This window comes from Carassius carassius, chromosome 4, assembly GCF_963082965.1.
Source record: "Carassius carassius chromosome 4, fCarCar2.1, whole genome shotgun sequence".
Lineage (NCBI taxonomy): Eukaryota > Metazoa > Chordata > Actinopteri > Cypriniformes > Cyprinidae > Carassius > Carassius carassius.
In genome coordinates this window covers 38,851,851-38,996,029 of record NC_081758.1, presented here as the reverse complement: position 1 = coordinate 38,996,029, position 144,179 = coordinate 38,851,851, and the positions used below count along the sequence as shown (strand labels likewise).

The 144,179-nt window shown below is 35.8% G+C and overlaps 2 protein-coding genes and 2 pseudogenes across 3 annotated transcripts; 3 read left to right on the top strand and 1 right to left on the bottom strand.

Annotated features, from left to right (window-relative positions):
* Positions 1-49,659: 49,659 nt before the first annotated feature.
* Positions 49,660-78,214, bottom strand: LOC132131530 (proline dehydrogenase 1, mitochondrial-like; annotated as a pseudogene).
* A 1,114-nt stretch (positions 78,215-79,328) lies between these two features.
* On the top strand, positions 79,329-105,183 carry LOC132140005 (scavenger receptor class F member 2-like). Of its 2 annotated transcripts, none has more exons than XM_059548755.1 (11): positions 79,329-80,086; positions 83,433-83,491; positions 83,564-83,665; positions 84,599-85,118; positions 86,232-86,450; positions 87,006-87,134; positions 87,973-88,076; positions 92,052-92,166; positions 94,970-95,094; positions 102,245-102,394; positions 103,526-105,183. In XM_059548755.1, the coding sequence occupies exons 1-11, from the start codon at positions 79,932-79,934 to the stop codon at positions 104,614-104,616; spliced, it is 2,769 nt and encodes a 922-aa protein (XP_059404738.1). In that variant the 5' UTR covers positions 79,329-79,931; the 3' UTR covers positions 104,617-105,183. The 2 variants fall into 2 exon arrangements, with proteins under 2 accessions (XP_059404738.1, XP_059404739.1); XM_059548756.1 differs by lacking the exon at positions 79,329-80,086 and adding an exon at positions 82,432-82,822.
* Positions 105,184-119,443: 14,260 nt separating this feature from the next.
* LOC132131517 (selenoprotein M-like) lies at positions 119,444-121,812 on the top strand (annotated as a pseudogene).
* An 807-nt stretch (positions 121,813-122,619) lies between these two features.
* zgc:112294 (transmembrane protein 17A) lies at positions 122,620-126,416 on the top strand. The gene is made up of 4 exons (XM_059543555.1): positions 122,620-122,778; positions 123,082-123,188; positions 124,907-125,020; positions 125,797-126,416. Exons 1-4 carry the CDS (start codon positions 122,649-122,651, stop codon positions 126,112-126,114), a joined length of 669 nt encoding a protein of 222 aa, XP_059399538.1. The 5' UTR covers positions 122,620-122,648; the 3' UTR covers positions 126,115-126,416.
* Positions 126,417-144,179: the final 17,763 nt, after the last annotated feature.

Sequence of the window (144,179 nt, the reverse complement as noted above, 5' to 3'; positions counted from 1 at the left end):
GGAGTGACTGATACACAGTAAAGTCGGTAGAGTTATTTTTTTATTTTATTTGTTTTGCACCATTTTCTCTATGTAGCCCAGAGTTTAAAGTGATGTTCACAGAGAACATCAGACAGCCAGGGGCAGAGGGGGTAATGCTTGCTGGTCTGGATGAAAGTGGGCAAAATTTGTCTAAGCAAGAAGTTAGAGTGGAGCAAAGAGTGTAAGTAGCACTGTTTGTGTCCAGTGCTGAAAACTTAGAGGGTGAAGGAAGTGAGGATGAAACCATAGAGGATAGGTGAGAGGGAGAGAGTGAGCGTAGGTTACATTGAAAGGTGACCTGTGTAGGAGTGTATGCTGTGTCAGGAGTTAGTATGAGTTTAGAAGTGATGAGGAAATGGTTTGAGGTGTGCAGTTGAGTAACTAAAGTGTTGTCAGTGGAACAATAGCGTGTGAAGATGAGGTCCAGTTGGTTAACTAATTTGTGAGTAGCTATAGTAGACACTCGCTTGAGATCGAATGAGGCTTTGAGGCCAAATGAGGCAAATTAAGTTTTAGGATGTTTCTGACCAAGATGGGAGGTGCATCGATAAAAACTAATTAAGACTGATAAAAAAAAAAATAACAACATCAGCAGCGATATGTGTAGCAAGAGAAGTAGCTAGAGATGTGAAAAAGAGGAAAAAGTGTTGTACAGCTGTTATGGTGGTTCTATTGCTGATTACTAATATGTATTTAAATAAATAAATAAATAAAATTATAAAAAAGAAATTATACAATAAGCAGGAAATTAAATATCAACTCCTACCAATTTAAGATGCTAAATATTAAACTGACCTTCCACAAATATGACACTGTACATCATTAAAGACTCACAAAAACATTAAAACTATGTGCATATTCGCATGCTTCTGTTCAAAGGTTTGGGGTTGATATAAGGCTTTTTAATTTTTTTTGGATGTATTTCTTTGATTAAAAAAATACAGTAAAAACAAATTCAAATGAACTGTTTTCTATTTTAATATATTTAAAAATGTAATTAATTCCTGTGATGCGAAGCTGAATTTACAGCATCATTACTCCAGTCTTAAGAGTCACATGATCTTTGAGAAATATTTCAGCAGATCTTTCAGATATGCTGATTTTCTGCTCAAGAAACATTATTATTACAAATGTTGTGCTGCTTTATATTCTTGTGGAAATTGTGATACATTTTTACTTCAGGATTAATTGATGAATAGACAACATTTTTTTTAATAAATAGCTTGTAACATTACAAATGTTTTACTGTCACTTTTGATCAATTTAATGAACATCCATCCTTACTGAAGATTATATATATATATATATATATATATATATATATAATATTTACAGAGGCTGTTTTTTTCTAAAATATTTTTTATGGATGTCAGTGAAGAGGCTTCACTATGCTGTGATCTGCTTTGTTTCTCTACTACACGACTTACTCCTGACTTGACATCAATTCTTAAATCCAAGGCACAACATCACTGTTCACATTAATAAAGTTAATGGTGAGTAAAAAATGTACTGAAAGCAATACATTGTAATGATTCTTAGGTTAAAAATGTACATAATATCATGGGTCATATATAAATATATATTTAGCATACGCATAACATTTTTAGAGAATAACATATTTATAATATAGCAGACAAAGACAAATTAATGGGAATAATCAATTACAGTAGCTTGTATAATAGATATTATTATTATTATTATTTAATTATTATTATTCAACAAACAGTCCAAGAGTACACATGTGCCTGCATTTAGGCACAAGGTCATTTTCCATATATGACGATTATGTTTGTCAAGCTTTACATAGTTCATTCTGTTCTAAGCACACCGCATCCTCACACACACAGCCAATTACATGATAGTAGATAATAGCAGAATAATTTTCTCTTATAAATAGACATAATTCTATATATCAGGATAAATGAAAATATTCCACAAAATCAAACTGTCAATGTGTAAAAATAGGTCCACCAAGGGTCCTGCAAAACATTGAAGTCCCATGATCTAAGAGTATTTTAAGTGGTTGCTCACTGACCCAAACCAAGAGGCCATCCTCACGTCTCATTCTAGTTTCTAAATCTGATTACTTCTTTAATGTAAAATCTAAAAGGGATTTTATGTTTTATCATCCACCAAGCACAAAACGTAAGTCTGGTTGGTGATTCCAAGAAACTCATTTGCATTTGATGTGTACTGATTTTTTTTTTAGAAAATCTGAGTTGGCATGGTGGGATGTTAACAAGTTCTCTCAGATGATAACCTTGAGATGATAACATGTTTAACATGTTATGATAACATGATAACATGTTTGGGTTATGTAACTAAGCACCATTAGAGACGGGTGATTACAGGGCACAAGCACTTAATAAAATATAAGAGTGGCTCTTTTAAAGGCACTTATTTGAAAAAGGAGCCTAAGCAACAACAGGAGAACCTTGTTCATTTCCCTGTTTAACAAACGATCAATGATACTATCTCAGACGTCCTTCCAGATACTGATTGCACTGCTTAATTGAATCTTGCTCAATTCAAAGCACAAGAGTCCAACTTTGACATTTTCAGTGACCCTTTTACAGCCACTGTAGAACAGTGTGCCGGTGCACATTAAAACAACTGCCAGATCTGCAGTACAACAGTCTGAAAGCAAAGTTTCAAGCTGCTTTAACACTCACACTTCACTGCTGACTTTAGACAGCCTCGGTCTGAGACTAAGATGTTTTTTTCATTAAGAATTTCAGTAATCACAGATTGCATCAAAGTAATGAAAACCACCATGCTTTATAAAATGCCATGGGACACAACATCAATCTGAACATTGACAAAATGATTTGGTGTAAACAGTCTTGAGTTTCTGGATGGTGCAGCATCAAAGTGACAGGATTTCATGAATTACATCTCATATTAGCTTAAAACGTACTCGGTTACTAAACGTAACCTCGGTTCTCTCTAGAAGAGCGAACGAGTACTGCGTCTTAGCTAAGACGCTACGGGAAAAGTCTCTTTTCACGAAATACTGAAGCAAAAAATTATCCTTAATTTTGTATTTTTGTAAAGCGCATTTGCAGCAGTACACAGCCATAGGCGAGACGGTTGGCTTGTTCTGCGGCAACTGCACAGCCTATCGAGCGCAGGCTCGCTTCGCGCCCTTCTTGCCACTTCCCGCCGAAACGGGTGTGGCCCAACCTATAAAAGGAGCTCGAAAAGGCTGACTCACCTGATTTATTTCATCGCCGAAGCGAACCAGAGTGAATCGTACGCACGGCAGAGAACGCAGTACTCGTTCGCTCTTCTAGAGAGAACCGAGGTTACGTTTAGTAACCGAGTACGTTCTCTTACGAGAGCTCTCTCGTACTGCGTCTTAGCTAAGACGCTACGGGAACCCGATGTAAAACGCCGTGCGCGCAGGGATCACACACCAATAAACCTGAAGCAACGCCCAGGATTTACAGTGCACAGTCACCTGAGGGACTCACAGAGAGTCCGGGACAGAAAAGGGGGAAAGCCCTCCGTCCCATATCTAGCAGCATCCGTAGATGCGGCAATATGACATCACACAGCCGAGGCAAGGCCTAACCAATGTGGCAATGCGGGTCTTACGCAATACTGCCCATATAACAGTCGGCAGCGCATATCCCTCATGAATTCAGAATTCCCCTCAGGGCCCTGATTCTTCTATACCGACAGCAGCCTTGCTTGCAAGGCGGGAAACTCCAGGTTATAGAACCTGATAAATGTAGACGGCGAGGCCCAACCCGCCGCCATACATATATCCTGCAAGGAGATCCCAGTAGACCACGCCCACGACGAGGCGACGCCTCTTGTGGAGTGTGCTCTGACGCCCAACGGGCACTGAAGGCCCCTGGAAGCGTAAGCTAACGCTATGGCGTCAACTATCCATCTGGATAGAGTCTGTCTCGAAACAGCCATTCCTTTGGAACGTCCACCGAACAAGACAAATAGCTGCTCCGTCTGCCGAAAGGCAGCAGAGCGAGACACATAAGCTCTTAAAACCCTGACAGGGCAAAGAAGACTCGAGTCTCCATCCTCCCCTGACACCGGCAGGGCAGACAGGGCAATAACCTGAGCCCGAAACGGTGTGTTGAGGGATTTCGGCACATAACCGTGCCTAGGTTTGAGTATGACCCTTGAGTCATTGGGCCCAAACTCCAAGCACGACTGGCTCACCGAGAGCGCGTGCAAATCACCCACACGCTTCACAGAAGCGAGAGCCAACAAGAATACTGTCTTGAACGACAGATGCTGAAGGCTAACCGATTGGATAGGCTCAAAAGGGGGACCCTTCAAGGCCTCCAAAACCGCCGCGAGGTCCCACATAGGGACTGACGGAGGTCTGGGAGGATTCAGCCTCCTAGCTCCTCTGAGGAACCGGATGACTAAATCGTTCCTTCCTATTGACTGACCGGACGCCGTTTCAGAAAACGCCGCGATGGCCGCCACATAAACTTTGAGCGTGGATGGGGCTCTGCCCTTATCCAACAGCTCCTGTAGGAAGGAGAGGACCTCCGTCACCTCACAACTAAGGGGTGAATAACCTCGAGCTGTGCACCAGCTGGAGAACACCGACCACTTCGAGGCATACAGACGTCGTGTCGACGGAGCTCTAGCCTGAGTAATGGTATTTAGCACTCCCACTGCGAGATCAGCGGGTAACCGTTGAGTGCCCATACATGGAGGGACCACAACTCCGGTTGAGGGTGCCAAATCGAGCCCCTGGCCTGCGAGAGGAGATCTCTCCTCAACGGTACCGGCCATGGGGCGACATCTGCTAATTGCATCAAATCTGGGAACCATGGTTGGTTCTTCCAAAGAGGTGCCACAAGCAGTATTGAACATCTCGTTTCTCTCACCCGTTCTATCACCTGTGGAAGGAGGGAGATGGGAGGGAACGCATAAAGCGGGCAGCACGGCCATTTCCATGACAGCGCGCTTTCGTTCTTGGAAAAGAATCTCTCCCACAACAGCCGAACTGTTTGCGGGTGTAGAGACCATTCGCCCGTAGGGACATTGCCTCTGGACAGCCTGTCTGGACCCAGATTCTGCAGTCCAGGCACATGCACTGCTCTCAGCGAGCGCACGTTGCGTTGAGCCCAAATCAGGAGGCGTTCCGTCAGCCTCTACAGGTTTCGGGACCCGAGACCGCCCTGGCGATTTATGTAGGACACCACGGACATGTTGTCTGAACGGACTACGACGTGGTGATCCTTGATATGGGGACAAAAGCGCGTCAGCGCGTTCTCCACTGCCAGCATTTCCAGGCAGTTGATATGATGGAGCTTTTCCCGTTCTGACCATAGGCCAAAGGACGGTCTGCCTTCGAGCAGCGCTCCCCATCCCGAAGTGGAGGCGTCTGTCGACACCATTTTCACACTCGGGGAAGTCCCCAGGCTTACACCTGATCGGTACCAGCCGTTCGCTGTCCAAGGTGCTAGAGCCGCAACACAGCTCTGATCGACCTTGAAATGCAGCCGGCCAGACGCCCACGCTCTGCGCGGCACCCGAGCCTTCAGCCAGAACTGCAGGGGGCGCATGCGGAGCAGGCCCAGCCGCAGAACCGGAGATGCTGAGGCCATGAGACCCAGCATCTTTTGACAGTGTTTGAGCGACACAGTCACGCCGCAGCGGAAAGAACTCGCTGCGCGCTGAATGCCCATCGTGCGCTGTGGTGACAGTCGGTGATCGAGTAAAACGGCCCTGTGGTCCACGAGCTCCGCTCGTGATTGGGCCAGAACCAGCCAGTCGTCCAAATAATTCAGCACTCGTATGCCTCTGAGTCTGAGAGGAGCGAGCGCTGCATCCATGCACCTCGTAAACGTACGAGGAGCTACGGACAAGCCGAATGGCAGGACTGCAAACTGGTATGCCTGGCCCTCGAAGGCGAATCTCAAAAACCGCCTGTGGTTTGACGCTATCTGTATTTGAAAATACGCGTCCTTCAGATCTATTGACATGAACCAGTCCCCTCCGCGAATCTGCGCGAGGAGCTTCCTGGTCGTGAGCATTTTGAAACTGCGTTTCATCAATGCCTTGTTCAGCTGTCTTAGATCCAGTATGGGCCTGAGACCCCCATCTCTCTTGGGCACCAGAAAGTATCTGCTGTACAGCCCCCCCTCGCTTTGAGCTTGAGACACAGGCTCTACAGCCCCTTTGCTCAACAGTTTTGATATTTCGGCCCGAAGTATGTGTGCTACTTCTGTTTTGACCGTAGTTTCGACGCGCGCTGAGAAGCGCGGTGGGCGTCGAGAAAACTGTAGCGAGTAGCCTCTCTTTATAATGCCTAGCACCCAATCCGAAACCCCTGGAAGCGCTGACCATGCATCTGCATGAATGGCTAAGGGCTGGATGTGACACGCGCTCTGTTGACTGGGCAACGGCAGCGCTCGAGTGTGCTGCGCATCTGAAGCGGGGAGCGCGCTGATCACAGCGGGCAGATCGCTCATCCTCGACCCCGTTCCGGCGCTTAACCGACTGGAGGGAGGCTGAGCGGGTCCCGTGGGACTCAATATATCTGCGAGTAACCGTGGGCTGCATGTGTGCACTTTTACCACTTCCAACTCGCCGTCTGCCTGTGCAGAATGTACGTGCACGGGCCTCGTTTTTACAGAAGCCCCGCGCCGTAAGTGACATAGTGTATGTGGGCACTGGGAAGTGGGCACGTTTACTATGCGGCGCGCTCGACCGATCTGTGTCGATCTTATGTGCGCCAGCCCTGTGTGCAGGGCTGTGCTTACATGCGGGGATGGGCACTGGGTAGTGGGCATCGTCACTGCATTTAAAGCACCATCGGCCGTGGCCGGACGAGCGTGCACGGGTTTCGTTTTTACAGAAACCACATGACGCGTGTGACATAGTAATTGTGGGCACTGAGGGGTGGGCACGTTTACTATGTAGTGTGCGCGACCGACTTGAGTCGACATCATGAGCGCAGGCCCTGTGTGGGCGTGACTGAGAGCTCTGTGGGGCCGGTCTAGAGCGGCTAGCTGCAGAACTGGAGCGCTTCGGCAAGAAGTGCTTGAACGCCTGTGAAGCTTTCTGGTCCTCGGCGAATCTCTCCACAAACTCGTTGACGGAAGATCCAAAGAGGCCGGCAGGAGTTAGCGGAGCGTCAAGAAACGCAGCGCGCTCAGACTCCTTGATGTCAGAAAGCGTCAGCCACAAATGCCTCTCAGCCACCGTAGCGGAAGCCATAACCCGTCCCATGGCCTGTGCAGCGGAGTTAGTAGCGCGGAGGGAGAGATCCGAAGCACTCCTCAGATCCGCGAGACAGATCGCTTCAGGTCCCATCTCATCCAGCTTGCGGAGAAGATCACCCTGGAAAATCTGTAGCGTCGCCATGGTGTGTAACGCAGACGCAGCCTGCCCAGCAGCAGAGAATATCCGTGCGAGCAGCGATGACGTCATGCGGCAGGCTTTGGATGGCAACGCCGCCTTAGTCCGCCGTCCAGCAGAGGGCGGGCAAAGGTGCGCTGCTATAGCCTGTTCCACCGGCGGAAGTGACAGGTAGCCTCTGTTCTTAGCACCGTCCAGTGTGGAGAATGCTGACGAAACAGATGAGCGGATTCTCGCCGAGAATGGAGCGTCCCAAGCCTTCGCCACTTCTTCTTATCGATATCCCCCCGTCTGCTGGGCCTCTGAGCAGCGGGCGCGAGATCCACGGAGCTCGCCCAACCCTCACTGCCCGAAGCAAGCAGAGAGCACGTGTCTTCTTCCTCCGACGCGGGCCTGAGATCCACTTCCTCCGATGACGCGTCGGCAAGCAGCGGACGCTGAGCATCGGGAAGCGATGCAGGGGAGACCGGCGAAGCGGAGGGAACCGGCGAGCTCGGCCGAGCTGGAGGCGGTTCTGGTAGGCGCTGCGAGCGGCGCTTCTTACGGCGCTGCGGTGCAGCGGATGATGCAGGCTTCGAGAAGGATGCCAGGCGAGTCCTCAGAGTCACCATAGGCATCAACTCGCAATGAGGACATCCGCCATCAGCGAGCGCGAGCGCTGCATGGTCTTCACCCACACAGGAGACGCAGATGACATCACGATCTCCTTCGCTGAGCGGGGTTCTGCACGAGCCGCACGAAGGCATCTTTAAAAGGACGCAGCTCTTTTGTGAATGTGCGTCGCAGGGCGAACACACACACAGAATATCACAGAACAAGGATTATAAAAGAAATGGGCGCCGGATAGCGCAGCAGGAACGGCAGTGGAAGGCGGCGGTGCCAGCGGCTTCAGGATGGCTCGTCCTGCTGATATGCTCTTCCAGACGGCGCTTGCTTCCTCGTGATCCAGCGATGCGTGAGCTTCGCTTAAGAGATGAAAAATCAGGTGAGTCAGCCTTTTCGAGCTCCTTTTATAGGTTGGGCCACACCCGTTTCGGCGGGAAGTGGCAAGAAGGGCGCGAAGCGCCCTTATTGGTCTGATGTTGCATCAGCCTGCGCTCGATAGGCTGTGCAGTTGCCGCAGAACAAGCCAATGAGCGAGCGAGCCGTCTCGCCTATGGCTGTGTACTGCTGCAAATGCGCTTTACAAAAATACAAAATTAAGGATAATTTTTTGCTTCAGTATTTCGTGAAAAGAGACTTTTCCCGTAGCGTCTTGGCTAAGACGCAGTACGAGAGAGCTCTCGTAAGAGAACTGCAGTTTCAATTCATGAAATATAAAGTCATGATTTCCTCACTTCAGTTACAAAAGCTGCAATATCTATATCTGTATATATATATCTATATCTGTATATCTATATATCTATATATATATATATATATAAATTACTTGTATTATCGTTTTTAATTATTTTTAATTACTGGTTACTTATCAAGCACAATTTTCTTGTCTATGCAATCCTCTTGGAAGAGGATTTTTTTTTAATGTGTATATCTGCTAAAAGTGAAATTTGTCGATATTTAGGAGTCAATAGCTAGAATATAAATGACCTCTAACAGATATGATCTCCAATGTTTATTTCACAGTGTCTTAAAGGTCAAAGTGTTCCAAGGGAATGAAGAAATGTTCAGTAAACAAGTTCCATGCATTTAAGCCAATACAATCAATATATACCTATGTACCTATGTACCTATATATATATATATATGTATATGTATATGTATATGTATATCAATTGCTTGGTAATACAAACTGCTAATCAGCCAATCACATGGCAGCAACTCAATGCATTTAGGCATCTAGATGTGGTGAAGACGACTTGCTGAAGTTCAAACCAAGCATCAGAATAGGGAATAAAGGGGATTTAAGTGACTTTGAACGTGGAATGGTTGTTGATGCCAGACGTGCTGGTCTGAGTATTTCAAAAACTACTGATCTACTGGGATTTTCACACACAACCATCTCTAGGGTTTACAGAAAATGGCCGGAAAAAGAGAAAATATCAAGTGAGAGGCAATTGTGTGGACGAAAATGCCTTGGTGTCAGAGTTCAGAGGAGAATGGGCAGACTGGTTAGAGATGATAGAAAGGAAACAGTAACTCAAATAACCACTCGTTACAACCAAGGTATGCAGAGTACCATCTCTGAATCCACAACACGTCGAACCCTGAAGCAGATGGGCTACAGCAGTAAAAGACCACACCGGGTGCTGCTCCTGTCAGCAATAGAAGACTGGAAAAACATTGCCTGGTCTGATGAATACTTTGTACCGATCTTCTGATGGCTACTTCCAGCAGTATAATGCACCATGTCACAAAGCTCAAATCATCTCAGAATGTTTTTTTGAACATGATTTCACTTTACTCAGATGGCCTCCACAGTCACCAGATCTCAATCAAATAGAGCATCTTTGGGATGTGGAGGAATGGGAGATTGACATTATGGATTTGCAGCTGACAAATCTGCAGCAACTGTGTGATGCTATCATGTCAATATGGACCAAAATCTCTGGAAAATGGAAAAGCTTCCAAAACCTAGTTGAAAAAAAGCCAGTTCTGAAGGCAAAAGGGGGTCCAACCTGGTACTAGGAAGGTTTACCTAATAAAGTGGCCAGTGAGTGTGTGTGTGTGTGTGTATATATTTATATATATATATATATACACACACACACACACACACACACGGTAAAATACTATTTCAGTCTTTCTACTTGTACTACTTCTACTTAAATGTAAATCCTATAGCAGATTTTGTATAATACAGGTTGTGAAAACTTGTGAAAAGTTTACAGTGAAAATACTGTATAACTCTTTTTAGCTATTAATAGTGGCCTTTTTTTTTTAATCAAATCATATAAGCATAAAGTAAATTTTCTTTCAACACAATATTGTTTCAGCATTTATAAAAACAATGTACCACATAAATGTTTTGTCATCCTTATTAGATTCATGCCTGCTGATGGCTGCACTACCATCTATCTCCATGTTGTCCTTGATGGAGGAGACCATATGCGCTGGAGATTAAATCCAGATTAAATCACACAGTGGCCGTGCTCCTAATGAAAGACAGCCCTGAGCTTATCTTTTTAAAAGGAAAGAACTGATTCCCCACTCAAGGTTTCCTTTTAACCTCACACACGTCATGCTACATTTAAGCCCATTCACTGTGTTTCACTCAACCACTGTACAAATGTCTCACTGTTTCTGTGTTAATGATACCATACTCCGTAGTCTATACCCCCCCCCCCCCAAAAAAAAGACACACACAAAAAAAACCACACACACAAAAACAGCAAGCTAATCTGTTCTGGAAAATGTCTAACTGGCCCAACAGTTGGTGGTGTAATGATGGATCACAGTCAGTTTGACCTGTGAGATTGACCAGGTTGTCCTTAAGTGCTTTCTGGAATGATGTTCGTTTATTAAATCAGCCTCTCTGTTTGGATGATTCCGGAGGATTATCCGTATAATCCTAAACTTTGTGAACTTTCCTTGAAGCTGCTTTTACCTTCAGTCACCCTGTGTGATCTGGTGCCAAAGCAAGTCAAAAATGTGCCTCTCTCACCGGACAGGGAGGATGAAATAAATTTTAACTGTTTGAAAAACAATGTAAGCTAAGAATAATCCAAGCAAATAATTACTGTTTGCACAAGCAGGCAAATGTTCCGGTGGTTTATACGAGTAAGATTGTTCCTCAGTGGGTAGGAAGAACAAGCCTGCCAATTTTGCAAACAATACACATTTTGTACATGGCTGTTTAAGTCATTCTAATCACCTTTGACGGAAAGGTTCCTGAAAATCTGCATTTTCTTCATATTTAGGCAAAAACTAAAATATGTATCCTGCTTCCACAGTGCTCCATAAAGTGCTCCAGTTTATAAGACTTGCATGTACAGAGATACAGAAGGCTCAAAATGTCAGAGACCACTGGTGAAAATACATATTAAAAGAAACCTATCCCTATATATACAGTACAAACCAAAAGTTTGGACACACCTTCTCATTCAAAGAGTTTTCTTTATTTTCATGACTATGAAAATTGTAGATTCACACTGAAGGCATCAAAACTATGAATTAACACGTGGAATTATGTACATAACAAAAAAGTGTGAAACAACTGAAAATATGTCATTCTAGGTTCTTCAAAGTAGCCACCTTTTGCTTTGATTACTGCTTTGCACACTCTTGGCATTCTCTTGATGAGCTTCAAGAGGTAGTCACCTGAAATGGTCTTCCAACAGTCTTGAAGGAGTTCCCCGAGAGATGCTTAGCACTTGTTGGCCCTTTTGCCTTCTGTCTGCGGTCCAGCTCACCCCTAAACCATCTCGATTGGGTTCAGGTCCGGTGACTGTGGAGGCCAGGTCATCTGGCGCAGCACCCCATCACTCTCCTTCTTGGTCAAATAGCCCTTGATGCCTTCAGTGTGACTTTACAATTTTCATACTCATGAAAATGCAGAAAACTCTTTGAATGAGAAGGTGTGTCCAAACTTTTGGTCTGTACTGTAAATATATATATATATATATATATATATATATATATATATATATATATATATATATATATATATATACATATATATATATATATTTGATCAAACAGGTGATGCTTGATGGTTATCCAGGCCACGACGTGAATGAAGCTTTTACGGGTTTGGAATGGCATGGGGGTATTTATTACAACATTTTCATTTTGGGGTGGAGTATCCCTTTAATAAGACATAACGCAAATGTTTACTTGTGAATGCACCACAAATCATTTTGCACTACTTGTTTCTTAACCTTAAATAAAAATTTTTGCACAATATCATGTACAGTTAGTATGTAAAGTGCTTGGATAGTCTGTCTTAGGTTACTGTATGTGTATGTACAGTATAGTCAACTATTTATAGTATATGTATAGTTAGAGCACCGCTTCAGAAAGTTAGCTACATAGGTTTAAAAGTTGTTCTTATGTCTAGTGTTGTATGTTTATATTTATGTTTATTTATGTAGCAACGTGGTCCTGCGAGACAAGGCATTTTGTTCCACTGTATGTCCACACATGTAGCGGGATGAAAATAAGGCTTGATTTGACTTGAGTTATATTTTCAGGTTTGTTTTATAATTTGGTTTAAATAAGATTTTGAATCCCACGTTTTCAAGGACTTTTGTACAGGATGTCTTTTAAGATTCGTAACGACAGCAAACCAATAACTGTTTTCCGAACATACAGAAGCACACAGAGGCCATGCATTATTTATTTTCACAACTTATAAGAAAGTTTGACAATAAAACTACTGTAGTTTATGTCCTTTGATACATCTGCCTGGTGGCAGGTTTTTCTTCAGTTTTTTTTCTCTCTGCAGAGCTTAAAAGCTGATATAAAGGGCATGGATACAGCAATCACACTGTAAAACCAACTCTAATGTGTCACAAAGATTTCTTTTCCACTTAAACCTCTTTTTCTTCCTCTATTTTTTAAATTGGGACCTTCAAAGTCCATTGCTCAGAGTCAGTGTCGGGAATAGCAAACTCGCACAAGTGCTCGCTGGAAAAGAAAGCATTGATAAAATGCTAGTTAGAAAGCACTCAGGTCTGACCAGTGGTTGTATTTGTAACTTAGAAACAGACTTCAGGCCCCCCGAGAGCACTGTGGTTATTATTCTGCTCACAACTCATTTGCTTAGCCAAATCAATGCATTATATGAAGCATTAAACACTATCATCAATAAAAAGAAATGCAAATGCAGCTCTTCTTCAAGACAAGATGCAACATTTGTTTCCTAAACACATTGCCAATGTGATTTCTATTCGTATGTTAAGTGAAATGCTTTTTGAACATCGAATGTTACCATTTAAACATTTATAGCATGTTTAATTTATGGCATTCACAAACTGATTTCATTGTATTTATGATAAATGAGATTAATTAAATATGTTTAACACTACTTAATTTATTAAACAACAACACATTAACTCAGTTTAAACTTAAATTACAAATCTAGGTTTCATTTATTACTGCATTTGTCACCAAAACTTTGTTCTCCATAGTTTACTGAAGCACCATATGTTTCTGAATATTGATCTTGAAAACTTAAGTAGTTGTAATCATATGAAGTTTTGGAGAGCTACTGAAATGCAGGCTACATTCGTACAGCAGCAGAATATAGATGTCAGTCCTGTATTCTAGTGTTTAATACAGTTATGTTCACACATAGTTAAGTTTAGAACTACAGTGAGCGACAACCACCATAACTGAACTCACTCCCATATGCTTGTTAACTTACGTAGTGAGTTGGTCAGCGACATTCTGAGCCTGTCTTTAACAGCCTCAGACACTGCAATATTTTTAAACCTGTTTGATATTATCGCCACGTGATCTTGTAGTGTGTGCATTGCTACGACAAGGTGGAACCATAGACTGTAAAAACAGATGGATGACGCATCTCTACTTTCTTCCACTGTAGAAAACTGAAGCCAAAACGTCTCAGTATGGCCGCTGTCATCTTGTGAAAAACTACATCATTTGAAGCCCGAGTCTGCGCAGAGGTAGAGCCATAGTATCAGAGAGAGTCCTGCCTAAACTCCAGCAGACACAATTGCAAGATCAGAATCATAATGCCACACCCCATTTTTATAGCTTCAAATAACTAACTAAAAGCATATTTATATATAAAAATAAAGAAATAAAATAATAACAATTGAACATACAGTACATCAGCATGATAAGAACTACCTAAAATGATGGAAACCATCTTTGGTAGAAATTTATTTGAAGTGTAATTTTATTATTTAGTTTGTCTTACGTCCCATTAGATTACATGGAGAGGTTGGGTTTATGACCTATACTGGGTCCTGACACCTGTGGCCGATCTAAACGTTTTGGCTTCACTTTTCAGCCGATCACAGTTGCAGTTGGTACAAATCGAATGATTTTTGTGGTGGCTATGCTTTAAAATTCAATGAATTCAAGAATAAAGGATTTTAAAAGTCTGACAATTATTAGTGTTGCATTACTGTAATGTTAATCCTGCCTGCTTTAAATGTTTGAAAATGATTAACAGCTGAAAACATTCATTAGAAATGTAGTAAAGTATTCAAATATAACCACTTAAATTACTTTAATAAAGTAATTGAAATAGTTTCACAACTTATTACATTTTAAATAGGGTAACTTGTAATCTGTAACCTATTACATTTCCAAAGTAACCTTCCCAACACTGTCTGCGTGTACCGCATCAAAACAGCAACGCTCTCATTATAATCAACAAAGAGCAGACATGGTGTAAATAAGAGATGTGTTGAGCAGTAGCAGCTTTGTTGATCACATGCAAATCGTCTGAAGGAGTCCACAAGTCTTGTTACATTCCCTCAGAGATCTAGCGCTGAATCGCAGGCCTTAAACAGGCACGTGTGTAAAATCACAGTGATGGCTTCAGTGATTATAATGGGATGGAAGTGTTCTAGTGTTGCTGGCTTTCTGTGTATAACTTATTCAGAATCCGAATCACAGTTTAGTTTTTCATGTTGTGAAGTTTAGCCACTGTCTTGATTGGCTGACATATAAAATGGCAATCAATTAATTTAGGAACACAGTTTCCAGCTTGCACAAGGAATGCAGTTACAAAATAAAAAATAACTACAACATCAAGAAAAAAAATCTGTTTTGTCAAAACTGTGCAGTCCGAATGCATGGGATAATTTTAAAGCAAAATGTCTTTTTTTTTTTGACAGAAGTTTATCTATTTTTATTGTTATTATTTTTGAGTAAAATATATATAGTTTTTAAATGAGCCAAACCTAAAACTAAATAAAGTTAACCTAAAGCCAAATATCTGTGCCCAATTTTCACATCCCATTTAATTTACATTTTTTCTCATTAAATCAATCCTTATAGAGGACTATAAGGATACAATCAGGGACTTGTGTTAAGGACACTTCAGCTGAATTTTAGACACTCCGTGTAAAGTGGCACTAGTGAACAAATCACTCCCACAACCCTTCTCTGACAGTAAGGTGTTTTACTGTCTACTGGAGCTACAAAATTCATGCAAATGGATCAGAATTCTCATTTAAACATTTAACTGTTTGCTCTGCACAAAAGTACACGGTTTGTTGAAAAATTTACTCTTAGGTCATCCGAGATGTAGATGTCAGGGTTTGGGTAGAGGGATGAGGCAAGGACTCAATGATGCAGAGAGAAGGGCTCTTTAATAGTAATAATAATAAAATAAACAAACAAAACCTACCCCGTAGGGGAAACAGACAAATCTGGACTGGCAAGGCAAGGCACCACGCTCCAACATCAAACAGGACACGCAGACATGAGCGCATGGCTCGAGCAGTCTCGAAGTCACGCACTCACATGAAAACAATGACATGAGGAGAGTGTCAGGGCTCTGTCACAAAACCATGAATAACACTAGACTGAAGTGACAGAACCCTGACAGCAGATAAGTTTTTTTCTTCATCAGAATGGGTGCCAATCAGAATGAGATTCCAAACAGCTAATTGAAATCATAATAATCCATGCGCCTTAACGATGGATTTGTTTCTTACAAACACGCAGCTTTTCACTTCACAGGATGTTAATTGATGGATTGGAGTGGTGTGGATTATTGTGATGTTTTTATCACCTGTTTGACTCTTCATTCTGACAGCACCCATTCACTGCAGTGGATCCACTGGTGAACGCTAAAGTGAATGCTAAATTTCTCCAAATGTGTTCTGATGAATAAACAAACTGCAGTACATGCTGGATGGCCTGAGGGTGAATACATTTTCAACAAATATTCATTTTAGTTGGAACTATTCCTTTAATTTGAACACCCATTATAAAAAGACCTTCTCATGGAAAAAACCTCCGAAACCTCATAATAGTCTCTGCTGACCTTTAGCTAACAGGAGGAGAATAAGTGCATGTGTGTGTACCAGACCTGCTGACTGATTATGGATTTGCCACAAGCAAATATTCATGTTTATATGGCCATACATCACAATCAATGAACTAGCTGGTACAACAAGCAAATGGCAAATATCCATATGGGTTCAGTTGCTGTAATATACCAGGTAATTTATGAAAGGATTGAACTAGTATGTGGGTAATGCTTGTTATTTGAAAAATAATTTTCAGCTTAATGTCTATGGACAGCAGCTGTAGCATGTTGTTGATTACCACAGACAATATGGTGTGTTAAATTTGACCCTCTGTTCATAAAAATACATTAGCTGTTAGCACCTTTTCTGTTCATTTTTATTTCTCTTTTTCTTTTTTTTGTCTGTGAAAATCAGCAGCCATGGACTGTCAATAGACATTAAAGGATTTGTTCATACAGAGCCCCCGAGGGACAGTGTGATTAGAAAAAATTGAGAAGGGAGGAAAATGCTTTTATATTTGGCATTTTCCTCAAGAAACTTTGTGTTCACCCATAAAACTTGTTGTTTTTTGTTGTTGTAAAACATTTGGATTCTGTAGACTTCGTGTTTACTCACTTATCCACCTTTTTCCTCAACGCAGATGTAAGCCTATGGGTGAGACTTCCATTTCATTAGCCGCTATAGGTAAATGACGAGGAGAATAACAACGTGCAGTAAATGGTGAAACTGTTTGCAGTACAAACCAGTGTGTTCTTAATTAAGATAACAAATTAAAATAATATGATAGGACACATCAAGGTTTTTTGATGAAAAGCTGTTTTACATTGAAACAGCATCACAATTAATTAAAGTAGTCAAACAAAAAAAAATGCTGTTCTAAATGCCACATAACCCTGATATCTGTATGTATTACATTGCATTGGCATGGAATATTCAAGCTTAGCATGTGTAGACATGTTGCACCAGATTTGACATCAGAGACGATTTTAGTTTTCGTCTTAATTTGTATGAATTACTTTTCAGTGCTTTTTGGAGCTATACGCCTTTACTATATGGAAAAGGGATGATCTTTACTGGTTTGGAACAACACAAGGGTGAGTAAACGATGACTTTTATTTTTGGGTAAACCACTTAAAAAGCAATAAGTATTTCTTGTATTCCAAGCCAAGCAGAAACTGTTTCTACGTCCCTGTTCTTATGCTCTATATCTCTCTATATAACCAGTGATCCCTCACGGGATCTTAACGTCAGGGATTTGTCATAGTCCAGAGACAGATGTGCCATGTCCTCTCTTCCTCTCACTCTATTTGTTTAGCAGGATTACAGCCTGTCATCTCAGGGGACAGCGGTCATGGCGCAAAGCGCTCAGCTCTTAAAGGGCCAGTGTGCAGACAGGCAGTTGAGCCAAGGGGCCCGTTCACATAACCAGCGTATCTCTGAATGGACTCCCACCGAGCTTGGCTCCACGGGACCCCAATTCTCTCCCAGCCAGAGTGTTTCTCAACAGACCTGAATGGAAAATGGATGTTCATTTGATCCAAAGCTTGCAATGACACCTCTGACACAGTCCTTGTGGGCTCTGTGATAAATATTTAAAAAGCGAGAGAAAAAAATGTTTGACTGGAAAGAGAAAGAATTATGAGAAATGCTCACTGACTAAAAACGGAGGGGGATCATGAGTGGGTGTGCATTCGGAGCAAAGATGGAAGGCAAATGGCAGTCTACACGCTGCGCTGATTAGATATTCCTTTTGAAGGTAGGTGTGGTGTCAGGTTTGCTTTGAGAGGCTTTTCTACTCTTGATGTTTCTGGGCTAACAAAGACGAAGAAACATTCGCTGATGTGAAGACTTTGTTACTCGCTTTCCTGTGGCACTTTGCAGGCAGCTGGCTGCTAATTTATTGAGCGTTGATGTTTTGCATCTTGTGGGCAGATGTGTTTGACTAACATTATCTGCTGAGGAGGGTTCACGACATCTTTATTTTCACACGACATGCACAGGCATTTTTTGATGCGCTGTGAAGACTATAAAAGAATATGTAAGAACATCAACAGCAACAAAACAAAAACATTAATCACAAAAAAAATAATAATAATAATCCCACGATAACTTGCAGCTTGTAGTTGCAATTATAGTTTTTCAACAAAAAAACTTACCCAATGCGCTTATTTTTTTTTTATCAAACACAACAGGATATAAACAAAAAAAAGTGAATGAACAGCTCTTTTCTACCCTCAATACCCATGGCTGAAGATCCCTTTGAGCTAGGCACTGAACCCCCAACTGCTTCCTGGGCACTGAAAAAAAAATTTGCTGCCCACTGCTCTTGATGTGTGTGTTCCCTACTCAATGCTCTTTGTGTGCACTTGGATGGGTTACATGCAGAGCATCAATTCTGAGTATGGGTTACCATACTTGGCAAATTTCACTTTATTATTATTTATGTCTTGAATGCCAATAGAAAATGTCATTGGTATTCCAATATCACAACAAAACAAAACATACTAATTTGAATATTCGAAGCAGAGAATGAGATTTGAGATTGCCACAGAGGGGAAGATATTTACAGCACTGTCAAAAGTCACTTATGCTTCAAAATAATTATTTTCCCTTTTTAATATATATTTAAAATGTAATTTATTCCTGCAAGTCACATGATCCTTCAGAAATCATTCTAATGTACTGATTTGCTGCTCAAGAAACATTAATTATTACAAAAAAATTTGAAATCAGTTGTGCTGCTTAATATTTTTGTGGAAACAATGATATACCTTTTTTGAATAGAAAAAAGATGATATAATTTAATTGATTTGAAACCTAAATCTTTGTTACATTATATGCGTAATATAATGATAATATTAATGTCTTTACTTTGTAATTAATTAATGCATCATTGCTGAATAAAAGTTTCACTTAAATTATAATTTTTTTTAAGACAGACAATTTACGGTAATGCACAATGGAGATTTAGCAGTTAAAGACAACATGAGACTGAATAAATTCTGTACAAATTGTCATCTCAAAGTCAAGGTGTGTGTTTGTGTGGTGGTGGTGTGTGTGTGTGGGGGGGGGTGTTGTTCACTCTACAAAGTACATTTTTAAATTGATTTTGTCCTTTGGGAAATGTCTGGGTCATTGTTCTTTGTTTATTGCTGCATTCTCATTTAAGCGACAGGTTGCTGAAGGGGAGGGATTGGTGCTTTTACCTATAGGACAGTAATTGACAGGAAACAGGTCACCTGTACATACTGGTAGCATCATTGCTTTAATATGTCAGAGCACATGACATTCATATCAGTTTCAAGATATCTAAGTTGCCCTGAATAAAGTCGATAAAGTAGATGAAACTATAGTTTCCAACTAAATTATTCATGTAGTCCCATTGCTAATGGAATAATTACACTTACACGGATTGCATGCATTAAAGTGAACCTTAAAGAATTAATCAGAATTTGCACATTTTAATTAACCAAACTGCCCAAGCAGCAAGCCTTTTTTTTTTTTTTTTTATTAATGTGGATAGAAGCATATTTACATCATGTGACCCTGCTCTAGTTTCCTGTCTTTGTACTTCATTGACACTGTTCAGTGTGTGTGAATCACACAGCTGAAGGATGCATTCGGGGAGAGTTCTGACCACATAACCATCTGCCATGGAGCATTTCACCACTTATTTTGGCCCATCTGCATTCACAACACTTTGAGATCACATGGTGTCTCTCATAATAGACTGCATCTTCATATCCCTTAACACACATAATTTTCCATAATGTGCCCGCAGTTGGAGTCATATTTGTGTCCATGCATACCTATTAGACTGCATTCACGTCTAAATGTCTGTAAGCCATTTCTTGATTGTTTTGTCAGTCTGTGCAAAACTGGGAGTTTGCATGCAAAACTATTCAAAATATTAAAATAACAGTAAATCATGGATGCATGTACTTACAAAGTATGAATTGAGCATATACTTGTCTATATGTAGATTTGATCAGTTAAAAGAAATTATACCAAATTAGACAGCTCTATCACCATTCAACTCACATTATATGAGTAAATGAAACAAGCAAAAGTGTGATATTCTACAGGTGCAGGCAGTACATAAGAGAAGCAATTTATTTTACTGTCCTGTAATTAAAACACAAATAAAACACATTAAGTCCACCGAAAAAATTTGTATTGTTTAATTAATTTAATTGTTAAATTGAGTGTTTGTGATGCTAACAGTTTAGAAATGGTATACTTCATGTTTGCCTCATATCAGGAATGCATGATATATCAGCACCATATTGTCTGATATTAAAGAGTTATACTGTATTGCACTGCTAAATATTGTATATATACAAAATTATTTTCCATATTTTTACATTTAGATTGCCTTCACTGTAATCGAATGCTTATACTTATTTTAAAGACAAATAAATAGAGTTTAAATACAGTTAAATCTTTAACAAATCTCAAAATCAATTTTTCATACTGCACATTATAATATTGTGATGCCTAAATTCCCCTCTAAATTCAGCATTTAAAATGATTTATAGAATTTTCTGTTTTTCATTTTAAAGGTTAAGTTATCTCTACAAATGGTAGACCTATAGAATATGAAAAAATTACTCTCAGCCAGAATGATAATATCAGTGCTCTGGTTCATTATAAAACAGCCCTCATCATCCCTGACTCCATCACCTCCTAATTGTGATCCCACAACCTGCATATATGAGGTGAGCACCTATAATCCCCTAGTTTAGTGCTCTGCATGGACACTACAAGGCCCTTTTCCTGTTTGCATCTCTGTGCATGTATGCATGTTTGTTTAATACATCCCTGTGAGTCTGCCTCCTTTTAAACCCCATACATCTCCTTTGTGCACATCGTCACTCATGCCAGCTGCTCTCTGAAAGCCACAGGGGTTCCCGTAGTTTCCATGCTTTAATTAGCCTCGGAGGGTCAACACACCTTCAGGTGCTATAGTGTGCTCACACATACACCTGCACACATATGCACTTTTCTTCACATTAAAATCAGCTTTATATGGAATCCCACCAAGCTGTATTTTCATACTTTAACGAAGTAATGTCAAGGGAATAGTGAATGGATATAATGATCAAATATGGCTTCCTCATCTCCACCATATATGAGGTTTACTGAAAGAAAGGCGACATTATAGTGTCTATTTTTGATTGTGAGCTTGTGCCTCGCTCCTCTCAACATCTGTAGATTTCAAACATCAGCAAGACACGTCGTCTGCGCCCAAACCAACACATGCACACCAGAGAACCTGCTAATTGAACTTGCTAATTGGCATTTTGGTGAGTGTGTGTATGAAAAGGTTTGCACAAATACTCATTTCTACTAGTCAACTAGTCAGTGTTTACCACATGTAAAAGGCTCACAAACACTTTGAAGCATCAGCTACCTTTGCAGTTTCTTGTCCAATGCTGAACTGATGGAGAGTGTGTGTGTGAGAAAGAATGTCCATCCAGCTCAGAAGAAATTGTTTATTTCCATTATCAGATTAACACTGCAAAAAATAATTAATAATAATAATTACTGCTAAGTATTTGTGTCTTATTTTCCAGTAAATAGATTTAAAGATGCATTTCTAAAATAGCAAATAGTCTTTAAAACCAAATGCCTAATCAAATCTGAATAGTCTGTTTTTTCTCCATATAATGAAAGTGAATGGTGAACATATTTGACAAGCTAGATTTTTGGTGACTAGGGATTTAAACTGTCTGGTTCTCACATAAAGCTATTGTATGACTTCAGAAGACTTTGAATATAGTGTGCAAGTCATAAAAACTGCTGTTATAATGCTATTTTGTTCTTTCTGGATCATGACATTCTGCTCTCCATCCACTTTCATTGTATGAATGAAAGATTCTGAAGAACTTCTCTTATGGTATTTCATAAAAGAAAGGAAGTTATACAGTGTGAATCTATGATGATCAAATTGTCGTTTTCAGGTGAACTATCGCTTTAAAGATAAAAGGTGACAAATTCCACCCCTAATGGCACTCTTTTTGAAAGGAATAAATCAACAGTGTCAAACCCGTTGCCAAAGTATGATTTATGCATTTCTGTCTCCCTGAGCATCTTCCATGCCATCCATCATACTGGGCAAAATCCCAGAGAACATGGGTTAAATTATCTTCACTTTACACATCTGCAGTGTGTTGAGGGGATGGGACATCTCTGAAGTTAAATAATAATCTAAATGTCATTAATCATTAGTCCACACTCCGTCTCTTTCTCCAGAGGTCTTTCTCAGAAGGTCTAGGAAAGTGCATCCTGTCTGTCTTACGTGGATGTCTCTCCGTCATTTCCCAGTACACTCACATGTTTACTGTTGACTGGCTGTGTGTCTCCATTCGTGGCAGGAGCCTTGGTGACTGTGTGCACACAAGCACTCTCTTGCACGTCACATGGAAATATCCATACTCCCCGAGGGCTCTGGCAGTTTGAGTGTTTGACACAGAGATGTATGGGATATTCATGGTCTGCTTGGCCTGCTGTTCCAGAACTGTAGAAGTGAACAGTATTTGAGAAGTCAGTGGCCTTAAATTCCATGTGGCTTCTGCCTGATGGCTGGCCTCTGAGTTCTCATTGGATGAGCCACATTCAAAGTTGCTGAAAAAAAAACAGATATACACACACCTAAAACATATTCTGAATAAATATGGGGAAAATTTTTGTTTGCATTCATTTTAATTGTTTGATTTTCTTTATTAATATACAATTCATAGTATATATTTATTTAATAATAGTGTCTATTACCTTCTTACAAGAGCACACTGGACAGAAACGTGGATAGGTTATGTAGAATGTTTATGTAGGAATTTATAGAATAATTATTTCATGAAAAACATTTATTTACATGAGAAGTGCTTTAGCATTTATCTTATAGAAATCTACAAATAATATTATTTTTTATAGTACAACTAATATATATATATATATATATATATATATATATATATATATATATATATATATATATATATATATATATATATATATATATATATATATAATTTTTTTTTTTTTTTTTTTTTTTTTTTTTAAATACTCATTGGAGTTTTAAAAGAAGAAAATATTACATATGAGTAAGCTTTTGCTAAGTTAAAATGCTATTTACTGCTTACAAGATTTTTATGATAAATCCCATCGAGAAAATTAATTAACAAAAACTAGCGTTCTGAAAAAAAAAAATCTGGATAAGGCATCGCTTATTTTGATTAATGTAAGTGTATGTAAGTGTAATGGCAGATTTTTATTTACTTGTAGGTAATTCTTTAAACAAACAAGCAAATACATACATACATATATGTACATAAATTAATTAATTAAAATAAAAGAAAATGTGTTAAAAAAAAAAAAACTATAAATAATCCAAAGTAGAAAGTAAAAGTATTCCAAATATTAAAATAACAATATACATAAAAATACAGAATGCTGCAGAAATGACATCTATTATTTAGATCAAAACTCATAAATAAGTTTGTTTTTTTACATCAGTCATACCACATTGTATTTTTTCCTTAAAGCTTTTACTTGAAAAAGTGGCTAAATGGGACTCCAGAGGCAGTTCGGGACATTAAACATCACTCCGAGTAAACTCATCTACTTACAAATTGGCTTTTACAGCCTTATTGTGTTTATAATTGCACTCTTGTAAACTATTGTATCTCAAACTTTTAGGAATTTCTTTTTTTCAGTTGTTTCAACTAAATGAGTTGTCCGAAGCTTAATGGTGGTGACGCTAAATCATGCGAGTGTGATTTATTTCATTTATAGCCTACGCTTAACTTTTACTTCTGGTTATTGTATTTAGACTTTAGAAATTATAAAAGTAGCATACATTTTTGTATGTAATATGTAAGAATAATTTGTTGGTCACATCATTTATTTTCAGTAATAATTCAAAAGTCAATGGAAAAATCCTTGTAGGTTTTGACTATATAGGGAACAAGGATAATGACCGAAATGCACCATAAATGCATTTACATTTATCAGATGCTTTTATCCAAAGCGATTACAGTGCATTCAGACTATACTTTTTTTTCTTATTAGTTTGTGCTGTTCCCTAAAAACTGAACCCACAACCTCTCTACCACTGAGCCACAGGAACCACATACAGAACATTGATTACTGACTGACACTTGTCATTGCCCTGCTTCAGAGTGTTGTGACTCCTGCCACCCATCATGTTCTCCAGCAAGTGCTCTGTGAATATGTAAGGATCATTAGTTCAAAAGGAAATTCAGCAACAGGTGTGCTTGAGAAAAAAAAAAGTGACCTTGAATTTACATTTGAAAGATTCTGGCAATACTATTGAAAAACAACCTCAAAAGGTTTTAAGCTGGACTCTTCAGAGAGTCTCTTTAGAGTGGCATTGCCTTGTGATGACACAGTGCTGTGTTCAGCAAACATCCAACCTCCTTTTTAGTTAAAGAAACCCTAGGTTTGTGAAATTTGGCCCCAGTCCTGAACTGCTAATATTGGAAACTATTGTGGTGCAAAGCATAAAGGAGCTTGCTTAGGGAAACCCAAAACTGCAGGCCGCTCCTGTTGTTCCTATGCATCATATTTACTGTGATAAGTTCAGTGCAAGCAACCTTTTTTTTGACATAAGCATCACAATAATAATATCCACAATCCCCATTGCAATAAATAGATAAAATAAAAAAATCACTAGCAGTAACATTCTGTCTTTTACAATGTACTGGTTTGAAAGTAATAAACAACATAATTAACCATAACTGCATTATTACTGTGACTGTAAGTGAGTCTTATAGTGAATCATGCCCTTTAGTGGCATCACACATGCAATAAACATGAAATAAAATATAATTAAATTTCATAAAATATAATAAAAAAATGTAAACATTGTTGTAAACTCTTGTCAATAAAATAATTATTAAATAGACATTTTAAAATAATGTAGGTTGTTTTATTATTATTTTATTATTTTTAATAAAAATTGTAAATGTATTTTATGTATTTTAATTATTATTTTTTTTTAGTTTAAATAAATAAGTTTGGAACCAAATGTTGGTATTTATTAATAAAACGCTAATATTTGTCTGATTATTTTTCTTACAATATCTTTGTTAACAGGATTGAGCTTTATGACTGCATTACACTACGATTTATGTAAAATGAAATACATTTTACTTACCGGTTCCCTTATTGAACGAGCAGCGCCAGTCCAAATCACAACCAGGACATACAGGAGTTACTTCCCAGAACCTTCATTCTCCGATTCTCTGTGGTGGAATGAGCTTCTGACCTCTGATATCTGAAAGCATCAAAATACATTTGACGTGTTCAAATCTAGCTATGTTTATAGTATGCTAACTTTTTGTTAGATTATTTTCATCAAACATATCTCATAGATCTCTCACGACAAAATAATGACTTACAAAAGAGGAACAAAAGCAATTCATAAAGGAGCCAACAGTATTTGTACAATGTACAATGACAGGTTTATTTTACAGTGGTAACACTTTGTTTTAAAGACCAAATTTTAGCTATTAATTAGTTGCTTATTAGCATGCATATTACTAGCATATTGGCTGTTTATTATTACTTATAAAGCACAAATTAATGCCTTATTCTGCATGACCCTAGTTTAGATCCCTTAAGCCAACCCATACCTAAACTTAACAACTACCTTACTAACTATTAATGAGCAAGTTAGGAGTTTGTTCAGGGACAACTCTTTTGTTAAAAGTAAATATGTGTTCCATGTATACAAGTGTATACTTATCAAGCTAAACTACTTGCGATTCACTAACAATGACTGCATGTCATCAAATTTTAACCACAATAGCGGAGTCTTCATGAAGCATTTTCAAAACTTCTCTGCTTACAAAGAACATTGATAAGTCATGTTCAGTCATGTAAAACTTATTTTATTCTTTTCTCAACGGTGGTATTAGAGATATGACAGAAGATGCATCAAAACATCACTAGAAATATCAAAGGATCTTATTGCAGCATCTTAACATGGGAACACATTAGATTTATCTTTGGTCGGAAGCATATCAGAACACAATTTAAAATGAAGTGTTGTCACAGCATTTCCTTTGCCAGACAACCTGAACAGGGAATCTGTGCCAGCACACTGGGCTTTCCCACTTTCACAGGCAGATTATTAGTGGTGCTTGTGACTACTTTTACTTTAACCAAATAGTGTTGTCACAAATTGTCAGTAGTTGATACTCTTGATACCAATCTCTATACCACTACAAAAACTTATTTGTTATTTAAGACTCCTTTTAGTAATTTAAAAATCTTAATATGAATGCAAATGATTAAAATCATGTAAAAGTTTAATATTAATGCAAATGATTAATTATGAGTTGAATGGCATGTAGCCATTAAGAAAAGTAAACATTACTTGATTTATTTAATGTATTCATGGCAAGTAAACACCTAATAAAATGACCAAAGAAGCATATTACAACAACATAACAGAGTGCTTGAAGTTTTTAATTATCTGCGTTTTTAAACGAAGCATCGTATGCTCACCAAGTCTATTTAATACATTAAAAACAGTTAATATTGTGAAATATTATTACGATTGAAAATAACTTTTTTTTTTGTTTTTTTTTTTTACTTTTTTATACTTTAAAATGTAAATTATTCCTGTGACATCATAGCTGAATTTTCAGCATTACTCTGTTTTCAGTGTCACACGATTTTTCAGAAATCATTATAATATCCTACTTTGCAGCTCAAGAATAATTTATTTTTATTAATGCTGAAAACAGATTTGCTACTTAATATTTTTTGTGGAAACTGTGATGCATTTTTCTTTAGGATTCTATGAAATGAAGAACAGAATTTATTTGAAACATAACCTGTCATGAATGTCAATACTGTCACTTTTGATCAATTTAACGCATCCTTGCCAAATAAAATGTACTGACGTATAAAATTCTCATTGTGGTCTGGGCTGTGTGTAAATGATGACAGGCTTATTTGTTCATAGCTCTGTCTTCACAACCTTCCGAGTAATGGAAGCATAATGAGAAAACTACAGCTAATTCAGCCTTTGTCAAAATATAACGGAAGGAAGTCAACCTGGGAGGAAATTAGACTGATGAAAAGGCCATGACACTTTTTTTGTTCCTACATGATTCATTTCCATGTGCAGCATCTGTTGCTCCATCTACCTTTTCTGCTTGTGTTTGTGTGTGTGTGTGTGTGTGTTTAACACAACCTGATTTTAGCTCATATAAATAAATTCACACTCGCTCTCTCCAGAACATTTATTCACATCACTTTTACACCTCCAACTGTTGGTGTGTCCTAACAGAGATAATTTTAGCACTGCAACCATTGATAGGAAGAGAAAAAAAGCTCTGCCAAGCTATGTTTACATATCTTTGTCAAGAATTCGAATATTTCTGGTTGCCAAATTGCTCTTAACTTAATTGCTGTGCATGCTAACAGATGGAATTATGTGTTTTATCATGCCAGCTCTCTCTCTCTCGCTCTCTTTTACGTCTTATATATGTGTGTGACAGGAAGTTTCTTTCAGAAATCTTTTGAAAAAGGAGCCCACACATGCGATTGCATGGCTGAACGACTCTTCTCTGTTTTTTACTGCCAGCAATCTAATGCGTCTCTCCTCACCCAGTAAACAGCATGTGTGTGTTCTTACCCCATCAATAACTTTGCCAATGCTGTGAAATATGATTACGAACACAGAGACTTTGTTGACACTCTCAGCGATTTTTTGCAGTTCCCGCAGCTTTCCTCTAATTTTGTCTGTTCACTCATCGATCCTGTTCTGAGAGGAAAGAGAGAGAGAAATGTCCTGAAATAAAAAGTTCTGCCCGCCCTCATGCTTCAGGCGCTTGGAAATGTCTGCATGTACTTTGCAAAACTCTTGTGTTTAACAATAAAAAACAAACAAAAAAACTAAATTGCGTAGGTGTGTGGGACACATTTTAAGTGCTGCCAAACCGACCACACGGAAGTGCCCACTTTAACACCGAGCTGTCCAAAAACGCCCAAATATAAACAGCACATAAGCAAGTGAATGAATGCACACACATGTCAGCAAATTATAATATAAGATTGTGAGCAGGGGTGGATGTAACGAATTACAACTAATCACATTACTGTAATTAAGTAGTTTTTCAGGTACTTGTACTTTTTTGATTATTTCTATATCTTATATTTTATATAATTTACATTTACATTTAGCATCCTTATTTAGCACAAGCTTTTATCCGATGTGACTTACAAATGAGGACAATGGAAGCAATCAAATGCATTTACTTGACAGTGATTACGTGAAATGCACCAGGAAGTCAAAAATCAACCATCAAAGATGGATGGACAAAATTGATGGACACATTTTTTTTAAAAATATCTATATGGCAGTACTGTACATACTGTAGTATGTGGTAGATTTGCCCATGGTATTATAAATTATAGTTGTCATGAAATCAAAATGGACCCTACTTTGTTAGTGCACATTAATACCCAGCTAGGAATGTTATTGTTCTTAGAATGCTCCAGGAACATTATATGTTCTAGTAATGTTTACACCGGCAAGTTTTATTGTAGTTCCCAGAATGTTCTGCTAAAAGGTAGGATAAAATTCTCTAAAAAACATTCTAAAAATGTTTATTGACAATATTATTATAACATTATCCCCTAACATACTAATTAAGATTTAAGCGGGAAACATTCCATTGGACATTGGATGTGGACTAAAATGTTGCTCACATGTCAAATTTTGGTTGAAAGTAAAGACCCAAACTATGTTTGATGAAGATTTTGATGGCTTTATTTCTGTCATACATTTACAAAAGTTCTTATTGAGATTAAGAGAGGTTTAGATGTTGATGTCTGTTTAAAAGTAATAGTTTGGTTAGACATCACCATTATGGTGATCAGTGTTAGTTGGACAACTTGATACTAGACTTTTCAATGTTTTTCTCTTGCTGCTGTAGCAATGCTTGTTATGGCAAAAACAGCAAGAGAACATTTGAATTAATGGTGTTGGTTGTTTGCTGATGATTAAAATATCATCACATAGTGGAATGGTTACCTGATTTCATCCAGTCTAATCTCTGGTATTGGTTGCACATTGTTCATCACAACTCGATAGTTCAACAAACTGAGATCCAGCAGAAATGTTATTAGATCATTTCAAGAATAAAACAAAAACGTGTTTGTGACACATACATCAACAATCAGTGTATGAATCTCAACAATTGTGACATGCTTCATGCTGCAGTGTATTCTGGGTGCATCATACAAAACTCATCATTACCTCACAGAATGCATTGCGGCATAAAGCATGTCACCATTGTTGGGATTCATATACTGATTCTTGATGTCTGTGTGTGTCTAAACATTCAGTAGTTCAAAATGATCATGAACAAAGTGGTTTAAAAGTACAGATACAAATGCAGATTATTTGATTTAAACACTGCTGGATCTTAAGCTATTGAACCATTAAAATTGTCATTAATATGAAATGAATAGCACGTCACACCCTAGATGAGATCAGTTGATCAGATTATTACATTTTATCTTTAACATCAGCAAGTAGCCAACATCACCTGATCACATTTACTCTCACTGTTTTTATCATAACCAACATAGTTACAGCAGCCAAATAAAAACTAATATTGAAAAGTGTGAGTCAAACTGCCCAAATACTGATCACCACAATGGGGACGTCAAACAAAACTATTATTTTCAAAGAACCTTCAACATCTAAACCTCTGTTAATCTCAATAAGAACTTTTGTAAATGTATGATATAAATAAAGTCAATCTGGTTTATAACAAGTGAAGCTGGTAATGCTGTTTTGGAGTTATTTATGCTGGAGCTTGACAGAAAAAAGTTTGGGTTTTTCTCTTTTAATCAAAATGTGACTTCTGAGCAATGTAAGCTTTATTGGAATGTAAGAGGTTAATGTTCTAACAATGTTATCAATACACATTTTTGAATGTTTTTAGAGAATGTTATCCTACCTTTTAACAAAATGTTCTGGGAACTAAAATAAAACTTGTCACTGAAAACATTCCCAGAACATGAAACATTTCAAGATGGGTAGTCTTGTGGTAAACAATTAAGCCATGCAAGTCAGTGTAGTGAAAAAAATAAAATAAATAGTAATAATTATCTGTGGTCACAATCTTTATTTAAAATTTTAGAATTTCCTCCAACTCTGGAATGGCATTCTCACTATGATGACGTAAGTTTAACAGCTTGGGGAGAATCCGCTTGTTACGTCATGACGTAAGGAATTATTTTTCCAGGTACAAGCCTCTACAGTACTCCATGGCTCTTCAGCTCGGCTCCTGGTGGGCCGGTGTCCTGCAGAGTTTAGTTCCAACCCTAATCAAACACACCTGACCAAGCTAATCTAAGAATTCAGGTCTATTTAAAAATTATGAATAAGGGTTGGGAGTAAACTATGCAGGTCACTGGCCCTCCAGGATCAGAATTGACTAGCCCTGCTATACTTATTTCACTTGAGGATACTATCTCAACACTAAGCACTATTTAATTAATATTACATATTTAAGCTAAGCATTTAAAAACTTGCTGTCTACACTAGTCTCCATGCTCACGGCATCCCAGACAATAATATTTCAACGATTAATAAAAGGTGAATTACTGGTTATCTGGGACTTTTTTGTATGGAGATTAAGGTTAGGGTATTTTTTTTTCATTTACATCACATCATGAGGGTATATTAGCATGGTTTGTTGTTTTTGGGGGGCATCTGGTAAGTGAATATGCTTAACCATTGCCCTCCAACCATCAGTCTGCTACGAGCAAGAGATGGACAGGAGGTGTGCTAAAATAAAACCCCATTCTTTATTCAATATTCAGTTTCACTTGGAAATACATCACAACACTGAAGTCAGTTGCGACTTCTTGGTCACTGGGACTTTAATACTATTTTCTAGGTATTTTATTGAAGTTAGATGAATAGGATAAAAGTGTTTTATTGAAAGTAGCCATTTTCTGCAAAGATGTTTGATTTGAATATTTATTGGTGATTCATTAAATATCGCCAGCTAAAAAATAACTAGAATAGTTTTTGAGAAGAGTACTGTGTACTTTTACTTAAGTACTGTTTTGACACCAGTATTTTTACTTGTAATTAAGTATTATTTCAGAAAAGTAACAGTACTTGTACTCAAGTACAAATTTTCAGTACTCTTTCCACCAGGACCACCACTGATTGTGAGAGGATAGATTTATAAAAAAATAATAAAAATAAATAATAAAAAAGATCTAAATATTATGTAACTTCACATAAATCATGTCATTGACAATTTATATGCTCATGATGCTGTAGGGCTGGATCACTACAGTTAGATCTTCTATGTGACAGTTATTAGCTGGTCCTGTACTTTTCCATTTGTCCATCACATATTCTCAGTATTGATCAGCTGTCCACTGTCAGATGCCGGAGGCGTTTTTGTCAATTCATCAATGACATGCTGATCGAAGAGAGAGTGTCCATCGCTATTTTGCCATCCCTTAGCAGCAGTCCGACTGGGCTTTTTCTCATGCTGTGTTCAGCGGGAGAGGTCACACGGGGGCTTGTTAGCTATGTTAAAACACGGACCATCTTCAATATTAACACACTCCAGCAGATCAGGATGTTCTGCCCTGCTGAGATAATTCAGCATGAATTCACATTCATTAGTGCTAGTTTGGTGTTGGTCTAGATGGTGGAAGTCTGAACATGCTGTTCACCATCATATTTAGCAAGCATGGTTATCTCAACTATTATTGTTTGGCTGGTGAAGCAAGAAACCTTTTCAGCAGGACAGTTGCTCAACATTTATTAAAAGCAAAAATATCACTTGTTTCAGAGGATTCTTGGGAAGCCTTGGATAAGAAATCAGTAATTCCATAAGCCTGGGTTTGTCTTTAAATCTTTAGAAATCTTTAGCTGTGGATTTCAGGGTTATTATAGTAACTTAAAAAAAGTGTTACTTAAAATAAACATTAATTAAACGTGATAAATTAAATTAAACAATTAATAAATAAAAAAAACTTAGCCAACATTTTTCTTGATGTAACAAAATAACTGAAACTGATATATAAATTATTACTAAAATAATAAAAACGTATTAGACATTTAAAAACTTATAATAAAATACAACAAAATTACTAAAATACTTAATATAAAAATTTAAATATAAACATCAATTCAAAACATTTTTAAAACTATGATAGTATCTAAATGATACTAAAATAGCAATTTCCATGTTATTTGGTTGTAGGTTTCATGAGAGATTTTTAGCATTCAAGTGAACTACCATTGCATTTTGTCGCATGTGACTTATGTTGCACTTCACACAGTTTAGTTTTCATCTGTTTGTATGCTGTATTTGACCATGCAGTGCATTAAACGATCACATAGAGTTACATAATAGATTTTTTTGTAATTCATGCAGTACTGTGATGAAAGTGTGACATATAGTTCCATACTCTCCAATTTGTGATAACATTCAAAGATATTCAAAACTTTTTGCAGAGTCATCCAAATGTTGAGCAACTTTTTGGTGGAAACAAGACTGGTGCAAAATAAGCAATTTCCAGTTTTCCAATTTCCAAGAATTTATGAATCTGGGAAAGAGATGACTGTGCCAGCGAACTAATATGGCACAAACGACCATCTGCAGCTGTTAGTTCATATAGGAGAAACATTAATTGCAGTCTTCTTTAAGCATCAGTGTGCAGCTTTCGCAGTCTGCTGTTGTGGCTCCTTAAGGTCTGGAAATTTTGGGCCCGAATCATATACACTGTATAAGACAAATTCTTCTAGCTATGCAAACTCAATTTCATGCATTACTGAACTACACATTGAATCAAAACAAGCCTATAGTTCATAAGAACTCTTTGCGTTTGAAGCAGTGCTGCAAAGTCTCCATGGATTAGCAGAAACTACATCTTCTAAACTACTGCTATTCAGTGGTGGACAGTAACGGAGTAGCTTTACTTCGTTACTGTACTTAAGTAAATTTTTCAAGTATCTGTACTTTACTGGAGTAGTTTTATTTTGAGTATTTTTATTTTCAGAACTTTTACTTTTACTTCACTACATTCCAAAGCATAAGATCGTACTTTTAACTTCACTACATTTCATACAACATATCGTTACTCCCTATAATATATCACGTGCTCCGACACGCAGAAACGGTGTCTGATTCATCATGAACGAGTCTTAAAAAATAAACTTTTAAATCTGATTGCAAATCGCACCAAACGATTCGTTTACGGATTAGAATTATCCAGGGGGGCAGGGTTTAATTTTTTTTTGAAGCACCCCTGGGCGCCGCCATTGGCTAGCGGACCCCCAGCTGCTGTTAGCATTCCATTGACTCCCATTCATTTTGGCGTCACTTTGACAGCGAATAACTTTACATCTGAGGCATTTAAAGACTCCATTTGTACATTAATTATTTAAAAAAAAAAAACACGAAAATGTATAAAAGGCTCCATTACCTTGTATCTTACGTTATGGTCCCTTAGAAGCAGTTTTTGTAAAAAAAATAGGCTAACGATTGCATCATAACCAGCAACTCGTCCAGCGCCCCTCCTCTCACACACCCACTCCAGTCGGAAGCCTGGTGAAGGGCGGCGATTTAGGACGGGGTGCCGGTGACAATCAGGGAGGAGGCAGCTGACTCGTCGTCACAATATTGTTTATCAACAGTAACGTTATATTGTTTGGATTAACTAGACGAGTAGACAGACACGAATGTTTATTCATAACCATACTGAAAATTTGTAAATATTGTTAGCTGATGCTAACTGTCTAGCTAACAAGCTTGCTGTTGCTAACTTGAGGTAATTTTTATAAATAATGTCCAAATATTTTTATTCAACCACCTATATATATATATATATATATATATATATATATATATATATATATATATATATATATATATATATATATATATATATATATATATATATATATATATATATATATATATATATATAGATTACATCTGGGGAGAAAAGAAAGGATGTGATGTTCAGAACATGGTAACTACAGTAATTATCAAAGTGGGAAAAGATGCACCCCGTTTGGCCAGGGGTGTTTTTACACCACAGAGAAGGAAAAAATCATTATGAAAATATAATTGAATTTTCCTTAAAATGTTCTTCCTAACTTCAGGCCTTATTATCATGTCATATATAACTGTGATGTTCTGTAAAACAACAAACTTTAAAATACGTTGTTCTTACTGGTGAAAATCAGATGGTCATCTGTTTTCTCTCAGCTACATCACAGTGTAAGCTTCACAGTGAACATTACTCTCGTCAACGTAGTCCATATCAACAGCAAAAATATATTTTGACTTCATATAGTGGTTATTTTGAAAAAAATCCCAGGTATTTTGAGCAGTAGGATTATAAAAAAATATATGCTAATATAAAATTAAATTAAGTAGCCTATATAAAATTGCAAACATCTATCTTTCAGTACTTTTTTACTTAAGTACATAAAAATTGAGAACTTTTGTACTTTCACTTGAGTAAAATTGAAAAAGGAGTACTTTTACTTTTACTGGAGTAATATTTTATTATACGTATCTGTACTTTTACTCAAGTACTTGATTTGTGTACTTCGTCCACCACTGCTGCTATTATACAGATTTTACAGACAACAATTTGTAAATACAACAACTCTTGAAATCGATGTATTTAGCAACCTGAATATCCCAAAGTGTATATCATAGTCGAACGCACAGCATTTATTTGATAGTGTGCGTGCACACAGGCACTTAACACATGCGCTACAAAGATTCATTAACCAGTGTCTGTGCTTTTTCTCTCCAAAAGTTAAGAATGATAAAATTATCTTTGTACGCATTTAAACTAGAGTTATGGGTATTTTATTCACATATAAAGAACCAGACGCTTGAAGAGAAACAGCTACTCTTCTACATTGAACTGTGATTTAGACATTGTATTCACCTTTTCACACGGGTCATTTTGAGAGACCACAAATCAAGTTTATATCCAAATCAAAATGCAGTACACATCTATTTACATCATGAGAGTGCAGTTCATTAATATTTCAAGTCTCTCCTCTGGTGAACCTACCGACAAAACAAACAAGCTAGGCTATATATTGTATTGAGCAGTAAGGCTAGTTGAAGAGCTGCATAAACCTCCTGGAAATTCCATCCGAGATACAGTTTAGTCACAGAATGAAAAAGCTGTGTTGTGCGGTCAGAACAGCATTTCATAGCTCAGGGATGGATGGTGCTCTTCAACCCCTGGATTGAATGCTGAGCGCAGACACACAGATGAACTTTCCCATGAGGACAACAGATCTTTTGTCCACAAGTCAGGCATACAAAAGTAGAGCTTCACATGGCCACGGAAAGCAAGATGCAAGACAGAGAACAGAGATGGACTGAGACAAAACAAGACTGACAGAAAGAATAAAATCAATAGCTGATAAAATCACACACACACACATGATGAAACGTTACATAAATACATAAACATGTATTAATTATCTATTTACCACCTTTTCATTAATTTCTAATTATACATTTGTTTACTAAAACTAATCAAAAATTTGGCAAAACTACAACCGAAATAAAAATAAATGCTATATATATATATATATATATATATATAGCATTTATTTTTATTTCGGTTGTATATATATATATATATATATATATATATATATATATATATATAGCATTTATTTTTATTTATATATATATATATATATATATATATATATATATATATATATATATATATATATATATATATATATATATATATATATATATATATAGCATTTATTTTTATTTCGGTTGTATATATATATATATATATATATATATATATATATATATATATATATATATAAATAAATAAATAAATTTAAGCATTCAGCAGACGCTTTTATCCAAAGTGACTTACAGTGCATTCAGGCTAACATTTTTACCGGAATCGAACCCACAACCTTGCGCAGCTAATGCAATGCTCCACCACTTCACCACTTACCATAATTATTATTAATATTATTATTTATTTATTTATTTTTTTACTAATAAATATGTCAAAAGCACATTAAATAACAAAACCTAAAGTAAAATAAATACTGAAAATGTATAAATAAATAAAAATATTAATACTATAATAGTAAATTAATATATATATATATATATATATATATATATATATATATATATATATATATATATATAGTAAGGCTCCAATTATTGAATAACTTTATCAGAAAATTTACCATATTCATTTATAGCATCAAAGAGTAAGTTCAAAGTTGTATTTTCAGTGAAATGGACTGTAAATGATGTGCCACTGCTGCCAGATTTAGCAGTAAACTTTAGCTGGCATCACTCTGGCTTCTCCGGGCCATTTATGATTCAGCAGCACAGACCGGATCTGCTCAGATCGTGTGTCAGATGACCCATAGCAGAGAACAATCCCTAGATATGCCAAAGTTTTTGAAGTTCATGGGATGGAATCTAATATTCTTATTTAAGAGGTTTGTTTGTGGCATATAGACACATGGATGATATAATGTATAATTAATTCAGGACTCAGAAGGAAATACATTCAGCAATGACAACTCTTAAACTGAATTGAATAAATGTAGTGTATTGTCAAATTGTTACATTATCTTTACATTCACCCAAAAAATTAAAATAAAAAAATGCTCAAATTGTACTCACCCTCACACCATCTAAGATTAATATGAGTGTGTTTAATTTTTATTTTTTTAACAAATTTAGAGAAATTAGACATTACGTCACTTGTTCACCAGTGAATCCTCTGCAGTGAATGGGTGCCGTCAGAATGAGAGTCTAAACAGCTGATAAAAACATCACAATAATCCACAAGTAATCCACTCCACTCCAGGATACCACATAATGTCTTGTAAAATGAAAAGCTGCATGTTTGCAAGAAACAAAACCATCAAGACATTCTTCAAAATGTTGCTTCTGGCTAAAATTAAAGTCCATAATCTAAAATAATGATTTCTTCAGTGTTAGTTTACTCTATGTTCAAAACACTGTGTATTTTAACACTTAACTCTAGTCCAGTGCCATGTCTCATAGACCCCCATTATAAGTGCATCACTACAAATATTACTTTGTTTGTTTTTACAAACTGATGGATGAGCTAAAATTACCTTCTTTGGCAGAACAGTCCTTTAACTTTGACTTATAGCTTCAAATCTCTCTTCCTGAATCACAGTTTTCACCTGTAAACAACTGAATTTATCTTATCTGTTATACATCTGTGCATCTTGAAGTCTATACAATCTTCAAAGGGAGAAAGAGAGAGTGACAGGCTGACATGCATCACATCATCCTCTCATTAATGCACACCTCATGTATGAGAGACTTCTACACTGTGTCTAAACTTGAGCATTCCTGTTATAATCACACTTTTGCTGTGAAGACAGTTTTGTTGATTATAACCCCAACGTTCTAGTCTGGACACGTAATTTGCTTGTAACACAGACGGGATGTTACTCTGTGCACATAGAGCTGTTCAGACGTGACGTCAATTTGTAGGCCGACACGGAAGACTTGTTCACCACGGGTTCCCTCAGGAACTTCTAATGGGTTTTTAAAGTAGCGGTTTTGTATTTGTGAGTAAAATAAAGTCTGAGGTCAACATGACTTTAAAAGACTTTCCCATTTCATTCTGGAACATAAATTCCACACAAACCTCAAGATGTGATTCTCATAATTGTGCTTTAAAACGGAAGTTCTTCACAAGCAGCTTTTGCTATATGTATAAACATGCTTGACAAATCCATTTGTTACATCTTGTTACATTGCTAACACAATAGTTTGAAAATCCACATTTGTGGTATGGCTAATTGAAATGCTTTAATCTAGCGAAAGCAACTGTTGGAGATGTGGATGTGCCAAACGAGTATAAATCACAAACTATATAGTAAACATTAAATAATCCCAAATAACTAAATAATTACCAAACAGGAATTATGTGAAAAATATAATTATATGAAATCTGAATATATACAGTACTTATAAATCCTGAAAAATATAATAATTGTAAAATGTACTGTAAATCTGAAAATCTGTTGGCAGTCTGAATACACAACACACACACACACACACACACACACACACACACACATATATATATATATATATATATATATATATATACTAACACTTTTATGCAATGTTAATTTTAAAGAATTTCAGTAAGAAAAAAATAAATCAGGTTATTTGTACCAGCAATACATTACTTTTCTTTTCACTGATAAGAGCCAGCAATAAAAAATAAAAAGTATAAATAAATCCAACTAAAACCAGTGATACAGTTAATGTGATCAGGCTTTAGAAGGCACACTCTAGTTTTATTGCATCACATCACTCAAATATACATGGGGTAGTGATCCTTTCATATATTCCATTTATCTCCAGTGTTTATATCCAAGCAGAGTCTTTATTTTCTAATAAAGACAATTCCCTTAATTCATTCTGTATGAGCCAATGAAGGATTAAGCCTTACAACTGTCCCATTAAACAGCAGAAAATGCATTCAATAACATTATCTTCATGACGTTTTCTCAGAAAGCTTGATCGGATAGTTGAAAAACACTTAGCATGTGTGCAGAGAGCGAGAGAGCTGCTGCACAAGGACAGGCCACAGACCTTTTCTACTCCATATGTTCTGATAAATAGAAACAGGGATTCTACTATCACTGGAAACCAGGATATAGAAATCCTGGAAGACGTGGAAAATAACTAATAAAATACTTATATATATAAAATTTATTTTTTGAAAATAACTAATCAAGGCTATTTATTTGACCAAAAATACAGTAAAACAGTAGTACTGTGAAATATTTGTACAATTTAAAACAACTGTTTTCTATTTTAATATTTTAATATTCCTATGATACAAAGCTGAATTTTCAGCATCATTAATTCAGTCTTCCGTGCCACTATGTGTTCTAATATGCTGAATTGCTCAATAAATATGAATTATTATTAACAATGTTAAAAACTGTTGTGATGCTTAATACTTTTTAGTGGAAACTGTGATACTCTTTGATGAATAGAGAGTTCAGGTTTTTTATGTAACAATGCAAAGGCTTTACTGTTGGATTTGATCAATCTAATGTGTCCTTGCTGAATAAATCAATTAATTTACTGGGCTGGGGGGATCCTATTGACCTACCTAATGACAAATTTTGATACCATTATGTCCTTTACAAACATAAATAGTGTGCCTGAATTGTAAGCAATTGTATTTTTCTTCTCAGTGAATCAGTTCACAAACTAGTCTGCAGTAGAAGGTCTATACTATCTGTATGTACTAATAAAAAAATGACTAGAAATTCACAAATGTTGGATCACCATTTAAGGGAAAAATAAATATAAACAGCAGATTTGTGCAGATGCATTCTTCCATGCTTGAGCTATTGATGCCATTGTATAAACATGCATATTTCTGGTTATCCATTATTAATTTATTCCAAAAGTGAACGACTTCTGAGATCCGCTGTAGCATTTGTCTGGTCATGTGATCTCAACATGATGCTTCTGCTCTGTCAAATAAAACAGCTTTTACGAGGCTACCGACATGACTGGAGTCTGTTTACCATGTTCAAAAGCACTATTCATTTATTTATGAATAAAACTTTGTGATAAGGGAAAAATTGACTTAAGCCATATTATATAAACATCTGACAGATTTTGGATTTGTCTTGGAAGGGTCTGGGCTATTATGAAGCACAATACCGCTGACATATGTCCCAGCTGCAGGTGTTTGTTTGATTCATGTTCGATGTATCACATGCACTGTTTGTTTTTGAAGGCATTCATGATTCAGATTCAGTGTTCCGATTATATTGCTGGTCTGTGGTGCGTGAAATGCAGGATTGCCACCTAATGGCAACAGGAGAGAGTGTGCACTTCTGCTGTCACCTCTTTAATGTGTGGACGTCTGAGTTTGTGTTTGTGTGTGTGTGTGTGTGTGTGTGTGGGGTGGGGCGTCTATATGAATCACTCTCTCAGCCAGTGAGGGGGTGGAGTATACTGGCAGAGAAAGCAGATGTTCGCTGCTTTTGGAAGACACACAAAGTATTCAGATAGAGAGAAAGAGAGAGCGAGGTGGAGAGAGAGGGAGACGGATCAATGAAGATGTTATAAAAACAGTAGAACCTTTTTATGATGGATTTCCGTTAAGCCACAGGTGAAAATGAGAAAGTATGCCACTGATACACAGTCTCTTTGCATCAGCACAGACTCATCACAAGCTTGAATGGAAGAAAAGAAAAACAAACAAAAAAGGGGGGAAAAGGCACAGATATCATAATTTCAGTGCAATTTTTTTGACCTCATCAAGGTAAAGTTTTGAATGAAATATTAAATGATCCAGTGAAACACATCGTAAAGTTCCTTTATTGTTAGCCAAAACTAAAACGAAAATCATTTTTGGTAATGGAAATGAAGCTAACTAAAACAGAATACAAATATTAGATGAAACCCTTAAAAAAACTGTCATAAGTTGAAATACTAACATCACTAAAACTGTAATAAATAAATAATAAACCTAATAAAAAAAGAGGTTTTTATATATATTTCTATAGAAAATGCTAAAACAAGCTCAAATTAAAATGAAAATTAAATATATAACAATAAAAGCAAATTAAAAATATTAACAAATACTACAAGACTACATAAACAATACTACAGTGCATCACTGCATCATAATTGTGATTTCTATAAAGGCTTGAATGCAGCATCAGAGCTATTTAAGCTAATAAACTGAGCCATAAATGTTGTGTGACCAATCATTGCTGAGGTACAAGAAAATGCCATCAAGACAACACTGACTGGCTGATGGCACCACAACCTCACTAGTGAAAGATGGCAATGAATGATGGTTGTTTTCAAACAGATTATTTGAACACTCTACCCATCTGCCATTGGTTGGATAAACAGGTAGTCTCACGCCAAACTCACACCACTGGATGAGCCAGTATTGCTGTGTGTGTTGGGCTGATTGAGATGTAGTCACAGTTGAAAAGGTTGTATTGACACAATTAGTGTGCTTAGTAATGGAGTCTGTGGCAAGACCATTCATTTATTTTTGGCTTGGGCTGATTCTGAGCATCTATTCTCTCTAATTAACTCCAAACCTTTGAAAAATCCACACCACCTTGTACACTGCAGGGCTTCCACGAAAAACAATGCAGTCCACCCACAATATACAGGCTCACTCATAGCAATGCATGTGTCCTCATCCTCACATTTTCTTGTTATCCTTCTTTTCATCAGGCAGCTGGATCCATTACATTCAAAGTGAAGGAGGGCATCTATCAAATTATGGAGGCGAATGCTCCGTTTGGAATGCATTATACATGCAGAGAGAAAGAAACACTGTATGAGAGAGGGAAAAACAGAAAGGAAAGCCGTACTGTCCTTTAAGAAAACACACACCTTTGTTTCAGTATTCCAGGAATCCCTCCATGTTCGTGCTGGTGAAATCAAATTAAGAGAAAACTGCAATGTACCTGTCAAAGCACACAGGGTAATTAATTCCACAGTAAAAGCTAAAATGCGGTTTTAAACTCTTCCGTCATGGTTAAAAGAACACTCCACCTTTTTTGAAAGTAGGCTCATTTTCCAACTCAGTTAAACATTTGAGTTTTACCATTTTCGAATCCATTTAGCAGATCTCCGGGTCTAGCAGTAGCACTTTTAGCTTAGCATAGATCATTGAATCTGATTAGACTGTTATTATCTTGATCAAAAATGACCAAAGAGTTTCGATATTTTTCCTATTTAAAACTTGACTCTTCTGTGGTTAAATTGTGTATTAAGACCGACGGAAAATTAAAAGTTGCGATTTTCTAGGCCGATATGGCTAGGAACTATATTCAGGGCGTAATAATCAAGGAACTCTGCTAACATACCATGCGTGCAGCAGGCGCAAAGATAATCTAAGCTAAGCTACTACTAAATATTGTGGAAACTTAATTTTCTGTAAAGTTGCTTTGAAATGATTTGTATTGTAAAAAGCGCTATTCAAATAAACTTGAATTGAATTGAATTGAATAATACGCAGCACCTGAAAATAGTCCCCAGCAACTCTGCTATTGCTGCAACTAAACAAACTAGCTAGGGACTATGCTAATTACTTCAAAAAGTAACAAACTAAAAGTAGGTTAAGAACCTAATGACATTACTGAAGGAATGACTTTTAGAGCACTTCTACCATTTGCCATTGGTCGTTCTAACAGATAGTCCCACCCCAAACTAATATTATTGGTTAAACGAATGTTGCTTTGCAACACTATCAGCATTTAAATATGGCTTCTTCTATACTGTATAGTTTGTGGAAAAACAGTATGGCAAAAGAGTAGTATATCCAAATCCATGGGCTGCAACTGGATGACATACTTATAGTATAGTAGTTTAAATACGTCAAAAATCATAGTACTGGAAAAAAGTACTTGGATGACTTGCTACTTCCAGCAAGATTCTGAAGGGTACATATCATGAAGTGAGTGAGTGTGAGTGAGTGACATGACATACAGCCAAGTATGGTGACCCATACTCAGAATTCCTGCTCTGCATTAAACCCATCCAAAGTGCATGTGAACACACACACACACAGCGAGAACACACACCTGGAGCAGTAGGCAGCCATTTAAGCTGCGGTGCCCGGGTAACAGTTGGGGGTTCCTCAGTTGTGGTATTGAGGGTAGAGAGAGCACTGTACATTCACTCCCCCCACCTACAATTCCCGCCTGCCCAAGAATTGAACTCGCAACCTTTTGGATTACGGTTCTGACTCTCTAACCATTAGGCCAGTCAATGCTTTTTCATTCTTCTATTGTCCAATTTTGATGTGCCTATGTGAATTGTAGCCTCCGTTTCCTGTTCTTAACTGACAGTAGCGGCACCCGGTGTGGTCTTCTACCCCATCTGCTTCAGGGTTTGACGTGTTGTGTGTTCAGAGATGGTATTCTACATACCTTGGTTGTAACGAGTGGTTATTTGAGTTACTGTTGCCTTTCTATCATTTCTAACCAGTCTGCCCTTTCTCCTCTGACCTCTGACATCAACAAGGCATTTTCGTCCACACAACTGCCACTCACTGGATATTTTCTCTTTTTTGGACCATTCTCTGTAAAGCCTAGAATCACATTAGCTAAATTTTGTCAAAAGTCTGCAAGCAAAAAAAATGTCCAATGTTGATAGTCAATACTGTAGCGAGTTACTGTAAGACACAGCTCACACTGAAATCACAGTCAAACCTAGCAAATTACTACTTTTATTATTACTTTTTTCTTGAACCCGTCACGAAATCTGCATGAGGAAACTTTTTGCCGTTTCACAAAATTGTGTGGTTTCCTATGGAGACGACAGTATTTTGGTGTGAAAATTGAACAATATTAAAGTCATCACACCTTTAAAACACTTGGCTGGTACATGCAAATAACCATAGTATCTACCGGAACATTAAAACATTTGATTTAATGATGCTGATGTAACACTAGCGCCCCCTTGAGCACTGAGGTTGTACGTTTGTGCAACATGACCACATGTTGCAATGTATTTACCAAGTATTCACATTAGTGTACTTGTGTCAAATCAGAATCTGAATTAGCAGTAAAACAACTACATTCTTGCATGAAATACTTTTAAAACTAGATTTCATGACATGATAACAGTAATATTTAGAAACTTTTCCGAATAAAAATGGTGGTTGAAAATGCTGCGTGAACTCAACTGGCAGAAGCCCCCCCATGACACGAATTTGCGTCTGTTGTGAAGTTAATTTCACGGGCGAATGAAGCTTATGAACTCAAAATGTTCAAGCATCCAACTATGCGCGAATAGCGCGATTTATTCGCGCAAGTCGCGTCTGGTTTGAACACAGCATTAAATATTCAGTACAGTAACATGTTAGCATGTGTTGATTTGAGGTGGTTCATAAGATTTGAGTTGCTTGAGGCAGACGTGGATAAAGTCTTTTTTCCTGGGCATAGCGTGCATGTTACAGAAACATTCTTGCCTTTAATTTCCGGTACTTCCAGTTCGAAAATGCCATTATCGCTGACACTTTCTTGTGTAGTGGTTGTCTGAGCGTGCAGTGAGAAAGCATGAGCAGGGCACCGCCCACCCAGCCATTCATCATCGGATTTGCAACGGTGTCAGGCAGCTGATGTGTAGCCACTAGCCATAGTCAGTAAAGCTGTTTCTCTAATCATATATATAATAGGGCTGAAACAATTAGTCGACTACGTCGATGATAAAACAAATTGTCTGCAATTATTTTTTTGAGTAGTGGTTTGATCTCGTATCTACCTAATGTGAGAGCCTGCAATAATGCGGTTTGACCAGTGTGCCGCTGTAATGCAAGACTGTAGTTCAGCTCTCCTGATTCAGTTCAAGAAAAGAAGACAGTGCTTCAGTTAACCTGAACCCCCGAGGCTGCCGAGCGGCGTTTGGATGAATATGTAAATATATACTGAGCGCCTTCCTCTCAATAACTAAATAAACACAATAAAAACTGACCGCGATGTAAAAGCAGCACTTAGGAACACATTTGATTACAGCGATGTGGATGTTTGCACAAACTCTGAGGTTCGACACTCCAGTAAAGAAAAGTCCACCCACATGGAAATAATCTATATAAACATAGGCTATATGTTTTAATATAGGTTTTGATTAAAAATATGTGACATATATAAAATTGGCCGTTGCTATATTATATTATGTACATATATGTGCATATGTGTACATATATGTACATATAATATAGGAAAACGGCCAATTTTATATATGTCACCTATGAAATGCAGTTAGCATCTAACCAGGTATATAAATAGTGTACATAGTGTATAAAAATTATGTATGGCCAGTGACCATAACAGTGCAAATGGCATTAGGAAGTATAAATGTGCAAAATATCAGGAGGCATAAAAAGAAACACTGTAAGTGTGCAGAGAGGACGGGATACTTTACAGAGCAGGTATTTTTATTTATTTAAATTTATTTTTTAAACATTAGGTGGCCGACCTAGGTTGCAGTGCAGTTCAGAAGGCTGATAGCTGAGGACAAGAAACTGTTCCTGAGTCTGCTGGTGCGACAGCAAAGCCTCCTATAACGTCTCCCAGATGGGAGAGTAGTGAACAGTCTGTGGCTGGGGTGAGAGGAGTCTTTGAGAATACTTCTCACTCTTTTTAGGCAGCGTTTGTGGTAAATGTCTTTGATAGAGGTAGCCCAACACTGTGATGTACTGGGCAGTTTTCACCACCCGCTGGAGGGCATTCTGGTCTGAGATGAGTGCAGCTATTATACCACACTGCAATGTAGTTCATAAAGATACTTTCAGTAGTACAGCGATATAAGTTATGTAGAATGTTGAGAGAGGTGAGCTTCCCTTAGTTTCCTAAGGAAGTAAAGGCGCCGTTGTGCCTTTATGATCAGAGTGGGGGTGTTTATATGTGCTGTAGTATGTCAAAATAAGTGCACAACAGCAGACTTATTTTTAGTTTAACATGATTACAAAGTGCACTTTTGACAGTGTAACACAAGTGTTTTATGAAACATAGTCATGAAAGCTGACTTTAATTACATAAGTGTCCTTTTATTTCATTAATATTATATTACCTACAAGTGTATATTTAACACAGCACTTCTCTTCCACAAGGAACATATAAAATGAACTGGATACAGACCAAAACCATTAAGTTTTCCACATCCCAGAATGCTTTGGTAAAGAATGGATCTTACACAATTACCCGCTATGAACTCGTTTGTTCACAGAGATTACGCATCCACATTAACACCAACTGTTCATAACTGAAAATTAGGTCATCATCAACCCTCCTTCACGTTGCTCTAAATTAGTAGTATGACTTTCCCCCCTTAGAACAAAAATGTTCACACAATGTAAATATAGTTAAATTAAAGTAAATTATTGGGCCATGCTACATATCATGAAATTATGTTTTAATTTCAGAAAATGTTACATACTCTATACATACTCTATAGCTACATGTTATAGCATCTAGCTAAATGCATTATATTTGAAATTCATTCTCTGTATTTACTTTTTTTTGAGGTTAATGCATTTAAAACCAGTGGGAAGCTACTGCTAATTCATGAATTTAATGAGCACAAAAACGATGAGATCACACAGCATTAAACTTGAACAGACACAATATAAATAATACTAGTAACACTTCAACTTACGTCACTGTAAAATATCCAAATTGTCCATGTTGCCAGGCAAACACGACTGATTGAACCATTAAATCTAGAGAAGGTTGAAATTACATAAAAAATTTAAGTAAACTTTTAGACCCCACAGCTTTTGTAATTCTTATTATATCTACATGAATGACAATGAAACAATAACACAAATCAATACATCCTAATTAATATACAACTACTGTAAGTATATCCAACCTTACCCGGATAGAGCACATTCTCATTAAATGGTATATATTGCATACTAAATAGTATGGATGAAATGCAAATTAGGACCCAGCCATATGCCTCAAAAGAACACTGGGATGGGGAATGTATTATGGTCTGTCCTGTTATTTTTGAGAGCAGAAAGGCCCAAAAGGTTGTTAATTCATTGTGGTTTTAAAACGGGAAATGGATGAGGAATTGAGCCATTTACTTGAGAGAAATTGTCTAGAAATCATTAACTTCTGCTCAATTAATTAAAGCTTTTTATTCATCTTCCCCAAATTCTCCACAGAGGCAAAGAAAATATTAACAGAGCGAGAGAAACCGTTGGTTAAGCATAAAAAGCTTCATCACGCAGATAATAAAAGAGTAGATTTAATTCCCGCTCTGTAAATGCTAAACACCAGAATCATTATGCTGAAAACCCAACTTAAAATCACTTCATCAGAACTTCTAAAGTTCATCGAGCACGTCTGAGCACAAGAGAGATATCAAGAGCAGCAATGGCACAAAAATAAAGTTCAGCTTGTTCTATAAAACAATGCGATTTTTATACTATTCTCAATTGGCTTGAGCACAAACAAACCACTTGCTTGGAATATATTACATCTGAAATATAATCTGTTAAAGGTCCCATATTGTCCACTTTTCTGGAGTTTTATTTTAAGTTTTGATGTCCTAAAGAATATATGTTTGCAGTATAATCACCAAAAACCACCTCATTATATTTTTACAACTCCTTTCTCAGGAGGTCTGCTTAGTACAGGTCGATTTTAGCTTGTCTAATTAATATTCATGAGCCTCTCTTCTGATTGGCCTGTTGTTTTCTGAGTGATGCACGGCCAGGCCAACCACAGGTAACTAGGTTGAGCCGATGTCACAGCGCTAGCTGGAGGCAGCAAAACAAAGGTGAAACTGGATACGGCCCACTCAAACCAGCGCAGATTCAGCTACGTAAGTATCTTAAAATATCATGTTGTTATGATGTTGGGTGCCAGAATCAATGTAATACAGTTTCAAATTAGAAATTTGATCGCATATCTGCAATGGCTATTGTTAAATGCCATAAAACGAGCGAACTGGTTCGTCAGAGATGCTTATGTTTGCACTGCACACTTACTGAAAAGGTTCAAAAAAGTATTGTCTTTTTTTTGTTATGGACGAGTCTACAGATTTCTTGCCATATGTTTCTTGCATCTCACAATGTCGTGTATGAAAAAATTGTTTGTGCAAGTGTGTAAACAACAACTGAAGATTTATATATAATAATTTGTAATTGTATATACATTGTTGTGTTTTATTGTGGCTGGAACAATAATGTAGCTGCAAAAATACTTGCCTGCAGAAACTGAAATGTATATACCTCTTCAACATGACGTGCTAGATAGAGACGATGAGTTTGTCTTTACACTATATTAGATGTGATCCACCTCAAAGGAACAATCCTGTCAGATCGTCCATCCTTTGAGTAACAATGTAACATTACAGGTTGGCCAATCTGGTTTTGTGGTTAAAGTTGACCTTTTCGACATGTTTCAGTGCTGTTATTGCTCAATGCTCAGCAATGGCACAGACGCGGTGTTGTCTGGGGGTTTGACAGAAGGAGATTGGGACGGTGGGTGGTGCTCGGGGTGGTGACTGAAGTAGGTGACTGTTTAGTTCTGACGTCATCTTTTTAAGGAAGTTACAACGGTTCGTGAAAAATCACAGCTACTTTACACAGGCTGTGTACATTTTACTGTGGACTCACTGTTTTTATATTTATATGATAGTTAAATAGACCCTAGAACTCAGTTATCATGAAAAAAGCCAGGAAATTTCAACTTTGACAATATGGGATCTTTAACATGTTTATGGGGTTATGGAAATCTTGACAAGTTGTTGCCTGCACTCAAACCTACCCACAATTCCTCACTCCGAGCATGAAATCTAGCATACATTAAATATAGTTCTCAAACTCCAGGTGTTGTTATCCTTGAATTCAAACAGTCATTATCGGAAAGTGATACTGATGTTATTACCGTTTAAATCATGCTTATATTTTTATTTTTGATGTTCCACTCGAGGAATAAAGGTGGGGTCTAAACAAGCAGCAGTGCACACTCAGGCATCTGACATTTTTGGGAGTCCTTTTATGAGTCATAAAGGTGCCGGAGAGATGTGATCTAAGTGATTGGAAAGCAAGTGTTGAGAAAAAAGGGAACTGAAAATGATCCTAAGCATACAACCTCATCTGTAAACTGGAGGTGGTGTCATGGCATGGGCATGCATGGCTGTCTTTAGAACAAGACCTCTTCATTTAAATGATGACTTTATGTATGATTGCAGAATCAGAATTAATTTGGAAGTGTACAAAATCATCTTGGCTACCAATTTTCAAGAAAATGTCACCAAACTAATTTGAAAGCACTTCATATTTGATCAGGACAATGACCCACAACACCCTTGCCAGTCAAGGACTTTATCAGGGCAAAGAAATGTAAAGTCTTAGATTGCCCAAATCGATCTGCATATTTAAATCCAATTGAACATTAATTTCACCAGCTGAAGAGGGCACTAAAGAGAGAAACTCCCCAAAACAAGCAACAGTTGGAATTGGCTGCATTAAAGGCTGCAGAAAACCATTTCAAAGCATAAGACCAAGAGTCTGGTGATGTCTATGGGTTGCAGACTCACTGCTCTGATTACATGCAAGGGATCTGCAAATAAATATTAGCTTTTAATCTTTTACTTTTGTCTTAAATTCAACTGTTCCAATACGTATGCTCACATCAAATAATGGGATGAACTCTAAAAGTGCTGTCCTTTTTATTTGGTAAAACAGGTATGTGTCGAAAGTATATATATGTATGTATGTATGTATTTGTGTGTCTGTGTGCATGTGTGTGGGTGGGTGTTCACAAAGTGATTTGGCCGCACATTCCCAGGAGCTGGCCGAAGTACACCTTCTTATCTGTGGGTGCCAGACTCATTTCATTCATCCTGTTAGACCATAAAAACACAGCGCGCCATCACAGAAAGTGAAAAATGAGAGAAGCCCCTTTGGCAAGCTCGTTTACTAACCGGACACATTCTGGTGATTGCTCACTCAAACTTTTACACCCTCTTATCGGTTACAGCCATTACATGCACGAAGAAGATACATTCTGAGACACTTAAGGTGATATTAAGTGTGAATGATGTAAAAGGAGGGTAACTAGTGTGGACCTCAATATGAATCATGCCCTCGTCACACTCTTTGACATTGTGACAGAGTATGTTAATGGCATCGGTCACTGCACACCTTTGTCAAATGAGGTTACACCCCTTATTTCAAGGAGTGATTACATAAAATGAATGATTGCATATAACGTTATTAATTTACACAAATTAATTTACTCCTAGAGGGATCTAAATGTTCCTGGTGATGTAGGGACAGACCTGATATCAAAGAACAACATAATTACACTTGAAATGTGAATGAGTTTTTATTTGCTTAACATCTCTCAACTTTATGCATAACGTCACACCTGTTTTCAGCAATGATCATAAGAAATGTTACTTGGGCAGCAAATCAGCCATTTAGAATGATTCCTGAAGGATCATGTGTTATTTTAAATGTATTTTAAACAGGTATAAATAAATCAATATAAAACTGTTATTTTTAATTATAATAATATTTCACAATTTTACTGTATTTTTATTAAATAATTGCAGCCTTATTGAGCATAAGAGACTTCTTTCAATAGCATAAAAAATTCTAAAGATCAGAAAATTTGAGATTTTGATAGAAATAATAAAAATCCAGATAAATATCAGATATTTTAGATTGTGCATTGTCACCATGACATTTGCTTTTTTATTCAGTTCGATCTCCTCCAGCACGTAATCCAGACACTTGAAAGACACCAGCTGCTCATAAATCATCCTGCTTTTTGTCTGCACTTTCAGCCAACATGACTGTTGACCGCCAAACACAAAAAGCTTTTGAAAAGATCTGATTTATTTTGAAAGCTGTCAGAATCTGCCTTAATCATAAGAGGCTTACCTACGGCGAGATAAGCCAAGACTCTAGATAAATCTCTCCTGCCTGTGAAACATTCTGTCTGCACATAGACTGTCTGAAAAAAACAGTTCAGAGGAAGTATGATGTTCAGATACGATCCTATATGTAACAAGTATCTTAGAACTGCTGATCGGGACTCAGAATCTATTTGGCCATGTCATCTTGCTCCTCGAAGAGAGGCAAAGTGAACCTGACCTAAGACTTGTGCTTTTTGATACAAAACATTCTTATTAAATTAAGAATTTTTCCATAATTATCTGTTCCTAAACAGCACTTTGCCAACCTAGATGGTTTCGTTGAACTCAAAAAATGGCATAATAATAATTTAAAATAAGACCAAACAAGTTTTAAAATAGTTAAACGGCTAAAAAAAAGAAAACAAGATGAATGGCATAAACAAAGATAGCTTAACATATTTTAATTTGTATTCTTCAACAAATGTAATTTTTGCAGAATGACATAGTTGTTCCATAAAAAAAAAAAAAAAAAAAATAGAAGTAGGGTTCCCATTGTTTCAGGAAAGCTGGAATTTTTGTGTGATTTCTAACATAAAATTAAATAATATTTATCTAGTTAATCCAGCGTCAAATAGATTTTGTATCCTTCATCAATTGTTATTTTTATTGAAGAACCAGGCTTCCTATAGTCTTGTAGAACCTGCAATTTTTAATTGTGATTTCTAAAATAACATTTTCTAAAAATAAAATAAAATAGTCCTGGATTTTTCTATGAATATACATTTCTCTATTTCATCCAGTGTCTAAAAAAAGTGACTGGAAAAGTTATATAAACTCATTGGTTGAGTTCTGGTAAGAGTTTGAACCGGAAGCCAAAGACTGGAAAATACTGAGCTCATGAATATTAAATCAGCTCACAGTGACTGTGCTTTTCCAGACTGTCCAGGCATGGTACTTCATTAATATTCATGAGCCAAAGTTGTACCATTCTGTCTTGGCATTGAAATAGCAAGCCAGCATTGGTTGCTTATATGTAATCTAATATTAAACCAGAAATGAAGTCTGTAGATATCAAACAAATGTAATATTATGATAAAAAAATCATACATAACACATAAAATAACAAACTAATAATAATAAATAAATAAATAAAGATATAGCTAATTAAAGCCTATATCTGAAATTTAGTTTTTAGCATTATTTTAATATCAGACAATGGGGATGAGGCCTAAAAGTGTGAGTCCATGGCCACCCTGCATCAGACTGTATTGGAATCAGCTGTGAGGGTCTCTTGTATGTTTTTTTGAGGTTAGCTCTTTTTGTTTTGTGTGGATGAGTGACCGTTAATGAAGCTGCTGCCCAAGACGAGTTATAAGATGAGTCACTTATGATGCTCTATTTCAGTTCAGACGCTGCCTTATAAAGCAGCAGCCTTTGTAAACAACAAGGCAGCTCACTAGGTTTTGGAACGGACTTCAAGAGTGAATTTTACAAGGAAGAATTTGGAACATTTTTTGCCTCTGGTAGATTCTGTTAGTGGATTCATAGTCGGGGTTGATGGGGTCTTCAAATCCAATCTCTGCAGCTCAGCTTCTCTCCTGGTACATGTAAGCCCCCCTTAACAACTTGGCACCAAAACACCAGCCCTATCTTCTTGATAACTCGACATCCATGGACACATTATCAAATGCCTCCTGAGCAAAGAGAATTCATTAAATTGCAACGCCTGATTTTGCATGAATGAGATATACCATGTAAACATACTCTTACATTCACAATGCAGACCTCCCTCAGAACCCAAATGGCAAAAACTGGTCATTCATAAATCTAAATGGTACTGAATTTAATGCTATGGGGACTTAATATGCAAAGAGGTTAGACAGTACTTAAGGAATAGTTACACTGAAAAGTTAAAGAAAATTGCTGAAAATCTACTCATCCCCAGGCCATACAAGATATAGATGAATTATTTTCTTTAACAAAACAGATTTGGAAAAATTTAGCATTATAACACTTGCTCAAGTGGATTCTATACTTACCGAGCAGTAATGCAACGTATATATGTCCCGTGTCTAATAGGAGAGTGGTAGTGATTGAAGCTATTTGACAGCTGACTGCATGAGCTTGTCTCACAGCCTATGCCTCCGTGGCCTGACTGAACTAACGCTGCTAAGATAAAATACGGGTTGTCTATCCATAATGTTTTTTCTCGAGTGAAGAGGTTGTCTCATCTGAATCAGGAGAGAAATATGAACAAATCAAGCACCATTTACATGTGAAAACAGTCTAAAACAGTTTTAAACCAATATGACTGTGGATTATCATGTGAGAGCAAAATAAAGGATGGACTTCACAGGAGGAAGGTTTATCATGGATTATGGAGTCATATTTTGATGGTTTAAAGTTAAAATGTCTTGATAGATTTACAAACATGCAGCTTTTCACTTCACTAGACAATACTTGATAGACTGGAGTGGTGTGGATTATTTGTGGATTATTATGATGTTTTCTATCAGCTGTTTGGTCTCTCATTATGATAGCACCAATTCACTGCAATGGATCTTCTGGTGAGCAAGTGATATATTGCTAAATGTCTTCAAATCTGCTCCGATGAGCAAAAGCATCTACATCTTCGATGTCGTAAGGATGAGTAAATTTTAATCAAATTTAAAGGAGTAATTGGATGATACATGCACTTTTACAAGTTGTTCGAACTGAAATGTGTGTGGGCAGTGTGTGTACACAACCACCCTATAATGATAAAAATCCACCCAGTGTTTTTTTTTTTTATCTTTACCCCTTTATCATATCGAGCTCCCACAATAGTTTGATTGAAAGTGTCGTTTTAGCACAGACTGGACTGGTGTCTCCTTAGACCCGCCCAAAGTAAGCTGTCATCAGTCCTCCATTGTTTCACAGCAGGAGCAGATGTAGACAAGAATGGCTCCTAAGTGATTGAGGTGTTATGTTGTTGGATGTAATAATGAACAGGCCACGCGAATCATTTGTGATCCAGCTTTACCAACAGAAGTGAATATAAGGTTTTTCAATAAATCTTTGCAAATCGCCTTTCCTTATAATGTGCTAATTAGCTAATTTAAGGATGAATGCAGCTAAAGTAAACAGTCCCTCAGAGAGTGGCTCGAAGAGAGGGGTGGGGTCAGCAGGGCTCATTAACATTTAAAGGAAAATGCTACAAAACGGCTTGCTCTGAAAAGAGCTGTTTTTTACAGGGTAAAAAGGGTGTTTTTACACTACCATTGAGAAATTGTAACCAAACTATGTTACAGACTTTTCATTAAGGCACTAAAGAATCATGTCAACTTGTGGAAAATGGGTACCCGATGACCCCATTAAATTTTGGGAAAAACTAATCCTTTAACAAAGGTAATCAACTGTATTTTCTGGAAAATAAGTTGCAAAGGTTCAAATGTGTGTTGTTTACAGAAAAGATACAGATAGTCTGCATTTGTGTGTATTACTACATTAGGCAAGAATGTAAAATACCAGTAAATAAAATGAAATGTTTACAAACATTATAAACGTATTCTAGTTTCCCTCATTCTACAAATCCTTTAAATTTAACAGTATTATTATACTATACAGTAATATATTTAAGTGTAAAACAAACAAATTATAGTGGCATTATAAACTACTTTTTTTGTAAACACTAAAATAATATATTTAAAGTGAAACTGAGACTACCTGGATTTAGCAAATGTGCAATGCAAATTTTCTTGGACTCATGTATCTCCAAAAATCCAAATCGTGATCACTTTGGAATATCAGTTGTAGCACAATTTTTATGATTAAAATGCACAAATTATATTCTGGGAAATATGATACATAAAAATGTCTTAAAGGGTAATAGTAGCAGAAACAGCGTAATTATTCATGAATGCTAAAGAGAAGGTGGAAAACTGTCATAAAAAATTAACTGTTACTATTTTTGGTGCAAGAAACCATGACTAACATTATTATCAGACACTGTTATGATGACTCAATGTGTGTGCACTGCATGTGTTTAATTGTCATCACCATCAATTATTTCCTTTTACGGGTATTTGCAATACGAAGAAAGATTGTAAGCACCACAGTGTTAAATGTCAGTTTTGATGTTGCACTGTCTAAATGTTATCCTGCTATAATAGCATGTTTTCTGCACTGCCTCTAACTGTAGAAAAGTCCCAGAATAGCATCATGTGATCCAAGTTAACACCATTCATAGGTGTCAGACGTGTGTGTGTGTTTGTGTGTGTGTGTATGCATGTATGAGTCTCACTTTGAGGTAGCACTGATAGGTGTTGAAAACGACAGCTTTGTCTCGGTTGAAGGTTCTCTTCATTTCCACAGTGAGTCTGCTGATAGCAGGCTGGAAATACGTCTGATCGACGTCCACTATGAGCCTGACACTATTTTCCACCGCATGCTGTTCAGGACATGAGAAGCAGGCGGCGACTTAAAACGTTAATTAGCTGACTAAAAAAAGATATCACCACAGTGTTATTTTAATTGATGTGGCAACCACAATTATCACCAAGGATTTGTCAACAAATAATTATGCTATAACCTCATCTGCAATAATGACAATGATACAGTGGTGCTAAAGAGTATTAAATAACTAAATGTCATTGCAAAAAGTTTGGGGTTGGTAAGGTTTCTTAATGTTTCTGAAAGTCTATTATATTTACCAAGGATGAATTTATTTGATAAATAATACAGTAAAAATTGTAATAATGTGATGCAATTTAAAATAACTTTTCTATTCTAAGGGTTTCATGAACTGAGAAATCAAAATGACCTTGATCTTTTGAAATACTGTATAAGACGCCCGTGTACTATAAAAACATCCTGCAAGTTTCAGAACTCAAAACTTTCTCTTTTGGTCTAAAAACAGCTTAGATTGAAGCCATTCTGCCAAAACAACAGGTAGTAGAACAGGGGTGTCCAACTCCTGAGGGGTGTCAAACTCTGGAGCCCTGCAGAGTTTTGTTCCAGCCCTGATCCTACACACATACAATGTAGTTTTCAAATAAGCTTAAAGGACTTGATTAGTTGGATCAGGTGTGTTTAATTAGGGTTTAATCTAAACTCTGCAGGGCTCCGGACCTCCAGGAATTGAGTTTGACACCCCATATTAGAATGTGCCACTTTATGATGTAATAGTGTGGCTAAACCCCGCCTTAGCAGAAAATCAAGTTCTGCTTTTACATCATTGCCTGTTTAGCCCCACCCACCAATTCGCACATGTAGTGTAAATAGGGATGCCTCCTATAGTCAACTAACTGTTAGTAGATGAGAAGAGGCTTAGTCAATCAAAATTGTATTAGTCACAGAAAAAAAAAATCCACAGGAAATGGCAGTGGTTACATAGTCCATGACAGACTTGTCTATGTGGTAATTACAGTACATCGGACATCCAAATGTTTGTTTCCTTCATCGACCTCAAATGTGGCTTATAATCTGAAACTTGTAAGAAGAAGCAACATTACATGGCCGTTCGCTCTAACGTTAATCTAGAGAAATGTATGCTATTCAAGTGTGGAAGTTGAAAGGTACCATGCTCAGTGCATTACAGTTAACTTGGAGGCACCGGTGCGATCATTTGAATTTAACTTAAAATACTCTGTCAATACAAAGTATATATTTTTGTCTACATTTTTTGATCGGATTCTCTTTGGCAACTTCCAGGACTTGTGTGATAATCTGCTGATCTTTCGGGTCATATTTCTGCAGAAATATAGAAAATTCTGAAGGGTTCATAAACTTTCAAGCAGCACTGTATATTGGCATGAGTCACATCACACGACAACTCACTGTAGAAAGAGTGAAGTCCAGTTCCAACTTACAAATTTTTTTTTCCAGGTAACCAATTTGAAGAAAAACTGTTATATGAAATCTCCAAACTTTGTTTGATTTGGTACTTCCAGACTGAGAAACAGGAAGCCTTGAGTCTACTGTGAGTCACACAGCTTGTACTGCTTGTACCAGCAGCCTTTCACAGTGCGACATAAACCCAATACATGTTCCTCGCATCAAGTCGACAGGGCGGAACAACTCTCTAACCTCCACACTCTGCTGAAGGCTTTCTCAAAATCGATCTCTGTTACATTCTCCATCCATGACTGTCTGTTAGACCATGACCTTCTGCCACTCAGCACTTGAGAATACAGCCAATAAATGCACCTTAGCCAAGACATCCAGGTGCTGAAGCATCCTTTCATCTTCCCTTCCTCTTCTTCGGTGAACTTGGACAGAAGAGGCTCCAGCTGACCAGTCTGTTCAAAAAATAAATACAAAAGGAAAAGCAATTCATAATATGAACACATATGGGTGCATTTTCCTTTGGGAAGTAAATCTTACTAATAATAATTAACCCCTTAATGTCACTCACACTTTTGAACATAGACTTGAAAGTGCACAATCCAAACTTATGTTTTCATGCATGAATTATAAAAATATGTTTCAAAATTACAAAATTACACATTCACCTTTAAGTCACATCTTTAAGTTATGCAAAAAAAAAAAAAATTCTGTACTTGTGATGGAAGTCTCTTGCAGAAACTCTTACAGACATGTCTTTATAATTGAATTACCTGGTAAAACCTCCAAACTGTAAAGGGGCATTTGCAGTGAACCAATTAGACCATGGGAAATCGATAACCCTCTTAATTTATGATGTGGTTACAGTATCCATTTCTTTCTGTCTGCCTACCTGCAGATTCTGGAAAACTAGTAGATCAGATATCTTTGGTCTCTCGTCGATCAGACGGTTCCAGTCCAGCATGTCCACCGTGCTTTGGGGAACAAATAAAAAATAGCATTCACATTTCAGCAGTGTGTCCCACTTGATGTTTTTTAAACATCACACCATTTGCATGAACTGGTCAATTTGGCAGTGCAAAGTGCTCCTAAATTAGTTTAGTTTCTCAGGGGTTTAGTTGACTCAAGGGGGTCAAGCAGAGTAATGGAGCACCCATGGAATAGTCCTTGAGTAGCTCGCTTCGGTTCATAAGATAACTTCACTGTCTGCCATTGATTGAGAAGATTTACAAGCCTGAGTGTCAGAACAGCTAGGTGTTTCTCACCCTGATGAGTGCAGTTGTCCATCAGAGAAGAAGCTCTGAATGTTGCCTTGAGCTCCCAGTCTGGGTAGACATGTCAGCAAAGAAATCACACACATTTTCATTCATCAGACCAAACACTCCAAAAAAAAAACTGCACGATTAAAAGGAAAGCTGACCAAAAATGATGGAACACAAAATGATACATTCTGAAGAACAGTTCTTAAGGCCTACTCACACCAAAACGATAACTGTAAAATAACTATTACAACTAGATTAAAAAGTTTGTCAAGACAAACTTTAGCTTGGGTTGAGAAAGCCTCGCCTGAAAGTTTAAAGCAGTTGTAAAAGTATGAAGTTTGAACATTTAGATAGATAAACATGTTTTTAGCATGATTAGCCTGTTACTAGCATACATTGCTGACATGATTAGCAAATTACTTGAATGTTGCTAGCATGTATGTAGCATGATTAGCATGTTACTCATCACTAATAACCTCATCAGAGTCCACACCAACAGACAATATTGTTGTTTATTATAAGCACATGCCGCAGTTTTGTCATCTGATGCTTTCAATGCTCAAGTTCTTGGCTGTCAATGTTTTTATCATTAACTGGCTGAAAAGAAAATCTGATTCCAGACTTTATTTTTTGTATATAGTATATAGGAAAATGAGTATATAGTTTTTTTTAGATATGTATCTTTATCATTATGATTATCATCCATGAGGTGTGATTGGACCTTTGCTCTCACAAAATATAACTATTTCATATGACTTGTTCACTACATTGTTTCAAAATTCAAGCTGAAAAAAACCTGTAGCTGTCATATATTATATGCACATCTGCATATTCAAACTTTAAAGAATTTTAAGCTAATAATGACTTAAATTAATCTCACACAAAGCTTTTATATGGTTTCAGAAAAAATACACAGTGTTTCTATGGTACTTTCCTTGTCCTTCTCAGAGTTGGACAGGCCATGGCAACAGTATTATTTCAATATGTGCAACATAAGAGGGTAGAGTGTAAAATGTGTTCTTTTGTGTCATAAAGGAAAAAAAACGTATAACATGACTTTCATAACTGATGTACTTCAAGAGTGCATATCATTCACTCAAAACTTCCCAAGGTTTGAATATGCAGATGTTAATTTGAGAGCTATATATATATATATTTTTTTTTTAAATCTTGTAATATGTATTTGTGCATAATGAATGAAAAAGTTAAAATATGCTCATGTTTTCAATTGCCATTATGTGGTAGTTTAATGGTTAAAAATTAAGATTGTAAGTCTGTGCCTTGAATTCCTGTAGTATCACTATTATACCCTAAATAGTTCACCCAAAAATTTTAATTAGCTGAAAAATGTCTGCTTGATCTGTGCATATTTCTCTCTTGATTCAGACAAGACAACTGTTCCACTGGAGAAAGCAATAATACAGATAGAGGACTCGAGAGAAGCAACGGATTGAAGTTAAAACGTCCTAATAAAAGATTTGTTGAATACAAGCACACAGCTTTTCGCTCCACAAGATGGAAAATGATGGACTGGAGTTTTGGGGATTATGTGTTGGTTATGGTGATGTTTCTATCAACTGTTTGGACTCTCATTCTGGCACCCATTCACTGCAGAGGATTCATTGGTGAGTAAGTGATGTAATGTTACATTTCTCCAAATCTGTTCTGATGAAGAAACAAACTCATCTACATCTTGGATGGCCTGAAGGTGAGTTCTTTTTCAGCAATTTTTCATGGTGAACTGTCCCTTTAAGCAAAACACTTTCTCAAGTGGAATTAAGCATGTAAAAATGTCCCGTGTAAGTTGCTTTGGATACAAATGTCTGCTAAAAGACTATTTAGTTAATTATTGTCCCATTAATTACATTTTGCCATTAAAATAAATGCAGCTCATTCTATACAGTCATTGCAATATAGCCTCCAGTTGCTTGCTGTAGGTCAGATTTGTTACAGCTGCCTTACAGTCTACTGCAGTATTAAACACGCTTTAGTGTTGGTTGATCTGTGTGTTTGGCCGCAGTTTGAACCCAGATCATACCTGCAATTGCTCTAGATCTAGTTTCTGCTCCAGCACCTCCACGCCATCTTTCCCCTGCTTGGCAGCCAGGCAACTGAAAAAGCATCTCCATTTCACCAGCACCTCGGAGCACAGGAGCTAAAGGCGCCTGAGGGAAGGATGAGGAGACCGTTTAGTTCACCAGGGTGATGGATTTTAACCCATGTTAACTGATGAATGAACCCTGCCTGAACCTCAGTCTTACCAGGAATTGTGGTCGCCCCAAAGCAGTCATCTTAATAGACGAGAAACCGTCTCCCGAACTTCCACCTAAGCAGGCAGGTGATTTTCTTTTAGAGTTATTTTAGATGTAACTGCTGCAATGAAAGTGTAACTGCCTTTTAAGGTGCCATTTTCCAGGAATGCTGAATGAATTCTCTACAGTTATACTTAGTATTGCCGGTGCAGTACAATAGATGTTTCTCCAATACTGCTGGCATAATGGAAAACTCGAGCTGCATGCACATTCACAAATATAAATGCTTTCAAAAGCTGCTCAGCTTCCATGCTTTCTTGGCACTCTTGCACGCACTGTACACTAAAAATACATATAAATAATCTGCATAGCACACAACAAGAATTAAAGGAAGAACGGGGTAAAAGTTTGCACCACTTTCCATGAATAGAGTATATTTTGGTGTCCCATTATTTTTTTAAAGGAGGCATAAATCTCAGCTTGAGTGGTTTGAAGCCTGAACACAATAGTACAGAACAACTTATTACAAGACAATGCTGTTTATTTGAGAGTAGTAGTGTTTTAAAACTTTCTCTGCATTTGAAAAAGCCATCATTACGTATGCATTACGATTTAAAAATCTGAACACGTTATGCTAGTAATGTCTATTAATATGTGCAATATTTAATGAAATCAGCTCATTCAATATGGCAAAACTTGTATTTCAGTTATGAATGGATTCCAGAAACCCTGACCCCTGAAAACTGGTACTATCATTTATTATTATTATTATTATGTATTTAGTGTCTTATGTATTTAGTTTGGCCTACACACCTAAAAAGTCAGTTTCCTTGACTCTAAAATATAATACTGACACTTAAGAAATAGCAAAATGAAGACCCTGTCTGTCTTCAGATTTATGTGATTTAATTTTCCTTTTTTCCCTTTCATGTCTAATAACAACAGGCAATAAAGGGACTGAATATGTATGTATACAATGTATATTATCCCATTTTTTAAATAATTAAATGCCATTCAAATTAAAAACAAGTTGTATTAACTCATTATCATATAATATATAATATTAATATAATAATAAAAATAGTTATAAATTAATAATATATTATGAAATACTTATAATAAATGAATAAATAATTTTAATCCAATATGAATAGATTTAAATAATAGTAAATCAAGAAATAATAATAATTAATATTAATAAAAAAAATATATATGCAAAAGGCATCTCAGGAACCACACTTCAATGGTTTGAGTCTTACCTATCAGATAGGTCCTTCAAAGTATCTTGGAGAGGTGAGGTGTCCAAGTCACAACATCTAACTACTGGGGTGCCTCAGGGCTCATTTCTTGGACCACTTCTCTTCTCTGTCTACTTGGCATCATTAGGTTCTGTCATTCAGAAACATGGCTTTTCATACCACTGCTATGCTGATGACACTCAACTCTACCTCTCATTCCATCCTGATGATCCGACGGTAGCTATTCGCATCTCAGCTTGTCTAACAGACATTTCTTCCTGGATGATGGACCATCACCTTCAACTCAACCTTGCCAAGACAGAACTGCTTGTGATTCCAGCAAACCCATCGTTTCATCACAATTTCACCATCAAGTTAGGCACATCAACCATAACTCCTTCAAAAACAGCTAGAAGCCTTGGAGTTATGATTGATGATCAGCTGACTTTCTCAGACCACATTGCTAAAACTGTCCGATCCTGCAGATTTGCTTAATTCAACATCAAGAAGATCAAGCCCTTTCTTTCGGAACATGCTGCACAACTCCTTGTTCAAGCTCTTGTTCTGTCCAGGCTGGACTATTGCAATGCCCTCTTGGCAGGTCTTCCAGCCAATTCCATCAAACCTTTACAATTATTTCAGAACGCGGCAGCAAGATAAATTTTTAATGAGCCAAAAAGAATACATGTCACACCTCTGTTTATCAATTTGCACTGGCTTCCAATAGCTGCTCGTATAAAATTCAAGGCATTGATGTTTGCCTACAAAACTACCACTGGCTCTGCACCCATTTACCTAAATTTGTTACTTCAGACTTATGTGCCCTCTAGAAGCTTGCGTTCTGCAAGTGAACATCGCTTGATTGTGCAATCCCAAAGAAGCACAAAGTCACTTTTACGGACTTTTAAATTAAATGTTTCCTCCTGGTGGAATGTCCTCCCCAACTTTATCCGGACAGCTGAGTCGTTAGCCGTCTGCAAGAATCGGCTTAAAACACATCTCTTCAATCTTTATTTGACCCTCTAACTTTAACACTCACTATTCTAATTATATTCTTTAAAAAAATCTAACTACCTTTCTAATCTTTTTATATTCTATTTTATTTTCATTAATTATGAAGTTGTATGTGTGTGTGTGTATGTGTAAAGACCTCTAACACTAGCTTGCTCTATTCTTTTTTTATTCTATCTGTTTTCTTTATATTATATTATTTAAAATCCCATGCTACATGTACTGTGTTTACCTAACTGAGACTTGTTATAGCACTTATATATCATTGCTCTTTTTGTTGTTTTTGATTGCTTCCACTGCCCTCATCTGTAAGTCGCTTTGGATAAAAGTGTCTGCTAAATGAATAAATGTAAATGTAATGTAAATGTAATATATATATATATATATATATATTTAATAACAGATGGAAATTGTGCTGATAATTGGAGGCCTTCGAGTCAAAAAGGTTCAGAAGCAACCTTTTAAAAAATTCAGACAGACATTAAAAAAATTCAGTAAGAATCATATCATATTTAGTTTTTGCTGATTAAAATCATTTCAGTTTCAGGCCCTACTTTGTATCCTGTTCTTGGAAAGTGCCTTCTGTTTTGGTCACTGCATTTGTAGCTCCTGGCTTTTGTTTTGCTTGTAATCTGAATCCAATTCCAAAGTTAATTGCTAATCAGCTTTGAGGCTTTGATGCATTTCAGGGAAGTCCACATGTGCTGGTCGCATTTCAGCATAGAAATAAGTACGAGTGCTCGTCAAGCCTTCACAACGATCGCCAAACTTCTGATGGTCTGTGAACTTCTTCTCCTGGTGGTCAGCTCCCGAAAATAATGTCAAAAAGGGAAAATTTTATATTTTGCTTCAATACTACAAAAGAATTGAACTGTTAAAATGGTGCACATACTCACCAGGGCTTTCTTTCTCTGATGTAGACATGCAAGATCTATCAACAAAGAGAGACATTGACATTTTTTTATAAAAAAGGAGACTAATGAAACCAACTACTTGTTCTTGAGGTCTTTTTAGAGACCTTTCTTCCAACAAAATGAAGAAACAGCAGTTTCTGTAGAGAGGAATCGATAATAACGGCAGAGACTGCTATGAAGTCACTTTACTGTGGTGCACTTCTGCTATTTGTTTCCCTTCTATATTTCAGGGTCAGCACTTAAAGTCACACACTGACTCCAGCCTGATGTCTATGCTTATACCTGCATGCATTTAAACTCTCTGCTAAACTACACTGTTCTTTCAGGCTGGGCATAACCAACTCAAAGGTTACACAGTCACACAGGGCAGTGATTTATTTAGACTGAGCTCCTGTGATCTCCACATCCTTCAAACCGCACTCACATCAATGCCTCCGCTCTTCCCCATCCACCCCTACACTGCATGGGGCGACTCAGTGGAGACAATGTTTTGACGTCTGTTCCAACAGTAAGGAATGCTATGATGTTGATGGGGTCATTGTCATGTTGGAAGGTAAACCTTCTTCTTCTTCTTCTTCTTCTTTAATCTATGTGCCAACAAAAGGTCCCTGAATTATGGAAACAGTCAATTATAGTACCTGTTGCAAAGAATAGCCACCCTAAGACTTTAAATGATTACAGACCCATAGCCCTTACGTCACTTGTGATTAAGTGTTTTGAAAAGCTGATCAAAAGAGAACTGTTATCTATGATGAATTGCCTCCTTGACCCACTACAGTTTGCATATAGACTAAACCGAGGGGTCCAGGATGCAACTGTAACAGTACTGGAAATCATGCCAGACTACTGTTTGTGGATTTTTCGTCAGCTTTTAACACCATTCAGCCCCACATGCTGGTTGAGAAGCTCTTACATCAGTTCAAACTGGAGGCCAACCTTGTGGGCTGGATATTAGATTTCCTCATAAATAGATCCCAGTGAGTGAGAGTAAATGGCCATCTCTCTGACTTGGCCCTTACATCAACTGGCTCACCTCAGGGGTGTGTTCTTTCCCCCCTTTTATATGTTCTGTACATTAATGTTGTTCTGTGATTAAGGACCGATACTTTGTGAAGTTTGCTGATGATACGGTTATTGTCAGCTTATTGAACAATGAGGAAAATTCACACGGTTTGGTCATTGATCACTTTGTTACATGGTGTCAGGATGCCTTTCTTGAACTGAATGTCTCTAAGACCAAGGACATGTGTATTGATTTTAGGCGCAATGTCACTAACACTGGAAAAACTAGTATAAATGGTCAGGAAATAGAGGTTGTTACAGAGTATATCTAGGATCCATTATTGATGATAAGTTGTGCTTTGACCCAAATACCAGTTTGCTTTGCAAGAAAGGCCAGCAGCGCCTGTATTGCTTGAGGAAGCTGGCCAAGTTTCATGTGGATAAGACCCTGTTTAGACACTGTAAAACAAAAAATAACTCCCTTTCAAGGTTGATTAAGGTGAGCAGCAGTATCACAGGTTCTACACAGAAAGGTCTGGAGGAACTTTATCAGAAGCAGATGTTAAGAAGGGTTGAATCTATCCTGTTAGATAATTCTCATCCCTTACAGGCTGAATTTCAGATGTTGCCATCGGGAGTACGCTTTAAACTCCCAAAATTCAGAACCAACCGATATAAACACTCTTTTGTGCCAGCAGCCATTCTGCTTCTCAATTCTATAAAGAACCACAGATAACTAAGTGATTTTCTATTTATTGATGTTTTTATTATTATTTTAACTATTCTTTGGCTAGTCTCCCAAGCTGGTTTTTAAGTGGTTTTGACCAATCTCACGCTGGTCTTAGCTGGTTTTTACTGAATCCACTGGTTTTAGCTGGTTTTGGCCAGATTAGCATAGAAACATGCTAACAACATGCTAGTTACTCACTAATCAGGCTAGAAACATGCCTTTAACATGGTTTTAAAGTGGTTTTGGCCACTGTCACTGGCCTTAGGTTTTCTTAGCTGGTTTTAGCTGGTTTTCTTTACTGAATCAACTGGTTTTAGCTGGTTTAGTATAGAAAAATCTTAACAACATGCTAGTAACTTGCTAATCAGACTAGAAACATACTTCTAACATGGTTTAAAGTGGTTTTGGCCACTTTCACACTGGCCTTAGCTGGTCTTAGCTGGTTTTCTTTACTGAATCAACTGGTTTTAGCTAGATTATTATAGAAACATGTTAACAACATGTTAGTAACTTAATAATCAGGTTAGAAACATGCTTTTAACATGGTTTTAAAGTAGTTTTGGCCACTGTCACGCTGATCTTAGCTGGTTTCTAACTGAATCAACTGTTTTTACCTGGATTAGCATAGAAACATGCTAGTCACTTGCTAATCATGCTAGCAACATACTACTCACTTGCTAGTCATGCTAGAAACATGCTAGTCACTTGCTAATCATGCTAACAACATACTACTCACTTGCAAATCATGCTAGAAACATGCTAGCAACATGTTAATCATGCTAGCAACATGCTAACAACATGATAATCATGCTAGAAACATGATAGCAACATGCTAATCATGCTAAGAACATGCTAGCAACATGCTAATCATGCTAGAAACATGCTAGCAACATGCTAATCATGCGAGGAACATGCTAGCGACATGCTAATCATGCGAGGAACATGTTAGTAACATGCTAGCGACATGCTAGTCACTTGCTAAACATGCTACAAACATGCTAGCGACATGCTAGTCACTTGCTAATCATGCTAGAAAATGCTAGAAACATGCTAGCAACATGCTAATCATGCTAGAGACATGCTAGTCACATGCTAATCATGCTAGAAACATGCTAGCAACATGCTAGCGACATACTAGCAACATGCTAATCATGCTAGAAAAATGCAAGCAACATGCTGGAAAAATGATAGCAACATGCTAATCATGCTAGAAACATGCTAGGAACATGTTAATCATGCTAGGAACATGCTAGCGACATACTAGCAACATGCTAATCATGCTAGAAAAATGCAAGCAACATGCTGGAAAAATGATAGCAACATGCTAATCATGCTAGAAACATGCTAGGAACATGTTAATCATGCTAGGAACATGCTAGTAACATGGTAACAACATGCTAGTCACTTGCTAATCATGCTAGAAAATGTTAGAAACATGCTAGCAACATGTTAATCATGCTAGAGACATGCTAGTCAAATGCTAATCATGCTAGAAACATGCTAGAAACATGCTAGCAACATGCTAGCGACATACTAGCAACATGCTAATCATGCTAGTAAAATGCAAGCAACATGCTGGAAAAATGATAGCAACATGCTAATCATGCTAGAAACATGCTAGGAACATGATAATCATGTTAGGAACATGCTAGTAACATGGTAACAACATGCTAGTCACTTGCTAATCATGTTAGAAATATGCTAGCGACATGCTAGTCACTTGCTAATCGTGCTAGAAACATCCTAGCTACATGCTAATCATGCTAGAGACATACTAGCCACATGCTAGAAACATGATAGCAACATGTTAATCATGTTAGCAAAATGCTAGCAACATGCTAATCATGCTAGGAACATGCAAGTAACATGCTAGTGACATGTTAGTCACTTGCTAATCATGCTACAAACATGCTAGTCACTTGCTAATCATGGTACAAACATGCTAGAGGCATGCTAGCAACATGTTAATCATGCTAGAGGCATGCTAGCCGCATGCTAATGACAGAAGGACATTTCCAATATGCTAATCATGTTAGAAAAATGCAAGCAACATGCTGGAAAAATGATAGCAACATGCTAATCATGCTAGAAACATGCTAGGAACATGCTAATCATGCTAGTAACATGGTAACAACATGCTAGTCACTTGCTAATCATGTTACAAATATGCTAGCGACATGCTAGTCACTTGCTAATCATGCTAGAAACATGCTAGCTAAATGCTTATCGTGCTAGTGACATGCTAGCCACATGCTAGAAACATGCTAGCAACATGTTAATCATGTTAGCAAAATGCTAGCAACATGTTAATCATGCTAGGAACATGCAAGTAACATGCTAGCAACATGCTAGTCACTTGCTAATCATGCTACAAACATGCTAGTCACTTGCTAATCATGCTAGAAACATGCTAGCAACATGTTAATCATGCTAGAGGCATGCTAGCCGCATGCTAATGACAGAAGGACATTTCAGCACTTACGTAACAAAGTTGTAAAGGAATTGAGAAAAGCAAAAGCAAAATTTTTTATTGATCTTATAAATGATGCAAAGGGGAATAGTAGAGAATTATGGAAGAATATCAATAAAGTACAAAAGAAAAATAATAAATACCATAAAGGAATTGAATTGCAGGTTCATGGAAGTTTAATTCAAGATAAGCATCAAATTGTTAGTGTATTTAATAATTTTTTGATAGACTCAGTTTGATATTTAACACATGGATTTGGTATGAGAAGTAATGATATTATATTACCAAATCATGATTTTACTGTTTATAATATTTCTGAAGTATCTGAGTCCTATATAATAAAATTTCTAAGCCAGTTTAAGAGTTCTAGGGCCAAAGATGTTTTTAATTGTGATTCTGTATCAAGACTGTAAATCCAGTCTTGATAGGGGTGGTATTGTTGGTGCTGTCTTCCTTGATTTTAAAAAGGCTTTTGATACCGTTAATCATAATGTTCTTTTATCTAAATTATCAAGGTTTAATTTTTCTACTAATACATTAACATGGATGGAGTCATACCTAAATGTAAGAAAACAATGTACACAAATTAATGATGCATGCTCACCATTCCTTGACTGTAATATTGGAGTTCCGCAGAGGTCCATTCTTGGTCAAATTTTGTTAAGTTTATACATTAATGATCTGCCTACAGTTTGTCCAGAGGTCCAGGTTCAGATATATGCAGACGATACAGTTGTTTACACTTATGCTAAGACAAAAGAACAAGCTGCTATCAAACTAACTGGTGCATTGAACAAAGTCTCAGATTGGCTATGTCATTCTTGTCTTACTCTTAATGTGAGTAAAACTGTGGGAATGTTTTTTTCGATCAAGAAAGTTGATGAGTGTGGTCCAGATATTCCAGTTAAAGGAGAGGTAATAAATATTTTTGAACATTTTAAATATTTGTGTATGATTATGGATTCTAACTTAAATTTTATAAAACATATTAAAAAGGTCTCTAAAAGCCCTAGAGCAAGTTTGATGATCTTCAGAAATATTAGGCACCAATTACCTGTGGCTGCTGCTAAACTATTTATGCATACAATGATTTTTCCTCATTTATCTTACTGTGCTACAAGTTGGTCTTATACAAGTAAAATTACATTGAAACCATTATATACTATTTATAAACAAGCTGTAAAAATCTTAGATAAAAAGCCAAGGAGTTATCATCACTGTAACATTATTAAAAATTATAAATTATTGACGTTTGACAATTTTTTATTATTTGCTGATGTGTGTTTAATGTACAAACTAATTCATGATCTTGCACCACCACCTCTTAAACAATGTGTGACTTTCTGTAAGGACAATATCAGGCAGACTAGGTCATCAGTTAGAGGTGACTGTTCAACTAAATTTAAGAGAACTGTTTTTGGACAATCAGCTTTTTCAGTAAGAGCAGCAGAAAGATGGAATTTAATACCTGTTTATATTAAAGAGTGTTCAACACTTAGTATTTTTAAAACTATGCTTTAAGTATGGCTTAAGGAAAATCAGATATGTGATCATTGACTTTTTTTTGTAATATAATGTAGTATGATGTGATATTGTATATATTATATGTATTGTATTGTTTGTCAATTAATATTGTTTTTTTGTAACCACATCCTGCCCAGGGACTGCAGATGCAAATTAGCTTTATAGCTAACTCTGGCACAACACTGTTGTTGTGCGTTGTCCCTGTACAAATAAACAAACAAATAAATTAAAAAAAATAAAATAAATGCTAATCATGCTAGAAACATGTTAGCGACATGCTATCAACATGCTAATCATGTTAGAAACAGGCTACCAACATACTAGAAACATGCTAGCAACATGCTAATCATGCTAGAGACATGCTAGCGGCATGCTAATCATGCTAGAAACATGCTAGTAACATGCTAGCAACATGCTAGTCACTTGCTTACCATGCTACAAACATGCTAGCAACATGCTAGTAACTTGCTTATCATGCTAGTGACATGCTAGCAACTTTGCTAATCATGCTAATGACATGGTAGCCTAGTCACTTGCTTTTAATGCTAGTAATATGTTAATCACTTTCTTTTTTAAACTTCTTAACTTTTCAAACTTTTAAATCTTTTTAAACTTTTTAAACTTTTCAAACTTTCTAAATTTTTCAAACTTTCTGGCCAGGCTTTTTCAAGCCAACTTAAAGTTTGACCACAAACTTTACTTTCTAGTTGTAATTGGTATTGTGTGTGTGTGTGATTTGTCATACAGTACAGGAAAACACCACCTCCATGCTTTACTGGAGGAATGCTGTGGTGCTTGGTGTTGAGGCCAAATAATCCCAGTGCTATTGAGAAGGTGATTAGCTACACCTGATTGAGTTTACAAGTCATTTTTAGGAGTGGGGGTGATCCTTTTTCCAAATCAGTAATTCTGTTTATAAATAAACAGAATCATATATATATATATATATATACAACCCGAATTCCGGAAAAGTTGGGACGTTTTTTAAATTTTTATAAAATGAAAACTAAAGGAATTTCAAATCACATGAGCCAATATTTTATTCACAATAGAACATAGATAACGTAGCAAATGTTTAAACTGAGAAATTTTACACTTTTATCCACTTAATTAGCTCATTTAAAATTGAATGCCTGCTACAGGTCTCAAAAAAGTTGGCACGGGGGTAACAAATGGCTAAAAAAGCAAGCAGTTTTGAAAAGATTCAGCTGGGAGAACATCTAGTGATTAATTAAGTTAATTGATATCAGGTCTGTAACATGATTAGCTATAAAAGCTTTGTCTTAGAGAAGCAGAGTCTCTCAGAAGTAAAGATGGGCAGAGGCTCTCCAATCTGTAAAAGACTGCATAAAAAAATTTGTGGAAAACTTTAAAAACAATGTTCCTCAACGTCAAATTGCAAAGGCTTTGCAAATCTCATCATCTACAGTGAATAACATCATCAAAAGATTCAGAGAAACTGGAGAAATCTCTGTGCGTAAGGGACAAGGCCGGAGACCTTTATTGGATGCCAGTGGTCTTCGGGCTCTCAGACGACACTGCATCACTCATCGGCATGATTGTGTCAATGACATTACTAAATGGGCCCAGGAATACTTTCAGAAACCACTGTCGGTAAACACAATCCGCCGTGCCATCAGCAGATGCCAACTAAAGCTCTATCATGCAAAAAGGAAGCCATATGTGAACATAGTCCAGAAGCGCCGTCGTGTCCTGTGGGCCAAGGCTCATTTAAAATGGACTATTTCAAAGTGGAATAGTGTTTTATGGTCAGACGAGTCCAAATTTGACATTCTTGTTGGAAATCACGGATGCCGTGTCCTCCAGGCTAAAGAGGAGGGAGACCTTCCAGCATGTTATCAGCGTTCAGTTCAAAAGCCAGCATCTCTGATGGTATGGGGGTGCATAAGTGCATACGGTATGGGCAGCTTGCATGTTTTGGAAGGCTCTGTGAATGCTGAAAGGTATATAAAGGTTTTAGAGCAACATATGCTTCCCTCCAAACAACGTCTATTTCAGGGAAGGCCTTGTTTATTTCAGCAGGACAATGCAAAACCACATACTGCAGCTATAACAACAGCATGGCTTCGTCGTAGAAGAGTCCGGGTGCTAACCTGGCCTGCCTGCAGTCCAGATCTTTCACCTATAGAGAACATTTTGCGCATCATTAAACGAAAAATACGTCAAAGATGACCACGAACTCTTCAGCAGCTGGAAATCTATATAAGGCAAGAATGGGACCAAATTCCAACAGCAAAACTCCAGCAACTCATAGCCTCAATGCCCAGACGTCTTCAAATTGTTTTGAAAAGAAAAGGAGATGCTACACCATGGTAAACATGCCCCGCCCCAACTATTTTGAGACCTGTAGCAGAAATCAAAATTGAAATGAGCTCATTTTGTGCATAAAATTGTAAACTTTCTCAGTTTAAACATTTGCTATGCTATCTATGTTCTATTGTGAATAAAATATTGGCTCATGTGATTTGAAAGTCTTAAATATATATATGTATATATATATGTATATATATATATATATGTATATATATATGTATATATATATATATATATATATATATATGTATATATATATATATATATATATATATGTATGTATATATATATATATATATATATATATATATATATATATATATATGTATATATATATGTATATATATATATATATATGTATATATATATGTATATATATATATATATATATATATATATATATATATATATATGTATATATATATATATATATATAATATTTGATACCTTTCACTTGAATGTCATAAGTTACACTGCATAAATACAGCTGGAAACAACAACAAAAAAAAACTTCATTTCAGGCTGCAAAGCAATCCAGCATACAGTACATGTGACACAAATTTAATTTGTTGTGATTCAAGCACAGAGATTTTGTGGGATTGTCTTGGACATACACTTGAATGTAATATAGCAGACAATTCATAAAATCAATACATGCAAGTCAATTACAGTGGACCGATGGCTGTTATTATAATAATGGCTGACTGCACTAAACCAAGACTTAACAATAGCAGCTTTTTCATACAGAACTCATGGAATGATCAGCCCTGAGTTCCTGCATATTAGATGGCAGCCTACTGAAATGCCATTTCCTCCAGCATTCTCCCTCTATCATACCCTTGATAATGCAGAAAAGCCAAACTGAGCACTCTATTCTGTATAACAACATTACAGGATCCGTTGGGGTGGATGTTAATGCAATATTGATGGGGGCAGAGGCTCTAAAACACACATAACGAACATAAATTAGCTTTTATTAGCCAGTGACCAGCCAGGGTCCTCTGTGGTTGTAAAGAGCATTTCCAATAAACGCTCCATTTCAGCTCATTTGGTCTGTGAGGAGATCGATCGTGGTGATTTAGCGCCCCTCTCAGGCGATGGAGAGAACTGCTCTTCATGGCCAAAGAGTAATCTGAGGAGAGACGCCTATAAAATGCGTTCTAAAATGAGAGCAGTGATGTGGAGGAGAAGTCAATTTAATGGATCTCACTTTGTATCACTGTCTTTTCCTCATAATCCAAATGGCATATCATCTATATCTCTGTCTCTTTCTCTCTCTCTGAGTACTCAGGCAATACATTTCATTTATATTTCCAGCAGGAGACCCTCGGGGACAGCACTGACTCTCTGTAATTTCCAAAAGGTCAATGACAAGAACAAATTAAGACATTTTTTAATCAAATGTCATAACGTTGACACAGCTGTTGAAATGTAGGTGAGGCTAAGGACCTGGGCTGATAACAGAAAGGTCACAGGTTCAGTTCCAGGTTAGGATGAATGACAAAAAGTTACCTTCAGAATTATTAAAAACGAACCTCCAAGAACACACACAGGATGCAAACTGAAATTAATATACAAGTTGTGTGAAATAAACACCGCCTGCTATTTGCCAAATAATGTGTGTAAATTTTTCAGTAACGCTGACAAACAGGAAATAAATTACATTTGAGAGCATGTTTTTAATCTTATTCGGAAAGTTAAATATGCATTGGGTAGTTGCTAGAGCATTACAAGTCAAAATTGAACAGGATTATTATAGTTAATTATTGCTATTTTTTTATTATCCCTAAAACTGAAACTAAAACTATTCATTCATTCATTCATTTATTCATAAGAAATGCTTTGCACCAGATTTATCAAAAAGTATGTATTTAAAATATTTTTATCATAATATAAAGTCCAGTAATTTCTTCTTTTAGGGTCTTCAGACATCCCCTCTCCCAATAATTAATCCCCCGTTCAAATCACTAACCCTAAATATGTGCAACAGTAATAGTGATGCTTGCCTTAGAGAAGCAAGTTTAAAAAAAAATTATAATAATTCACCCCACTGATATCACAATACAGCACAAACTACTAGAAAACGTATTCTTGTGGAAACAGAGAATAGCTCTATATCTGTCTGTGTACCACAAGATGAAATTCCTAAACCGTGAGTGTGTTGACACCCTCAACATAAGCCAATCAGAAACAATGGGCCTTGAGTCTGCAAATGACTGCAAACTAATTACATGTTCAGCTGAATGTCTTGAGTAAAATTTGAAATAGAAAGTGTATTTTATTAAAATTAAACTAATCAATTTAAAATTAAACTAATCAATTTTCAAAGCACTGCAGATGGTGAATAACTAAAAATATGTATGTATGTGCATATACACACAATCAGACAAAAATTATATATATATATATATATATATATACATACATTTTTAAATGTAATTTATTCATGTGGTGGCAAAGTTTAATTTTCTGTCAAATGACCCTTCAGAAATCAGTCTAGCATGCTGATTTGATGCTGATTGAACTGCTGATGCTGATTTGGACATTATTATTATTTATTTGATGAATAGCAAGGTGAGCTGATTTAATGTTCATGAGCTCAGTATTTTCCATATAATGACATCTATCTATCTGTCTGTCTGTCTGTCTATCCATCCATCCATCCATCCATCCATCCATCCATCATTAAATATTAAATGTTAAGCTGAATGTCTCGAGTACCATTCTCATATCTAGACAATAAATAATGCATTTTGTTAAGTTGCTCACAAATCTTACCAGTCACCTTGGTACCTCAGTTGAAGCTGCTTAAACGGTAGTTTGTGGATGGAGGGAGCAGAAGAGAGCACTTACTTCATCTCTTTCTTCTTAGCCTTTTCCTTTGAGAGATCTTCTTCTACGCTATAATATGGCACAGCTCCCACTCTATACAGTTGGTTCTTCTGCACTACAGGCCTGATGGTCATCCCCTGCCACAAACTGACCGTAGAATGTCATCTTCATAAACTGCTAAAACATCTTCTGTCCCAACAACTTTCTACTAAGGTCCGTTATCTGTAGGAGACAGAAATATTATTGTCAAAGCATGCAGATATTATAGTATGATCTGAAGTTGAGTGCTTCATATTCTTTTTGGTATAAGCACTCAATGCATATGAATATATGAATGATTTATTATGCATGGTAATTGTTTTGCCTAAATGCCACTTGTTATTTAATGTAATGACATGCATACATTTTTCAGTGTGGTTTAGGTGCCTTGCAGTTTGTGTCAATTGTATATGGAGGATAACATAGAAATATGGCATCTGAGTTCAGTAAGTCCACATTATGTATGGCCTTTGTGATTTGTTATTAACTGTACCACAAGACAGGGCAATTGATGCTTTAAATGAATTAACTTTTGAGCACATACTGTATATAACAGATAAATGCAAATGATAAATGCAGCATTACATTTATGCACGTAAACAAACTGTGTAGGATTTTTCCAATTTAAAATAAGTTGTTTTCCATTTTAATATGTGACCCTGGAACACAAAACCAGTCTAAAGTGTCTGTAAATTTTTTCGAAATTTAGATTTATGCAAAATCTGAAAGATGAATAAATAATCTTCCCATTGATGTATGGTTTGTTAGGATAGGACAATATTTGGCCGAGATACAACTTTTTGAAAATCTGAAATCTGACGGTGCAAAAAATTCTAAATACTGCGAAAATTGCCTTTAAAGTTGTTCAAATTAAAGGGTTAGTTCATCGAAAAAAAATTCTCAAGTCAAGAACCGGTTGCATCGGTTTTCGGATCACCAGTAGTGATGGGAAGTTCGGTTCTTTTCTGCGAACCGGTTCTTCCGGACGGTTCGATTCAATAAACGGGTTGAAGAAAACGGTTCATCCGTTCTTTTGCGCTCAACATAATGGCATCATTGGCGATGATTGCCCTTGATTCAAGCCTTCGATTTACACGCCCTCATAACACTAGCACAGAATCAGTTCAGAATCAATCACCAAAATAATCAGTTTGGTTCAGACGCTCTGTGTGTCAGTCTGCTTCACGCTGAATCACACATGCGCAGTATCATCAGCTCCTCGGTTCTCGAATTGGACGCGTCTGACAGAAACAGTTCTTGAGTCGTGAACGAGTCAATCTTTTGTTAGTTATCTGGCTCGGCTCGGTGTTCATCTTCAGTTCTCTCTTCACAGCAGTTCAGTCAGTGTACTGTTTGAGTAAATGAATTACTCCGGGATATTGGTTTGTTTGAACTCAGAGGGAGTGTCAGCCACATTAAAAAAGTTAACAGCTTAAGTCATTTGTGGATTAATGCGTATTGGAGACGCGAACCGTTTAAAACGATTCAGTTCGATTTGGTGAACTGGTTCAAGAAGATCTGGTTACATCGAATGATTCGTTTGCGAACTGGATATCACTAAACTGCAGTGTTTTGAACTCGCTCACAACAGACACGGAAGAGAAGACAATGCTGAATAAAGTCGTAGTTTTTGCTATTTTTGGACCAAAATGTATTTTCAGTGCTTCAAAAAAGTCTAACTGACCCTCTGATGTCACATGGACTACTTTGATGATGTTTTTCTTACCTTTCTGGACATGGACAGTATACCGTACAAACAGTTTCAATGGAGGGACTGAGAGCTCTCGGACTAAATCTAAAATATCTTAAACTGTGTTCCAAAGATAAACGGAGGTCTCACTGGTTTGGAACGACATGAGGGTGAGTTATTAATGACATAATTTTCATTTTTTGATGAACTAACCCTTTAAGTACTTAGCAATGTATATTACTTATCAAAAATTAAGTTTTGATATATTTATGGTAGGAAATTTACTAAATATCTTCATGGAACTTGATCTTTACTTAATATCCTAATGATTTTTGGCATAAAAGAAAAATCGCTAATTTTGACCCATACAAGTTTTTTTTTTTGGCTATTGCTACAAATAAACCCCAGCGACTTAAGACTGGTTTTGTGGCACAGGGTCAAATATATTTCAAAATAAAGTTTAAATTCTATATAAAATATAGTTTAAAATTGACATGATCCTTCAGAAATCATTATAACATTCTGAATTTGGTGCTCAATAAACATTTATTTTTTTATTTTGAAATAGAAAAGATTTCTACATCATAACAAAAGTTTTCTGTCACATTTGACCAAATTACTATGGAAGTTCTAAGCGGCCATGCATTATCGTTTTTGTTCCTTCTTGTATCCTCGTTATAACGACTTAATTTTCTCGTTATCTCGACATAACAAAAGTTGTTTTTTTGTTATAACGACTTAATTTTCTCGTTATCTCGACATAACGAAAGTTGTTTTCTCGTTATAACAACTTAATTTTCTCTAAGAAGTTACAAAACTGTGCCAGCAGGTGGCACTACAGACCTGAATATAACTGATGGGGTGTTGTACACTATCCACTTTACTGTACGCAGACCTTCCTCATGATCGCTATAATTTGTGTATTATTGTTCATTACTGACATTTAATTAATTCATAAATGTTAAATGCTTGAATCAATATGATTATTTTGTGTATTAAGTTCTTGCTATATGCATGAGTTTCACCAACGTGTTCTGTGTCATAAAATAACTGCTTATCAAAAAATAAAATAACTTTTGTTCTATAATGTTGTAATCGTTTTTTTTCTGCACTTACACATATCTGTCACAGCATATAATGACTAGTAAAAATGACAAATTATATATAATTTTATTTCAAATAAAGGGAAAATTAAAAGTGAGTTTAATCCAAGCAGCTCTAAAAGATCTTAGAATAGTTCTTCATCCTTCTGAAGGCGCTCAGCCTGTGTTTGCGGGGTTGTTTTGAAATGTTAATTACAAAAACAAAAAGTTTGGTGTACTGTCTCTGGAAAAATCAACAGTGATTGATCAGCCTTTATTTATGTATAGTATTGTAGACGTTATTACCTAGGCAAAGCAAAATTTGCTGAAATATAGGCTATAAGAGCGCCTGCATGGTTGTCCATCAGATGCCTGTCAAAGTTGAGTTCCGTTACTATAGCAACAGTAAAAACTGTCATGTGGAGATAACAAGAAAACAACTTTCGTTATGTCGAGATAACGAGAAAAATAAGTCGTTATAACGAGAAAACAAGAAGGGAAAAAATTATAATGCATGGCCGCTTAGAACTTCCGTAAATTACTGCATCCTTGCTGAATAAATGTATTTCAAAACAAATAAATAAATAAATAACAAATGCAAACATTTAAATGGTGTGCAAACTTTAATGCAAAGTTAGTCTGTGCATTAGTCTGTACTATAATAAATATATGAATTGTTAGATAACATTTAAAAGTTATGATTGCATATATTTTCATATATATTAAGTGTTCTGAACATCTGGATGTGGGGTCCCTTGAGTCTGTAAAGGACGTCTAAAGGTCAAATATACAGTACTTGCACATGTCTGAGGTTCATTCTGCACTTGCCATTAATCTCGACTCTAGTAACACTACACACTAACCAGGTGAAGTCTTCCTGGCAAGATGCCAATACTGTCAATCATCTGGGACAATGCCACATGACTGAGTCATTCCTGACAGGAACATGGAAGTCTGTCATATACAGTACAGTACATGCTAGAACAGGATGCCAGTCCTTTTTGGAATAAACTATAAGCATTAAATACATCACATACTTTATTTTTTCAACTTGGAGGCTTCTTTGGTCCGTTCAAAGTTTATGGAGATCGTGTTACTAAATGATACACGCTCTCTGCTGTCAACAGGCTGCACTTGTGTGATTTGGTTGGATGTAAAGCTTGCACAAGCAAGGAGACGGCCAAACTCTTACTGTTGCTTTCAAGAGTCGCGAGCCCAAAGGCAGGTAGAGTTTTGCGGAGAATCATCAGTTCACACTTCTTTACAAACAATGAGAATAAATACAAATCGATCTCCTGCTGTTTTGGTAAACTAACCTTATTTGAGCACATTATTTAACGCTACCTGTGCGGCCCCGCCTATATTCAAATCTGGGCTGAATGATTGGTCCAAATCCCGTGACGTTTCTGTTTAGCAACGTTCCGTTACAGAAACATTAGAGAAGTACATGAATGTATAAATTAGTTTAGTTAAACTTACAGGTTATACGTGCAAAATATCTAGCTTCAGCCAAGTTTATTTATTTAAATATATATACTCTTACTCTCTTGTCCTTAAGTTTTGCTCTTGCAGTTGTGTTTGTGACGTTCGTGACGTAAAAGTGTGTTGTGCACGTTCCATGAGGTTAACAGAGGAGGGAGCCGTTGCCTTGTTAAAGTAATTCACTTTTACAAAACGCTGACAAAACTTCTGGATATGTACAAAAGTTGTACAAAACAATATAAAATATTGTTCGCTTATTCAAACTGCAAAAAGTTTAGGTCCGGGATCTGTACTATAATTTTCAATACAAAAAAACTAAAAATAAATTGTGTATATATATATATATATATATATATATATATATATATATATATATATATATATATACACACATATATATATGTGTGTGTGTGTGTGTGTTTGTATAATGCCTCATAAATGAGAGAAATCTGTTAAGGGGATAGATCAGTCGAAATGCAAGATAACTAATCTACGCAAAAATGCACGTAGTATAGATGTTGCCAACCCATCTGCTTCAAAGTAAATAAATAAATAAATCCTGCTTTTAAATAAAATTCTTCTGTGTAAAAATATTTGTACTGTGTGACTTTAACCCATATTAGGCCTATAAACCATAATATTTAAGTTATATTGGAACGTCAAGTAACAAAGACTAATCTATTTATCGGTTTACTTTTGTTTATTTACTTCTAAAATGCCAGTATTTCGCTTTTATTGGTTATAATTATGGGTAGGTTGTAATTATTATATTACATAAACAACAAAAGTGTATAGGTAAACTTGTGCGCTTTGACTGGCAGCGTGAATGCGCTTGTGCGTTAGTATAAGTGGGGATGGATGGGTCCCAAGCAGATTCTATAGTCACACCCACTCGATGAGGAGCTGTTCGGGTGGTTTCGGTCAGATTTTAGGAAACCGCTGCACGCCAAAGAGAGCAGGCGCACCGAATTCCCAAGAGCCAGAGCCGGAGATAGGATCACTAATTAGGAATTTCCCTTCTGAAAAGAGAACAACGACCCGTTTTAAAGTTGCCTTTTGTTTTTCAAAATGGACGCACATAAAGTTTTGCACAACTTTTTTTTCTTGACACATTCTGAAGCAGCACATCCTCTCTGAAAATCTGCATTTTGGAAATATTATCGGAAAAGTGGGGATATCAGGGTGTCAGAAGTTTCCAGCAATGCACCAGTTACATCCACCAGTGTTTGGAGCGCATAATAAAAGCAGAAGTTCTCTTCAGGAACTGGGGCTGGACGGAGGGGATAACAGTTTGGTTTTATAACTTCTGTGCGCCCTCTCCTCCTCTTTTCTCTTCTCTGCTTCAGCCTTTGGAGCCTGAAATAGAGTGGATAAACGATTTATGCGGATAAAATAACTTCCCAGCGATTTAAGTCGACGGTTTTGCGACTTAGGAGATACAGAATAACCCGTCTGAACTTCTAGAAATTGTAAAGAAAAGGAATGCTGAGCAGAAGAGGCGCATGGAGAGATGCTGTTTCTTCTACCATGGATCTAAAGGGAACTTTAGCAGTTTTACTGCTTTTGCTTCAATGCTTGAGCCCTGTTTTCAGTCAAGAACTCAATCCAAAGGGTAGGAACGTGTGCAAAGTTCCAGGGTAAGTCGATGAATAACTTCTAGGGGGGAAGGAAATAAAAGAAAGCATTAATGTCTTACGAAAAGCAAGCAAGAACAAAGGCCTTATGTGAACAGGTGTGAAACTCAAATTTCATTAAATCAAAGTTTATTAAATGCATTCGTGATTAATGGCAATTAAACACTATTTATCTGAGCTTCAGGAAAACAGTTGTGAACATGTAGGTTATTAGAATATTAAATAAAGAGTTGCATTTAAAAATGACAGATATTTTACATTAATCTCTATTTTTAAAGTTATAGAGTTAACGATAATGCTAAGTTGTATTATATTTTTTTGATTTTTGATTGTTATAAATTAATAAAATCATAATATATATATACTTGAAAGTGTACAGAAATAAGTGATTAGTGACTTCTAAAACTCCACTAAAGCTGTTTGTTGTTTGTGATGTTCTTAGTGATTTGAATGTGATGTGTGTCAGTCATCCTGTTTCACATCAGGTTCACTGACACACATTGAGGGATAGGGGGCGACACCAAATATTCAAGCATTGAACCACTGAAGTCGTGGCACAGTTAAGATATTGTATAAAAGCCTACGTTATAAAAATAATAATAATAATAATAATAATAATAAAAACAATAAAAACCCTTAATTGGAATTAAAATTATTATTACATCGCATGCAAATGTTTTATATTAACTTAAAGGACAAAAACAAGCATCAAAGCATCAAATATATGATAATAATCTTTCAGTTTACTATAATCCATTCATTATTTCAGAGTTTGAAGCAGAAAAAAAGACCTGTACAGTTCCAGAGTCATTACAGATTGTAAACACTTTCCAAACCTAAGCACGGAGGTCACTGAGGGTTCGTCATCTAGCCACAATATACCATACTGTATCTATGACCTACCTTTCATTAAAGGGAGAGAATTCATCTGAAAATGTAAATTCTGTCATCATTTATTACCCTCAAAACATCTTTCAGTTTTGTTTGTATTTTATGTTGTTGTTTTTCACCTCTTGAACACAAAATAATATTTTTTTTTTTAAGAAGAAGAAGAAAAAGAAAATGACATTAGTTGCTGTTATCCATTGGCTTCCATAGTATTTCTATGAAATACAATGGAAGTCAATGGCTACCAGTAACTATTTGGTTATCATCCATCTTGTTGTGTTCAATAGGAGGAGCAAATTCATCATTTTTGGGCCTGTCCTCATGCAGCTTCAAAAATTTACGTTTACAAAAAAAAAAAAAAAAACTCAACTAAACCTTCTGCAGATCATCTGCTTCAAACTATGAGTTATCAACAAAAAATGAGTTATCAACATGTCAAAGAAAAAACCAAGTGCATTTTGTTTCACTGGGCATTTTAGGGGAATTCTACTAACAGTGTTAAATGCAGACTGGTTTACCCAGTTGTTTACAAGTTTGTTTACTTTCTGATTACTTGATCTAGATGGCTATCACTGTACTTGAGATCTGAATGGAAACCACCAGATACAATCTTGTGTGTATTCTCACCAACCACAGACGTTGACAGGAAGTTCATATTCGTTTTACAAAATTGCTCCGAATTTCCACGCAAAACTTTATTGTTGCTGAATCAGGATTTGCCCCCCAGCTGTTGACTGATGCTCAATTTCCATTTGTTTCAGCTTTATCCCAAAGTCATAGCTTCACGTTCTGGCTGTGGGCTGTATGCTGGGTTTGACACAGAGCAGAGAAGTCAGGGCTGTGGTGTAGATCATGTCTGGCTAAGACACGCACACAAAGGCTAAACAAACGCTGACTGAAGGCAGAGAGCGGCCCCCACGCTTCAGAGGAAGCCAAAGTGTGGACAAGTCTTCTCTGGGGTCACATGTGGAGGAATATGAGGGGCGGCATATGTCTTATATCCAAGGAGCACTTAGAGAGTATTACATTTTGAGGGCCACTTAAAGTAGAGATAGCGGGGATCATTTGAAAGGTTTAGAGAAAAGTAGGAAGAAAATTTTGTTTTTCATGCATGGAATGATAGAGAGTTTTAGATGAAACTGCTTTTACATGTGTTTTCCATTAAATCACTTGATAAATAGTACACTACAATTAAAAAGAATTTTTATTTTTTTTATGTTTTTGAAAATATATCTTACACTCACCAAGACTGCATTTATTTGATCAAAAATACTGATACTGTAAAAATAGTGAAATATTATTGCAATAAAATAACTGTTCTATATGAATATATTTTAAACTGTAATTTATTACTATGATGAAAAAGCTGAATTTTTCGTAGCCATTAAAGTAATACATAAAAGTATTAATATATTTCAAAAATTGACCCAAACCTTTAAATGCTATTAGTCTGCAAACATGTTGAACCCTTCAGATCCATTGTGCTGTGTTGCTCATATGGGAGACATGGGTTCAATTCAGGCCCTTATTATGTCCCGAACCCATTCCTCTTTCTTCCCCCCAATATTTTCTGTCAAAGAAAGGCATGTAAGTTGCTGCAGCAGGCCTGTTGTGAGTTGCTTTGAATAAAACATCCATCGCAGACACATGCAAAATTCCATTGTGATCATATGTGATGGATTAAGAGCAATTCATGCAAAAAGTAAAACTTCTGTCATCATTTACTCACGCTCATGTCATTCCAAAACCATATGACTTACTTTCTTCTGTGGAACACAAAGGAGATGCACAATGACTCATGCACTATATTTCAGTTCTTCTGAAGCCATGAGACAGCTTCATGTGAGGAAAGTAAACCAAATTTAAGTCATTAATCACTGAAAATGTATTCAGAATTAGTGCATAAAGAACTACAAATTAGATTTCTTCTTCTTTTTTCTTTTTTGTTAATAAATATAGACCTTTTATATTTTGGATTAAATCAAACTCAATTTAATATTCTGAAAAGCTATGTCAAAGTTTTTTTCACTTATCAATTAATGTGGAGTCCAGACTGTTTATTGGACTAAATGACTAGCCTAATGAAGGACATTTGCATTACTAATCAAATCAGGCCTTATTTTGGATCCAGTCACTGCTGAGAGGGCGGAGAATGGAATGAATGCTTAAGCTTGTGTTTGTGTGACTGGATGTGAATCAGTATATGTTTGCTATCTGAAACATCTGCGCTTGTGAAGCTCTGAAGAAGCTACAGATGGCATCCAGACATCTGCAGTATTCCTCAAGAGCCACATGCTTAAATATCTTGTGGACAGATGAAACTTTGGTCCGGGAATTTGCAAAATATGCTGATGCAAATGTTTAATGATCGGCTGTCATTTTAATGAAATAAAGAATGAATATTCCTTAACTAATAAACCAGTGCACTTAACTTTACCTTGATTTTTCATGTATTCATCAGGTTACCAGGGTTTATGTGTTGCAGTGGATGGGCGCAGCAAGGCGAAGAGTGTTTAACACGTAAGTTTCATTTCCTTTATGTTACGGTCACTTTACATGATTTATATCTTGATTATGTCCTTCTCCCCTCAGCGCTTTGCGAAGGTAACTTCACTTGTAATGAGAACGAGGTGTGTGTCCGACCAAACGAATGTCGCTGTCGTCATGGATATTTTGGGGCAAGTTGTGACACAAGTGAGTTTAAGCACTTTTTAATCATTAAAAACTAATTTTTGCCTTTTACTCCACGTCAGTTAGCTTTAAGGTCATTTATATGATATTTTGCAAATATATGCATTTAAAATTTACAAGCTTTCTTTTTCAGGTAAATGGCTTAAAACACTATATCCGTATTTTTGTCCAATAAATACTAAAAAGCAATAGCAAATCAGTCAAATCCTTCTCTTATGTCCCTCTCCAAATTCTTCTTTTAAAGGCAAGTACTTCAAAATAAGAAAAACTGTGTGGAATAAAAAAATAAAACGCTGTGAACATTAGCAACTCAAAATTGACCCAATTCACACTGTTTAAGCATGTCTCGTATTCTAAAAAGAAATATCATAATCTTTCGTAAAGTTCATTCACTTCTGAAATGACTTTTCATTTCTAAAGACAGAACAAAGACCGTAAAGAAAAGAAAAAAATATATATATTTATTTAGATTTATATATTTTTTAATTTAAATTAATTCCAATTTAAAAGGTCAAGGTTTTTTTTTTTTTTTTAGAAATTCATACTTATTCAGCAGGGATGCATTAAATTGATCACAAGTGACAGTAAAGATATTTTTTTAAACAGAAAGCATTTAATTTAATTGTAATATTATTACTGTTTTTACTGTATTTTTGATAAATACAGCCTTGGAAGAGACTTATTTACAAAATATTAACAAAAATCATCGCCAACCCAAAACTTTTGAATGGTAGTATATAGACAGTGTTTTACACTTTTACGAGAAGTTTATTTACAAAATAGACATTTCAGCCATGTTGAAAGAATATTTAACTGACCAGTTAGAATGTTATAATCAACATAAAATAATGTCTAATATACTTTTACAACAACCTGGAACAATTATTTCAGCTTCCCAGTTGCACAGGAAACATTTATTTTTTTTGACTCTTCTAGAGTGTCCCGTTCAGTTCTGGGGTCCAGACTGCAAGGGCTTGTGCATGTGTCACCCTAATGGTAAATGCAATGATGTGACCGGGAAGTGCACGTGCTACCCAAACCGCTGGGGTGAGAACTGCGAGAAGCCCTGCAACTGTCAAAAAGGGAAATGTAACCAGGAGACGGGCAAATGTACCTGCCACACCGGTTACTGGGGGCCGCAATGCAACAACAACTGCTACTGCAGCATCAACTCGGTGTGCGACCAGAACACGGGCCGGTGCATCTGCAACCCCGGCTGGTTCGGCCGGAACTGTGGCAATCAGTGCATGTGTAACAACTCGCCTTGTGAGCAGTTTTCAGGCCGATGTCAGTGCAGGGAGAGGCTCTGGGGTCAGCACTGTGAACGGCACTGTCAGTGCATGAACGGCAAGTGTAACCCTGTGGATGGATCATGTACCTGTAAACCCGGATATAGAGGAAAGCTATGCCGGGAGCCATGTCCAGCTGGGTTCTATGGACAGAACTGCAGAAACAGGTGAGGAAAAAAATATAAGAGTCCCTTATACTTAATATGGCTGCATTTTTTAAATCAAAAATACAGTAAAAATGTAATATTGTGAAATATTTTCTATTTTGAAAAATGTTAATAAATGTAATAATTTTTTTGATGCAAAGCTGAATTTTAAGCATCATTACTCCAGTCTTCAGTGTCACACAATCCTTCAGAAATCATTCTAATATACTGATTTACTCCTCAAGAAACAATTTGAATTATCAATGTTGAAAAAAGTTTTGCTGCTTAATTTTATTTTATTTATTTTTATTTGTGTGTGTGTGTGTGTGTGTGTGTGTGGAAGTTGTGATGTTTTATCATACAAAAGGGGTTAATTCTTTTTTTCAGTAGGGGAGCCCTAAATTGATAAAAAGTCACAGTACAGTATTTATAATAATAAATATTTATATTTCAAATAAATGCTGTTGTTTTAAACTTTCTATCATCTGTTCATCAAAGAATCCTGAAAATAAACCATAAAGTTACCACATAATGCAGCAAAAACTGAAGAACAATTATTCAGAATTGAGCACCAACAATAAAAGTGTCAAATCAGCATATTTCACTATATTTTTTCAAAACAGTAAAATAAATAATAATCATAATAAAAATAATAAAATCTGTATACAGACTTTGGTGTTTTGTTCAATTTTATTGCCATAATATCATTGAAAGAAAAATTTGTTTTTGTTAGTTTTGCAATGCAGATGTATAAAAAATGTTAAATCAAGATACAATTACTTGAAAAGCAAAATGATATATTGATAAGACATTATTTTCTGAATAATATATCAAAATTAAGTGAGTTTAAAGAAATAAAATAAAACGTCCAAAGGGCTAAGAAAAATAATATTGTTTTCCTTTTAAATCAAGTTGAATTTTTTTTACCTCATTGACAGATGTTTGTTCTTGTTTTAAACAAACTCACTTTGATTAAAAATAATAATAATAATTATTATTATTATTTAGCAAGCAATTGTACCCTGATTTAAGAATGTTTAGATATTCCTACTGGAGTAAGAAAACCATTTTAAGTATATTCTGATTTTGACTGTACCTGAACCATTCGGTCTTTTCTTGTTTCTATTGATCTAGGTGTGGCCACTGTAAAGGCCAACAGCCCTGTAAAGTGACGGAGGGTCACTGTGAAACCTGTGAAACCGGCTGGAATGGGACAAAATGTGATCAGATGTGTGCAGAGGGTTACTTTGGAGAGAACTGTAAGGATCAGTGTCCACCGTGCAAAGATGGTCACTTCTGCAACCGCATCGACGGGAAGTGTTCCCACTGCAATCCCGGCTGGATTGGAGATCGGTACACAATTTCGGCCATTGTAGCTAACTATTAAAAAGTTGAGAATGCTACTGACAGAGCTATTTATTTACATACACTGCATATCTGCATTTTCAGCATCATTACAGTCTTTAGAGTCACAGAATCTTTCAGAAATTATGTTAAAATTTGATCAATTTAACTGCATTCTTGCTAAATACAAGTATTAATAACATTTAAATAAGAAATAAACAAATTTTAACCCCAAACTTTTCAACGCAAGTATAAATGTTAACAAAATAAATAAATAAATAAAATGTTAAAATGTCAGGCAAATAGTAGCACAATCTATAATACTAATATTTGCAATTAAGATAATTATAATAGTGCTGTAAACCAACTTGATTAGTGAATAAAACATAGGTATTTGCTGTGAAATGTCATTCACAAAAGTAGAAGAGTACAAAGTTTTAGTGAATTCACCTCTGAATTCTTTTTATATGTTGATCATTAAGGTGTTTTTTTTTTTGTAGATTGTTTTGATGAAAACTGAAATAGTCTTTGAAATGACCAATTGTATAACCTCTCTGTATTCAGCTGTGAGGTGCGCTGTCCTAATGGCACCTATGGAGAAAACTGTGAAAAAGACTGCAGCCATTGTTTTAATGGAGACTGCCATTTTGCCACAGGAGAGTGTCTCTGTGACCCTGGCTTCTATGGGACATAGTAAGTCACGTCTGAGTCATGCACAAATTTAGATCATCTTGATATCTAGGCCTGTTTTCATTATCCAGTGAATCACAGAAAAAACAAAGACTCATCCTAAATGGTTAAAGGAGAGTAAACTTTGCTAAACAGGACACCAAAAAATGGTTTAATATGCATTGATTCTTCTTAAATGGGCACTAAACATGTCCATCACAGAAAGGTTAACAGAGTATCAAAAATGCTTTCCTTCTGTTATAAGGGATATGTTTTCCTCAAAAAACATATAATTATGTGTTTATTTGGTACTCCCCTGAGAATCACCATATATAATAATAATTGTAAGACTTATTAATATTGATGAGTCTGAATCCCTTAATGTTCAGATTTCACTTAAACTTTGTTCAGAATATAATTTCAGTCTTATAGTATCTATTTTTTGGTTTATCAACTTTTTATTTGTATTTAAAAACATGCCTGCATTGGCAAATCCGAATTTTCCATGTCACATGATCCTTTGGAAATCATTCCAATATGCTGATTTGCTGCTTAAGAAAGATTTATTACTTATCATTATCAATGTTGTAATAAAAAAATTTTCTTTTTTTATCAGAAAGACACTTTAAATATTCGGTCAGTTTCAGTTCAGCGTCTTTAAATGAGAAAAGCTGTTCTTGTTTCATTCATTGAAAATGCTCAATTCCTCTTCCCTATTCTTGCATTTCCAATATCAACATAATTGCATGTAACTGCCTTGTTCCATTTTCACTGGAAACTCATGTTGCTATGTACACAGTGCTTATACTGATTCATTTCATCACTGTTTTTTATGCACTCTTGGTATTTCTCTTAATTTTAGCTGCAACCTGACCTGTGAGTTTGGTCAGTTCGGAGTGAACTGTGCCCAGACCTGTCCCTGTCATGACAAGAACTGCAACCCAGTGTCAGGGGCCTGCAACTTATGTAAGAAACTCTTCCTACCTCTCTGGGAAAAGCAAATTTAACTTCTCAAGCTTTTTGTTATTTAATTTGCTATGGAGACACAGCCGAACTGCTAAAGTGTTGAGACATACTTGTGGGGTCCAACATTAGTCACTTTTTTCCATTACGTAAAGGGAAGGGGGGAAATAGCTGTCCAGTTGACACCAAGGTCAACTCAAGATTCAACCATTTGACTCACTACGTATTTGTGAGCACGTCGCTTACTAAAAGTGGAATGAGATGTTTAAATACAGTAAATGCAGCTTGACATCATGTCATGATCATTATACGCAATTTGCATTGTATTACAGCCATCCTGATTTTTTCAGGCAAAACAGTTTTCGTCAATGGTGCGCAAAAAGGAGAAGAAAAGGAGAAGTTCAAACAGGACGAAAAACTTTAAAATACCATTAAAGTCTTTCAAAAAAATTATTTTCTTAGCCATTAATGTCGTTTTGCTTTCCATTAAAACATCCTTAATATATATATATATATATATATATATATATATATATAATGCATTTAAGTATAAGGTATTCATAATGTACATTGTATTGCATTATATGTTTGCATAAATAATTGTAACCAATGTTAAAATATGTTATACTATTTGAAGGTTTGTTTGTCATGTTTTAAAGCATTATGCTTTCTAAAGGTTTAGGAATGAATAGATGAGTCTTATAATATTAAATGTGGATACAATTATTCATATAATACATTATAAGGTGCATTACAAGGCAAAATTAATGCAGTAAAACTATTTTTTTAATACATTATTTATAAAGTCTTTAAGTAAAGTGTTTCCATATTTTTCTTACCCCTTTGACAAGTAATTTTTGTTGTGTTAAGCAAAAGTTTTGTTAGTTTTATGCCTTAAACAAAATATTTGCCAATGTGGTAAGAAAAATACATTTATTTCCTATATGTATGCTCTGATTATGTTTAATATATTTTTGCCAAGGAAAATAACATTTTTATAACCTAATAAAATCGTTCACGGAACATAAAATTTGTAGCTAGGATGCTGATAATAAAAAAACTAAAAAAATAATGTATTTTTGGCGAAGCATATGATTTGTGTGCTTTATGCAAAGTCGTCAAAGCCATTTGATTGCTTTGTGTGAGACCCGTAATTCAAGTCATTACTCACTACTCATTTGAGAAGTGTATTTATAAAGTTCATTAACTTTAATGCATCATAATCTTCAATATTACTGGATTAAGTTTATTCCTAGATTAAAGAATGAGGTAAAAATCATTTGTTTTTCTTCAAAAAAATAAATAAATAAATAAATAAAAACTATAAGAAACTTGGTGTGCAGGCAAATAAAAACACAGTTGCTATTGGTAACATGCTTGTATAGTCCTCACTATGTAGGTCACAGCCGTAGACAGCAGCAGTTTAACATGGCGGCCCTGATGGTGTTTCCAGAGTGGTGTCTTATTTTTATGACTGTGTTTTTTGGCTCATTTCCTGCCTGCTCGTCGAGTTAGTGAGAGCCGAGGTTGTTTCACACAGCTGAGAGAAATACTACAGGAAGAGAGTGAGAGAGACAGTAACTAGAAAAGGTGTGGGTCAGCAGAGGTTTCACAGGGACCTGAGTGAGAAAGCAGTAATGATGTCATCGTGGCCGACCTCAATGAGGCCTTGCTTGAATGCAGCTGTGCTTTCATGTGCCCACACCCCACACTACACCCGGACAGAGCTCCACACTTGTGACAGAATTAAGAGCACAAATCAGAGAGTCAAATAAGTTGTCAATCTGTTATTATGTTATCAGTTTTCAGTTGGCTTTTGAGTAGCAAATGTTTGCACAAGAAATATTATGAAAGGAATATTTGGGTTCAGCTGAAAATCATTTATTTTGAGCAAAAAGGAATAGTTTACACAAAAATTAACTTTTGCTAAAAATGTACGCACCCTCAGGCCATCCAAAATGTAGATGAGTTTGTCTCATCATAGGAAAAGATTTAAAGAAACGTAGCATTACATCACTTGCTCAGCAGTGGATCCTCTGCACTGAATGGGTGCCGTCAGAATGAGTGTCCAAACAGCTGATAAAAATATCTCAATCCTCCACTGGTAATCCACACCACACCAGTCCCTCAGTGAACATCAAAAGCTGCATGTTTGTAAGAAACAAATCCATCAAGATGTTTCTAACTTTATAACAAGCCTTTATCCATAATATTAAGCCTTTTTCAGCGAAGAGGTTTGCTCGTCAGAATCAGGAGAGACATATTCACAGATTAAGCACCGTTTACAAGTGAAAACGGACCTAAACAGGAATAAATAAATATGTTGGTGGATTGTGATGTGTGAGGACAATAATTATGGACTCATATTTTGGCCAGAAGCGATGATTTAAAGTTAAAATGCCTTAATGAAGGATTTGTTTCTTACCAGCACACAGCTTTTCACTGCACAAGATGTTAATTGATGGACTGGAGTGGTGTGGATTACTTGTTGATTATTGTGATGTTTTTATCAGCTGTTTAGACTCTCATTCTGACAGCACCCAGCTGAAGGTCTGGAATTCATGGAAGCTTTCATTGGCCAAGGGTCACCCATGAGGCCATTTGCTCGACATGTCAAACAACCAATCACAGTTCGCTTCATTCATCTTCACTTTTCAAGGCGTGAAAATGTCACCACAACAGACTGGTGTGTAAAAAGAAAAAAAGAAAAAACCGGACGTATTTTAAAGATTCTATGCCGCAAACTTTCAATATTTCACATACTTTTAGAATCCAACGTTTAGTCGACCCTGATAAGCGCTCATCATCACAGTTGTAAATGCTACAGCTTTCTTCTTTTGTGAAGGGGTTTGGCGCCACACTATCTTTGTTTCCAGGCGGAATATTAAAGAACACGACACACACATCTCGCAGAAATTTTGTAGAATTTAACCAATCCGATGACGACTTCGACACTCCTGAAGTATTTCCACTTTTGTGTCCCATATGCATCATGCCTGAGGCTGAGACTACATCTTAGATAACTTGAGGTTGAGTAAATGTATTGCATTATTAATTTATTAATTTTTTCAATTTGGGTGAAGTATTCCTTTAAAATTGAAGTACAATGGCCACACAGATTTAAATAAACAAATGCCTTTGATAAACTGTGTATTACATAAATAGTTTACAGCCTGCAGGATCTGTATATCTGGGTTTAGTTTAAGTTTCACTTTTGGACTTTTTGAATTTGTGTAAATATAAAAATTACATAGCATAGCACCATTTTTTCACTGTATTTTTTGTCTGGATTATCCAAGGCCAGTAATTATTTCACCCTCATTTTGTCATCCTCACCAGTGCTAAATTAAGCATCCCAACATTGTCTTTGTTTATGAATGGAAGAGCCAAATGGCCACACTTCATGCTCCAGTGATAATGCCTGTTGGCAACAGATGCAATGAAGCCACTGGCAGAAGTCCTGCATCTCACAGGACACAACTGCTAGCTGTTAAACTCCTGAACTGGTGTGGTAATTCATTTCTGTACAATGTTCTTTAGTAAGCAAAATTTAAGGAAATGTAAAAGCTGTTTGACATAAAACAACATTTGCAATGATGCAACATGAAATTATTCTTAGAATCAATTAGAAAAGATCTGGAATTATTATACGGCTCTTTGGAAGGCTTGATTCTGATTGATCTGTTGCCCCATTGTGCAGGGTACTTATGAAGATCATTTACTATCATGTTGTGTAGTCACCAGTATCACCATCTTAAGAAGACTAAAAAGGTTTATGTCTCTTTAAAAATGTATAAGATTTGTTGAGTAGGCAAAACAAAACTGCTTTTTGCATTAACAAGAACTGGTTAACTTTTGTGCAGCCATGTTTTCACTGAACGGCTGAAAAGTCTGTCTTAAATAAAACAACTGAATGCACATTTGAGGTTTTGTGGTAAATTACAAACTTTACCCAACTTCGGTCTCTCTTTTTCTCAGATCCCAATCAGCGGATGGGAGTAATAGCTGCGGGAACCCTGGTGACATTCCTGCTGGTGGTTCTTCTCTCTCTACTGTGCTGCTGCTTTCTCTGTAGCAACAAAGACAACCGCAAGTAAGTTTCTAAGTCCAGTTCTAACTAAGTCCCGACCTCCTGAATTAGAAGTTAGAAGTCAGTAATTTAGATTTTAGGAAGAGCTTAAACATAAGGCCTCATTCAAGAACCATGTAAAATGGACTTTCACAACTCTCCTTCGGATTCACAGATGCTTTGTAAACCTCAGATTTGATAGGTGAATGTGTCTGTTAATGAATTCCAATCATTTATAAATAGGACCCTTTCATTATTTGAGTGGTTGGATGAAAAAAATTGGCTAAACCGGTAGCATGAGTTGAGGTAGAACTACTTTGAATACAGTAGAACTTATATACTTCACTTTTAAATTCAAGAAAATGTAAAGAACATTAGAAAAATTATTTACAGTGTCAGATATATCCTTCACTAGCTAAATAATCAGAAATACTAGTTTGAACTCAAACATATTACTGTTCAAAAGATTGGGTCTTATTCTCAACTCTATTGCATTTATTTGATAAATGTGTTTTAAATTGATATAGTTTTACAATACAATATATTTTCTATTGTAATATATTAGAACATGTAATTTATTCCTGTAATGCAAGGCTGAATTTTCAGCATCATTACTCCAGTCTTCAGTCACATGATCCTTCAGAAATTAGTCTAATATGCTGATTTCATATTATCAAAGTTGGGCTGCTTGATATTTTTGTGGAAACCATGACATATATATGTATATATTTTAGGGATGCAGCCATACTGGTACCGTTATCGGGCCCGATACTGCGCTCCTGTACTTGTACTAGTAAATATGCCAAGATACCAAAAGCTGATACCCACACAGTGTGTGAATATAGCTGTGTCCAGAAAAAGAAACACTGACAACAAAACAACAGAAAGTTGTTATTAGAGATTAAGGATGTCTATGAAGTACATGTAAGTAATTAAAATAATGTTAAACATTTAATATTTACACCTGTATAGCGGATGTGTGTGAACTGATAAGCAGAGCGTGCTGAGTGGATTGCATGCACAGTGACACGGATGCGTGAGCTTGTCGAGTGATTATCTTACAGACATCACTAGAAAGTTTGTAGTTTGGTCGGATATGTCAAAAGCAGACAAGCAAAACAGTGCACAAGTTGCTAAAGTTAAATGATGGTAAGGAGAGCGAGAGAGAGAGAGAGAGAGAGAGAGAGAGAGAGAGAAAGAGAGAGAGAGAGCGAGCGAGAGAGAGTCCGAGAGCGCATTGTTGCATGATCATGATTGCTATTCGCTCCATTAGTGCATGCATTTGGATTAAAACTAAATGAAAATCTAAAACAAACAAATTATAGGGGTATTCACTATAAACAATATTTATTTTAAACATCAAGATTAAAGCAAAAGTAAAACTAGCAGACTGTGTGAAATGTGCTAAGCTATCCACCTTTTTCTTCAACGCGGAAGTTAATCTATGGGTGAGAATTCCAGTTCATTAGCCGCTATAGGAAAATAACGAGGAAAATAACAGTACAGTAAATGGTAAAACAGTTTGCACTACAAACCAGTGTGCTCATAATATAGATAATACATTAAAATAATATGATGAGACACACCGACTTTCAATATCAAGCAGCAAAACTAACTTTTTTGTTTAGCTAAAAATAGCCGGACGAAGTGGATGCATATGAGACCAGAAGCTAGACCCATAGAATTTACAAATGGCCGCCCATTTTTACGATAAAAAAGAGGTGGATAAGTGTCTCTTTCATTCTGCACAAATGCAAAAGTGTGCGTGCTGCACATGTTTAGCTTGCTTTAAAATTATGTTTTTTATTCGTACTGTGCACGTGACGCAAATTACATCACCAAAATAGAACGTGCGCACTCATATAATGTATAACGAGTGGTTCCCTGCATTATTTTAGGAAAATGTTTTGTGATTACAGTATTGAGCTGCTGCAATGGAGCAGCTCTAATGTGCCATTAAAATTAAAAGTAACAAAAGCTTATACAATAAATTTTAACAGGTATAATTAAGTATAAAAATAATTGAAGGAAATATCTGTTACCTAAATGAAGTCAACTAACATGATTCTTATTTTGTCTCTGTACAATACTGTTAAAATACAGGTTTCGGTATTTGCAAGTACCAAAAATGAAAGTATCGGAATCAGATTTGTTCTGAAAAAGTGGTATCGGTGCATACCTAATATATATATATATATATATATATATATATATATATATATATATATATATATATATATAAATGAAGTAAAATACCTAATATATATATATATATATATATATATATATATATATAAAGTTTTGTCATTATTAATAAAACAGCTTTAAACAATTAATCTGGAGTGGTTCTGCTCACACTGTACAAACTATTTGTGAATTTAACCGTATCTGATGATGTCAAACCGGCCATATTCTGCGTCGAAGGTGTGAACGTGTCCTTTGTGTCTCGCTCAGACTCACTCTGTTCTTATACCCCTGGCAAAAATCATCTTTTAACAAAGCCTGTCATCAGAATTGTTCACAGTTCGCTGAAGTGAAAGCCTCCTCTGTTGTCTGCAGTCAGTCGGGAAAACACAAGCCTCTCGTGTTCTAGAAATCACAGTCTGCTGTTTTCTTAAACTTTCCACCTTTTCTAAATGACTGAAAAACTAGAACGTAAAGACCAACTGAGCCTAGATTTCCTTTTTCTTCTTCATTTGTACATCATATCTACATACAATCTCGATGCCGTTTATACTAGAAGGCTATTAATCTAACACACATCTACAATATGCGATCCATTTCTAGTCAGTGTAATGTTGGTCTAACGTCACCCTTCCTCTTTCAGCCCTGACCAGGAAAACTCCACCAACAGCAAGAAGGCCAAAATAATCCTCTGCGGTGGATTCAGTCGAATCAGCACCAAACTCCCCAGAATCCCTCTGAGAAGACAAAAACTACCCAAAGTTCTTGGTATGTCTTCATTTTCCATCATCTGAAATTACGTATGGTTTAGGTCAATGTGTCATGAATAAACAGATCAATGCAAAAGATGAAAGATGCATTTTATATGATGTGCCTGATATTTAGTCTTCAGTGGTTTAACAAAACAAGTATATTACAAGTATACATACTTTTCATATTAGAGCATTACTTTGATGCAAATCTCCCTCAGCCTCAACAGACAGTGACATTTGTATCACAATCATATAAAAGTTGACTGACTAAAAGTAAATTTTTATCAAACCAATTATGAAAAAAAGCCTAATATTTTTTATTGTTCCAAATAAAATTACTATATGGAGAAAAACTATAATTATATATAAGGGGCCAACCTATGAAAGCACGTTTATGAAAGCTACAGTAGACAAAGTTAAAGGTATTTTAGAGATATCAAAGCTTTAACATCAGTAGAATCTTTTGTAGATACAAGTTAACATTTATACATTTTACTTGAACCAGAAACAGAAGAAAATAAATATAAAACTATGTCTAAGGCTAAAGGAATTTTGTCTTTATTTTCCAAAAAAAAAAAAAAAGAGTTGTGTCATCAGCCAGTTGGCTCATTAATATTGATCGATTTGCCATGAGATACCCTTCAAATGACTATTTTGAATGTGCCTTGATGCCTCTTTCTATATTAAACCTATGAGTAGTAGCATGTTGTAATTTGACTGAAGCATTGATATTATTGTAAAAATTTTGAATTGTATTAATTAAATTGGAGGCAAAACCAAAAGATAGCCAAGGACTATAAGAATAAATTGAAATTCAATGGAATCAAAATTTAGAAAAATCAAGAACAAGCAGGAAACTGTTTAAATCGGAGTAATGTAAAATATCAAGAACAAGTCTAATATTGCTTAAAATAGTTCTGTCTATCAAAAAACCTGATTGACATTCATCCGTTTCTGAAACATTTAATCTTCTTAGCAAAAATCCTAGCTAATATGTTGTAGTCGTCATTTAGGAGACTTATCTAAAAAAAAAAGTAAAAGTGACATACAGCCAAGTATGGTGACCCATACTCAGAATTTGTGCTCTGCATTTAACCCATCCAAAGTGCACACACACAGCAGTGAACACACACACACAGCAGTGAACACACACCCGGAGCAGTGGGCAGCTATTTATGCTGCGGCACCCGGGGAGCAATAGGGGGTTTGGTGCCTTGCTTAAGGGCACCTCAGTCGTGGTATTGCCGGCCCGAGACTCAAACCCACAACCTTAGGGTTAGGAGTCAAAGTCTGTAACCATTAGGCCATGACTTCACCATGACTTATCACCAGTTTTCTAATTGAGAATGGTCTTTTTGAGGTTTAGGGATCACTTGTACAAAAATCAGATGGTGCGCATACTATTCTGGTGTTGCAAAATTTGCATTTCTTGCACTGTTTGCGGACCCTTGCATACACGTAAAAACTGAAGTATAGTCTGTCCTTCATCACACAGTGAATGCTTTTGGACTCTCATGATGCGTTTTTTTTTTTTGGCATACTCAATGTCAGCGTGTATATTGTTAAAACATTTACGATATTGCCATAGACAATAAATACTGCACACCCCTAACTGAAACAATTTTGCCAAATATCCTTTTTTTATGTTTCACGATATAAGGATCGAATTTTTGGGTGAAACATCCCTTTACTCAAATCATTTTTTGGATGACTTAACCCTGTGGTGCTTTCAAATCATTGTTGCGTTTGATTGAGTGGTCTGTCAAATCAACTTCTGGCTCAACCAATGTCATGAGCAGAGGCAGATAGGGTTTTATTTATGGGGGGTGGGGGGGGGTCTATTTGGAAGGAATCATAATTCAAGCAATTCCCTTTAGTTCTGCTACTGCTTAGGAGCTTCAGTCGGATTGAAAAGCACTCTGCGTTGACCCAAACAAAGTCTTTAGGGTTTCATCTGAATGGAATGCTTTGGGTGCACATTTTATTTCCCTTGGCTCCCTGTGAAGCTTCGAGTCCCAAACAGACATTTGTTTTCTTATTCACCGCATTTCTCCCCTCATTTCCCTATTTCTTGTTAAAACAGACGTCTGGGATCTGACTGTTCTCCAATCAAAGACTCCTCTGTTTTTGCCAGGATGGAACCCCTGTGTGTATTTTTTGTGGTTGGGGAACTGTATGGCTGCAGCTGCCAGGAGTCCGTTTTAGAGAGAATATTAAAGTGGCCATGAAAACATATACTTTTTTGAGGCGGTTTATTTGTGATATTAATTTTGGACTTGCATTCGTCTCAGGGACTGAATCATAAAAGACATGGCAATCTTAAGTTGGGACCGCCGAACATTAAATAAAGTGAGTTAGACTTTTTAAATAGAAAAATGTGGGTTAGTTTAGCTGTTTAGCTTTACAGCTGTTTTGCTTTAGCATGCACAAATAAGAGAGGTCAAACAACTAGACCAATTCACATTGAATAGACCATGCTTTCTACATCTGAATGATTCACTTTTAAGGGAAAGCTCACACAAAAATAAAAACTCCGTCATCATTCGCTTATACTCATCTTGTTGCGAACCGGTGGGAAACAAGAGACAATTTTAGCAAATTGCAGAAGCTGCTCTTTGTCATACCGGGGCTGTCAAGTTCCCAAAACAACAAAAAAGGAGCATAAAACTTTCCCTTCTGAAGTCATAAATTACTTTTGTGGAAAAAAATAAAAACGTTTAACTCTAGTCCTCAAATATCTTACATTTGTGCATATACAAAGTTAACACGTTGCAATCAGATACTAAATAACTTGACTAATATCCAAAATGACATCAAATTAGGTATCATATCTGAAGAAAACAAGACTCACAAAAGTGAGATTTTAGAGCTACGGTAGAGATTTACAGCCCCTGGTCACTGTGTGCTTTTGTTTCATGGAGAAAAAATAAAGCAGTCTGAAAAAAATATTATTTGGCTCTGGAGAGGGTAAATGATGACAATTTTATTTTCAGTGAACTACTTCCATTTAGCTTGCACTTGAATATGTCTGAAATATCATTGCATATATATGAAATTGTACATATCAACATACAAAAAGAAAGAAATAATGAAAATAAATTTTGACACTTGTCACACTTGAATATATCTGAATGTCATTGCATTAAATAATAATAATAATAATAATAATTTAAAGCAAAACATTTAACAAGAAGAAGGCTTTATATGATAAAACAGTAGATAATCAGTTTAAAATGAAAAGTATTTAGACAGTAAATTGTAGAAATTTGTATAATGTGCATACCTAATATGATTCTCTACACTGTGGTTAGTCTGCTAAGACACCTGTGTGAACTTGAGGAGAACTGACTTCATAGATCCACTAAAAACACTGAAACACCAGCTGACTAAAATGATTTATGCAAAAATTAAGAAAACAAGAGCCCTAATATTTGTCATAATGCCTTAATGCAATGCCATTTTATGTGACTTAAGTTTCGAAGAGAACCATTTGGATCTTGAGTCATCTCCAAACCACAAGAACAAATCCAGGTCACAATCAGGGGAACAAGAGCTGATTTCCTATATTACAAAGAACAAGGATGGCACAGTTTTAATTAAAACACACAATGCCCCAGTGTATGGGTAACAGGCGGTCACGGGTGAGCACTATTTAGTTATTTAATGACCAAGAGAAAGCCCAGAGCCATGCTGTCCTCCAAGAGACACATGCTACCATGCTAGTTTACCACATTACACAAGTTAAGAGTCACTGCCATCAGAACACAGTAAAGAAAAATCCTCTGTAAAACAATAATGTCACTGTTGGTTAGGGTTGAGTATGGCCTGCAGATTGTTTCAGTAAAACCCCTCAAGCTGTAAAATCCTGGAAAGACAACAAAGAACAAGCAAGCAGTAAAATGCAATCAGAAGATGTACTTTAGCTGAAGAGATAAGCTCTCGAACACAAACCATCCTTAGACTTTATGAGAAAAAATGAGTTAGAATGCTTGTAAAGCGTCTGATCACTTGACAAATCAAAAAGCTCTAAATGACTTGGGGACTGCTGAAAATCAATGCAAACTGTTTTTCACACTCACTCTTGATTGGTAAACAATTGAGGTTTGCGATAACATATGAGAGGAAGAACCGAAAGCGAACACAGATGTAACATCCAGCCCGTTCTCTTCCCAACCCCCCTCCAACTCTTTACTTCATGGGAGGAGTTCTCTCTTACGCTCTCTCTTTTTCCTCTTCCTCCTTTTTCTATTGCAAGCCAACAGTACTGCTATCCTAACTGGCTGACTGCAGCAGTGAGGTCTGCAATTTTTGTCTTTTCTTCCCCCACTCTTTGTAACTCTACCCTCATAGGAGAGTGAGCGGGGGGGCTGGGGGTTCTTCAGACAGGAAGTGACCGAATTTACCACAGAATGTTTTAGGGCCCTTTTTACTCATACATACAGCTAGTAATGACAGATTACAGAATGAAAATTTTAACCCCTTCATATCCTTGTGACCTACATTCTTTCTGTCAATGATTTAGATGAGCAGATTAGGAAAAACACAAACAGCCGTATTTAGCTGATTCTCACAATACCTGTCAAGAACAAGTCCGGGTCATATTTCACTCCTAAAACAAAAGAAGGAAATCTAGAATCTAGTCTATTTTAGGCCAATCACAATAAAGCACAACTTTTCCGCTAATTCCCACTACTATATTGTATATATATATATATATATATATATATATATATATATATATATATATATATATATATATATATATATATATATATATACACACACACACACACACACACATACATATAAAGTACTGAATTTGACAAAATACTGATTAAAAACTCTCATGGTGATTTAACAGAACAATAATATTGTACACTGTACATACTGTAGTTTTATCTAACCAAAAATAAATATTGAGAATAAATTACACAAAAAAAGGAAAGGAAAAGAAAGGAAAGGAAAAGGAAAACAACATAATGAAAACATTACATATTAAGAATTTTGGTGAGTGCTTAAACTCTCACATATTCTCATATATCCCCACATATTCAAAGACCAATGAAACACTGTAAAGAACCAAGCCATGAACAAATGTTCCTCTTGATGTAAATTTATTTTACTCCTAGTCTATAAACATGTTTCTGGAGAGGCGTTAGAGAGACAGGCCACCTGCTGCCCTCCACCAAAGTAGTTTCTGCAGCTGTGGGGACTAGTGCAGCTGGGACATCCCAGTAATGCACTTTTGTCCAAGGCCTATATAGCACAGAGTAGGCAGCCAGACCGGCTAAGTCTCTGTCTTTGACAAGACAGCAGTTGTTCGACATCAGTAAATCGCTCTTTAACAGCACTGTGTCTGTTTGCATGTATTCCTAACATGTATGCCATGCCATTTCATGGTCCCACAGAGGCATCATGAATTTGCATTATCAGAATACTTGTGACATGAACAGCAGTACACAGAGAGGAGATATTCCTTTGGCATTTCAGGAAAGGTCTTCCAGCATCTACAGCTGTTTTGGAAAAAGTATATAGTATGGAATGTAAATTGTTTCACTGAAGGCAAAAATCCAAAATTGCAGTTTTCAATCTCTGCGGTTTTCACTGCTATGTGCTGTTGAAATGTTTATTTTTGCAAATATACTTTTAAAGCTCTTTTTCCACCCTGGGAGAATGTTGGAAGAAGCCCTTTGCAAGCCGATTGCAAAAGATCTAGTCTTTCTAGATCTAAAGCACATATGCTACAACTCAACATGAAAGTTCACTTTTTTTTCAGTCTTTGAGTTATTGTGTTATTCACTTTATGAGTGTAGAAGCTAAACTAAACAACCTGTATTTGTCAAGTGCTGAAAATCAATCTTTCGCTGTGTACAGTAACTCTTTTTGCTGGTAGTTTTAAATATAAAAGCTACTAGCAATTGAAGCCACAATGAAACAACATTTTCAATACTTAAGCAACTGATGTATTTCAGAATGAAACTAGATATTTAATAAGCAAAAATGTGGATTAACATGTCTGATCCATTAGGAATTGACTAAGACCAAGAACATGTATAAAATGCTAAAGAAGTCCATTTTGAATGCATGCTAACTTGAAAGAGATCTTCTGATCTTGCCTAGGAGGCTTTGTGTGGCTAAATCTATCTATCGTATTTTACATATTGTCACAATTATGGACCTTTAGATTGTTTTCTTTCCTCATGTTTCCCTTTATCTAGTTTTTCCCATATTTTGATGAGTTTATTCCGTTCACCTGTGTTCTGTTAATCTAGACATCAGTCCCTTGTTTGGATTAGTATAAGTGCTCCCCGTACGGTTCTTTATGTTTTCCAGTATTGTTGATGTTACCCTGTGTGTTAGACATTCTTTTACCGGTGGATTACTATTAAAAGGATTTGTTTCTATTATCTTCATCTCACCTTCATCATCCTTGCATCTTGTGACACACACACAAAAAAAACTACAAATAAATGTATAGAAGTGGGTGTTTGCGTATATGATTTGTATGCAATTTATAATTGTATAAATTATAGAGTAAAAAAGGAAAGGTAATTTAAAACTACATAAAAATAAAAAAATAAAATTATTTACATAATGCATTACACTGTAATTACTATATAGTTTTATTTTTCTACCTGAACATTGCTATTGAGAATAATGGAAATTATAAAAAATAAATAAAGTACAACATCTGGAGGCCTAACAAGATCTTTGAAGGAAATGTGCTTTAATTTCACAAAAATAATGTCACATAAGTTGCAACCAGTTCAAGTCACATAAAACCAGTTTGTGCTTGATTTTTTGCTTTTAAACAACATGGTTATGTTGGTCCACCAACACCAAACTACCTCTAATTACCAGTACTAACCCTAAGCATAATCTAATTTACCACAGTAAATTCCTAGCTCTTCAGATGCCCACAGATCATTCCAGTAGCATGCTTTGAAGTGTAGCATTTCACTCATGTGCTGTCAATGCTGGCTTTCATACAGATTATCCATGCTCCACTATTTGGCCTTGTCGTTCACTAATTCAGAATGTAGAGCCTAACATCATTCATCACATATGTTGTCAAAGAGCCTTTGTGTGTTGTGGAACCCAGGGAGCCTTCATCCACTGATCTGACCTGACCTCTCTGTTTGTTTTCCCCTTGTCCAAACCCTTAGTCACCCACCACGATCCTGAGAACACCTTCAACAGTATTATCGAGCCGCCCTCCTTGGTGGACCAGCCTTCTCCATCATGGTCATCCCAGGAGTCCTTCTCTTCCTTTGAGACGAGCGAAGATGGGCCTGTTTACTGCATACCCCACGAAGGTGAGCAGGAACTAGTGCAGATAAGCCATCTGTTTATGCAACATGGAAAACAGATAAGGGAGTTAAGAAATCTCCAGACAATTTTACTAAATTACCCCATTCTGTGGTAAACGGTTGCCCTCTGGGTGCATATATCACGTGCATTAAGATAATACAAACAGTAAATGCTATAAATGACCAAGTCAGCAAATGCAGCACTTTCAGGATGTTACTCAGGATTTTCTGAATAAACTATGATGAGGGAGATTGCTGGAAAACGGTTTAATCTTAAAGTACAGTTTTAGTGTTTCTTAAATTATGCAATATTCTTTAGGTGTCCTTATAATTTTATTCTAGTTGTCTCTATAATAATCTATGCTCGTTTAGTTGTTTTTAAATATATATATATAAAATTTAAATAAATAACTTTGGAAATTATTTAAAAATGGACTTCCCAACCCCCATTTCCCAATTTAAAATGAATTTAAAACAGTTAAAAATAAAACAATTATTTTACATAAAATACAGTGAATACGTAAAATACAGTGCAATCAGTTCGGACATTGCACAGTGCTCATTCAATAAATGCACAGCTAAACAGATGGGTTTTGAGTCTAGATTTAAATGTGACTAGTGTTTTAGCACATCTGATCTCTTCTGGAAGCTGATTCCAACTGCGGGCGGCATAGTAACTAAAGGCGGACTCCCCTTGTTTTGTGTGAACCCTTGGTATTTCCAACTGACTAGATCCTAATGATCTGAGTGCTCTGTTAGGTTTATATTCAGTGAACAAGTCTGCAATATATTTTGGTCCTAGGTCATTGAGTGATTTATAGATGAGTAAAAGTACTTTAAAATAAATCCTAAATGTAACTGGAAGCCAGTGTAAGGACCTGAGGACTGGTGTGATATGCTCAGATTTTCTGGTTCTAGTCAGAATCCTGGCAGCAGCGTTCTGGACGAGCTGCAGCTGTCTAATTGTCTTTTTGGGGTCAGACATTCTTTCCATTTTTTTTCTTTACATGTTTTCTTTTCATTTTATAAAGTCAGAATGTTTGATATAAAGTTTGAGATGTTTAACAAGCAGAACTAAGACTTTACTAGACTTTACTTTTCTTCTCACCTTTTCAATTACTCTGTTGCATTTTTCAGAGACTACGAATGACACCTGTAACAAGCAAAATTCTAGCACTGTTCAAGAAATACCACTGACCCCCATTGACGATGACGCAGGAGAGTACACGTCCCTCAAAGACATGAAGCAGTACATTAGCGATGGGAGCGAGCAGCCTCTCCTGAAGTCTTCAGACAGCGAGGGCTCCACCAGTGGTTCTGAGTCAACCACAGGAGCTGTTTACGCCCATGTCGCCCGCCTTTCCAAACACTCCAAAGAGGAGGAGGACAACGCCTCACCGGAGAAGACGAAAGAGAAGACAAAACCTCGTCCTCCAGACCCTTCAACCAAACCGAAGGTGTCTTGGATCCACGGAACATCTGGAACCAACCCAACAGAGCAAAGCCAGACTCCATCACCGCATAAAGAGAATAGGAAGAACAAATCAGAAGGTTCTGGAAAGGTGGATGAGAAGCAGCGATCAAAGGAGAAGTCAAGCAAGAACCATGAAAAGCATCAGGATGCTAAGAAAGCAGATGGACCTGAATCACCAAGCAAAAGCAAATCTCACAAAGCTTCGGATACCATTGAGCACCTCAATGGAACATTTCAGAATGCCCTGAAGAAGATCGGAAACTTCCACTCGGACAAGAAATCAAATGACATCAACAAAGATCCACCCAAGAGCCCAAAGATCATGCATCCGCATATGAACTCTGAGGCCGCCACGCTGCTTGCGGCTCAGCTGAAGGAAAAAACCCAAAGCCTTAATCGTAACGAGGGTCTCACTGTGGGCATTAAACCCAATGGTGTATCAACACCTCAAGCCAACAGAGAGAAACCCACCCCTCCTCAAAAGACTAAGCGGTCTGCAACTGGGACCAACAAGCTCCTTCTTCCCACCTCCGGCAACCTCCAGAAGATGGTGGCTCCTATTTCAGACTCTACCCCTGAACCTAAAAGCCCAGAAAAACAAGGAGTCAATGGGACCAGGGTTGAAGGAGACACCACAGCAAAGAAAACACCCATCAAAAAACCACCAAGAAAGAAAGGAAAGGAGGTAACACTGGAGACGGAAGGCAAAACCACTCCAAAGACGGCCATTATGCCACCTCAGACTGTCAAATAGATGTTTGATCACATTGGTGTGTCCATTTTTGAGAATATAAACATACATTTTTTCTTTCTTTAAACATTATATAGGAATTGAATGGATTTTCTTTTCTTTTTTTAAAGGACAAGCTGCTTTTATGATTTAATATTTTGAAGGATTGTGGTTCTCGTTAACTCTTTGAATACCTGGAATCGGAAACAACGTTGTGGCTGGTGTACAGTTTTAAAAAGGAAGAGTAATTGAATTTAATGTATTAAGCTCATGTTGTATGCTCAATTTTGCATATTCATTACACCACGTCCAAAGAGAGATTTTTCAATGCTTTCGTAATTGTGTGATCAACAGGTTTTTGTGTCTGAAAGGTTGAATTTAGCACTGTATTCAAATGTATAAATAATGAACCAAAGGTACTTTAAAGGTATCTTTCACGTTCATCAGTCCTTCACCTTCATTCTTTTTAAGCTTAAAATGAGTGATATCTATTCTTGCTGTTGAAGCTTAGCACTAGTTTTTCCTTTTTCCATAAAGAACCCATAGTTGGTATTGCATTTTTAATAGGCCATATAATGATTTTTTGTTTGTTTGTTTTAATTTTTTTCTGGCTTTTAGTCTGTGTATGTTGGAGTTCAGGCTGTTTGCATGATGCTATAGCCCTAAAAGTTGAGAAAACAATTAGTTATACAGCCTTTCTCCTCTGGGATGGATCCTGTACACCGGGGAGTATTCAAATTCTTATCCAATAAAATCCAGTCATTGCTAAACTTCCTGTTGAAATAGGAAAAACCCATTAAAAAATGTTGGGGGAAAATGAAAATGCTTCAATCAGTTTGAACTTGTTGATATTTGCGTTAAAAATCAGCACTTAAATTATTCTTAAACTCAGTAATTATTTTATGCCTTGTAAATCTGACCTGCTTTTCTGTACATTACTGAACATTTCTACAGCATAACTATGGCATTACTATAGTGCTAACTGGCATTTAAAGAAAAATAATTGACGTACATTATTTATATATACACATACATACAGCTATTGCAACCAACTTTTACCATCGAATATTATTTATCCCACCAAAATTGTAATGCCTAAACGTCGTATCAAAGGGATACTCCACCCCAAAATGAAAATGTTGTCATTAATCACTTACCCCTAGTCATTCCAAACCCGTAAAAGCTTTGTTTGTCTTTGGAACACAATTGAAGATATTTTGAATGAAAACTGGAAGGCATGTGATTTTCCTATTGACTGGCAAGTAACTTACACTGTCAAGGTCCAGAAAAGCATGAAAAGCATCGTTAGAATAGTCCATCTGCCATCAGTGGTTCAACCATAACTTATGAAGTGACGAGAATACTGTTTGTAAGTGAAGAAAACAAAAATATACAAATATAAAAAAATACAGTTGAACCACTGATGACAGATGGACTATGATGATGCTTTTCATACTTTTCTGGACCTTGACAGTGTAATTTACTTGGCAGTCTATGGGACAGTCACAACCCTTCTAGTTTTCATCCAAAATATCTTAAAGTGTTCCAAAGACAAACAAAGCTTTTACACATTTGGAATGACATGGGCATAAGTGATTAATGACAACATTTTCATTTTGGGGTGGAGTATCCCTTTAAAGGGTATTACCTTAATTATTCATTCTTCAGAGTTTGCCTTCACTATACAGTTGTGGGAAGTTCAATACAACCAACAAATGTTTTTTTTTCTGTGGTTAAAATGAACACAATAATGGCTCATGACTGCAGCTATTTTGTTTTTTAAGCTTACTAGCTGAAACACCCTATAGCACTTGCAAATAATTTTTTTAGCATGACACCAACAGAAAGAATTCATAAAAAACTGGATGGTTTTATTTTAACAGAAAACCTCGGGTTAGATGTTCAGTATGGGTCTGTAGTATTTTTGAGTCTGGATTGTGGTGTACAGTAACTCCTATTCTCTCATATGGTACCTTATATTTTTCTACATGCTAAGATATTTTGTAATATTTTTATCTTCATTTGTAAGCTGTGCTTATACAACTTATATCTTGCTTTTTTGTGTGTCAAATGAACTGGTTTTCAATTTTGATTACATTTTTTTCTTCTTTTTTTATGTGCAAGCATCAGGTACATTTGGATTTAATGTTTAAATATCTTTCTGTTTACTCTCAAAATATCTTTTTAACATTTCTCTGTGGATTTTATTGTTTTTTTATGAACGATAAACTGCATGATGCAGAGGTCAGTGAGAGATTGCTGAGAGAAATATATGCATGTTACCCCATGTTCTGGTTTTGCTGTTCTGTTACTTGGGACCTACAACAAAAAATAACTTTTTTTCATGTTTTTGCACGAATCCAGAACATTACCATCCACAGTGTATGACTTTATGGGAGTATGAATAACAGATTTTTTTTTTCTACTCTGACTTTGGCATTTTAACATGGAGCATTATCTTCATTCACTTTGTCCAGATTTTTGCCTTTCTGTGTTGATGTGTGGTTGTTCAGTTACCGTATTTGAAATAAAAGCAAACCTGTAGCTCATGAATCAAAAGGGTACAGATATCAAATGTCTCTCCCTTCAACATTCAATATAATATAATATAATATAATATAATATAATATAATATAATATAATATAATATAATATAATATAATATAATATAATATAATATAATATAATATAATATTTAAAAAAAAAATTGTTATAAAATTCAACTAAGACAAAAAAGACAAGACTTTGTACATACAGTCTATAAGATTAGATTCTTTAAATACAATTATTTAAATGTACTTTTGCTCAAAACTGTAAGAGTTTTTCTGGGTCCATCTTACAAAATAAGTCTTTCAAATGTTATGTATATTGCCTTAAAAAAAAAAACAGGTCTGGCTACAAAACATAAGAGAATCTAACAAAATCCTATTTAAATATATCGAAAATAGCCATCGATGTAAACTGGAATCTATTTTTTTATTCTTTTTTTTAAAATACAGTATTATTATTATTATCATTATTAACAAATATTAATTAAATTAAATGTAAAATTAATTAAATTAATAAAATTTTCGAGGAGGTATTAAACTGGCCTACTGCTCAATAACGGCTTATGAAACTTAGTGGAAAATTAATAAAAAGCACACTACAATCATCTTGATATTCAATCCCCATCTATACTGTTGGTTAATTTAAGAAATAAAAAGTGTCAATAAATATGTCAAATGGTCAATATATCACTCAGCCCGAGAAGAAAAAAAAAAATATTGCTAAGATAAATATGGTACCATTCACTACAAGATGATCCTGCATGTCGCTAAATGACACTCTGCTCTCTTTTTTTTTTTTTTTTTTTTTTTCCGTTTATACAGTAAATCATATTTTACAGTTTCCGCTGACTCCTGGCTGCCTCTGTGCTCTGAGCAGGGGATCATGGGAAGGTTTTTTCATAGCGGTAGCTGTTGCGACGATGGTCATATGCTCATCAAACTCTGAAGGGCCCAGAGGACTCAGCTCCTCTACTGCTCCTCTACTGACACAACAGCCTCTTTCATACAGGAATAGTAGGAAGTCTGTGCGACAGGGCCCTGGAGTTAAAGCATCATGTGCCGCGTTTTTTTAAGAGCTAGAAAGAGAAAGGGCTTGAAGAAAGCAGCCAAGGTTTCGTGGGCAAAAGGCAAAACAGGCGATGAAGATCATGTGATCTGTAATTGAAACCAGAGATGTTTAAGCATCCAGACACACATTTCCCAAGTCATGCCACTGCTGACATGGAGCTTCTTTTAAACACTGAACTAGATACACACTTTTGTTTCAGTATGTATATGACCTGTTGTTGTTGTTTTTACATTTATTTTCCATATCGGCTTCACTGGCTATTACAAGGCAGATATAAAAAAAAAAGAAAAAAAAAAAAAAACCTTTTGTAAAATTCAACAGAGATTACAAAAAGACAAAGTTTAGTATATACAGTTCTATAAAATAGTGTTTTTCTAAATGTACTTGTGATTAAAATTGTACATTGTAAAGTTCTTCTGGATCCATCTTACAAAAAATAAGTCCTTAAAAAAAGGCTACAAGATAAAAATTCAATCTCTCATGAATCTAACAAAATTCTGTTTATTCAGTTAAATTAAGAAAATATCCTGTTAAATAAATAAAAATAAAATTAAAAGTGAATTAAAACTGTGAAACTATAAATCTCTCTCTCTCTCTCTCTCTCTCTCTCTCTCTCTCTCTCTCTCTCTCTCTCTCTCTCGCTCTCTTTCTAAACAAATAATATTTCTCAAATTGAGAAATATAAAGACAATAATTCATTATAATAAATAAATAAATATATATTAAGAGTGTATTAGCTTAAGATAAACTGAAGACCAATCACATTTAAAGAATAAATAAATAAAATAAAAACTACATTAAAAGTGAGAAATAATACATTTTCAAAAGTAAAATGTATTTATACATTTAAGCAATATACCATTATTTTGTCTAGATTACAGTAATGAGAATACATACATACTAATTTCAGTATCAATTTCCCAGTAAAATTAGGTACAGTAGAGGTACAAGACAACTGAAACAGCTGGAAAAGTCATTTAGGCTGTGATTCTTCCAGAAATCAAAAAGTGTATTCCAGAAAGCATTCACAAAACAAGGACCCCCACCCCCCCAATAATGGTATCATGACTGTCATCTGCGGTCATAGAGAGATAAACTGATATTTCAGAGGAGGCGATATGACAAATGGAGTGTCAGTCTAAACATACAGTACCTCTCAAAAACCTGGAGCACAATCAAGCGGCAGGACAACCGACCCGCGGCTACACGCCTGTTCACAACCCAGCCATCGCCATGGCAACAGGGGCAGATTGCATGCACATCTGGTAGCGATTTCAACTCTTGTGAAAGAAAAAAAAAGCTGGGGGAGAAAGAAATGTATGCTTTAAGTTGAAAAAAAAGATAAATGTTCTGCAATGCAAAGCAGAAAAAAAACAGAGGGTTGAGTTACACAAAGAGGCTGGGAAATGCGTTTTGTTTGTTTGTTTGCTTTTGTCCTCAAACAGAATGGAAGCAATTTTTCATACTTCTGTATGTTAAGAGAATTGAATGGAGCCGTGCTGGTCCTCTGGAAAGCAACACACTGAGCTCCTCATAGGAAACAGACTATTCAGTGGGCCACAGACTCCAGAGAGAAAATGTTTGTATAATAAAGGCTTACAACAACATAACTTTAACAAAAATCATACAAGAGCTCTTCCAGTATCAGTAGGATGTTTGGTCTTGAAATTATGATTCTGTCTAAAGAAAAATAAGGTAAATGTGTAAATATATCTTTTTTTTTCCAAGTACGTGCACTTTTGGACTATAAGTCCTAATGGACACTGTTTAGTGAAGCTATGTGAACAGCAGACGTGACTGAATATGAATGCGTGTTGTTATTCTGTTCAAAATATAAATTATCAATGGATTGTATTGATTTAAGAAATTACTGTCACTGCAACTGACTGTAAACAACAGTCAAATATCAAAGCCTTAAATCGTTCTAATGATAGTTTGTCTATGGATCAAGTAAGAGTGTGATGCTTTAGCGTGCTATGAATGTTGTTCAACAATAATCTGAGGCCTCCGGCAATCTGTGTGTACAAAAAGGTTCATGCAATGACATTCAAAACATTTTATAGGGTCACTGTAGGTCTCTGATCTGCTCGAAACATTCTAGCGTTAGTTTTTGCTATCGTTTTTTCCTGAGAGATCTGTGATCACAGCTTACATGTCCGTGCCATGTGTGGGTTATTACTGGACAGACACTTGGCGTGTGTCGCTGCCTCTAACTGCTGGACGCTGAGCTCAGCAGCACTGAGATCATGTGTGTGTATATAATATACTGTTACAGGCTGAATCTGCTGGACTCACTCTGTGAAATAAGACTACCTGTGTTCAGTCAGTCTTATTTCACAGAGTGAGTCCAGCAGATTCAGCCTGTAACAGTATATTATATACACACACATGATCTCAGTGCTGCTGAGCTCAGCGTCCAGCAGTTAGAGGCAGCGACACACGCCAAAATAATATCTTAAAAATAAGATTGCTTAGAAAAGGAACAACAAACCTCTCCACAATGTGAAGAGGTTTGTTGTTCCTTTTCTAAGCAATCTTATTTTTACCTGGGCTACAGTTTCATGTATTAAAAAAAAATAATAATAATTAAATAAATCACATGGACCTCTCTGATGGAGACCAGGGGCAATATAATACACCAGGCAAAATGCGACACAAGGCACAGCGCAAGTGTGTTTGCTAGTTTCAGTCCGGCGCCGTTCGCATTTTCCCATCCAGTGCCACGTCGTTTCATTAACAAATGCATTTGCACTCATTTGTGCGCCCATGGGCGTGCTGGTCTAAAAAAAGAGTATGTTCAGGCGCATTGCTGGCCCAATGTTATTTCAAGGAGCTGAAAATAGATTGCGCCATAGACCAACTCAAACCTGGTCTAAAGTCTGACGCAATGTTTTTTCTTTGTTTATTTAAAGAGCGTATATGCTGCTTATTAAACACAGGGACACACAGCAGCACACAAACATGCCAAATATTAAAAATTAAAGGATTGCAAAGCATAAGAATTTTTTGTAGGCTAATTAAATATATATAGATTAATATATATATATATATATATATATATATATATATATATATATATATATATATATATATATATATATATATATATATATATATATATATATACAGTACAGACCAAAAGTTTGGAAACATTACTATTTTTTATGTTTTTGAACGAAGTTTCTTCTGCTCATCAAGCCTGCATTTATTTGATCAAAATACAGAAAAAACAGTAATATTGTGAAATATTATTACAACTTAAAATAATAGTTTTCTATTTGAATATACTTTAAAAAAAATATTTTATTCCTGTGATGCAAAGCTGAATTTTCAGCATCATTCCTCCAGCCTTCAGTGTCACATGTAACATCCAGTCTATCACATGATCATTTAGAAATCATTCTAATATTCTGATTTATTATGAGTGTTGGAAACAGTTCTGCTGTCTAATATATTTGATGAATAAAAGGTTAAAAAGAACTGCATTTATTCAAAATAAAAAAAAATTCTAATAATATATATTCTAATAATATATTTTCTTTACTATCACTTTTTATCAATTTAACACATCCTTTCTGAATAAAAGTCTTGATTTTATTTAAAAAAAAAGAAAGAAAAAAAATGACTTACCCCAAATTACTGACCAGTAGTGTATGTTATTACAAAATATTTATATTTTAAAAACATAGCTTTTTTTTTTTTACTTTTTATTCTTCAAAGTATCCTAAAAAAGTATCACATGTTCTGAAAAAATAATAAGCAGCAGAAATGTTTTCAACTTTGATAATGAATCATCATATTAGAATGATTTCTGAAGGATCATGTGATAATGATCCTAAAAATTCAGCTTTGCATCAGAGAAATAAATGATAATTTAAAGTATAATAAATGTAAAAACAATTATTTTAAATTGTAATAATATATCACAATATTAATTTTTTTCTGTATTTTTGATCAAATAAATGCAGGCCTGATGAGCAGAAGAAACTTCTTTCAAAAACATTAAAAATAGTAATGTTTCCAAACTTTTGGTCTGTATTGTATATATATATATTTGTGTGTGTGTGTGTGTGTGTGTGTGTGTGTGTGTGTGTGTGTGTGTGTGTGTGTGTTTGTGTGTGTAAGAACAAATCCTTTTACACAATTTATGCATTGTGACATTTTTTTCAAAGCAATAAAATTTTTTATTTACTAATAATATTTATTTTCTTTAATAATCTATTATTCACTATTTCATTTATATTAACTTTTTTATTCAATAATTTTATTTAAGGATGCATTCAATTTATTAAGTGAGAGTACAGACATTTTTATGTTATGAAATACTTATTTCAACTAAATGCTTTTTTTTTAAAAATAATAATTCATCAAAGAATCTGGAGCAAAAAAGCTTAACTGTTTTAAAAAGTAGTGGCTGCTGCAAATTTACATTTGCCATCACATGAATAAAAAAATGAATTAAAAAAATTAATAAAAAATAAAAATTAAAAAATATATATATATACTTTAAAATAAAAAATATTTTTAAATGTATTTATTTCTTTCAAATATATATTTTAAATCTAACCAACTAAAAAAAAAATAACAATAGTGTGTATATATATACATAAACAAATTATTATATAGTCTATATATATTTTTTCTTTTTCATGTAGTTATCTTTTAATTCTTCACCAAAAAATAAACAAATAAAAAATTCATTTAAAAAACTCCACAAAACAATTGTAATTATGTTTTGGGTTTTATATGTTTTGACTACAGAGGGTCTTGTTAGGACTCTGAAGGCCATAAAGGAGTATGAAATTTCAGTAATGCTGCCTAATTACTTTTACTTTTTTTTTTAGCAAAACTTACTCAAAACTCATCACCATGATGCCTGAATGTTATGGGTGATTGCTAGGTAGTTGCCTGCAAACCAAATCAGAGATACAACCAAAATCTCATGAAATTTAACTCTCTATATGGCTTGAGTGCCTCCTTTTATGCAAAAGTTTTTTTTGTACCTGAAAAGATTCAACACTTAAAAAAAATTAAAATAAAAACTCTGTAAGTGTCCTCAATAAAAGTTTTGTTAAATTTGCACTGTAAGACTCACACATTGTCATGTTCGCCCATTTTAAGCTGTTATATATAAGTCCCTCTGAAGAGATTAAAGTCTCCCATTAGGGAGACAGATATACAGGGTTCTCTTTTTTCCTCTTCGTCAGCATATTTGTGTGTCAAGTTTATTCAAGAGGATCTGCCTCTAATGGAAAACTTTTCTGTATTCCTCCCCTTCTCTCTCTCTCTCCCTCCACATATCCTTCTTTTTCCCTCCTGTCCTCCTTCTTATCCTCTCTTTTCCTTCTCTCACTCTCCCCCTCGTTTTCCCACTCGGTTTCTCTGAGAGGAGGAAGTAGTATGGTCTCTTCAGAGCTCAGGTTTCAGAGCAGAGATTTTTTTTCTGCTTCTGTAACGATCACCTCACAGAACAGTGATGAAGATTAGACCAAAATGGAAAACAGCTTACACTCATTTACTATTTCGTAACTCCAGTGCCTAGCAAAGGCGCCTCTGCTTTTATACAATAATGCTGCCTGATAAATGTTGTTACTGAGAGGTGCGTTATTACTTTAAGCGACTGGACTTAACAATATTTATCCGGCACATAGAGTAAAAAAAAAATAAAATTGTATATTTTTTATAGCCTTACACTGAAGAAGGATATGTGTCATTAAGACATCACAACATCACAGAGGCTTGAAAGTGCAGCAGCTCAGGCTCTTCTTGAATATGGCCAGTAATGGCCAGTAAACTATCTTTTCTTTTTCTTTAAACATTATTTGAAGCCTTTAAATTAGATCAAATCTAACAAAATGTACATAAAAATTATTTGTTATGCACTTTTTCAATAAGGATTAGTTTAGGGTTTTACACAGGTTATCTTTTTATTTCAACAATAATATGGCGAGATGATGAGCGTGTCCAGGATTTTATAATTGGGGTTGCAAAGGGGAAGGGTGACAACAATAAGCGTACAATATAGCAATAACATTATTATATTATATATATATATATGGTCCAAAGTCAGAGTTGGAAACGTCTTGAATTTATTTTTTATTTCTATGTATGAATATTCTAGAATATTCAAGCTACACATTATTAGTAATTGTGCAGTTAATTCTCAAATTGTATTTTCAGGAAGTTTCTGAATATTTGTTCTCTCCCCAAATTTGTCACTACTGAAACACAGTGATAATCATTTATTTAGAAGGGTTATATTGATCTATTAAGATTTTGCTGATAGATAGATAGATAGATAGATAGATAGATAGATAGATAGATAGATAGATAGATAGATAGATAGATAGATAAACAGAGATAAATCAATAACAGTAACATTTTTAAAAATATTTCAAGTAATTTATGAGATTTGTTGTATTTTGAATCAATTTTTTCTGTGTAAAAGGCAAAAAGTTGATCATACTGATTTCAAAGTTAAGGATTCATTAGTTTGAATATACACTGAACCAAAAACAATAATAACATCTTAGTTGATAATTCAGTATACTTTATTTTTGGTAAAACATCCCATGATGCTCTGTGTGAATGTGAATTCATTCTTTATCTGTTTGTGAAACTCTCTACTAAAATTGAATTGACAAAAAAAAAATTCGTCATGTGAATTCTTGCTAAAATTCATTTATATTGTGGACTGTTGGCATTATTTGTGCTCGTTATGGAGTGACAGCGGCATGCTCTAGAAGCAGCCAGTAACACTGCAGTGTAGTATATCTGTTTGTCTGTATGTTTTAATTCATAATTCCCGAAGCAGTTTCTCCTAGAGATGGATCTGATATCTCCCTGCGTTTCCCAGACTGCCACAGTCTGGATTCATTAAAACGTGTCAGTATCTTTAAAGCTGTGTCTACATCCTGTTCCTCTTTCACACCCCCTCTTCACTCCCTCTCTTTCTGGGCCTCAGCCATTTCACAGAGCATGTGGTTTTCATTAGGAGAGTAAGATTAGAGCACAAGGGCAGATCTGCCATGGTGGCAATCCACACTCCCCTCCTTCTCCACCATCCCTCCATTATCTCATATGCGATCGGCTTCGGCCAATCACCTTGAGCCAGTTCGCATTCAGCCACATGTCGACACCACGGCCGCTGCTGCGAATCTACCCTCAAAATCTATATATATATAAACCAGACCTGAAATTCTCATAATCCTCTACTCCGGAGGTTAGAACTTCTAATCAGATCTGAATACCCCTCTTAAAATAAAGGTTCTTTATTAGCACTGATGGTTGCATGAAGAACTTATAACCTCCATGGAACCTTTCCAGGTTCTTTATAGTGGAAAAGGTTCTATATATTTTTTAATTGTGCTTTACACTAAGAAAAAATGGTTCTTTTAAGAACTGTTGACTAAATGGTTCTTTGAAGGACAAAAATAATTATTCTAAGGAAATTGCTGCGAAAACACAATAGTGGAAGGTTTATTTTTAAGAGTTTGGAAACTTTACATCATACAAAATATTCTTTATAGTGAACAAAAAAAGTTTTTTTAGATTATGTTTACTCTAAGAAAACTTAAGATGCTCTTTACACTAAGAAAGAAAGTTGGAAACCAAATTGGAGCATGTGTGTCTATGCCCTGAGGAACCAGACATCCAGGATCAAACAATGCTTGTTTTGGAAACAGGGGGAAGCACTACCTAAATGCTGAGTGTTGAGAAAAACAACGGAGAGGGAGGTGAAAAAAATGAGAGGAGAGGAGAGGATGAGAGCCCAAAGGATCTGGTGGAGGAAATGGCTCCTGCTCATTATGTGTGCTGCTGGAGAACAGCATGCTGGGAATCACATGACAGTAATGCATGCGCGTGTGTGTGCGCGTGCGTGTGTGTGCAGCAGATCTTAAATGAGTAGAGGGATGGTAGCGCTCTCGTTTAGGAGAGCGAGAACGGAAGAGCTCGTAAAAAAAAGCTTTTTGATGTTTAGCCGTGTGACTGATACACGTGTGTGTGTGTGCGCTTGAATTTCATGACAAAACGGATGAAAAACTTGTGTTTTTATTCACATGATTTAACACTATAAAGCATAGTGTATCATATTTGATAATCAAATTTCAAAGGTCTCTAAATTATCAACAGGATCAAAACTTGAAACAACCTGTTGTACGCAATCTACATGCATTCTTTGGTCTGATTTATAGTTTATACAATTTAAACAAGTTAAAGGCTTTATGGTATTTTAAATACATCCCCTTCATGTGTCTTTTTCCTGTAAAATCCTTTATTTTTAGAAAATAAGTGCAAGAATAGCTCTCACTGAATATTGTTAGTAATATTTCAGGATGAACTCTTACTGGACTAAAGCAACTTACGCTTAAATTGATTATCCATACATATATACACACACATACTGTATACACACACACACACACACACACACACACACACAGTACAGACCAAAAGTTTTGACACACCTTCCCATTCAAAGGGTTTTCTTCTGACCTTGTATTCAAACAAGTCTCTTCTGCTTGTTGCCTTTCTTTAGCAGTGGTTTCCTAGCAGATATTCTCCCATGAAGGCCTGATTCACACAGTCTCCTCTTAACAGTTGTTCTAGAGATGTGTCTGCTGCTAGAACTGTGCCATTGACCTGGTCTCTAATCTGAGCTGCTGTTAACCTGTGATTTCTGAGGCTGGTGACTCGGATGAACTTATCCTCCGCAGCGGAGGTGACTCTTGGTCTTCCTTTCCTGGGGCGGTCCGCATGTGAGCCAGTTTCTTTGTAGCGCTTGATGGTTTTTGTGACTGCACTTGGGGACACTTTCAAAGTTTTCCCAATTTTTCGGACTGACTGACCGTCATTTCTTAAAGTAATGATGGCCACTCATTTTCCTTTACTTAGCTGCTTTTTTCTTGCCATAATACAAATTCTAACAGTCTATTCAGTAGGACTATCAGCTGTGTATCCACCTGACTTCTACACAACACAACTGATGGTCCCAACACCATTTATAAGGCAAGAAATCACACTTATTAAACCTGACAGGGCACACCTGTGAAGTGAAAACCATTTCAGGTGACTACCTCTTGAAGCTCATCAAGAGAATGCCAAGAGTGTGCAAAGCAGTAATCAAAGCAAAAGGTGGCTTTCCACATTTGATGCCTTCAGTGTGACTCTACAATTTTCATAGTCATGAAAATAAAGAAAACTACAGAGCTTCCAATCATTAAACTAAGCATTTAAGATCTCATTGATTTACATTACAAGAATTTCCTCTTACATTTGGCAATATAAATATTATCAACAAATTGCATATTTATGCTCTATTTCAGCCCCTGAAGACAACAGAGATAAGTTTTCCCGAGTATGTGCACCATATTCTCCTACATCATGCTATTTAAGCCATAAAAGCCTGATATGATACTCAACAAAAAACATATGCAAAATGTTTTAATTCGATATATATATATATATATATATATATATATATATTTATACAACTATACACCTTGTGTTTAATTTTAACTTTAAGGCTTTAAAATAAATTTTCTCAGTCATTTTTGGAAAAGTCCAAACATACCCAGACCAAACGTCTCCAGTTTTCTTGTCATCAACATGCACTTACACAGATTTTGTGTAGCACATGTGCAGAAAAACAATGTCAACACTTTTCTGTACAATAAATAAATAAATAAAATAAAAATTATATTATAATGTGAAATACTGCACTTATCTTGTGATCACAGTTTCACAATAAAGCTGACATTCCGTTTTATTTTGCACGTTTTCATTTGTACCTCTGATTTGATGGCTCTATACTTCTACTATATGTTAAGAATCATCCCAGATGTGTCTTATTTTATTTCTCTTTAGGGATTTTAGGATAAAAATCTGAGACAATGAGGATAATTGAATTAAACATGTCTAAAACAATTTTTAAGTGATAAAGCAATCTTCTAGTACAGCAGCTGTAATATCAGACTGAGACACACCTTCACAGAATTACACTGGGTTTAATGTCTCACCTATTTCAGGTCCAGAGAGGAAATCTGGATCTTTTTAAAGGGAAACAACTGTGTCATCTGACAGATTAGCACCTGGCCACAGCTCTACAGACAGACAGACAGACAGACAGACAGGGCCCCAGCTCGGCCTGTGGATGATAGAGCAGGATGATTTCATTGCTGCATTCCTATGGAGAATGGTTTATTTTCATTGGAAACATAATTGTCGGTGGCAAGAGTTTTGGAAACGCTGCCAAAAGCCCATCCTGTACTATTGTCGCCCTCTATAGGTGATCTAAAATCAATACACTTCTCCCTTTAAGAATGAATAGCATTATGCAAGTGCAGTCAGTGTAACTGAATCTACCCTTACAGAAGTCATTCAATTGGGTGTGTATATTTTGCTATACTGTATGAAAATACACAGAAATGAAGTACAACAAAAATGAACAAAAATGAAGTACTGTCCATTAGCAAGCTCACTGAACAAGTTAAATTTCACAGGATTTATTTCCAGACAAAATAACAAAAACAAACAAACAAACTAAAAGAGTACTGTTTACTCATTATATTAATTACAAATAATAATTAAGTATTCAACCTATGTGGCGATAATGAACAGAAATTTTATTCGCATTTCATATATTGTTTTTGACAAAAGTAGAAAAATACAAAAATCTATTATCAATTAGTGTTTAATATTTTATGAGCTAAACTGCCTTCTTTTGAAGATACTACCTGTAGCTGTAACACCATAATAATAATGATAAAATCATAAATAAAAGCGACCAATAATAACTGAAACATATTAATGAATTATGGTACAGCACAGCCACATGTAGCCCAATTAAAGTAACTAAAATATTAAATATGAACAAATGTTTTTTTTTGCCAGATGTATCACTGAATCAACCTTCATCAACTCAATGTCTTCTACATTGTGTCACCTCTGAAGGACTAATGTTATTGTTATTCAAATGAAGGAACACCATGTATTCAAAGAAGATTTTAAAAGAGTGACTTTCAACACTGATTCATCACAGCACTATTCAAACACCAGCTGTTGTGTTCAGACTCTGCTGGTTATTCATCAGCAAACCGTGGGAGAATCTGACACAGACACAGCTGCTCGGTGGCCTCAACTCCTTCATATGAACCATTCAAATACAACAAACTTCAGAAAACATTTGACTTTAACAAACAAATAACAGCTTTAAGTAAGAATTAGTGGATTTGAAATAATCATTTCCACATACTAAGCTTTTTATCCAGTTCCCCTGAACCAAACCCCAACATATGGACCAATCAGACTCTGCCACATGCAGGTGGATACCTATCAGCAACCCATATCTACTGTCTTGACCCTCATTTCACCAAAGGACCTCAATCTTTCTGGATACGGTGAATATGTGGCTCACACTGGTGGCCCTTTTGACTCTGTGTGCCACGGGAAGAAGTGCTGAAAATGTTTCAGAAAGCAGTGCTGAGAAGGAAAAGCTTGTTATAGCCAGAGGAAAACTTATGGTGAGTTCTCAGTCAGTACTAGCTTGGATGCTTGATATATAAGGAGTTTTGCTCTAAAAAGTCACTTATATATTTGTTTTAAAATGGTTTGGGCAATACAAATACATAGACTACCAATCAATAGTTTGAGGTGGCTAATATTATTATTATTATTTTTGTTTTGTTTTTTTTAGAAAGAAGTATTTTATGCTATCCAAGGATGCATTTATTTGATCAAAATATAAAACCAGTAATATTGTACAAAACTTGTTTTCAATGTTATGCAATTGTTAATCTCTCTTCAATCCCTTCCCAGGCTCCTAGTGTAGTGGGATGATCCATAAAGAAGATGCCAGAGCTCTACAATTTCCTGATGGAGCGATGGGCATTGTAGTATCCTGGCATTAAATACACCGAAATTCACTAATTTTCTTGTAATTACAGTATTTTCAATTTAGTCCTTGACTCTTTTTAAAGAATGTTTAAAAATATCTTCCATATTTCTTCCGGGTGGCTCTGTTAAGACAGCATTTGACAGGGACGTAAAAGTTAATGAAATCTTTACAGGCCCAGAGTGCCGTTTTCTGTGCTGTCATATGTTGAAACGCTTGGAGGCCGGGATCATGCGCTTCATGGCCTCAGAGGTCATTTGTCTGCTGCGGTTAACCTTAACCCGCTGTTTCAAGTCACAACCTGGAGTACGATTCAGGAGAGGATAAAAACCCACGCCTGATCTTCTACAACGAGAAGGACGAGGAAGTGAAGGTAAGGACAATGTGATTACTTGACATGCAATTTTTTCAGCATTTGCATTTTTTGCATGGACATTTTTAGATGCTTACTGTATTTGTTACTTGCTGAAAAACTTGTACTTTTTAAATATTATTCACGCTCATGCCTATGCAAACAAGTGTCACAACATATGACACATACAGTATAAAACAAATTTAAATATTTCATATTTAAAAACAAACCTGAAAAAGGGTAAAAAATTTAGATATGCTAAAATTATCCAAATATTTCCAAAGGAGGTAAAAAATTTAATTGAAAATATTACGGTATGCATTTATAGCAAAACATGTAAAGGCCATTAGGGAAATACACATAAGAATATACCTTTTAAAGTAAAAACAGAAAGAATATAAAGAACTATCAAAATGTTTAGATGCAAAAACTATATGTGAAAAAAAAACAGTCTTAAGTGTCAACATTATCTGAAAGCTGAATAAATATGCTTTGATGTATGGTTTATAAGGATCGGACAATATTTGGCCGAGATACAATTATTTGAAAATCTGGAATCTGAGGGTGCAAAAAAATAAAAATACGGAGAAAATCGCCTTTAAATTTGTCCAAATGAATTCTTATCAATGCATATTACTAATCCAAAATTACGTTTTTATATATTTATGTCAGGAAATGTACAAAATATCTTCATGGAACATGATCTTTACTTAATATCCTAATGATTTTTGGCATTAAAGAAAAATAGATAATTTTGACCCATACAATTTTTTTTTTTTTTTTTTTTTTTGGCTGTTGCTACAAATATAGCCCAGAGACTTAAGGCTGTTTTTGTGCTCCAGGGTCACATACATACATACATATATAACAAATGCAAACTAAGCATAAGAATATACTTTTTTAAATAAAACAGAATGACAACTATACAAATGTGAAAATAAAAGTTTTTTGCAAATTTTTTTTGATAGATAGATAGATGGAAAGATGTAAAAACTGAAATATAATAATATAAAATGCAAAAACTAAAGATAAAAGTGAGATCACTTCTCTGAGCTCAGGTTGTTCCTGTGAGGAAGATGAAGGCTGATGAGATCAGCAGCTTGCTGGATTCTCTGGGTTTCTATAAGAGGTCACAGAAAGGCGAGGAGATCCCTGAGGAGTTCAAACACTTCCCTTTAAAGGTGCCCCGGGACGAACTGTGACCCCGCTGGTCAGGGCCGGGACTGCAGCCCGCCGCCAATGACGTCCAGAGTCTCAAAGCTCAGACACACGCCGGGCTCTGGACCGACACACAGATGGCTGGAGGCAGTCTGGCTCCTAACCTGACAGATTTGACAATAAACTTCTTACATCTTTGGCTTGAGTGTGCTTTTTTTGTTTGGTTGTGTTTCATTAAAATGTAGGAGCCTTGATTTTCACACAACAAACAAACCCACTGAAAGATGGCCATTAAAGAAAACACGTGGCAAGTACCTTGAAGCAATTACAGTTAATTACTCTAAAACACAAATTAATATGGGGGAAAAAATGAAAAATAAATTGTATACATAAATACGTTTATAAAATTAATACATATTTTTAAATTGATATTTAAATTTACTTAAATTTTCTTATACATTCTCTAATCTATCTATCTAGAAAATGTATAAAATATATATTTGAAACTATTAAAAGTTAATCTTATTTTCTATATTTAAAAATATAGTGGTGACTAAAACCTAGTTATTTTTTTGTTTGCTTGTTTGTTTTCATTAGATTTAATCCACTGATTGTGTGCATTATATTGTATTATATAAATATTATACTTGTTTTAAGCATAAATCTCACTAAATTGGTTGAATCTTATGTTTTAAACAAGTAATAATTTGCTAATTTGTATTGTAAAAATAAACTTAATTCAAAATATATATTCTGGGGGGAAAAGTATGTTTTTTTAAATATTTTTGCTGGAAAACAAGTGAAATACTGAATATGAAAAGATGTAGTTTTTATGATTTACAATTGATTATTATTATTTTTTTATGTAGTTCCTATGGTTACCATGGTGAAGGAGCGACATCTTAATCTGCTGATGTCAGACTCCATCTGTTTCCTTTAGATTTAATCCGATTAGCACTTGGAAGACTCCAATTAATCTCAGCCACACAAACTGAAGTAGAGAAGCGTGGAGGAGCGTTTCCTGTGGTCTCCAGCATGCCTGTGTTCTACACGCCGATCCCTCAGAACCTAAGAGTGGGTCTGGCTCACGTCAGCGGCTCAGTGTTTATAAATAACAGGACGCGAGACAGCGGAGACTTCAGGGACCCTTATCAGGATAATGAAGGTGAGACGTCTTCCAAACACAATGCAACGACTCCACAGCCTGCCTAGATTATAGAGGCTACACATTTGTTAGTCACAATGTTAAGACGGTGTCTTAAGAACTAGTTTGACTAAGCAGTTAGTGGTGACCAGTCTTACTTTTCAGATTCAAATTAGACCAAGATACTTTTTTTTTAACCGAATTAAAAAAGTTATGACTTATCAATTGAATGACTAACTTTTAAGAGTCTATGTAGTTTATGCAACTGGCCACCGGTTAAGTGATCTTACCAACCGTGTAGATCTTTTATTCTATGCTGTCTAGTGTGTACTGAGGTGGCGTCTCATCTCCCGCTGCAGATGCTGCTCTACTTCAACATCTTCTACTTCCCCTTCTGGTGGATCTCTGAGGTGCTAATGCTACACTTAAAGGTGCATTCAATTAAAATCATAAAGACATTTTCAATAAACAAATCCTTACTTCATAGGGGTGATATTATGATAAGTTCTTTGATCTTATAAGATAAAACACAATACATTATTAAAACATATTAAAATTTGTAGTTATAAGTACTGTTGCAGTTATAAGTACTAAGTATTACAGCTTTTGTTAACATTTTGAATTAGATTTTATTTTTTATATTTTCTGTTTTTATTTTAGTAAAAAGTATTAGCAAGTCTTCTTTTTTTTACAAACATGTCTGTGTAGTAATTATTTTTTTAAATCTTCAGTTTTAGTTATTTTATCACAAGTAAAACTAAATGAAAATGAGAAATGCTACCTTGTCAGCTAAAAATAAATAAGTTTTTCCCTTCTATTTCATTTCAGTTAACATTTATTTCATTCATTATTTTATGATTTTAGTTTATGAAAACATCTAATAACAGGTTTATATTTTGTTTTAACCCCTTAACTGTCACTCACATTTTTGAACATAGACTTTATAGTGCACGATTCAAACTTAAATTTTTATAATTCATGAATGAAAACATTTTGAAACATGATATTGATGTACCATTTACATGGTAATGCAATGTCTGATTTTAAAATGGGTTTTAAAGGATGAATTTTGAGATTTTAAGTTTTCAGTTGATATATAATTTCTAAAATGTGATAGAGAAAAAGGCAAAGAAGTCTTTTTTTTTCAAACAAAGGTCAGAACTCCTGTTATTATGTAGATTTTTGAGGGTGCACTCTTGTCATAAAATAATCTATTACTTTTCCTACATAATTTTTAACAAAAAACATTGGTAAAAAATATATATTTGGGAGTCTTAGACCTTTCCAACGATATAGAGTATGTCAAGATTAGATAAGATTTAATTGTAATATAGTGACGTAAATGTAGGCGTACCGTATACGGGACGGGGGACAGATAAATTAATTGTTATTTTAAGATTTTAGTCATTTGTAATTTTACACTAGTTTTTATTTTATTTTTATTTTTTTTATAAAGTTATAGTTTTTTTATTTTTTTTTTCCGTTAATGTCTATTCCAAGTAAGATTTTTTTTTTTTGCTTTCAGTTTTAGCTAACTTATAACCCTGTTCTGAACCCCTGCAAAACATGAATACAATTCTAACTTAGCAGCATTGTAAGTGGACCCCAGGGAAATAATAAAATGACAAACATAACTGTTTAAAACTTTTTTATGTCTATAACATGCAGAAGGTTGAAGAGGTTCAGAGAAATGATGTGTAAACAAATGAGTTTTGAAATAACAAAACACTTTCAAACAGTTTTAGGGAGCATTTTAGTGACTTTGCTGAAAGTGTTTATTAAAATGAATGCATGAACATGGCATCCGTAATAGCTGCAGCTGGCAGGCCATTAGCAGCGATGCAAGATAAAGGGCTTACAAACATTAGAACAGCTCCTGTATCCATGGTGATGGTCTGCCTTTGTGAACTGCACACTGAAGTTCAAGTGCTACTGTTATATATTGTACCTTTAATAGCTCAGCTAAATCACAGCAATTCAATGAGATGCTGCTTATCATTTCTAATGGCAAGACATGAAAACCCTCCCTCCCTGCTCACCTACTTGTAATAATATTTGGATAAGTTGAAATTTTTGAGGTCAGATAGGGTTGTGGATATTTTTACGGTCTTATTTTATCTTACCTCTGTTTCTTTCTTCATTTCCATAGATCAGTTATCTTCCGGTGTATTACCAGTGTCTGCTGGTGACGGGGTTGGTTCTGATTAGCATATTCGAGGTGTTGCGGCTGTATCTCGGTTATGTTGGGAATCTCAAAGAGAAGGTAATGTGCAAGAAATGTTAGAAATCATTCTCAATCTAAACACTGCTCATGGCCTGATAGAGCCTGTATACATAAAGGGAGATCAGATTATCAGAAAGAAAGAAATATCATGATATTTAATGCTAATTTTACTCACACTTTACTAAGTTCTTTTTACGTCTGGCGGGAGATAAATTTAATTCATGTTTGGCTGGAGATCTAGAAAAAGTCAACTTTTTATTTTGGGTCTAAGTAAACCATGTTATAGTTATGAAGAAAGATTGAAAAATAATAACAATTTTTATATTGCTATTCATTTATAAAAATATGTTAATAGAAATCATTTGATGTCACTCATTAACATCATTAAAATGATGACAGTACATTTATCTTCATAAGATCAAAAAATATATTTAAAAAAGCTAATAAATACATTTACTACATATAATTAATGACCAGATTATTCAAGCTCCAAAATGGATATACTATAATTTTATGAACTTTATAAATAATAAATATGAAACAAATTTATTTTAAAATATAAAATTTAAAATATGAAATAAACAAACCACGAAAGTAATGACCAGAGCTGATAAAACAAATGAATTAAATAAAAATAAAATAAATAAATAATTGTGCTCACCGCAGCTGATAAAACATCATATATAGAAATCATATATAAATTAAATGTAAACAAATAACCATTAACAAATGAATGAATTTAAGTAGCAATCTAAATGTTAATGTTTATTATCAAATGAAACCTTAATTCTTCCTTTCTTCATTCTTGTCTCTAGGTTCCAGAGTTGGCTGGATTTTGGCTGATCTCCTTTCTCTTCCAGCTGCCGATCATCCTCTTCTTCATCACTGATGAAGACACCATCATTCTTCCTTTGGAGCGGGCCGTTCACTCTCTCTATCTGGCTTTCCTGCTGGGCGAGCTGATGGCCTCGTTTCTCGCCCTACGAGTCATGACTCGCAAACTCGCCCAGCAGTTTCACATCAGGCAGTTCGGCCCTGTCCAGGGTCTCCATACAGCAGAAACCCTGCCTGTGTTTGGACTGCCGTACGGGGGCAGGAGTGTGCTGCCTGTGAGGGACATTCAGCCTCACTGATTGAGAGATGATGTATTATGAAGGTTTATGAAACCTGGTGGTTAATGATCTGGGCGTCTCATCGAATCTAATTGGTACGGTCCTCCACTATGTGACCTTCAGAAATAAGTGCACTTGTGTTGCAATAAGAGTATGGTACATGGCAAAGATACAAAACCATAACAAGTACTAGTAAAAAGCAGGGTGGCGGCTAGTTGTCACACAGAAGGTTGCCACAAACACTTAGGCTCAGTAACTGTATGAGGACTGGAGTTCAAACAGTCCAAAACAATTCAAGTGCAATTACACAAATGGAAGTTTTTTTATTTGTTTGTTTGTTTGTTTTTTTCTAGTTTAGAAAAATGTCATAACTTGAGTACAACTTAATGAGGACTGATTTTTACTTGAAGACTGGCCTGTATTTCAATTTATTTTCTAAAATAGGCAGTTTAATAAAAGGATCTTTTTGTGAAAGCTTACACCATATAGTAGGACAACATTATTGGCAAAAATAGTGTACATGTTCTGTAATTATAACCTAAAATATTTTTTATAAAGATATTGAATTTTAAAATAAACCCTCACTGATAGAAATTCACATAAAAATATATTGGAATAAATGTTATATTGTATATCATTATGAATGATACTTATAATAATAATTATTATTATTATTTTAAAGAAACGAATGCATTAGGATGCACAAAAGTGATAGTAAAGACATATAATGTTATATGTACATTAAAATGTTATTTCTATTTCAAATTAGTGCTATAAATTTTAACTTTCTATTCATCCAAAATCCAGAAAAAAAGATATCATGGTTTATCTATACACAATATATTAAAATAGGAAACAGTTGTATTTAATTGTAAAAAAAGAAAAGAAAACACTAATTTCTTTTGAATTAAAAAAAAAAAATTATATACACACACACACACACACACACACACGCACACACACACAAATATAATGTATATATAATAATGTATATACACACATAAAATACAACATCATACGTCACAACATAACAAATGCGATCTATAATGTAGACACATGGTGGCGCTGTGAGACTGTTTCCCTCACCACTCCACACTGCTGCAAAACAGATTCACAGAATGACTCATCAGCCTTAACTCCCAAGAGACACACAGACTTACCCTTACAATCGTTTCTGTGACATGAAGACCTGTGTTTCAATGAACATATTTGTAAAAATGAAGTACGATGTAATAATAGTAAAATATATCCAACTTACTGTCTTAATGCAACATACGTGAAGCCTGTATATAATGCATTATTGAAAATGCCTCCATATAGGTATTCATAGAACGGAATGCAATGCATTATACCTTTGCAAAAATACTTGCAATCAGTCATAACACATTTTAATATTACCTATAATTATTACACCTTTAAAGAATACGATGCATTAAAACAGTCAAGTCACATTTTTATTTATATAAAGTTTTATACAATACAGATGGTTTCAAAACAGCTTCACAGTAAAAAGCCAAAAACTAACAGTTAATCTTGCAAAATGTATCAATTAAGAGAATTAACTGACACATAAAACCATCTGATTTAATGCACTTTTTTTAAACAATAACCATGTTTATGAACATGTGACTGATTATAACACTTTACGTACTGTATATTCACATAGGCTCATGTACACATGATCCAAATTCATTATTCATTATTACAGATCATTAGCCACATGATGTGTTTGTTTTAACAATTTCTTCCAGGTGGGAGGTACAACCCACACACACACACACACACACACTTCACTCTCTGGAGATCTGATGGGCTTTTCATGAGCAAGAAGATAAAAAGTAACTTGAGCACCATATTGACTTGTGTCTTACATTTGAGCAGTAATTTGGCAGTTCCTGGAGAGACAGAGAGTCTATGTCAGTGTGCAGAAAGCTGATACACATCTAATTATTAATATAACAGATGGGAGACCTGTCAGCATATGCTGGAACAACACTATAATGCTAACGAAAATACTGGCGAGATTAAACATTCGCCTCTGTTTTATTTCTAATGATTTCTGTCTGCACTTCTGTTTATGCAACATAATGGATGATATTTCACATTGTTTCTTACAGATATTTTTTTCCATAAATATCTATCTTTCCTGCGTTCAGAGCCAAAGACAGTCTGGTTGGCAGTTGCTCAAGGTGTTGTGTTGTTTTTCATTTGCATTAAACAGAGTCTGGATATGCAACGCAGTCAATAAAGAAGATAGAGTCTAGCAGTCAGGCTTACAGTGGTTTTTGGGAACTGCTCTCACAGCATAATTTTATTTTTCTACATTCTTGTTTGCATTTAAAAATGCTGCAGTGCTTCAAATGCAAAGTGGTTTCTATACCGCAAACCAAACTGACAAATTAAGTGGGTTTTATTCTGCAGACAGAGGTGCAAGAGTCTCTTATCATCTCGTAAATGAAGGTTTATTTCCTTTTGAGCTCACCGGTTTGGGTGTAAGCACATCACTGTATGTACATCAAAATCTTTCTTTATTAGCAGTCTCCTTTGACAAAACAGAATATTGACAAAAAAAAAAAAAGAAAAAAAAAAAGAAAAGAAAAAATTGCCAGTTACTGAAATACTGAACTTATTCAAACATCAGATAATATACTCCACATTAATACTTTTATTCAGCAGAGATCCATTAAATTGATCAAAAGTGAAACATCTTTCTTTTTATTTTTCTTCAATTAAATGTTGTTCTTTTGAACTTTCTATTCAACAAAGAATCCTAAAAAATAAAATAAAATAATCACTGTTTTTACAAAAATATTAAGCAGGATGATAATTGATAATATCGATACTAATAGCAAATATTCCCTGAGCATCAAATCAGCATATTAGAATGATTTGTACAGGATCATGTGACACTGAAGACTGGAGTAATGATGCTGAAAAATCAGCTTTGATCACAGGAATCAATTACATTTAACAATATATTTAAATAGAAAACTGTACAAATATTGCACACTGCACAGTATTACTGTTAATTGTATTTTGTCAAATCAATGCAGCCTTGATAAGCATTAATATGAATATATACATATGAAATAATAATAATAATCATTCCTGTCCCAAACTTTTGAACAGTGTATCTGCCAAAACTACAGTAAAGTGACCTTATAACAGAAACTACTAAATAACATACAACATGTGGAATAGTAAAATAGGTTCAAAACAATGAACTAATTAGGATATTAATGTCATCATATGTTAACAAAATGTCAAAGAAAACAAAAAATCCCATATAGTTTCTCTTTTTCATAACTCTCATTTCATTTAGTTTTCTCTCTCTCTCTCTCGCCTCAAATGGAATCATTTGTATAGTTCTCTTCACAATGCATATTGTTCCAAAGCAGCTTTACAAACAATAGCAGCTCACAAACCCTCTAGTAAGCAGCCACAGGCGACAGAGTCAGGGAAAATCTCTCTAAGATGTTGAATGTGATAAGGAAGAAACTTCAGGAGGAACCAACTCTCTGCTGGAGGAAGCCTCTTCTTCTGACTACTACTTAAAATCACAGCTCTTCTGTTTTCTCTAATCTCTTCTTGTCTCCTCTCTCTCGCAGCAGAGGTCATTATAATCTATATACTGTCGTATGACTCTTATAAAATGAGTTTTTGTATTGTGTAGCAAGTCACTGAAGTGTTTGAGGTTGGTACAGTTTCTGCTTCAGTCTGTAGGGAAAAGCTAAAGAAGAAAATCTCCTTTGCATTTTTAAGTAGATCCAAGTTCCTTTTTAAGATGCTGGAGATGACCTGGAAAATGTGGCCATGCTATTTAGAGCTGAACTTAATCAAATGCAAGTACAATCTAAAGATTAATATTTAAAGTCATCATATCTATACAGTAAGTTAGCATTCCTGGAAGTGACGAGGGACACAATAGATGCCTGTCAAATGAGAATCTCGGGCAACAGGGAATTCCCTGGATTCTATTTAGCCCTTCTTCTGGGAATGCTGCACATTTTCCCCATCCGCGGCTGCTTGACGCGTAAAATAAAAGCAATAATGGGAAAGTGATGGATGCCATTGTGTGGATGGCTTCATTACATGTTGACACTTCCCAGATAGAATGTCCTTTGGGAACCACATTCGGACGGTTCTGTGCATGATTGATAGGTATCAATATCATTTCTGAATCTGTTTCTAGAACTGCACATCATAGGAAAAGTGAACCAGATAGTACTGTCATGCTGTACAATTTTCATAATTATTTCATAATGAAGGTATTGTGCATTTTTAACATTAACATGTCCATGTAAAGCATCCTCCACAACATTTTTGCAATATGTAAACAAAATGCTAACTGTCTTTATGCACGGAACAGGCAGATGACACGACACTGCACAAACACATTTATAAACCAAAGCTCTGAAATAAACTAGAATTTAACTCAGTTTCTCATTATTGGATCTAAATAACAAAAAAATATGACTTTTACACAAAATTAGATGCAAAACAACAGTATTTATAAAACATGGAATACTTGATTTTGATTGGTTAATCATGGTTTTCAGTGATTCATTATTTTTTTTAATAAAACTAAACTGCATAATTGACTTTTTTTTGTTTTTGTTTACATAGCTAGTTTCAAGTCTCATGTTTCACTTTGGTTCCCTTCTCAGATACTCCAATTGATACAACAATCAATATTTAAATTTCAACATCAAGTTATTTTTTATTTTATTTTTTTTATTTTTTATTTATTTTTTTCAAGATGTGGTTTAATAAGCAAAATAATGTATAGTTAGCCAGTCAATATATCATATATTTGTAATACTTTATTTTGATTGGCTAAGTATGCAATATTTTTGTATAATAACAATAAAACAGCATAATTTACCAAGCAAACAATTTTCTACATAACTGTGCCAGTTTCTTGTCTCATATTTTACTTTGGTTCCCTTCTCACATAATAAAATAGGCTAACTTAAAAAGTTGAATTCAACTAATTTGACAATATTTCCATTCCAATGTCATTTATGTATTTATTTAGAAAAGGCTTAAAAAGCAGAATAATGTCAGCCAGTCAATATAACAATAATGACTAGAATAAAAAATACATTTTCCCTGTCTTCTCTTTTAGATAATATGCTATATCAACAGCTAGATGTTAATTTGAATATTTCTAGGCTGATTGCTGATCTAGTTGAATAAATATGCAGCATAGTGAGATCATGGGACAGCAATGCAGCAAACTTCTGTTTGAAATGCCATTGCATAGTTTGCTGCTAGTACTGCATTCCTGAGTAAGAGTGCCGACAATGCACTGTGCTTTTAAACCAGTCATTGTTACTTGAGAGTAATGCAAAACCATGGCCCTCGAAAGCGAGCAGAGTTCATCTATGGCATGAGAATTGAGTTTTATTTAGCTAGCTGCATCCACACAGCCTCTCTGCCCAGACACCAATTGAGAAAATCACATTTTCAATTTGTCTAGCCATTTGTGTCAGAGGCAATTCTGAAAAAAACGGAGCCCTACAGGTGGTATAAGCGGCTGTTCAGGACGTTGATGAATTTGGCTCAGCAGAGGCTTGTGTTTAATCTCAGGATTCTGTGACAGCCATGAGCACTGGGTCTGTTAGGAACTTGCCGCACGGTTAATGACTTTAGCCTCAGTGTTGACGAGCAGCTGAATAAAACACTACATTTGACGTTCACCACAGGATGAGAAATGTTCCGAGCACTCAGGTGTCACTCAATAGAGCACTGTACTGATGCAATGCATGAATTATATACACTGTATACTACACTACATATAGTGTGTGGCCCCAAAAAGTATTGATAGCCGAGTTGCACTAAATGTTCAAAATCTTGTTGCATTAGACAACAATACACACACACACACATATATACGATATATATATATATATATATATATATATATATATATATATATATATATATATATATATATATATATATATATATATATATATATATATATATATATATATATATATATATATAAAAACTAAGAACAGACATAAGATGTTCTCTTACAGAGAATACTATATTACACCAATATTCATACTGATGCTAGTTCCATGTGTTTTGTATTACTACAACATAATTTGTTTCACAAAGTTTGGCAAAAGTATGGCATTAAAGGGATACTCCACCCCAAAATTATATTTTTGTCATTAATCACTTATCCTCATGTCGTTCAAAATCCGTTAATGATTTGTTCGTCTTCGGAACACAATTTAAGATATTTTGGATGAAAACCAGAAGGCATGTGACTGTCCCATAGACTGCCAAGTAAGTTACAATTTCAAAGTCCAGGAAAGTATAAAAGACATCGTCAGAATAGTCCATCTGCCATCAGTGGTTCAACCGTAACGGTATAAAGCAACGAGAACACGCAAATAAAACCAAAATAACAACTTTATTCAACAATTTGTCTCCTCTGTGTCTCTCCACATCACCGCAGCGCCACTTTTGGAGATTATGAGCTGAACGCAGGCAGTGTACGCAATTCTGTGTCACCCGCGACACAACGATACAAGTCACAAGCCTCCCGGTTTTCATCCAAAATATTTTAAATTGTGTTCCAAAGACGAACAAAGTTTTTACAGGTTTGGAAGACATGGGGGTTAATGATTAATGACAAAATTGTCATTTTGGGGTGGAGTATCCTTTTAAGAACAATAATAACAACAATAAGAATACTAATTTTTATAATATTTTTTATTACATAAAATATTTTTGTTAACTTTTTAAATTCTTAATCATAATAATGCTAATAATAGTAAAATAACATTTATTGTTAAGAAACTTTATAAAATTAAAACAAATATTTTTTATTTCTGTAGTAGTCTAATAATCATTTAGCTATTATAATTCAAAAAGCAGAAACAAAACAATACTTTTGAAACATGTTCTGTATATCAGTCAATTATGGAATCTTACTTCTGCCACAGAATGATATAATAAAAAAGGTAATTGCAACTTTTTATCTCACAATCTAGAATAGGGTTGCAAAAGGGAAGAACATTTTCTGAAATTAAAACTAAATTCTGAATTCAGGATTGCATCATATCATCTCACAAGTCTGAATTGGGAGATGACTTTTAAATGCAAGAAAAAAAAACTGAGATAAAAATTTGCATTTACCTTACTTGTTTATTATTTTTTGGTGGAAATAAACTACCATAGCTATTAGATATTTTATTTTTATCTTAATGACAAAAAAGGACCAGGTATCTATCCATTTGAGGTACCATTTGTGCATTAGTTTTAAATATAGTCATCCCTGTGACTAAATTCATAGACATGTTATTTTATCATGAAGTATTTGCAGTTTCCTTTGGACATCATGTTTTTCCAATGTGTTTAATATTCCCTCTGACATATCTGGCTTCCTGAATTTATATCTCTCCCCAAATAAAATCCATTCATGTTTAATGTCTGCAAACATTTCTGAGAGAAAATAGGCCATGTACAAGAAACAATTTGACTAAAAGATAGGTGAAGACACGCTAATGCAGGCTGTTATTATTCAAAAACCAACCCATTTTCATGACACAAAATGTGACATTAATGGTTTCTAAGAGACACACACAGTGGCAGGTCATTCGTTATTCACCATAAATGCCATATAACAAATGTTAAACAATGCTTAAATTTAGTGCCATTACATTTTGAGGCTACTTAAAAATTAGCTACTTATTGCACATGCCTTGCAAGCAGGATTTTGTTTCAATGTCCTATTCTCTACCAAACAAATAGCACATAAGACTTATCTCCACCAACACAGACACACTCCTAAAGACAAACGCACAATATGTGCTGCACACAAAAGAGCAGGGCTCTGCCCAGCAATGAGGTTTTGTATTGTAAGTATGCCTCATATCAGTGTGCTTTGCAGGTTTGATGCCCCAGATCCTACAAGCAACTGGGTATAAGATAACTAATGTCTTAGTTTAGGCATGTACAGATTTGCCTGTCACCTTTCCCTGTGTATAACCATATTCAAACCTCTGTGTCTCTTAGATATTCAGGTCTTCTGATTTGGCTAAGCAGGGGTGTTTTTTCTGAGGAGTCAAAGGCCCATGCAAAAATACTAAAAAAACAAATATGAGCTCTATATAGTCTGTTAATAAGGGATGCACCAAAACGAAAATTCTGGGCCAAAACAAAAAATTCTGAAGCCAATGGTGCGCCACTTTCTCCTCTTTTCAAAAGCGCACCTGCATGCTATGTTTGACAGAAATGTATCATCAATGAAATATTCGTAAGTGCGTGTGTTGCACAGTCACAGACTAGAAATTTTGATATTGAGTTCTCAAATGTCACCCATTAACCTGGAGACAGACCAGTTCACACACCACACCTTATATTTCTTGTAAGGGATAACCTGTCCCACTTTATTCAATTAATCATACTCAGGGCCGCCCTGTCACATAGCAGAATAGGCAAATGCTAGGGGCACCATCCATCCATAAGGGTGCCCAATTGAGTTATTATTATTTTATTTATATATAATATTATTTAAATTAGGCTGCATTATATATTAAATTTAATAAATATCACATTATAGCTTAATGCCATATTCATATTATAAATGTTGTGATTTTTTATAAAAAATACCAAAGCGTAGTGAATTAGGTAATGGTTTTGAGTGCAGCCCATGACACGCAGCGCTTCACTCTGAAACATGTTGTGCATGCATTTATCTGCTGGCAAACCACTAAAATGAAAGCAATTTAACATTTTAATTTGAGCAGAGATGCAGCGATCGACCACTGGCCCGGAACCTGACATTTTTTATATTATTATTTATTTATTTTTATATATCAGACTCTTTAAACCCAAAGAGTAGACAATGAAGAGTTCAGATGCAAAAACCTCTAACTGCTCTCTGAAATTTTCTTCTAAAATTAGCATTTTCTTCTGTATTTATCTTCAGTTATTTTACTTTAATGGCATAGAAAAGCAAACCTATACATTGAAATTAAAGTAAAAATACTGACACTAAACATAGGAGCCTTATAAAAAAGTTCATTTTAGCTTAGAGGATTTTCCATTGAATTTTCATTTTGCAGCTGAACTCTTTAAATGCACTAGCAGGCAGAGCAAGCTCACTGTTCACAATGCATAAAGTATGAATGTATCTCTGAGGGGAACTGACTGTCTTAAGAAAAAGTTTAGATGGCATTTTCCTTTCATCTTGGCTCAGTATAACATATTGTGTTCATGGTAATCAAGGAAATAATTCATCACTGCTGTTCCTTAAGCGCCACCTGCTGACAGAGAGTGAATTTGCTTTTTAATTCAACCCATCTGCCCTTTGGTACGTTTTGTGCAGCCTATTTCCCAAAGCTAAAGTCAGACCATTCGTTTTTTCTAATTTAGATCAAAATATAGGCTAATAAAGCAACTAACCATATTCTTCATGTACTCTTATTTTCATTTTTTCATTCTTTTGCTTAAATAAAAACTATTAAAAAAAATAAAGTATTGGATTCTGCCATCAATCAGTCAATCAGTCAAATCAATGCTGCTTATTATTTGTGATGTTTAACATTTATCTGAAATTGAAATCTTTTGCAACATTATAAATGTTTTTACTGTCACTTTTGATAAATTTTACACATTATTGCGAAAAAAAAAATATTAATTTCTGTTTCCCCACAAACTGTGCGTTTAGTGATTACACATTACAGCATACTTGTTGCTCATTGTCATCAAACAGCTGTTTCCTGGAGCTAACCAAATGCTCAGTAATGTATAACCTGTCCAGAAATCGGCTAAAGCATTCTCCCAGTGGGCCGCTACATCTCACATTGCATGTTTTTCATTCTGACACATAAAGGCAGTGATGTAATGGAAGCCAGATGTAATTAAACCTTTCTAGCTCCTTACAGCACCCGTCCACTCATGACTCACGGGTCACACGGAGTCTTATACTGCAACCCTTCCAAGACACACTAAGGAGTTTGTTATCCAAGTAGTTGTCTGTCCATGTGGGAGCATTCAAGGAACTGTGAAAAAAGTTCAGAGGCCAGCTGCTCAGGGAAATAGGGGAGGAAATCACTGAAAGGTTGCATTCCTAAAGTCAAACTTGGATTCTTCCTTTTTTTCTTTTAATTACATTTGGATTTTTTTTTTTTTAATCACATTTGTGTGACCTATTGATTGCATGTTTGAGCAAAACGTAACAGAACAAAAAACGTCAATATAAAACAGAATTTGCAACACATTTTACTTTCTAAATGTGATTTTTTTTATTTTTTTGAATATAAACGGATATTGAACTAGAAGAAAATAAAACAGTTTAGGACATAAAAGTTATATGACTTTATGAAAAATTGATAGGATAATGAAAAGTGGCTCCATGATGGATCCGGTACCTAATTGCAAGTTTGCAATCACCCTCTCAGCATATCCCAAAGTTAATCAGCACAATATTTTCACAAAAAAAAACAAAAAAAATCTCAGACGATTTTACATCGGTTTCTGGTTGATTTCAACTTGATTTGATTTAAATAAATAAACAGTTGTCAAAGTGATTAAGTCAATTGGGTGTACTGGCACTAAAATAAATATTTATTTAAGATATCTAATTAAATTATTTAAAAAAAAAATTTCCCAGGGAAGACATTATTTACCTTGAAGGTAATGTAAATAACTTTGTATTACTGTAAAGTATCTGCAGAAAATGTATAAATTTATGGCTCTAAAAACATTAAACTACTTACAAAAGTACCCTAAATCACTAAATTTAGCTATTGGTTAGCATGAAACAATGACCTGTGCACATAGGTGATGTTATCCAAAAGTCAAGCCAACCTTTGTTTCTATAGCAGCTCTCTTCAGCTCGATTCAGTTCAGTGTTGATTCAAGAGTGCTATCTGAAGAAATTGTCAAATAATTGAAGAAGAAATTGACAAATATTTAAAGTTTGCAACATTGAATCTGATGTTTTTCTGTATTGTGAAACTGCTCTTAAACAATCTGAACTGTATAAAGTGCTATTAAATGACTTATTATGACTTTTGGATAACCAACCATATGTGCACATCATACAATACTGTGTATAGTACAAAAGTGTCATTATACAGCTCAACGGAGTTCAAGTTTTATTCACATCCGATCGTGTCAGTGCTGTAAAATCAATGATATTACTGAATATTAAGTGTCTTTTAAACCCCAACTAAGCAAACCCATCAGGTGACAAAAATAGAGGAGAACACACTTGTTTTGAAAGATAAAAGATTACAAAGCAAAACCTACAATTACACCGGGAACTAGTATTAAGTAAACAGGGTCACTTCTGACTTCATATTGACTTTAACTGTTAAGCCACTATTTGTTACATGTTTCATATTTAACCTTGCATAGCGATGATGACTACTGTCCCCTGTAGCAATATAACAGTCGGTGTCCCTCAAGTGTGTATATTTGAAACTGCAATCATCCGGCTATGTTCCCCCCTGCAATATCTCAAATAAGTCACATCATGGATACGCTCAGCATACTTAATTACAGAACTCTGTTCCCTGGCCCAGCAGAAGGCTCTGAAAAACTAATTGAGTCACAGTAAAAATTGGAGAGGTCCTGTATGAATAATTAATGAAAGCCAGAGCCTGATTTCTTACCATACGGTTGGCTTATTATCAATGCAGATGTGGGCACAGCCATTTATCCTGGAACTGAGAAAAGATGAGCTCCTGAAAAGTTGTGAACACCGTCATGAGTCGGGATGGGTGTGCCTGTTAATATCCCAACATGCAAGGCCCCAGAAACTCTTCAATGTGTCTGAGCACAATTTATAACATTTTATTCTTAAGTCTACTATTTCAGGTAAACAGCGGTCATGAAAACCACACAGAACCCCATAGCAACACACTGCAAACCACTCAAAACCTTAGTAACCTCAGTAAATGGATGCGGCACTCATTGTTGAAGCTACTATTTACTATAGATAAAGAATACCATAAATCACCATGATCATCATCACCTTGTGTGGAATCCAGATGGTGGTACTGGCTTATTTCATTGTGTCCAGGTGATGCTTCTAGGGGTTTGGGGAGTAAAAATGTAATTTAGAGTATGAGAAATGAAATTGTTCAATGCTCCAGGGACATTTTGCCGCCAGTTGGACCTGATAGATTCTCCACATACACACATGCAAAAATCCTCTCTCTCTCTCTCTCTCTCTCTCTCTCACACACACACACACACACACACACACAAAATCATGCAGACTCTTTAAAGGAACAATATAAAATCTTCTGACATTATTTTTAGTCACTTCCAAACCTTTAAGCTCTTATTATTTTTAATGCAATGTGAAAGGGACATTGTATGCTCCACTTTTCATATAGTTACATTTCCATACACAATTCAGAATGAAGTTTTATTTCAACTCTTTATATTAACTGTGAAAACAATTAAATGTAACCAATTAAAAGAAGTCTAAACATGCATCAAATGTGGCTAGTTTTGAAACATGTCAGGAAATAAGTTATAAAAAGAATCACATTTATTTATATGAAACAGTTTATTGAATATCAAGAATATTGTGAGGATATTAAGCTCATACTTGTCACAAGGTGACGATCTTTAGGGGCGGAACCAAAATTCGGGAAGTTTGGTTCCGCCCGGAAGCGTTTCCGCCCGGACCGGAAAAACAGAACACCGGAACTTCCGGTAGCGCCGTAAGAAGGAAAATCAGGGAATTCGATGCACCTGTGCCTAGTTAGGGACAGCGGTTGGTGATTGGAGGATACGCTGGATAAGGCAGTACTTAAGGCCAAGTTATTTCCCAGTCTGGGAAGCTCTTTTTGGTGTGTGTGAAGCACTGGGTTGTGCCCGTCTTGGTACGCTGCTGGTAGCTGTCTAACTCTCTCTCTCCCTCAGGCTGGAATTGTATGATTGTGAAGACATCGCGAACCTTAAAGGTTGAGAAGTGAACAGATTATACGGCGAACTGAGACGACGTGAAAAAGGGGATTGGAAGTGGCATTGATGTGAGTACTAAGAGCCAGTCGAAAGTGCCCTGTATATTGACCTGGCGTTGTGTAGATCTCTCCAGGAGGAGGAGGGCGGCCCTACCCCTAATATAGTGTGGTGGGAGAGCCGAAGGAATACTTATTGAAGTAGTCACAACGACGACATCACTAGCTAGGCCGCATATTCCATCGCCAGATCCGAACCAAGCGAAGTGAAGGAAGACGGGTGTCCTTTCCGTACACTGAGTGTGGTGGGTGAGTCTTCGTGCTGTGAAAACCTATAATTTTGACGTGGTGCTGTATATTGCTGTGGGCTGCTGTGTATTGCCGTGTGTCCTGTCAGATAAACCCCCGCCTTCACGCACTTCGGCGTGGGAGGACAAGGAGATTGCTGGTCCTAGCCTAGTTCAGTACAGTATATGTTGTGAGCGTGCTTCAGATCTCCGGAGATAGTACAGTACGCTGTGTCCAGCCCAGAGGTGAGAGCCATTCAAAGCAAACTAACTGTGCTATTGTGCCCAAGTTGATACCTGTGGAGAGAAAAGGAGAGAGAGAGTGAATAACACGAGGAGGAATAGAGCGAACCCTGTACTTACAGTACGCTGTGTCCAGCCCAGAGGTGAGAGCCATTCAAAGCAAACTAACTGTGCTATTGTGCCCAAGTTGATATCTGTGGAGAGAAAAGGAGAGAGAGGGAATAACACGAGGAGGAATAGAGCGAACCCTGTACTTACAGTACGCTGTGTCCAGCCCAGAGGTGAGAGCCATTTAAAGCAAACTAACTGTGCTATTGTGCCCAAGTTGATACCTGTGGAGAGAAAAGGAGAGAGAGAGTGAATAACACGAGGAGGAATAGAGCGAACCCTGTACTTACAGTACGCTGTGTCCAGCCCAGAGGTGAGAGCCATTCAAAGCAAACTAACTGTGCTATTGTGCCCAAGTTGATATCTGTGGAGAGAAAAGGAGAGAGAGGGAATAACACGAGGAGGAATAGAGCGAACCCTGTACTTACAGTACGCTGTGTCCAGCCCAGAGGTGAGAGCCATTTAAAGCAAACTAACTGTGCTATTGTGCCCAAGTTGATACCTGTGGAGAGAAAAGGAGAGAGAGGTGAATAACACGAGGAGGAATAGAGCGAACCCTGTACTTACAGTACGCTGTGTCCAGCCCAGAGGTGAGAGCCATTCAAAGCAAACTAACTGTGCTATTGTGCCCAAGTTGATACCTGTGGAGAGAAAAGGAGAGAGAGAGTGAATAACACGAGGAGGAATAGAGCGAACCCTGTACTTACAGTACGCTGTGTCCAGCCCAGAGGTGAGAGCCATTCAAAGCAAACTAACTGTGCTATTGTGCCCAAGTTGATACCTGTGGAGAGAAAAGGAGAGAGAGAGTGAATAACACGAGGAGGAATAGAGCGAACCCTGTACTTACAGTACGCTGTGTCCAGCCCAGAGGTGAGAGCAAAACCAAGCTGAATTAACTGTGCCTGTGTGTCCCAGCCGTTGCCTGTGGAGAAAGAGAAAGAGCCCGTTGCTTGTGGAGGAAGAGAAAGAGAGTGAGCACCTCGAGAACGAACTGTGTGAACCAGTACTTACCGTGAGCTGTATTCAGCGAAGAGGAGGAAGAAGGAGGGCGCTACGGATACCTAAGACTCAGGCCGGGGCCCGAGTCCCACGCCCCGGATCCCCGTGGCCCCCTTGCTCCCTGACCTCTTCCCGGCCATAGCCCATCTGGAGGGCCGAGTCAGAGTTTAGTTTTAATTGCCCTTTCCCTATTCCCCAAGCTATTTTTAAATATTTAAATAAAGATTGTTTTATCACTTACTTGTTCTCGTGTTGTTTGGCCATTGGGTCGGGTTTGGGGACCTCCTCGAGGTGGAAGTTGAGAAGGGGTGTGGCTTAGTTAAAGCATAGCCAGCCCCTGGGTGTGACATACTCAAGGTTGGAAAAACACCTACATTTTATTCAGACCAAAACTGAGAAACAATATGTAATTTTATCTTTTATCTGTATTTCCAAAAAGAGTTGACATAAAATTAATATAAATATGAGGTGTTACTCTACATCTCCTAATGTCTTAGTAATATTATATTCAAATACTTAGTTTTATGATAAAATCTGTTGTTTTAATTTAGTTTCATTCTATTAAATGTCCACCTCAAAATATTACAAAAAAACATAAGTCTATATAAAGTCTGTATATGATACATAAGTCTGATTACTGTATAAACATTTGGTTTTAGTACATAACTCAATCTTACTCATTTCATTTACGACTGACAAATATGCATCACATTTATGTTAAAGTGTGCAATTAAAATAAAAATAAAAATTAATGAATAAATCACTTACACTTCTGTCTGTTCCTCATTTAAATCTATCTATGAATTCATGAAGACTTGATATAAACCAATGTTATCTTTATTAAAATCAGGTGAACTTTTTTGAAGTGCTTTTTGACTGCTTTTTTGACTGCAAATTAAAATTTCTTCATCATTTTACTTTATGCTTGTGGTGAGGTGCTGATTGCTGATTAAATTTAGACAATGTCACAATGTCCCCCGACTTATTCTTATAATTAAGAACCAGTTAAGTGGGTTTGGCTAGGGGGAAAATATCCGAATTGGAGAATGGACACAATTCGAGGAGTCAAGACCTCAATTAATCAAACTGCCATTATAAAGATAAACTCAAGTCCATCACTGATACAATAGAAACATTTAACACAGGGCAACCGTGTATTTATACAACATTATCATTGGACCTAATTGAAACTGCCAGTAGTGAGACTGCAATGACATAATGATATAATAAATATTAACAATGCATTGTTATAATTCCAAAGCTCAATTCATACATTTACTGAAAACTAATTGTGAAGATGTCAGATAGCCTTTCAACTGGCATCATTTATACCTGCAGTGAATGAACAGAGTTCAGTGCTAATTAAAACACTGACAACCATAGCATTGTGTTATTAATTCTCAGACTTAATGCAAGTGTCATTTATTAAGGGAATTATCAAATTTTTCTTGAACTAAAGGCATATATCATAAAAAAAAAGAGGATTTTAATTTTTCTTTAATCTGTGTTGCTGCTCCTGTATATAGATTAACCAAAATTTTTAAATTATTTCCAAATTATGACCAGTATGAAAATGTAACACTATGTTGTTTAAATTAAAAATAAAGCACTTAAAAAAACGAAATCAGTCATTTTAACTGTTACAAGTGAATTTAGGCATCGCTATATTATAATGTAAACTACTGTTCAAATGTTTGGGGTCAGTAAGAATTTTTATTGTTTTAGAAAAAGTATCTTATGCTCACCAAGGGTATATGTATTTGATAAACACAGTAAAAACAGTAATATTGAGAAATATTATTACAAATTAAAAATAACAGTTTTCTGTTTGTATGTTTTAAATCGTCATTCATTCCTTTGATGCAAAAGCTGAATTTTCAGCATCATTACTCAGTGTCATATGATCCTTCAGAAATCATTCTAATAAGCAGATTAATATTTTTGTGTAAACATTTTTTTTCAGAGAGAACAGAATTTATTAGAATTCTGAATATTTTGTAACAAATTTCTGTCACAAATGTCTTTGCTAAATAAAATTATTAATTTCTTTAACAAAAAATGTTTTACTGAAGCCAAACTGTTGAGTGTACAGTATGAAAAATTTATATTTGCTAAAGATTTAACAGAGTTATTAAATTATATAATTTAATAACTCATTATATTAAACATATTATATAATATTATACTGATATTAGTAAAATTAAAAGAAAACAGTAATAAAATAGTAAATGCAAAAAACAACAACAAAAAAAACAATAAAGAAACGATATATTGTGATTCTCTACATAATTCAAGAGATTGCCTAATTATAAACAAGGTCATTTGGATAACATTTTAAAAATCCAGTAGCAAAATAATATTTTTTTAATTAAAAAGAGGCATCAAATATTAATTTGCATTAATGTAATCAGCGACTGGTGGGTCTCTTTCGATGCAACAGTCATCAAGTCTAATTGAAAAAGGAGCTGTTTTTTTTTGCTAAAAATCACTGTCAGTGTAAACTCCCTTTCAGAACCCAAAAAGGAAAAAATGTTCACTTTTTTGTGCAAGTCAATAGAAGGCAAAAATATCACCTTTGACAGAGCAAACCAGCAGAGAATTGCAAGGGGGAAAATAAAACAGAATCCTAAAAACAGTATGCACAGATAAAATATGATTTGTATTTCCACCGTCACAGGACTGAGGATCTGCGAGTCTCAGATATCAACATGCTTCTCACGCAGCGGTACTCTGGAATAGAAGTGCCATATCCTACTGCAAAGCTCATACAGGATCAGGTGTTAACCCCTAGACAGTCTTTCTTCACACATGTTAGCTCAACGGCAGACCAGAGCAAATAACCATTTACAGACCCATACGGAGAGACCAGAGTGCCTGTTGAGTCCTGAGCATCAGACTCTCAATTTGCAGACAAAACCAGCTCAGGTTCTTGTGGACAGAAGTACCATGGCATAACAATTCTGATGTCAAGCATCAGAGACTGCACTATCCACAAGATGGTAAAATTATCCATGAAGGATAATTATGCTTTATATTCAAGTTTATCTCTCACAGTTTAAAGGCAACATGAGCCTCCATATAAGAGGAATACACAAGCATGCTCAAGACGTTAAAAGTGTCTTTTACAGTGTAAAAACCTAATGAAAAACGACGTGGTACTCCTGTATTCTGCAATCAGCTATTTTCTTTAAACTTTGCTCTTATGTATATGTACAGGACATTCCCTCGGAGGCCTATTAGTTCTTTGATGAACATATGCCATTGAATAATCCCGTCCCAGTTCATCCAACAATTGTCTATATTCCAATATACAGTGTATTACTAAGAATTGTGAACACATTAAGATAACACAGCCAGAAAACTACAGTACATAAAAAATAAGCAGTATCCACAGGGCTCTGTTTTGTCATTGATAGTCAACTGTGTGCTGATTATGCTAATAAATTTACATTTTCATTCATTGCAAGTTTATTTAATTCAATTTTTCTTGGGCCACATACCA

Excerpts from the sequence above, each read along its gene's own strand:
- LOC132140005 (XM_059548755.1), top strand. The coding sequence starts at position 79,932 with ATGCTGAGCAGAAGAGGCGCATGGAGAGATGCTGTTTCTTCTACCATG. Across the intron at positions 83,666-84,598 it reads TGGGGCAAGTTGTGACACAA|AGTGTCCCGTTCAGTTCTGG; the intron begins GTGAGTTTAAGC and ends TGACTCTTCTAG. Across the intron at positions 87,135-87,972 it reads CCTGGCTTCTATGGGACATA|CTGCAACCTGACCTGTGAGT; the intron begins GTAAGTCACGTC and ends TCTTAATTTTAG.
- zgc:112294 (XM_059543555.1), top strand. The coding sequence starts at position 122,649 with ATGCCTGTGTTCTACACGCCGATCCCTCAGAACCTAAGAGTGGGTCTG. Across the intron at positions 123,189-124,906 it reads TGCTAATGCTACACTTAAAG|ATCAGTTATCTTCCGGTGTA; the intron begins GTGCATTCAATT and ends TCATTTCCATAG. Across the intron at positions 125,021-125,796 it reads TTGGGAATCTCAAAGAGAAG|GTTCCAGAGTTGGCTGGATT; the intron begins GTAATGTGCAAG and ends TCTTGTCTCTAG.